This window comes from Pteropus medius, unplaced genomic scaffold (assembly GCF_902729225.1).
Source record: "Pteropus medius unplaced genomic scaffold, Ma_sr-lr_union100, whole genome shotgun sequence".
NCBI lineage: Eukaryota > Metazoa > Chordata > Mammalia > Chiroptera > Pteropodidae > Pteropus > Pteropus medius.
In genome coordinates, this window is record NW_024349801.1 from 5,331,860 (window position 1) to 5,441,905 (window position 110,046).

General features: G+C 47.1%; 1 protein-coding gene, 1 non-coding gene and 1 pseudogene across 2 annotated transcripts; all 3 read right to left on the reverse strand.

Annotated features, from left to right (window-relative positions):
* Positions 1–13,343: 13,343 nt before the first annotated feature.
* Positions 13,344–77,028, reverse strand: CRISPLD2 (cysteine rich secretory protein LCCL domain containing 2). Its single transcript, XM_039888756.1, has 15 exons — positions 76,874–77,028; positions 61,139–61,460; positions 55,544–55,662; positions 52,570–52,702; positions 52,006–52,121; positions 48,110–48,210; positions 42,693–42,836; positions 40,934–40,994; positions 38,094–38,160; positions 37,465–37,595; positions 35,636–35,679; positions 34,281–34,353; positions 31,776–31,851; positions 23,942–24,075; positions 13,344–15,852 (listed from the first exon to the last, which is right to left on the reverse strand). Exons 2-15 carry the CDS (start codon positions 61,382–61,384, stop codon positions 15,798–15,800), a joined length of 1,500 nt encoding a protein of 499 aa, XP_039744690.1. The 5' UTR covers positions 61,385–61,460; positions 76,874–77,028; the 3' UTR covers positions 13,344–15,797.
* Positions 54,328–54,446, reverse strand: LOC120580992 (5S ribosomal RNA). The gene has a single exon (XR_005647134.1). It is a non-coding gene; the product is annotated as a 5S ribosomal RNA (ribosomal RNA).
* A 10,323-nt stretch (positions 77,029–87,351) lies between the features above and the next one.
* On the reverse strand, positions 87,352–87,470 carry LOC120580995 (uncharacterized; annotated as a pseudogene).
* Between the last annotated feature and the right edge of the window lie 22,576 nt (positions 87,471–110,046).

The following is a 110,046-nucleotide window of genomic DNA, read 5'->3' on the forward strand; positions in this document are numbered from 1 at the left end:
CCGTACACTTTACAACGCAGATACTATCATACTGTAGGTTACATTTTACATTTTTTAACTCACTATCACCTTTCTCCTCTCCCCCTGAGCAAGAATTTCTTGGACAGACAGACATCACCTAGTCCAGTCTCTCTCAGCCAATCACTCTGGAGGCGACTCTGACCCTGCCTTCTCCCTCTCCCTAAAACTCATGTACCCCAAATCCTGTCAGTGGTGCTGCCTCAATACCTCTCAATCCACCTACTTTTCTCCATGCCCATGGCCACCACCCCAAGCTGCCGACCGGCTCAGGGGCAGAGGGAAGCGCTTTCGGGATATAATTGGCTGCAGGCCTCTCACAGGATTGAGCTGCGATGCCCTGGTTTCCAGCTTCCACTCTGGACCCCTCCCGTCCACTTTTCACACTGTTGCCGGAACACACTTTCAAAATACAAGTCTGGTCACATCACATAAAGACCAGATTCTTCCTCCAGGAAGCCTCTCTGACTGCACACATGAACCGCCCCCACCCCGCCACTTCATGGCACCGCATCCCACTGCCCACAGTTCTCGTAGGTGCTTGTGGGCCCACTGTCTGTCCTCCCCTGAATCATGGCATCTCTGGGAACCATTCTACGAGGTGTTCAACCGAGAGATGCAATCTGAAACCGCATCTGTGGATGGAATGAATGAATGAGAAAGCTCTCACCGCACATTCATAAACACAGCATTAGAGCCGCATTATAATTCATATTGTGGAGCCGCTGCTGTTCTCTTAATCCTCGCCTTTTTGTTGGAATTTAGGATGTGCGATCACCCAGTACGACGCATGTCTATATACCCACAACATTCTGGCATCCACCATCCTCATGCTGACAGTGGCACGATCACCACGATTTTGTTTTCAGGGGAAAAGATCTAGTTCTTAGTCTAAAGAATTTCTGGAAAATTGCTCAGCAAAAAGTGGAGACTGGGGACAGCGTTCCCCTGAAAATCCCTTTGGCTTATCTGTACTTCTGGCCTCCTGAGAGTGGAAGACTCAACTCCGGATGTCTCCCCTCTCCCTGCTCCCTGAAGTTTGGGGATGCAGTTGCCACATAACTACCTTAAACACTGCCTGCCGTTGTCAGTAAGTCAGCCTCCTGGGGACATTTGGAAAGACAGCTGCATAGTAAGCTGAGGCCACAGGTGCAGCCCAAACAAAGATGCTGTTGGAATCTTCCAGGTGCCAGCCTCTAAGCTCCCTCTCCTGGACTGCACTTTAGGGTTAGGTCACTAAGCTCCTGGGGCCAATGCAGAAAGGACACAGGAAGGGGTCACTGTGGGATAAAATGTGAAGAATCTGAGGTCACTCCAAACAGAGACCCATCACTGCTGACACCTCCGGGCTTTCCTGCGACAATCGGTATCCTTTTGGTTAAAATAGTAATTCTTTTACTCAGTGGCAGGTGGTGGGGTTTGTTACTCCTGCTTTTAGCAAAGCAACAAGAGGAGAAACAAACCCACAGTCTGGAAGGAAAGAAGTTTGCCAAATAGTAAGATTTGGACCCAGTTCCCTAGCAGCTGGGCCACAAACGGAGAGAATGACAAAATGTTTTAGCCTCATAATGATCGTCATTCTGATCAGCATCACTGCAGTCATTATAAAGTTTGTCCAGCACTGAGCCAATGCCTTGGGCACCACTTGTGTCTGTGTTTTAGAGACAAGAATATGGAGGTTTAGACTGAAGGTCACAGGACTCTTAAATAGCAGAGCGGGGTCTGACCCACACCCAGATTCCTTACCTGCACGAGGACAGCAGGCCGCTCCGGCAGGCAGAAGACTGAGAAGTTGATCACACGTGTGGAGTGCTTGTTTTCTCACCTATAAAATGGGCTGATACCACCTAACTCACAGATTTGCAGAAACCGTTTTGCCCCCTTTTCTCTTCCCCTAGCGTTTCTCCTCTCTTTTCGGGTCTTGTCATAAACTGTTTCCACCTGGTTGCCTTCCCACCTGCCACCTTTCCAGAACAGGTGCGTTCCCTTAGCACCTTTCGCCTCTCTCTCAGGCCCTCCTCGCCTAATTCCCATCCCGCGCCTGTGGGTTCCCCGGGTCCAGGATCAGCTGCGTGTAGTTACCATGTCCCTTTCGTCTCTTCTAACTTGGAAAGATTTCTCAGCCTTCCTTTGTCTCTCTTGACTTGTTTTTGAAGAATCTGCTTTTTGTTTTGACCCACAAGTTGGGAACTATGAAAGCCACTCGGAGCCAAGTTTAGAGAATTATGTATTATGAAACGGATGCCCCCACACGTGATCGCATTCTGTCATGTGGCTGTGACCCACACTTTTCTTCTACATTGGGGACTCTTTCTGAGGGTAGCATGGGCTAGTGGTTAGGAGCGTGCAGTCTGGCCTGACTGCTCAGGCTCAGACCTGGCTCTGTTCCCTCCAGCCTGTGACCATGGGTAAGTCGCTTACCCTCTCTGTGCCTAGCGCTTCATCTGTGAAATGGAATAATAATGGTACCTACCCAATGGGGTTGTTATGAGGATTAATAAGTTAATATTTGTAAAGAGCTGAGAAAAGTGTCTGGTGCATGTAAAATGGTGAGCATTTTTGGAGTATGGTGGCCGTCTGGTTTCAATCACACAATCTTAAGTTGCAACTTGCGTAGCACTAATTCTGGCACAGTGGCTTTGTCATGTGAAATGTATTCATGTTTCTCCCCATTCCTTTCCCTTCACACACACACACACACACACACGGAAACACAAGAGCTCCCTTTCTCCCTTGGTTCCCTAAGCCCAGAATGCCAGGTGAGGGACTTCGTCAACTGCCTTCCAAGACCTTGACCCGAATGGGATTGATCACCACATCCCAGACGACTCGCCAGGGGAAATGATCCCCCACTGACTTCCTTCCCTATTTTAGCCCCCATCATTGAACAACGGGGTACCAGGGTGAAAATTGGGAAGGGGGAGTCACAGAATTAAATCCTCTTCTCACAGGGCTGAGAAATAGAGCAGGAAACTGCCCATCGCTCTGGCTCTTGGGTTTTCTGTCCCGGAAAATCACACCGCGCTCCCTCTCATCGGCGTGGGCCTGGGTGCACAATCGCACGCATCCTGGCCTGCAGCCTGGTGCTCCTGACACTGGAAACGAGACCCGGCTTCCGCACACATGTCTCCAGGTTTAGTCTAGTCAACCCTGTGTTCATTCACTTATTCATTCACCAGAATGTTACTGATACACGTATTGTCGTCGCTCAGCTATTTTTATAACCGTTTGCCTATTGTGATATTAACCAACGCATTTACAGTGCTTTCTTTGTTATTATATTATTAATCGGGTTTATTTAGCAGTCCGAGTGCTATTTTAAGCACTTTACACACACTATCTCATTGACTTCTTCTCATAACCACTCTATGAGATAGGTATTATTTATAATTGTTCCCCTTGTACAGATAAGAAAATGGAAGCACAGAATGGTTAAGGCACTTGCCCGAGGTCACACAGCTAGAAGGGACCATGCTGGGACTCTAACCTGTGGGCTGTCAGGGATGATGTTGGGAATAAAAAAGAGTCCAGGGTGGGGCTGATGATGAAGGCTTAAGGACCTGGGGTATGACACGCTAGGATGGTGGAAATGCAGAGATTTGCGAGACAACTGTCTGGGGGTGAAGCCCAGCTCAGGCGTCTATCAGCTGTGTGACAAGTCAATGAGGTGGGTAGGTCTTCCTTTGGGGCTCAGTGAGGGAACTCACGATGGACTACACGCTGTAAGTCAGGGGTGAAGCTGGGCTACAGCACAGGTTTCCGGTTCTCGATGTGCATCTGGGTGCTGTGCAAGCTAGGGCTGTTTGTCTCAACATAACTGCCAAGTTCATAAAAGGCAGCTGGGTCTATGGGAAGCCTTGGCCAGGATTTTGTTCTGCCTCTTGTCTGTATTACCTTGGCCAAGTGATTTAAGTCAAGCCACAGTTTCCTCATCTGACGAATGGTCATAATTATTGTTATGTTATGAGGCTGTAAGAGAAGACGCATTGTTTTAGCAGGCTCAGCTCAGTCAGGAGTAGCAAATGTGTTACCGGAGAGCGGGGTCCTCTCCCGGCGCGTTGTCCAGGTTCTTGATGTCTCAAACAAAGAATTGAGCAAGACACCTCAATACAGTAGAAAAGAAAAGCTTTATTAGAAGGGAAAGTACACTTCCAGATGTGGAAGCGGGCCTGAGCAAGAGACGCGTGGCTCGAAAGGCCGGGCGACAAAGTCTTTGAGGGTTTTATCTCTATTTGCTGTGGGTGGTTACTTTTCTTAGAGGGGCGGGCTTCCTTGATTGACAATTAAGATTGACAGGACTCAGTGATTCATCATTTGCTTTCTGCGCACGTTCGTTCCCAGAATTCAGTCTGTTATAATGATATTAATGAACTACTAGGCATGTGCATCATATTATAACGATGGTAAAATGGGGCTCAGGTGAGTTGAAGGTGGTTGGGTTCTTCATTGCACAGGAGTGTAGTGACTGGCTTAAACTGGTGCCTAATTATCTGCTTACTTGTTTCTTTGTGGAAGTTACTTTTAGCCTAAAAATGCCTTCTGGCTTGCTTGATTGTGGGCGGATTAGGGGGGACCCCTTCTAGGATAAGATGACCACAGTGTCTTTGTAGGCAGGCCAGAAACCCCCTAACTAACTTTCCTGCCTAACTCTTTTCTAAGAGCCATGAACCCCCTTATTATTAGTATGAATGTTGAGGGACGGGAGGTCTCTTCTTCTGTATCTGCTTCCTGCTGAGAATGGCTATAGTCCCCGCCTACAGGGGTTTCATGGAGCTCTTTCCCTTTCTGCCTTAGTCAGGGCTGGGTCTTGGGTTTCCTGCTGAAGTGCCACCTCAGTCCCTAGATGAGGGAAAGAAGATATAAGCTCATTATTTAAATCATACATCTATTAATGTCTATTATCGATTGGCCTGTTAAGTGAGTAAAGGGAAACAGGCTTGGTTAATATATTTCTTAAAGAGTAAAAAAAGACCTTTGGCCTAAAGTCCCCTTCCCTCTCAGACTCTAAGGGCTCTGTCTGGCCTAACACCATTTCTGCTAATAAAGGGCCGATGACCCTTATCAATAGCCAGAGGATCTGAGTCACCAGTTTCGGGGCAATTATCAGGATTTGAGGGAGAGGGACTTTTTCCCCCAGAGAAAGGAGGGAAGAAAACTTAACTAGGTTTACTAAAAAGATTAAAAATTCTGCAAGAGATGTCCCTTATTATTCCCTAGTAAAAGATTAAGAATTTTACAGGTGATGTCCTGTATCAAATGGGCCCTTCATTTTGACCTTGGACCTGTATGTTACCTTCCTGAACAAGCCGGTGGAGGCCCCAGGAAAGAACGGAGGGAAAGAATGGCAGTATGGTTTGAATTAAACTGTTTATATGCATCCTCTTCCAGTGACAAATGGCTGCAGTGACAGAGAAGTGTGGTTTCCATTTTCCCTTTGGGATCAGACATCTCCTGACTCTGCCAGCCTCCTCCAGAAGTGTCTATGTCACTCCAGTGGCCTTGGGAGCTGAGGAAGGTAGTTTTGGACATCACGCCCCCTCCACACCTGCTCAGGCCACCAGGCCAGCCAGGGAAGAAAGACAGTCCTCGCAGACCCTGGCCTGGGGCCTCTCTGGGACATTTAAACTATCCTTGCACACTTGTGCCTACACCCGCGCCTACATGACAAGGCCATCTTATTTTAGGGACAAAATCGATTAGTATGTTTCCATACCCATCAGCACATACTTCCATCTCAATCGACCCATTTGGCCAGAGCAGGCCATCCAGGCCAACCCCAACAGGGAGGGTGGGGCGGTGCAGGCAGATGAAATGCCCGCTGGGCTTTTGGTAATTTCTGTCTTGATTTTCAAAGTCTCACTGAATGCAAAGGCAAGCCAGAGGTGACTGGAGCTGGAGGGAAGCTTGATTGCGAGGGTGCTCCGTGGCGAAGGCAGATCTGGGAGTCAGCTCGTGGTCAGAGAGGCCTGGGGACCTGGATGAGGTGCTTGGCCTCATTGGACCTCAGTTTCTCATCTGTAAATGAGGATATCAACACCTACCTTGTGGGTTTGTGGTGAAAATTAAGAGGATGCGTGTGAGGCACCGTGAATTTTCAAGCCACACACTCAGGTGTGCAAGAAAAGGTGCATCTTTATTTTTCTGCAATGAACCTGACCTTCAAATCTCAATTCCTGCCCTATTCTCCGCTTCCAACGAACTTGGTAGAATAAAAGTAGTCATTCAGAAAAAAGCATCCTGGTTTTTCTCATTTCAAGTTTAAATTGGTTAATTCAGTGGGCTCTCCATCTCCCCCTCTTTGAGGTGGCATTCCTTTAAAAATGAAAGTCAGAGCTCATCTCTCCTTGGCTCAGAATCCTCACATCGCTCCCCAATTCCCCGGAGTCAATGCCCAAGTTCTTCCCCTAGCTCAATGGCCATCTCTGAACTGATCACCAGCACTCTGCCCTCAGGTCTCATCTCTCCCCTGCTCCCTCTTCTTTTACACAGACCTCTTGGAGTCCCTTGGACTCACTCACACCTTAGAGCTCACTGCCTCCTTCACCTGGAACTCCCCTCCCTCTGATACCTACCCGGCTCTTCCATCTCCTCTTTTTCAAACATTATCTTCTCAGTGACCCCCCACCTCACTTTCTGTGACCACCTAATTTAAAATACCAGCAACCTCAGCTTCTGGCACTTCCAACCCTTTTCTGGTTTCTTTTACTCAAGAGCACTTCTCCCCACATGAATACAAGCTTCACATGGGAAGAGACACGTTCGTGTCTGTTTTTTTCAGTAGGTGCTCAATTAATGTCAGATGGATGAATGGATGAAGAATGAGTAGATGGATGATGGATAGATGGATGGATGGATGGATGGATGGATGGATGGATGGATGAAGGACAGATGGATGGATGGCTGGGTAGCAAGTTCTGGAAGAAAGTGGGAAATAAGTCCCTTCTACTCTCCATTTTCCCAGAACCTATCTGGGGGCTTTCTCCCTTTGTCCCCACCTGACTTCAGCCTGATGAGAGGGATGAGAGGCAGACACAGGCAGCCCTTCCTAACCCCCTGGGCTCATTTAATCAGAAAAAGGATTTGTTACAAGGACACTGAGGATCCCACAGAATCCTAGGGAGGGCTGGAGGACCAGGCAAGAAGGTCTGGTGGGACCCACCTGCTGGGTAGCTGAGCCCTGGGCAATGTAGCGACCTGGACTCTCCTGGTGGTCCCATACCTGGGGTTGCCAGATAAAACGCAGGAGAGCCAGTTCAATTTGAATTGCAGATAAACAATGAATAGTATAGAAAAAGTATGTTCCACACAATATTTTACTGTTATTATTCTATTTTGTCTAAATCTGGCACCCCTATTTGCTATCTTCGAAGCCCCCGCTGCTCCCCTGAGAGAATTCTCTGGATATCAGCTTCCTTGCATCAGGGGCTCCCAATTTAACGTCATGGAAACATGTCACAAGCATGCATGCTAGCTGCAAAGGAGTCTGGGAAAGCGAGTGTCAGACACCCTAAGCTTTTACACTAGGAGGGGTCTCCACCTGGCGACACTGAGGTGCTCCTCAGAGCGTTGACAGCACCTGGTTTTAGGCTTCTGCTCTCCTATCGTCCAGAGAGTCTGGGCAGAATGAAGAACCAGACTCTTCCGAAATCTGCTCTGTGTTCCATGAGATTTGGTTTTTGAGATACGGGCATCCTTTCCCTCAACCTATTTTCTCTGCCAGACAATTTTATGTCTATTTAGATACAATTTCCACTAAAAGGAGCTAGGGCTCTTTGGAGAAATGGCTGATTCCAAGACTGGGACAAGGGAAGTACAAGATGAGCCGGGAACATCTTGTTGTGCTGGTAAGCTGTGCCAAAACTGATGGGGCCGTGTCAAAAGCACACAGAAGGCAGCTGGAAGGAGCTCACCCACTGTTCAAATCTGGAACGATGTGATCGTCAAACTAAACAATGACAGGAAAGCATTGTAATACACTGCATAAAACAAGGATTAACGAGCCCACGCCAGTATGTATGTGTGGATATATATGTATATATGTAATATAAGCAATATAATATATGATGTATATATAAGTATATATTTATAAAGCATAAAGTACAACACATGTATGTGTGAATCAATAAATGAATGGGGAGAAGGAAAGCTTTTCCTTACAGGGCAGTGACTAATAAATGTGGGGGTCATAGCACAATTAGAAAAGTCGCCACTTGGCAAGAATCATAAATAGTTGCTAAAACTTGTGAGCGAAGATTTTATGGGGTATGGGATATTTACATAGTCTCAACATATCTCTCCATAAGATAATTATTTATTACAAAAAAATATAAGAATTTCATCACAGTGGAGAAATATGGTAGATGCCACCTTAACAAGTGGTCAAAATTGACATTGGCAGCAACAGGGCAAATAGACACGTGCCTCCTGCTACAGTGAACTGAGGACACAGCATCACTTCTGAGAGGTTCCTGCCAAAAACGCGTAACCCCAAACTAATAATGAAGAGACACTGGACGAACTCAATTTGTGGGACATACTACAAAATCCTGGGCCAGTAATCTCTTAAAAATGTCAACATTATAAAATAAGAACATAAAGGGAGCAGCTTGTCCAGATTCAAGGACACTAAAGAGACATGAAAACTGAACACGATTCATAATCTGAGATTTTCTTTTGCCGTAACAGACATTATTAAGACAATCAGTGAAATCTGATTAAGGTCTGTAGCTTAGATCATTTAATGTATTCATGTTAGCTCCCCGATTTAGATAATTATACCAGGTTTTGTAAGAAAATGTCTCCTTAGTAAGAAAATGTCCTTGTTCTTAGAAAAACGTACCCTAAAGTATTTAGAGATAAAGGGGATCTCATGTCTGCGACTTCCTCTTCAATGATTTAGAAAAGAGAGAGACAGAAAATGATCACGTAAAGGCAGGACACGTTGATGTCTGGGGAATCTGAAGGAAGGATGTATGGGATTTCTTTATACTATCCTTGCAACTTGTCTGCAAGTCTACAATTATGTCGGAATAAAAAGTTAAAAAACAAACAAAAAAGTCTGTTTAGAAACTCAAAAGCTAACACGGATCCCTTTGTTCTTGCTGTTCCGCTGTGGTCTCCTTTCTCTGGGGGAGAAGCCCCAACAGCCTGCGGCTGCTGCTGAAGGCCCAGGGCAGGGTTTTAGAGGAAACAAAATCCCAGGAACGCACACCACGTTTGTTAAATAATGGTATTTGTAGCTGTAACAATTACCACGTATATAGCATTTATTACGTGGCAGGCTTCCAAATGCTTTTTAAAAAAACTATACTTACTTGTTCGAGCCTCATAACAACCCTGTAAATAACTGCTACGATTATCCCCATTTTATATATGAGGAAACTGAGGCACAAAAAGGTCGAGAAACCTGTTCAGGGTCTCCCAGATCATAAGTGGTAGAGCTGGCTCCAGGTTCCTCTCCTGCTCCTCCACGGTGTCACATTAGGAAGATTTCAAAGGTTCAAAACGTGACGGACTGAAAAGGAGAAATAAGATAAGGCACTGAGGGGTTCTGGACCCAACTCCAATGTGGAGAGGGGAAAAATTTTGCCAACACCTCCTCAAGAGAAAAGACAATCAATGGTGACTGACCCCACGATGATTCAGACACAGAAATAAGGTGATATATATCTATGCTGAAGTCATAAAGGAAAATATCTTCAAAATAAATGAAAAAATGAGAAACTGTGCAGAGAATTAGAAAATTAGAAAAAGAACCAAATGGACATTCTAGAATTGAAAAATACAATTGTCCAAAATAGAAGGGACAGAATCAGCTGCCATATTGCTCTTGCCATTGTCCCTCTTCTTTCTCAGAACGTCTGTGACAGGCTGGAGGTGAAGCAATCATCTTTAAACCATGAGGACATATGCCATGCGAGGATGGCAGAGCAGGAAGTGGGAAGGGACCTGGTCAGTGGGTCTTCCCCAGCGCTGTCCCCCTGACCTTCTACCTTCTACGGTGATCGAGTCTCTATTACATGCAGCCAAATACATTTCTAACTGACACTTTAACCACAACCAGAAATTAAATAGCGCCTGAATTATATTTGACAAATATAATCAAATATTATTATATGTAATCACATGTTATTATCTCTTTCAAGTACATCCTAGAAAGAGATGTGTGCTTATTAAATGAGATAGCGTATGCTTGGCGCTCAATCTGGCACATAGTAGGCACTTGGCACAGGTGGATTTCTTCGCCAACTTCCTGTGTCAGGCAAGGAGGGGACAGCGTGTCTAGGCTGGTGACAGTGGCGTGGAGAGGAAACATCTTTGGGACTACAGCCACAATTGGTGAAAGGTGAAAGCAGGTGAACTGGGAGCCTGCTGCTGACAAGCCAGCCCATTCCTGTCCAGTGTGGTGGCTGCCAGGGCACACTGGGAGGCCTCCTGCCCACCTCGGAGCCAGGCCAGGTGCTGACAGAGGGAATTGGTTTAAGGGCCCGTCTCCCTGGTTCTTGGCCGAAGGTTGCTACCAGTTCAACTGGCCAAGATGAAAGAGTAAAAGGAATGTCGTGAGGTTTTCAAAACCTGTGCTTCGGCACCAAATTTATTTTTTTAAGGGTCTAAAAGAGTTTTTAAGCCCCAGTAGCAGTCTAGGACAGGTTTTGGCTTGGTGTGAAAAATTGGAAGGGACCACCTACATAGCTGCAGGGGTTCTGTAATTTTTTTCTTTTTTAGAATGAAGTTGCCATGCCTTGAGGATCCAGGATTGAATAGCTACACACCACCCCTTCCCTGGATTCCCAGGCTCTCCCAGGCAGGACTGATGAGGGAAAGCTTTAAAGCTGATCTCATCCAACCTTCTGCTTCCACCTTCTGCTTGTATTCTTCCACAGATGGGGAGCTCACTCTCTCTTCACATGGACCATTTCATCTCTGGAAAGTTCTGTCAATTAGAATGTCCTTTATTGCATCTGATAGAAATCTGTCTTCCTGTGACAGGCTCCCATTGACATCAGTTCTACACTGCAAAGCAATGAGAATAACCCCAGCAGCTGCGTGTGCATACCAGTGCCGAGCATGTCTCAAGTTTGACCTCATTTACTCCACATAATCACCCTGTGGCGTAGACACTATCATTATCACCCATGTACGGAGGAGGCCGCTGGTGCTCAGAGAGGTTCAGCAACTTGCCCAGTGTCACACAGCTGATAAAGAGTTGAGCTGAGATTCAAACTCAGACATGTCTGAGTCCCAACTCTTAACCCTTACATCATGCCACCTGCTACGAGAACGAATCGTTATGTATTTAAAAACAGCTCTCATGGCCCCTGGTCTTCCTCTCTGCACTCTAAACCTTGCTGTTCTTTCAACAATCGCTTGTGATCGATCTGGGAATGGACGTGTGGCCAGGTTATGACGAAAGAGACTTACAGACAGGCCCACTGGGCGACTCCAGAAAAGATTTTTTTCCCTGATGAAAGAAAGAACACCGTGGGAAGAAGGTTCTTCCACTCCCATCCTTCTTCTTGTCCCACACTCAGTGTGGGGACAGCTTGTGGTGTGGTGCCACTGTGGCCACAGAGGAGCGGGGAGAGGTTTGTAGACATGTTGACCAGGTGTCCTGAAACATGTCTCCCTGACTTCTTCCTTGAGACATCTGGATGTCTTTACAGTGACGATTCTCTCACTGAAACAAGCACTAGAATCCCGCCAGAGGCTTGTTAACACACAGGGTGCTGGGCCACCCCTAGAGGTTCTGACGTGGTGAGTCTGGGCTGGGGCCTGAGAATCTGCATTTCTAAGAAGTCCTGGGGCCATTAGATGGAGTTTCTGTTATCTTCAGCCAAAAAGCATTCCAACCAGTGCAAATAGTTACCATTACCTGGTCAGGTCACTCTCTTTGAAAACTTTTTGTTTGTTTTTTTATCTGTAGCTCACTGAAATTAATCTTTACACAGTTACGAGGTGGCTGTGATAAATTTCCATTTTATAGATGAGCACCTGGGGCTCAAAGAGGCAAAGTGACTTGTTCGAGGTCCTGCAGCTGGTAAAGGGACTCTCGGGTCCATGCTCTCTGTCCCTGTGTCACCTTGTGTTGGAGCACCTTCTGTCAAGGGACCACAGCATTCGACCTGAAGTTACACAAGTCTCACAGATCTTTGCCTCATCTCAGACGAATTCTGCAAAAAGGAAGCACCTTTTTGTCCCCTTTCTCACCACAGCCTCCCCCAGCAGCCACCACAAATTTCACATGCTGGAGGTTTGGGGACAAGAAGCTGGGACACAGGATGGTGGCATCCTGCGATATCAGAACATGGGGAGGTTGAGGAAGGCTGCAGATTCTGAGGTGGGAAGGCCGAGAAGGGAGGCTCTCCAGTGCCCTGGGGTAGTTGCCAGTGCAGGCCAGCGGGAGGGGGTGTGACCTTTCTATGGACTTGACAATGCTTTTGTCAGAAACCAGTGTTTCCCAAACATCAGTCATTATCCATTCTCCGTGATTTTGGCAATCCATCTGCACAATTGCTTACTTAATATTTTAAAATTACCATCTAAAACTCCTTAGCCATTTTTATTCGAGAGGAAGGCTATCTCCACTATCAATGGAAAATAGCAGCACTCGTCATAAATAGAGGGACAATGAAAGCAAAGGCAGAAGGATTGATGGTGAGATGAAAAAAGTCAGCCGGGTGCCCCTGTGTTGAGGCCCTAATCCTTAATGTGACTGAATTTGCAGATGGGGCCGTTAAGAAGGTAATTAAGATTAAATGGGGTCATATGGGTGGGGCCCTGATCCATTAGGACCGGTGCCCTTGTAAGACGAAGCGACAGCAGGAACACATGCACAGAGAAAAGGACACGGAGAGAAGGTGGCCATCTACAAGCCAAGGAGAGAGGCCTCAGGAGAACCCAGCCGTGCTGGCACCTTGATCTTGGCATTTCGATCTCCAGAACTGGGAGAAATAAAATTCTGTCATTTACGTCCCTGGGTCTGTAGTATTTTGTTATGGCAGCTCAAGCTGACTAAGATAGTGACAGAACGAAGTTGAGCCTGTGACCACTCACCACTCAGAGTATGATGTGGGGACCAGCAGTGTCCCTGGGAGCTCCTGAGAAATGTAGACTCTCAGGCCCCACCCCAGACCTGCTGGACCTGAATCTGCATTTTGACAGGTGCCCGCCACCCCCCACATGATTCGCACACTTGAAAGTGACATCACTTCCTATTTATCAGGCTCCTCAAGGCTCCGAAAATACCACAGTAATTAGCAGCTCTGTGCCCGTGTGCTGCTCCATTCTGTAGAATTGGCGTAAACAAAATAGCAAACAGCCTGAGAGGAGCTTTTAAATGGTTTATTTCACAAACTGTTCGGATTTGTCCATAAAATACATGTAATAGAAACGTTTTAGAAATCAAACCAGTTTTATTGAAACAACAGCAATGTGGTCCCTGTTCATGCAAAGCACAAAATTTTTTTTTACAGTAAACGTTTGTACATAGGAAGTAGTAAATACATCATTTTTCATAGAAAAAAAGCACACACATAAGCTGCGGGCTGAGTGAGCCTACAGACAATATGAAATCTCAGGACACGATGGGACAAAAATCTGAAGGAAATCGAAACTTTTCATTTGGGGGGCAGGAGATCTAGAAACACCGTTGGGCTGATTTACCATCTTTTTATGGATTAAGTGCTAATGGCACAATGGACCCTGTTAAACATAAAATTAGAGGTGGTCCCTGATTACAAGGGCTAATCATTTCTAGTCTTACTTTCCATTTTCAGAAGAAAAATGGTTCCAGTTTCAAAATGTTCATGAGAATGAACAGGGCACAGGATCTGGCTGGGGGCGAGGACTTTCTATGCTGTTCGATGGGTTCGCTTTATGAAGTGTTCAGGAACCTGGGAACTTAACTTAAAATAATGGGGTCGACTCACTCCGAAAGCTTCAGATTCTGCCTCGGGCAGGAGGCTTCAAAAGCAAACCCACTGAAAGTCTCCTGGACTGTCACTAGTTTTAAAAGCCCAACCTGGCAGGCTCGCCATAGCCACAGTCGCAGCCACAAAAGGCTGGTGACAAGCCGAAGTCCAGCAGTACAACTCGTAGTATCCAGAAGTTTCCAAGTACTCAGATCTTTGGTGGTAACCAGACACAATATCTGACAGGCTGCCCGAATTCTTTCACTCTGACATTTGGGGTTGAATAGTCAGAACCTATGAATTACTACGAGCCCACAATGCACACAGAAAAAACATAGTCCTGCTAATTTCAGCTCTGTTAAGCTAAGAGCTTCATTGTTTATACGAACTCCCTAAAGGGAGGAGAGGAGAAGCTATTTACCTTCATTTTTTTTGCATTAATTAGGAAGGCACTCAACAATGCACCACCTTTTCTTTTTCTGCTGATTCCTTTGCCTTTGAAATATTTCGATGGAGAGCGAAATCAGATTTGTAACTGGCATTCACAAAAGTGATGCATTGGCCAGCCCGGTGCTGGAGGGTGGAATTTTACCTTCTGTAAAGAGACGCTATTTACAAAAGGGTATTTTATTTCACTGTGGGTTTTTGGTCTGGGCTTATGAAGAACTTTTATAAAGTGATGGAAGCCAGAGAGCACCACACTCCTCGGAGCCTCAGGAACATTTGGCAAGAGCTGTTCCACAAAAACAGGAAGAGAAATCCTTCTAGAGTGTTACCCTCTCTTGTTGTTATTATGCCGCAGGACGGTTTCATAACCACAGACTGTTCCTCTCCGCAGAGCTGCTAACCTCGGCGAGGAAGGTACTAAGGAATCCGTTCCTCCCACTGCTAAAAAAATAGGTCATCCGACGAAAGAGGAATCTGCACGTTTAATGGTCATTTTTAAAAAGCGGCAACCAAATAGCCCTTCTTCGGCTGTTCATAGACGTCTCAGTGGAACCAACAGAGACTAGGAGTTTAAAAAAAAAGTGGGCTTCGAACAGAATTGCTTGCAAAAGCAAAGACCCTGGTGTGAAGTATGACATGTAAACTAGTCTGGCGGGCGCGTGAGCCACAGTGGGTAGGGGGTGAAGTAAGGAACCTGGTTCATTAGTCTTCAACGAGACCAAAGGTCACGGCAGCAAACAGACGGGCCGCGTGGACGAAGGAAAGGACAAAAACAAGATAAATCTCTGGAGTTACTGGTGAACTCTAAATAAACCAGCACTGCTGTATAGAGAACCAGCCTGCTCATGGCAGGACGCTCGCAAGGAGGGTTGCCAGGGAAGAGCCTGAGTCTCACTTCCCCAGCCCCCTGTTCCGGCCCATTTGTCTGACCAGCAAACATTAAACCCATTTTTCTCCATTGGTAGGGACGGACAGTGTTTTTTAATTTTTTAAATAACTACCTTCTACCCCATTCCTGAAACTCCCCCTGCACATGCTCAGAATGCCTCTTCCCACGCCCCTGAACGCCTCGCCCCGTGAGTGCCAAATCCTGTGCTCTCTCCGCGGGTTTTGGAAACCTCTCTCCGCCCCACTCAAAAGAACACATGAGAAGAACCATCTCGCGTGACTGCCCGTATAGGGAGGGCATCCATATGGAGACCCCCGGGCCGCGGCAGGACCCACTGGGCGTCCCGCCAGGATGCTGTTTCTCCACGGTACCGAGATGAAACAAAGGCATGAAGGATGTGACACTGAAAATCGCTCCAAGGAAGTTTCCTGCCTCTCCATATCCCCACCCACCCCAAAAGGATAAAATAAAAATAAAAAGCAAGAACCCGAAGCCTTTTCTAGAAGACCCCCCTGCTCCCCAGCACCAGAAGTTCACTGCCTGACAGCGAAGATCCGGAAGGCCTTTCCATCTTGAGGGGTCTTCAAGCTGAAAAAGAAGGGAGAAGGCATGTTATCTATAGAGGGAGGACTTTCTGTAGGGACTCGAGCTGGGAAGGGGGAGCAGAGTGCCCCTCATGTCCCAGTGGTGGAAGAACCATGGCCAAGGGACACTTCCTTCCCCACAGCTGCTGGAAACAGTCTGCCCCAGCCAGGTACAGCCGGCAAATTCCATTCTCTTTGCAAAAGGGCCTGGGTCTGAATCTAGGTCAGGGTTGTTAAGTTATTTTCTTTTAACTCTGGGATTTATTGGCCCCAGTCTGTCTGAATTGAACTCACTCTCTGAGACTTCTGCCTGGATTTTGCTGCCACCTGTCAACCAAAATAGCAGCCATCTGGTTGACAGATTAATAGGCTGGTATTATGACAATAAAGCATGTGTTGATGTTATTGAAATGGCACACCAATTGTGTTCAGATTTTGCACTGAGCACTGCGCAGAGTACTCTGTATACGCTCTTTACTTCTTCCTTGGGTAGGTGTCATTAGCATCCCTAGTTTGCAAGTGAGGAAACAGAGGTAAGGAGAAATCAAGTGACTTACCCAAGGTCACACAGCTAGTAAAAACTATCCTCTCATGATAGGAATGAATTCTTTCAGCTTACCAAAGAGTGTTTTTCTTTTATTTTTTTTAACAGCTTTATTGAAGTAGAAAGAGCCATGAAATTTACCCTTTTTAAAGGTTCAATTCAATGATTTTTACCGATTTATAGAACTGTGCAATAGTCTCCACAATCCAATTACAGATCATTATAATCAACCCCAAAGTGCTTTCATGACCATTTATAATAAATTCCCCCTCTTCCCAGGCTCTGGCAACTTCTTTCTCTATGGATTGGTCCATTCTGGACATTTCATATAAATGGAATCATACGATGTAGGTGGCCTTTTACGACTGGTTTCTTTCTCTTAGCATGTTGTTTTTAAGGATCATCCATGTTGTAGCATCAGTCAGTACTTCATTCCTTTTTATTGCCAGTAATATTCCATTATGTGGATGGACCACATTTTATTTATCTGTTCCACAGTTGATGGACAGTTAGAGTCTTTCCACTTTTGGCTATTGTAAATAATGCTGCCATGAACATTTGTGCACAAGTGCTTGTGTAGACCTACGTTTTCAATTCTTTGAGGTGGATACCTAGGAGCAGAATTGCTGGATTGTATGTTAATTGCATGTCCAACTTTTTAAAAAACCACCACGATGTTTTGCACAGCGGCTACACCATTTTATATTCCCACCAGCAATCCACGAGGGGTCCCAGTGGGACTAAAGTTTGTTATTGTCTGTCTGACAGCCATTGTTAGTGGCTTTCTGTACATAGAGAGCTTTTTTATGCTTTTTATGCAACTGCATAGTAGTCCTTTTTCTTAAAGTATTATAATATAGCTAACTGGTCCTTTTAAATAGATATTTAGTTGTTTCTAATCTTGTGCTTTTGCAAACTATGCTGCTACAGAGAACAACTTTGTCCCTGACTTTTTGCATATGCATGAGAGTGCCTGTGGACAAGCTCCTAGGGGCGGAATTGCTGCATCAAAGGATGTGTGTGCATTTGTCATTTGGCCAGCTTGCCAAATTGCCCTCCATAAAAGTTGTGCCAATTGACAACTCCGTCAACCGTGCATGAAGCAGCCTGTTTAACCCTCATGCTTGCCAGCACAGCATGTCATTTAGCTCTTTGTCTTCTAGCTTTATGTCTCAGCCAATCTAAACAAGGGAATGGCATCCAAATATAGTTTTAACATGCATTTCACTCATTATGAATGAGGTTAAGCATAAGAGGAACAACCCAGCCATGATTTCAGCGTGATCTCCTTAGAGTTCCTCCTCCAGAGGAGAGGGACCCAGACTGAAAACTGCTGGACTAGACATATGGCCTTTGCCCTCTCAGACTGCTTAGTAAGGCGAGCAATCCTCAGGGAACAGGCTGCTGGGAATTCCTATTTTTTCCCCTATTTTCCCATGACAGCTACATGCTTTTGGCTACCCTGCGATCGAACTTTTGAAACATGGATCACATAGGAGCCCTTGGCGAGATGGGGCTGTGAGGAAAAGCCAAGAGCCCAGACGGAGCAGAATGCTCAGCCGAGGTGGTCTCCATGCCAGCTGTCCCCACTGGACCGCATGGAGGAAGAAAGCGGCCGTGCAGGGGCTGGGGTTACCCCGGCTGCCCTGCTGGTTTCCGGGAGGCTCCGATTCCAGAGCCTTCCTCAGGCCTCTGGGCTGCAAGGTTTCCCTGGATTCTCTGCCCAAATGAATAGTCTGGGAGAACCACCCAGAGCCGCAAGGCACTTGGCTCTTCCGTGTGGTGGGCAAGCCACACTGGGGAAAATTACCAGGGTTTATGTCTCCTCCGACTTACTGCTGGAAATTCTATGGATGGGGCAGTGGGTTCTCCCAGGGACAGGAGGCTGTTCAGGCTATTGTCCCCATAGGTACCCCAAGGTACCTGGACATCTTGCCTGGACCTACCAAGCACCCCCACTGAACAACTTGTCCACCCTGGAGGCAAGAGCAGGCCCACTGGACTCAGTATGTGCTTCTTAACACGCCAGACAGTGTGCTGATGACACTGAGCGTGTTGATGCGATAGCACCAGATGTCAGTTCCAGGTCTGGGTTGCTCAAAAAGCCTTTGGCGGGCCCCCATTTGTTCATATCCTGAGCATTTACTAAGCACCAGTTCTACTGTGTAAGTTGGCAGTTGTGCATGTTTGATGAAAAATGAGTGTGAATTTGGTAAATTACAAAATAACCTACTTTTCTAAACCTTGCCCTCTGATTCCGTTTTTGGGTTAGCTTATAACTCCCACATATGTACAAAGGGAGTGGAAATTGGCACAGCATTTCTGGGCAATTTTCATAAAGGGTCTTAAAAATCCCTCAACCAGTTCTGAACGAATGGCCGAACTCAACAATCTGTCATTCAGCCCATGTTTACTGAGCACCTACCATGTGCCAGGCACTGGGTTGGGTGTTAGGGACATGCGGTTACCAAAACTGATGGGAGTCTTGCCTTCTTTAGCTTATAGTCTGGGGGTGGGAGATAAACAGATAAATATGTATAAGCAATAATTTCAGAGAGTGGTGGTTCCTTGGAGGAAAATAAAATCCGGGGCAATGGGATCAGACCAGGTCTGGGAAGAGGAGCAGGGCAACTGCAGACTCAACAGTAGGAGAATGCTTGCTTCCTCAGAGAGGTGGCATGTGTGTGTAGGTCTGAATGACAAGGGGGACCAAGCCACAGGAATATATAGGAGCTGGGAGGGTCCAGGGTCAGATAAAGTTGGTGCAAAGGCCCTGAGGTGAGAATGATCTTGGCATGTTCAAGGAACACAGAGAAGTCTATAATGAGGAGGGGCGGTACCAAGAGAGGGCAGAAAAGCGGGCAGTGTTGGATCAGGGGTGACCTTGCATTGAAAGGTGAGGGGATCTTCTTCTTAGGGCAATGAAAGGCCACTAGGGGCAGGGTTTAAACAGGAGAGAGTCACACTGTGCATTACATAAAGAGATCGATTTGGCAGCTTCGGCTATTCTACTAAGAGGAAGTTACCTAAAAAAAAGGTGTCAGGAAAGTACACGGGCTTGTGCAAAGATGTTCGTTGCAGTGTTGTTTATTACAGTAAAAGAAAAAAGGAAACAACACAGATGTCCATCAGCTGGGTAAAGAAATGATGGGCTCGCCACACAAGGGAACAGCGTGCAGCCACCGAGATGATGGCACAGCTACATCGGACTGACTAGGAAAGACCTTTGCAGCCCACTGCTGACCAGAAAGAGATAAGTAATAGAACGATGCAGATACTATGATCCCACTGTTATAAAAACATAAAAAATAAGGTGTTCATGTGTAAACAGGAAAAATCTGGAGAGAATCGCATAGTGTATAGTGGTCCTTTCTGGGTGTGAAATTTTAGTGATAGTAATTTCTTAAAATCAGTTTCACTATTTCTTAAAGTTTCTGTAATCTTATTTTCAAAAGAAGGGGAAAAGAAAGGAAGAAAGGGAGAGGAGGGAGAGGAGAGGAGAGAAAAGAGGGGAGGAGAGGAAGGAAGGAAGGAAGGAAGGAAGGAAGGAAGGAAGGAAGGAAGGAAGGAAGGAAGGAAGGAAGGAAGGAAGAAATAAAGAGAAAACCCATGCAAAAATTCCCTGTAGAACTGGGGAAGAACCTGAATTAGTCTGAGAAGATTCTGGGAAGTTCCCTTCAGCTGACTCAGCTCATGAGGAACCGCTGATCTACTTGATGAGCTGTGACAAAGGTGCTCTGGGATATGTCATGACTGTAGTCTCAGATGATGTCACCATCTCTGTCCTGGTTAAGGATTCCCAGCCACTCGCCTGCTCCTGGGGCTAACACTCCTCTGTGTCAGGAGCTCTGCCAAACACACGCACATACTACACGACAGATGCTGCCTCAGTTTTTTAAGACATCATCTTACCCATCCATTCCTTGCAGTAACCCCACGAGATCTCTCAAGTTCTTCCCACTTACAGAAAGGAACCAAGGCTCTGAGCAGTGATACAATTTGTCCCAAATGAAATACCTGTTTCAGGTATAGCTGGGATGTGGACCCAAGTCTGTCAAGACTCTGGGACCCCTTTCTAATCATTATCCTAAATGAATGGGCTGTGGCCATGCCATCCTCAAAGATGATATTGGCTAACCCTAGATTGCAATGGGGGGCTCAGATGCTAGGAGCCCCGCAGGAGGCAGGTGCCTGTAGGTCCACGAGAAGCTGCAAAGATATGACTGTGTCCTGGAGGTTCACCCTTGCCAGTGAAAATTACTCAGGGAGGAAGTGGTCACCATTTAGTACCACATAACACGGACTGGATTTAAAAAAAAAAAAAGACAGCTGGCAGTTCCAGGAGCAGGGTGACCTAGAAGGGACCAAAGAATTGTCGATGTCATTGTTGGCATATTTCCCAATCTTCTTGTGAAATAGGTTTTAAAAAATGGTTTTGGCCTAGGAAAAAATCCTGAACTGATATTCATCCAGATGTCCAGCTTCTTCCTGAGAATATTCAGACAAACCCCATTCCCAACATCAAAAGCTCTTCCTGACACTTTTCTCTTCTTCTGCTATCCTTTGTGGCATGTGTGTGAGAGAGAAGGTGCCTGTCTTCTTATGTTGTCCCAATTCTGCACGGCCACCTTTCAAAACGTTCAGGAAATCCTCTTCTAGAAAAAGGTCATTGCTAAACCACTGCCTCTTTGAAGCAGAACCAACTTTCGGCCCCTGTGCTGAGTGCTCTGTTCAGAAGAGTTTTGTTGGTTTGTTTGATTGATTGAAGGATTCCGTAAATTTAGAACATATTTTGCTGTGAACGAGTTACAGTATGGCCAGTGCCCACATCTTCCTTGGGACCAACTGTGACCACTCTAGGGTCCCAGCAGATGTTGGGGACAGTGCTACCCTGCAGCCCCATGTCGGTTCTCACAATTCCTGATGGGAACAGGCTCCGGGGAAATTTCTTAGCCCTGGGCTCCGTGTAGAGGGTTGCTGAGGTCCTATCTAAACAAGGGGAGGTCGGGGCATGGCCACGCCAGAGATGTCCGTATATCTGCTCGAGCCATGTCACCAGGAGGTGCCTCTGAACAGTAAGAAGGTGTCTTGCTTGTTGTGCTCAGCTCCCTGCACCTCCCTCCCTGTGCTTTTCTACTAAAAAGTCCTTGTTTCTGCATCATCTGTCCCCCTACTAGATAACAAGTCCCACAAGGGCAGAGGTCAGGCCATGTGTACCCTGCTGGGTCCCAGTGCCTGGGACATCTTAAGGGCTCACCAAGTGTAAGACATCTGATAGGTGAGAGCGTGTTGGAAGGATAGAGACAAGGAGGAAAGAACGAATTCCTACAAGAGGCTTTCCTCCTTGTTCTCAAAGATAATCTCTGTAGGCTATTTCTTATAGTATTATGACCCTATGTGAAAAGAGCCATAGTGTCCTGAGGTTTGACCTCAGAAGTTATGTCACAGCTACAAGGGCCACAGGATTTATCGGACACTTACTATGAACCACCAGTAAGCACCTGGCACACACTGTCCCATTTCATCCTCCTGGCAGCCATCTGACAGAGGAGGCACTCAGGCTCAGGGAGACTGCCTACCCAAGGACACACAGTGCAGCAAGGTCCCAAATGCCATCAGACCCTACATGCCCTCCAGGCCTAGCTTCTTCCCTCTGTATGTGCAGGGTGGACTCTGTCATCTTGGTGCCATGGATCCCAGCAGGTCCTGGTACACCGTGAGTATGTAGTAAGGGAATGACTCTTAATGGCAAAATATCAGAATCACGTATAGCGCTGACTGCATATGCCAGAGGCGCGGTCACCTTCTATCATCCTTACAGGAGCAGTTGTCATCCTCCAGTGTGCTTCAGGACCCCTGGGAGGCACGTCACACTCACAGCCTGCTGAGCCCACTCCCAGAATTTCTGATTCAGCAGGTTGGAGGTGAGCCTGAGAATCTGCTTTCCTAGGGAGCCCACTGTGAGACACCGAGCCCCCCTTACCACCACTCAGGGGGCAGGAGCTGGCTGATTAATAGTGCAGTGGGCGTCAGCCACTTTGGGCCTGGGAAAGGCTGCCTGCAAGATACTCATAATGACAGTGGCAATTCAGGTGGGTCCCTCGGAAGAGGGAAAGAACGACGGGCCTCCCCAGACTGGAGGAGTGAAGGGGATGACAGTAGGAGAAAATGTCAATTCTGGGACCCTTTCTTGGTCCCCTGCCCTCCCCAGACTCCCACTTTTGGGGCCACACAGTAAGCCCTTGTCACAGCCCTCGGGGAACTGCTGTGACGTCCTCAAGGATAATACAAGTAGAGAACAAAGGCAGACCTGTCGGCATCTCAGAACAACTGTTTCTCTTAAAGGGGTCCAAAGAGCACAACGGATTGGTGTCTTGGGATTTTTTTCCAGCGTGGCCAGGAAATTCCACCTCATCAGCTGCTTCATTTCCCTCCCATTAAATCAATGGAATTTCCCTTCATTAAGCTTTTCCCAAACAAAGGTTGCAAATGTTGAGGGAGAAATTGCAAACGCTGTTAACTCTAGCTGTTTGGGGCTGATGGCAGTGACCGTGCAGGGATCCTTGGGAAGAACTGTGTGTGATTCAGTGACTTGATTCCGCATTGTCTTCACATATAGCACCATCCTGAGGCTCAAAAGTGTCCCAGGGAGATGGGAGGATGGAGCCAGGTGCCAAGCTCTGTGGAGCCATGAAAGCTTAAACTTCAAAGTCCTTGGCACATTTGTGTTCTTGATTTTATATTTCTTTTCTAAAGAGGGCCCCTTATATTTAAAGACTTCAGCATTCCTCTCTGTTATGGACTAAACCGTGTCCCCCCTCCAAATTCACAGATTGAAGTCCCAACCCCCAGTAGCCTCAGAATGTGACTGTACTTGGAGATTGGGCCTCTAAAGAGGTAATTAAATTAAAACGAGGTCCTTAGGGTGGGCTCCTATCCTACATGACTGATGTCCTTCTAGAAAGAACTGGGCATCATCTCAATGAATCCTTCCGACAAGGAAGTAGAGACTGCTGTTATTCCCATATCACAGGTGAGAAAACCGAGACGCAAAGAAATTAGGCGGTGAGCTCAAGGTCATGAAGCTGGTAAGATGCAGAGCCTAGGTCTGTTGGACTCTAGACTCTATGTTACTATGTTATTATGCAGCCATATATAATGACTATGTAATTATAATTTGATCCCATTGTTTTGTGTGTGTGTGTTGGGGGTGGGGGATGCACACACACATGACCAGAGGGATATGCACCAAAAATCTAACAGTTACTCCCCCCGTTGACAGGTTTTGAACAATTTTTTCTCTGTGGGCTCATCTGAGGTTTCTAAATTTTCTACAAAATCATGCATTGGTAATAGAAAGAAAAAAGTTCTTATTTTGAAAAAAGAAAGAAAGAGACGTGAACAGGCTTGTCCTGGATGTTCTGGTAAGAATTAATGCAAGTCTGCCCAAGTTTTATTTTAAAGGCACTGTCTTAGGCCCTCCTGCCAGGACCCCCAGGGACCACCCCCGCTGGCTTCGGGTGTTGAGAGTCGGAGAATGCATCCCTACCTTTCAGACTGGACCCCATTCCTGAGCGAGCCCACGTACGTCTTCTTTTTATCAACAGGCATCACGTCCACGTAGCCCCCACTTTCATTCCTGATGACTCCTGCGTGCACGGCTGTCTTACAGATGCTCGAAGTCTGAAAGCACAGGAAGAGCAGTGATCACCATCAAGGAGGATGGGCTCACGGGTGACGCCCCGCTGGGGATCAACCATTACTCGGCGGCCTGGTTGGTGGAGTGCGGGCCATGTCAACCCCAAAGCAATGACTGTCACCACCTTGATTCTTCAGTGGTCTTTCCAGAGAGACCTGGCATCATTCATTCATTCCTTTGTTCATTTGCTTGACAAATATTTTCTGAGCCTCTACTATGGCCAGGTTCTGTCCTAGATGCAGGATGATTCCTCAGAAAACCAAATAAAGACCCTGCCTTCATAGAATAGAGGGAGACAAGTAAACAAACACACAAACAAGTAACTCGAGCTATGAAGAAAGTAAAACCAGATCATGAGATAAAATGACCAGGAGGGGGACAATTATAGAACAGTTAATCAAGGAAGACTGCTCCTGCTATGACCTTTGAGCTTAGATCTGAGTGACAAAAAGGCACTGGCCATAGCCATGGGACTCTCTCTGGGCACAGGAACTGAGGCAGAGGGAGCAGTTGGAGCTAAGGCCCTGGGGTCCTGTCCAAGGAACAGAAAAAGGCCTTGGGTGGCTGGAATATAGCGAGTCAGGCAAAACGTGATGAGAGAGGTGAGAGGTGGGCAGAGGCCAATCGGGTGGGCCTGTGAGGACCACAGTGGGAGTCTGGGTTTACTCTAGGTGTCAAGGGAGCTGTTGGGTTTCAAACAGGGTCAAGGTGTGTTGTTTTCTAAAGTCAACACGTAGTCCAGTCCCTGCATAATAAAACCCTTGAGTTAAACTTTCATTAGGGCCTTAACTTATCCAATAGAAAAAATGGTCCTCAGATCGGGTTGTCTGGGAGTAATGAATCCAGTTCATTCAGGGTGGACTGGCTGGTACTTGCTAAAAGATGCCAGCGCCTGGGCCTCACCCTGACCCACAGATTCAGAATCTCCCCAGATGAGGGCCGAGTGATTCTGACGCATACTCAAGGTTAAGAACCAGGTAGGTAACACCCTCCTGCCTCTTCTGTGATCCTTTCATCTGGCCTGTGCTAAAATCTGACAATGGCCTTGGCAGTGATCTCAGCCCTCGCAGCAATTCAGAGCCACCCACAGCATCGGATCACGATGACAGGTCCAGACTCCCAACCCCTCCCGCTCCCACCAGATTCAGCTGCTCTGGGGTGAAGCCCAAGATTCAGTACTTTAAACACTCATCGGGAAATTGTCAGGTGCAGCCAGAGCTGCACGGATGGGCTGAGTTAACCCATTTGTGGGGTGAACGGCCTCCTTCAAGGTAAACAGAGCTAACGCTGACACTGAACATGTTAAATACCAGGGCCCGGGCTGATGGCCTTTTGCTTGTTATTTAATCTTCCATTGAGATGAGCAACTACTGTTATTCCCATTTTACAGGTCAGAAAGCATGGGTTTAGCAAGATTCGATAATTTTGCCAACCATAAAGACAGTTAATGGTTCAGTAGAGATTCCGACTGAGGTCTGGCTGAGTGTGAAGTTTGTGCTTCTATGATCAGTAGAATAATGGCCCCCAAAACACCCATGTCCTAATCCCGAGAAACCTGTGACTATGTGACCTCATGTGGCAAAAAAACAAAAACACAAAAACGAAAACATAAACAAAGAAAACTTTGCAGTTGTGACTAAGTTAAGGAGACCTTGAGATGCGAGTGTCCTGGATGATCCGGGTGGCCCCAGTGGACTCACAAGGGGCCTTACAAGAGGGAGGTGAGAGGCAGAGAGAGGCAGCATGAGAAGGACCTGGCCGGCCAGGGCTGGCTTTACAGAGCGGGGGAGGGGCCGCAAGTCAAAAAGTAGGGGCAGCTCTAGAAGCTAGAAAAAACAAGAAAATTGATTTTCCCCTAGAGCCTCCAGCAGGATACCTTGATATTAGCCCAGTGAGACCTGTGTTGGACTTCTGACCCCCAGAACCATTAGAGAATAAATTTGTGCTGTTTTAGGCCACTAAGTTTGTGGTCATTTCTTACAGCAACTGATACTGCTTCTTACAACAAAAATGTCCCATTTATTAGGTCCCTTGAGCTTGATGACTTCCAATTACAAGTTTCCCCTGTCTATCTGAAGGTAGAGGGTTCCTATGAAACCTCCCATAGTTGAAATGGCAGAAAGTGAAGAGTATATCTAGTTTTCCGAAAGTTCACATTATGTGAACTTTTGGAAAGCGGGGGATACCTATATATAGAAAATAGAGTTACTCATAGAATGGCCCCAGTGACACCTGGTGACATGCTCAACCGGACTGATGGAGTCAGCCGCTCAGTTCAGCTCGGCAACTAACCAACTTAAAGATAAAAAGCCAGACCCGATATCTACAGGGCAGGAAGACTAACTGCAGTTCTGCCTCACTCGTGACCTAGTGACTTGTGGCTGTGGCCATCGCAGAGGGGTGAGCCTCTGGACTCCATGTGTGTCAAGGGTGGACAGGGTGAACAGGGTCTGGTTGTGCTTTATGCCATCCCTGTGTGGTACAAGAAGTGGGGGACACAGGCCTCTTCTAATCATGTCCTGAGTTGGAAAACTTAAACACCACCAAGGCAGTAGGTCACTCAGCAGGAGAGTGGGTCTGGGCTTTCTCTCCATGCCTACCCCGCTGCACAGTACCTGGGACCCAGTAGCCACCTGTGGAGTGACCAAGCTTCCAACCACTGGTTAACAAAGCCAGCATCTCTTTCACGAAAAGAGCAAGAATGTGAAGAAGACAAATCCTGTATGATTCTACTTACATAGGTATAAAAAGGCGTCAACTTCACAGAAACAGAAAGCAGAATGGCAGTTCCCAGGGGCTGGGGGAGGGGGAATGAGGAGTCGCTGTTCAGTTTCGGATTTGCAAGATGAAAAACTGGAGATCTGTTACCCAGTAACGTGAATATACTCAACACTACCAAACAGTACATTTATACCTGGTTAAGAGGGAAACTTTTATATTATACGTATTTTACCACAATTAGAGAAAGAGATAAAGAGAGAGGAAGAGAAGGAGAGAGAACGCTAATCCCCTAACCTGGAGGAGAATGTTTTCTAGAGGTCATCTGTGCTCGGTCCAGCCTCTGTCCCCGAGTTCCTTTGTCCCCCCCATCCTTGCCACTGTCCCTGGCCCATCTGCGTTTGGAAGATGTCTCCCGAATTGCCTTTTGAATGGGACAAGCAACCTATCTAGCCCTTTCCTAACACCAGACATGAGAGAATGAGTTAAAATAGGCTCTTTTAAAATCTGAACTATTACTGGAGCAGGTGCTTGTTAACTGACCAGAAGTTAACGGCAGCCTGCTCAGAAACTGCGACCTCCCCTCTCAAGGGATCCGCCCCTCAGATTGTCAGCGACTGCCTTGTCCTTCAAAACCCAGGTCATTCCAGAGAAGCTAATGGTTTTGTATCAGGAGAAAAATGCTTCACAGCAGAAGGCCCCTCCCCACTTGTTAATATTGCTATTGGAAAGGTGGAGGGCCTCAGAGCCAACACGCACATTCATGTTGAAGACTGGAGAACTGGATTTCTTGCTTTCCGTGACTGATTTACCTGGGTAATTGAAGGCCAGTTTTTTTTTTGTTTTTTTTTAAACCCCACATCAACACATCTTGTCTTCTTTAATATAAACGAATGAGGACAGGATTCCATAGCCTAAAGTGGCCTCCTGGGAGTCTGCGAGGCTCAGAAGTTACAGGCAGAACTCTGTGAGCCAGTAGGGTCAGCAAGAACCTTCTTGGGTTCAGCGCTGAGCCCAGGGAAACTGCTCAGTCGCAAACTAGGATGGTTGGTCACCCTCTGTGCACCAGGGAGCCCCTTTTTTTTTCTTGGAGAAGGGATCTATAACTTTCTGGTCCTCAAAAGCTGTTGTCTCCCCAAAGATTAAGAAGCAATCAATGTGCAGTCATCCCAAAGAGAAGCGGGAGACTTTTGAAGTGAAACGATTATTTTAGAATTCCTCTAAGTTCTCACCGCTCGTGGGGTGAGCTTTGTCAGTGAGCACTAGCACCCTACTGTTTTTACTGGCAGGCAGAACTGACATTTTTTTCTGCCTCTTCCGGGTGTTGCTCACTCTGCTAAGGGAGTTCCCAGAAGTGAGGCCCGGGGCTATTTCCCGCTGGAGCTCCAGTAGGGACTAATCCCTCTGGTGTCCCAAACTCGCCTTCCTGCAGGCCCTGACTGGGGAGCGGCATCCTCTTGACTAAATGCTGCCAAGAGGCGGTGTCCTTTGCTTCTGTGCCCTCTATGACAGTCCTTTGCCTCCTATCCCTGGAGAATTTCTGGATACCAGTGGCATAGGAATTTTTTGTGATAACATCAAACCATGAACCAGGAGTACGCAAACCTCACACCTATGGTCAGATATTTCTCATGCAATAGGCCTGGTACCGTCTGTTATCAATACGTCTCCAACCACCCCCCACCCCATGTCCTGCAAACTCTTTTCCTTCCTTTTCTCCCCTCCTTTCTCCCACGCCTCTCCTCTCATCGAACTTCCTTAAAGATACAGGTTGTTCACTTTCTCTTCTCAGGGCCCCACGGGACAGGAATATCTGAATATTTATTAGCAATTGTTAGCAGCAGAGATCTAGTCTCAGTGTAGCTAGAAATGAATCCTGCTTCCACCAATTGTTGCCTTTGTGGCCTTGGATAATGATTGAAACCCTCAGAATCTCTAATTTCTTAGTATAAAGTGGGGAGCATCATAGCTAACATTTTTGAGCATTACCAAGGCAGGCCCTGTTCTAAGTTTCACATGCATTGATATAGTAACTCCCAGTAACCCTACAAGGTAGATTTTATTATTATTCCCTCTTAACAGGTGGCAGGCTGAGGTTCAGGGAGGTCACATAGCCTGCCCAAACTTACTCAGCTGGCAAACGGCAGAGTCTGGACCGCCACTCAGAGCCAGCAAGCTGTACACTATTCTATAGGGAACAATAATAGCTTAAGAGGGCTATCATGAGGATTCAGTAAGATCAAGGGCTGAATGCAGGCTTGCACACAGTAAGCACTCAATAGATGTTCGTTAATAAAACAAATATCACCACCATAATCACTACTGTCACTATCATCATTTATGAAAATTCTCAAGGGACTGTCATCTCTAGCCCAGTGGTACTTGAAGTGCAGTCCCAGGCCAGCAGCATGAGTATCACTGGGGAACTTGTTAGAAATTCTGATTCTCTGGCTCTACCCCAGACTCGCTGAGTCAGAAATGCTGGGGGTGGGACCCAGAAATCTGTTCGAACAAGCCCTCTGAGGGATTCTAATGAATGTGCGAGTATGAGAACTCACCCAACCACCAAGAGAGGCACGGAGGACAGATAAGAAAACCGAGGTTCGGCGGGGGGTGGAGAGGCTTGTCCACCATCTCACAACTGGTAAATGGCACAGATGGGACTTAAACTTGCATTTTCTGACCCAGACTTTGCTCTTGGGGCTACACCCTGATGCTTCGGCCTGCAGCTCACCACAAAGAGAGGGGCCTGCCAAGTAATGCACTCGGGTGAGCAGGCAGGCACTGCAGCGCTATTAGGCCCTTCGAAGATCTGGAGACAACTCTCCCAAAATAAATCTCTTAGCTAAACAGACATTTTCCAAAAGGCATCATCATTTCCCAGAATACAGAGTGACCTAGAAACCGAGGCCAGAAAAGAGCCTCTGAAACGGAGGTAGCTGTCTCTCTTCCCCCTCCCTTCTCTGTTTCCTCCTCTCCTTTTCTTCTCTGTTTCTCCCTTCCCTCCTTCTTTTACTTTCTGAAAAACTGTTTAAGCATCGACTATTGTAGTATCTTCATTTATTTTTTCTTTCAACAAATGTTCATTGAACATGCATTGCGTGCCAAGCCTCGTCGTGAGCACCGTGGGTTCCAAAGGCTCAAAACTGTAGAGAACAAGTTAGCTAAAGACTGAACACAGGTTTTCACTCACGTGCCTGTTCACATCGGTGTAATGACGAGTACAGGTACATCCGAGCAAGGCAGAATAGAGCGGGAAAAGGACAGAGCGTAAGGCAAGACACCCCTTCACGGCATCTCGTCTTTGTCATGTACTAGCTTGTGTGATTGGGGGCAGGTTATTTGGAGCCTCACTTTCCTCCTCCTAGGTTTGGGGATAACAAAACCTAGAGATGGTGTTTTTAAAGAATCTAAAACACAGTAAAAGACATCTCTATGTTATTACTGAATTTTCATCAAGTTCTGCTTGCATTCTAACCTCTTTTTTTTTGGTTTTGTTTTATATGTTTAGCTGTTATGTTGTTTGGTGCATATAGATTTGATTTGCATATCTTCATAGATTGTACTTTTTGTGTCACTGCATAATTCATTGCGTTGTACTAGTCAGCAAGCTTAACTTTAAATTCTGCTTTAGCAGATAGAATATTGTATTGCCAGTACAAGTGAACTTGTTTGTTTCTTTGTATTTGGCTGGAATCACTGGGCCCATCCCTTTATTTTTTAAGTCATTTTAAAATCGAAATCTCTGTCTTTCTTTTTCTTTTTCTTTTTGTCTCTCAGATGGGTGCCAGTGGCTTCTTTGGAGATCAGAAAAAGCCCTCTCCCCAAGGTGCCCGTGGGGTTACCGCCCTCTGTGGCCTGTCACCCTTGCTGTTCTCACACAGTCTGTCTTTTAATAGCAGACTTTGGTTCAGACATTTAGTATAACGATTGATATACCTTATTTTACTCCTCCATTAAACCGTTAGAACTCAATTTTAGCTGAACAGCTTTTGAGAAGAAAAAAAAAACTCATTTAAAGAGGAAAGAAAAAAGATGGGGAAAAAAGGCTAGCCATGAGGCTGCTTCGACTTCACAGAACTCAGTGTCCTCACATTTATAGTAATCTGGAGCAAACGAAGGCAGATGGAGGCAAAGGTGATGGTGGCAGGTGACAGAGAACCATGAAAGTGAGAAAAAGCGGAGTAAAAATGCTAGCGGGGGATGAATGATGCTGATCCAATCATGGAAATGTAGATCTGAAAGATGCCCTGGACTAGAAAATCCCAGCTGGCTCATTCAACGGTGAAGTAAATGGCTTGGCAAGAAGATCACACAGCTTGTTGGGCAGAGCAGTAACCATAGTCACGTCTTCTGAGTCACCATGTCCCTAAACCCTGGGCAGCTAGAGGAACTCAACTGTGTTCCAGAGGATTCATTTAAGAAAACTCAGGCTAAAGCTTCTTTGCTAAAGTTAGGAGGGAAATATGGACGGACAGGCTCTAATGTCATAAAAGTGGTTATTAACAAGAAGTAAATTAGTGCGATTTGCATTTTCTTCTGTGTGCTTTTAGTTAAGTGTATACATACATAGCCATAAAGAAGTACAGTGAGGAGAGTGGGCCGGTATCTATGAACACATCAGGAGAGCTGGAAAAGACTACTAGATATCTGGAGAAAGGGAGCAGGTGATGCACGAAAGTCTTCACATTAAAAATGCACGGCAGCGAGGAAGCGGGATTCGATTGACCGCACTACGAAAACGTTTGTGTAAGATGAGGTACACCCGCATCTGTATTCATAAGCACACACAGGCGGAAGTACCAATATCTCTATAAATGGGAAACTAGGGCAATGGCTGCAGAAACGAGTGGTCTAAATTTAGCTAGAGGCACAGAAATGAGATCTCCAGTGTCCAGTATCCGGACCTTGGAAAGCGGTTTCTGAGGCTTTGAGAGGTAGTCACCGAAAACGCCAGCATACTCACGTCTGAGTAGATGTTGGTCCCAAACACTGGAGCCCAGTAGGACGGCTCGTCTTTGCAGTGTGCCGGACAATGAACTCTGGAAACCAAGAGGCATTTGTGTGATGCTTATGATGAACAGAAAACAAAACTTCTTGAGAAGCAGCTGGCCCTCTTTATTTGAATTTCAAGGTTTAAGTTCTTAGGTGAAAGGAAACAATCATATTGTTTAGTCTTTAAGAAAAAAAATATACACTTCTCCCACCCTGACAGTGGTGAAGATATTTTCCCTCTTCTTAAACAGTTCATATAGATTTAAAAAACCCCAAACAAAAAAAGACACACACAAACGCGGTGAAAGGGAATAGATACCGAGTGTGGGACTCTAAGAGGTTGTACCTCCCGATCTTGGGTGTTGGCAGTTCATACTGTGGGGACATTATGGAGATTATAATCAATAGACTTTTTAAAAGGCAACTTCCCTGTGTGGAGAGGAAAGGGTGGAGGGCCCTCACCTCAGTGAGTCACAGAATATTCCAGGGAGGGGGCGCTGATAACCTGAGGCGGAAAAGGGGTTAGATCACTGCTGTGTCAGTCACCACATCCTTGCCATCCGCACACAGGATGAGGAGAGCGCCTCAGACTAGAAATGGGTGGACCTCAGATGGTTTGACAGACTCAAACCAGGAAAAAGCATGAACTTTACTTAAGAAAAGGTCTTTTGTCTTTATTTGGAACAGTACACCATGGGCTGGGGCCCAGGGACCAAGAAACCAAAATGGTGCCCGGAAGCCATTTGGCCCCAACACAGGCAAGATTCTGGGAGGGAAGAGAGCCAGGTAAAGGGATTGAGAAGTTGAAATGATCCTGTGAGGGGAGGAGGCAGGAGAGCGGGGGAGAGAAAGATGCGTGTGTGTGTGTGAGATTTAACAAAAGAAAAAAAATGTAGGTAAGACGGTTCTTTCCTACATCTTCTAGAATAGCAGGTCAGAAACTCATATTTTGGATACTCATACTATGTCATTTTTCTTTTTGTTTGTTTTTGCTGAAATTTTTTTCTTCTGCTTTTCTTTAGTATTTGGGGGAATCTACTAAAAGGTTGTTATTGTCACTTGAACATTCAAGGAGAGGTCGGCATGTGGTGGTGGCAGTGGCGGTGGGAGCCAGTGAGAAAGCTTCCTGATGAAGGCAAGTAGCAAATGGGGGGACTCAGGGACCCCATCCAGTCTCCTCTCTGTCACTGGCACCTTCTCAGGGTTTTTTTCTGCTCACACCGATTAGTGTTTAGGTCAGTCTTTCCCTTCAAGAATCCACAAGCTTCCAGGTGCAGGATAAGGGTTCACAGGATGCTACATCACCCAACTTTTGAGAGGACCTAATGGGTACTTCAGAGACAAATGCTATGAGGACACTTTTTATTTTATGTTATGATGCCTCATTCTCTAAAACTCAGCCAGTGAAGGCTTGGGGAGACACATGTAAAACCTACTCCTTAGACAAACAAATTGTGGCACATCTACAGAATGGAACACCACACAGCAATGTGGAAAAAATAAACCCTATACACCCAACAACACAGATGAATCTCAAAAGCATTATGCAGAGAGAAAGAAGCTCAACAGAAAAGTCTTCATACTATGACAGCTCCATTTATATGAAATTCTAGAAAAGGCAAAATTAGAACGAAAGAGAATAGATCAGTGGTTGGCAGGGTTGTGGGTAAGAGGTGGCGGGAGAGGGTCTGACTGCAAGGGACTTTTCTGGGGTGACGGAAATGCTATCTTGATTGTGGCGGTGGCTGCATGAGTGTGCTCATTTGTCAAAACACGTTGAACTGTATACTCATCAAGGGTGAATTTTATTGTGTGCAAATTATACCTCACAGAGCTGGGTTGTAATAAGCTATTTCTAAAGTGATCCATGGAAAATACTGCAGATCAAGAAGAAGAACCAATGAGCTGATTTAAAGGGGAGAAGCAACTTCCAGCTTCCGGAGTTATGGACTGATCTAAGAGACCAAATGACACATCTCAAGGTCTGTCTGAGGGGGCTCGGGAAGAGCTGGGTGGCAAATGAAGTCATGGCTATAAACACAGGTACTCTGCCTGGTGAGGGGAGGCGACATCACGTGGGGCACAGTCATTTTCTCAGTTAAGTTCCCAAGAGCAAGGCTCTGGGGACTGGCTCCCCACAGGGCTCACCGGAAGCTCCTAAAGAGGCCAGTGGCCTGCGAGGTCACTCCCAGAGATTTGGATTTCAGTGGTCAGGGCAGGGGCCCTGGGAATTTGTGCTCTTAATGCCCCTCAAGCGACTCCAATGTGCTGCCAGGGTTGAGAACCAGAGGTCTCAGGGAAGGTCTAGTGGGCCCTTGACTTTGAGCATGAATTGACTGATTTCCTGCATGTGCACATCCAAGGGCCACAGCTAGAACTCTGCTGTGCTTCACTGGCAGCAGATGACCCCTAGCCCGGCACGGCACCTTCTTCTCTCAGCCCCTGTGTTTGGAAACCAGATGCCAGGGCGCCTTACCTTGGGCAGTGGGTCCCTGGCTTTTCGAATGGGCAGAGTTGAGCGACAGTGGTGTAGCAGTCCAGGTCCTGCACTGTGGACAGCAATGGTGGAAAAGGGTCAGGTCACCGGCAAGGGTCAGGTGATGAGCTGGGCCGTAGGCTACTGGTCCATAAACTGAGTCGCTAGACACCTACGTCCTAGGGGTTCACTTGGTCCTCAAATAAAGCTGGGATGAGAACCCAGCGGGTGTCAAGCCCCAGGGCTCCTGGCTCTTCACCTAAGGCCATTCAAGGGATAAGACAAAATCTATGGCCCAAGTGGGTTTACTGGTCAAGGGCGTTACCACCTGCAGTAGTTTCTTTATGGATCAACAATACTTTTCATTTGCATAGTGCTGTTCCATTTTGAAGCCTTTCCCTTAATTATCACCTTGGATCCTCATGGCAGGTATTATTCTAATTATACAAATGAGGAAACTGAGGCTCAGAAAAGCTGAGACCTCGCAGGGCATGGGTGAGAACACAGGTTTCTATTTCCCAGCCTAGAGCTCTTTCCAAGGGGACTGGTGATGTTTTTCTTCAAAGTCACATGTTGTGTTTCAACAACAGATGTAAGAAAACGGTTCTATTGCTGGCTACCTGTGGTCTCTGACAGCATGCCCTCAGCTAATCCAGGGCTGGGCAAACTTTTTCTTAAAGAAACAGAGAATAAATATTTCTAGCTTCCTAGAAATATTAGCGTTGCAAATATATGCAATAGCTTTCGTAGCAGAAACCAGCCACAGATGATGCATAAATGAATGGGCATGGCTATGCCCCAATAAAACTTTATTTACAAAAATAGCCATAGGTAGGACTTGGCGTGAGGCAGGTAGTGACTATAGCATGCTCTCCCATGGATGCATCCCACCCTGCCACATGAACATACGCCACGTTTCCCTCTCATATCTCTGGCAGACATTACTAATCCATCGAGCTCTGTATTCTGCTGAGCCCAGAATGAGGCCTCAGACTCCTTTTCAACACAATGTTCCAGGTAGCCACTATCAATCAGTAGAAATCAACATCCCCTATGCAACCTATTAGCTACTCTTGAGACCCAGGAGCTGCTATTTCTGTGACATTCAGCTGGAACCCTAGGCCAGTGTTTCTGGTTCAGCACTCTAGGGCCAATGCCAAGTTCAGATACATTTAGAAACTAGTTAAAGAACCAACCTCCTCAGGAAACTCTTGAAAAAGCCTTTACAATGCTGAGAACAGCAATGTTAACAGGCATGATAAACATTAAATTGACAACTAAGAAGAATAAAATTTCCAGGGAAACCCAAATAACCTGTGTATCATGGTCACATTAAAAAAAGACCGCCAGCTTACCTTTTACTTTTGACACTGTGAACGAGCTGGAAGCTTTGTATTTGCTGTAAAAGAAAACATTAGGTAAATGCAAACAGAATGGTTTCTATAAGTGCATGCTTGCTCCTGTACTTATTTTATTTACATGCTCAACATTACATTATCCAACTTGTTTTCCATCAGCCTGAAAGCCCTAAGAACATTCTAGAGCGGGATCTAGAATGAGAACTTTCTAGAGCATGGCTCGTTAACGTCTTTGTGCCTAGGACCCCTCTGGCAGCCTGATGAAGCCTACGAACCCCTTCTCAGAGTAATGATTTAAAAATGCATATGATAAGTTTAAAAGATTAAAGGGAAGTCAGTTATTATTAATGTCACAAACAAAGTATTAAAACAAATTTGTGTTTGAGTAATAGCTGCACTTTTTTTATTAATGCATTAAAAACAGAATCTAGAGGCGGGCCTTCTGACTACTGTCATTTTAAGGTAACAGTTCCAGAGCTGTCTGCAGCAAGTGGATTTCTACCAGTGAGAGAGTCACCAGACCCGCTGATGCTGCTCTGGTTTGGAGCCAACATTCGTAACGGCAGGAAATACGACATTTCAATTAGACGTTAGTGAAAATAAAGCTTTAATTTGCTTTGCATTGATGTTTGCAGACTCTCTGAATTCCACAATGTGAAGAATCCACTTTAGAACAGAAATGGCTCCAGGACAAGTGTCCCAGGCAAGACAGGACCCGAACCTGGCCCAGCCTGACAGCTGAGCTTTGTCGTGGCCAGCGCTGAGGTCATCCAACTGACATCTCTGCGAATATCTTCTTTGCTTTCATTGAGACTTCCTTGCTCTTCTTTTCGGTTGCTGTTTACGTAACCCCCAAGTCCCTAGCTCAGACAGAATCTGGAATACTCCAACACCACCTGAAGAGTCAGACTTTTCAAAAGGGATTGACTCACGTCATTTTTGAAATGTTCCGAATGGCCTCACAATTCAGATGGGACATGCCGCCTTGGAACAATTGTGGGAGCATTTGCTCAGTGCTTTCCTGGCCTCAGACCCTGGAATGGGCCCTGTCATGGGGAACCCCTGACACGCTGTCTCAGTCTGGATTAGCTGGGTATGAGCCCTGGGGCCGACTATGGCCCTCATTTACAAGTGAGGGTGCTGCCACCCGGAAGGGATGAAGAAACAGGCCCAAGGTCATGCACGAGGATGAGGCAGAGCCAGGTCTGTTTGACTCCGTGACCTCTGTCAGGCTCCACACTCCTGGATCACTTTAGCCTCTGATTCCACAGACAGATCAAGACGTGATCTCCTGCTGCTCCTCATGGCCTCCCTACTGTTCTCCAAAAAGTCAGAATGGTGAAGATGGTCTGACTCATCAAAAGCATCTACAGAACATTATTTTGCAAAAGGAGTAAGAATGGTTTAAAAATGAAAAGCCTCATTTTTAGGAAGTAAGAAGTGCTAATCCAGAATTAGCTTACGAACGCAAAGACACCATCCAACCGTTAATGGTGACGTGTCTGAGGAGTTCTTGGGGACTAGGAAGGGAGAAAAAGCAGGAGTCAAAACCCAACCAAATTAAACACACACACACACACACACACACACGCACACGCACACGCACACGCACACGCACATGCGTGCACGCACACATACACACACAGAGGCCCACTGGAATGAACTGTGTTAAATTGCCTATGAGGTGATTTCTGAGTTATGGGTTTAAAGTCATCTCTGTTTTTTTTTCTTGATTCTTTATTATTGTTCAGTACTTTTTCAAGTTTTGACAATATTTTTATAACCAGAAAAGAAGTTATAAGGAACACTGATCATGGAATAGTTACCTCAAAGACTCCACACCATTTCTCTCAGACTTGACGAAAAAAGGGACCTTCCCATTCCTAGTGATGTCCACCAGGCCTCCTCTGTCATCTAGGATCCCGTAGTGAATGGCAGCCCGGCATATGCTGGACGACTGGGGGGAGAAGTGGGGGAAGACCATAAGTGCATTTGAAGTTATCTCTGTCAGCAATCTTTGTCAGAAATACCCAAGATGCTTGTCTTCAACCCACAAAAAGTCAAAAAGTCGGGCCAAAGCTCACGCCGTCTCTGACTCTTGCTTCTCTCTAGAACACGTCTTTGTTCCTGGGGTTGCTTATCTTAAAAACTCATCCGAGGTGTTTAACAAACTAAGAACAGCGACAAACAGCCCTTTCTCCCCATGCACTGGAGCATATTAACGCTCCGTCTAAAATGGAGACTGATCTTCATGGGGGTTGGCCCCAGTACCCAAAGGTGGCCTCACAAGTCTGTGAGCCCATAAATACGCACAGATCAGTGGATCATTTCTACAAATGCAAGGTTGGACGAAGGAGGAAACAGAAAATCTTACATAAAAACCACCACCCTTCTTGAACAACACATGACAGCATTTCAGACACAAGCCATTTAAAGAAATATTGGCCACACTCACACTTTCATAAAAGAGAGTTCCAAAAATCTTTGCCTTGTTATTCAGGCAGCCTGCTGGGCACTGGTACCTGATGGGGAAGAAAGAAAAGGATTTTCAGAGGTAAACACGTTGAATAAAGCTCACTTATTTTTTTCTTCGACGGCTCTATTATTACATATAGGAAAGCTTCAGTGATGTAGAATCCCGAAAAGAAAAAATCGTCTTTTTTCGAACAAATCACAATTTACCCAGGCTGAAGTTTATAGTCACGTGGACACAATTACAGATTCAATTTGACCTTCTTAAGGACTATTTTCATGTGCATAAGACTTATGTTTAAGGCAGAGCTGTGAATACATGGACAGTTCACAAACAAAGACAAATGGCACAAAAGGTGCACACGCGCACACACGCACACACACACACAAACACACACAAATCCTCAAACATCAGTCATCAAAGAGGTACAAATTGAAAGGAAGTGCGGTTCCCCAAGTGTCAAATTGCAAGTTTTTTTTTTTAATAGAATACAACTCGATGGTGTTCATGTTCATGGAAAGTATAAATTAGTCTTTCCAGAAAGCCTTAAATTCATTGATTCTTGAACTTTTCTCATAAGTGTGTATCCCAAGATAAAAGTCAGAAGGTTAGACCCACAGGTTATTCCAACTGTGAAAAACTGGAAATAAGCCAACAGGTGTCAAAGGAATGGCCAAACATTTTTGTGTAGCCTCATGTCAAAGTGTTACAGGACTACTTTTTCAGGACTGCTTAGTGACTGACTGGGAAATCTTAAGTGAAAACTAACATAAGAGATCGGATAAGCGCATCCTAATCAGTGCACAGAAAAAAAGTTTGGGAGGGATGACAGCAAATTGCTACCGATATTGAGGAGATTCTGGACTTTTTTTTCATTATACTTTTTTTTTTTTTTTGGTCATTGTTGTTTTTCTGAATTACAATGAACAAGAATACCTTTTAAAGTCAGAAAACAAGCCCAGGAAATATTATTCTTGTAAAAGTACGAGGCATAGAAAACTGATGTGCCAGGTGGTGGGAAGGCTTGTAGGCAAGAGACTGTAGATGGTCTCATGTTTGCAAGCGAGAATGAGTTATATTTCTTGATAGGAGGTCTCTACTAGTCTTCGTGTGGACGGATCCCTGCCTTCTCCCCACCTGAGGGTCCCATCTGCCCATGACTTAGGAACTCTTTCGAAGCTGTCTAACAGGAGATGTTCTCCAAATCTTGTAATTTTTTTCTTTTGAGTACTCAGGCATGATGCTCTCATAATGAACTTGCGGGCTAGAGAGTCACACCATCACAAAGAAACAACTCAGGAGCGTTCCACAAATCCTGGACCCACGAGTTTGTGGAGTGGGTATCCCTTCCAGATGCTGCCTTCTTTCTGCCCAATTTTCCCAGCACACGCGGAGATGTGCAAATGTCCCCAGCACTGTGCACAGGAACAGTTATTGCATCAGCCACCATTGCCACATCTTGCTCATCTCACCGACAAATGGACTGTTTACTTTTGCAGTACTTGCTGGCCTGTTGCCAGCTGCTCATGGGACAATGTATGAGCCTCTTGAACGACCTCATCCTGCGTTGCTCAAAGTCTCTTTCATAACACTCCTGCCAAAGGCTGAGTCAAGTGTTCTGACAGGCCAAATGCCAAATCCCCATGGTATAAAAGAAGACCTGCTCCCTACTCTGTTTAGCATACTTTAAATGATGTGATTCAGCTTTAGATGAATGAATGACAGAGTCCACAGGAAGACGAGTAAGGACCCCTCTACCAATGACATGGTTTTCCAACCATGATCTTGAGGTTCTGTATGTGGCTGCTGCACCTGTTGGCCATTCGCTGCCAGAAAGAGCAGCCCAGCAGCTGCACTGCCAAAACCAAACTCATTCTTCCTGGCAGACATTCTTCGACATCCAAGCGGACAATACTCAATGACTCCAGCAGCTAGATGAGTTCATTCAACTACCTGAGGCTACACTGGCAGCTTCTCCTCCGGGAGTGGCCACCAGGAAGCGGGCCTACTCAGATTGTGCAGCAGGCTTGCTGGATCTGTCAATAGCCATGGCACTGTTGGCTCACATGTGCCCTGAACAGAACTCTGGGCCACCCTGCGAGCCCCTCACACAGGGAGGTAGAATGGAGCCCCCAGTTGCGCAAAAGGATTAGTCAAGATTGTCTCATGTGTATAGCACATCTGCCACATGCACATCTGGCATTTCTACAGTTTGGAAATTCCTTTTGAACTAATAACCCAGAGCATCTGTAGTTTGGATGCCTCCTTCCTACTAATATACATCCAGGCAGGAGGAGACCCAGAGTTTGGGCCAACCCTCTAGGCCAAAGGTTATCATTTAGGGGTGATCTTACCCCTCAGGGAACAATTGGCAATTTCTGGAGACATTGCTGGTGATCACAGCTAGGGAGGAGGTGCTCCTGGCATCTCGTGGGTCCAGGCCAGCGATGCTGCTTGACAGTGCACAGAACAGCCCCCACCACCAAGGATTATCTGGCCCTAACTGTCAGCAGTGCCAAGGTTGAGAGACTCGCGTCTAGGTGGCTCTTTGTGTGCCAAGCTCTTAACGAATGGTGGCAGTCAGAGGGAACTCTGGGATGTCGTGGTCACTCTAATCCATGACATGAAGCAAGCTGAGTTATGTCCCGTTCAACACGGCACACCTTTGGTGCTAAAAGTAGAGAATGCCATTTTTCTGTGAGTTTCCACCTGGCTTGGTTTACATGGTCATCAACTGACTGATCATAATGTGACCCATAACCCACAGCAGGTGCTGCAAAGGGCTGTAGGGAGTGAGCGGTGAGAGGGGATCCAGACTTTACCTGTTGCAAGTGGACCCTTTGCACTTGTCTTTCAGCTTGGTGTCGCACCTCACAACTTGGGCTAGGAGAGAAATGCAGAAATATATATCACAGCAAGAATCGAGAGAACGAGTCTGAGTTAGAAAACCCTACCCCTCTGCTCCAAGGAACTTTCTGGAACATTCTGGAATTCATGCCATAATGACAGTAGAAGCATTACCCAAGGGCTGCAGGCTTCAATGGTTAAGGTTCGAATCTAAGACCCAACACTTTATAGTAGTCATGGGGCATTGAACATGTTTCTTCCCGTCTCTGAGGTTCAACTTCCACCCGTAAATCATGGGGATAAGTATGGTGGGTAGTGTTTCTGTGAGCGTTAAATGAGAAAGTAAATGTAGCCTTGGAAGAGAGCCTGGCACACAAGTGTCCTGTAGCTCTTTGGAACTCTGGAGGGTGGAACTTACAGCCCTTACCCAGCCTGGCGGGTGAGGAGCCAGCCATTCCCACCTGTGTCATCTCTCTCACAGCTAAGATGACTTTGCCAAGCTTTCTTTTTTGTTTATTTTATAGGGACAGATCAGAATCTTGAAGTAGAGAGAGTTATAGCTGGATAAAAAGACATACGTTATTTTTTAATTTGACATTATTTAAAAAAAAAAAGGAATAGTTTAAATTTCTGGACAGACAAGAGCATCAGCATATTTCCTGGTCAATGATGCTTTAGGGTGGTTAAATGGGCAGAAAGTCTGGGGAGAAGACACTTAAAGGCCCAAGAGGATGGAGAGACTGGTGGAGGAGGAGGAGGGAATAGTCAAAGAGGGGAGGGTTTCTGAGAAAGATGGGCACGAGGTGGGGCCCTGCTCGGGATAAGTCTGGTTTTATGCTATTGGAGGCTTAAAATCAGAGGGATCAGAACTGCGGGCAAGAGAGCCCGTGCCTGCTGCCCTGTCTGTCAGAAAGTGCCCTTCGTGGGCTCCACGCCTTCAGCAAAGGCGCCACCTACCCAGGTGCCCAACAGCAGCGTCATAGCAGGTTAAAATGCTGAGTTCTAGCCCAGGCAGACAGGGCAGAAAGATGCCTGGGGAGGTGAGGGGCACTGGGGACCAGGGGAGGAGAAGTCGAGACAGAGGTGAGCATGAGAGCATTCTAGGGACTTCTAGAAGTCTCAGGGAAAACATTCAACCTCCCACCCAAGGGGGCTGTTGGAGGCAACTTGATGATGACCTTGAAGTACAGGGAGATTTCTGCTGACATGGTTGGCCCACATTACCACAGATAATCCTCACAACAACCCGCATGGACATTATTGCTCCATTTTATGGATGAGTAAATCAAGTCTCAGAGAGTGGAGTGAAGGTCTGAGCCACAGAGCCAGTACCTGGTAAAGAAGGACCGATCGGAGCCCCCAGAGCTGGCCTCCCGCTCTGCACGCTCTGCGCTCTCCCTTAGGGGGACCGGCATTCTCTAGAGGAACCCAATTTCTGCCCAGGTCCCCTTTGAAAGGACAAGGTCTAACCTTAAAATATCTGCTTGGGGAGAAAGTGCCACTCAAGCACAGTTCCCATCAAGCTCGCTTTTGAAATGACTTAAAAATATCATTTTTTTAGAAATGTCTTAGGGTCGTGCTTTTGCAAGTTGCACCCCACCCAGCTCCTGCTGTCTGTGGACTCGGAGATCTCTCAACCCACCGGCTCCCCTCCTCCACCCACCCCAAAGAAAACTGCCCCCTTTCACAAATGACTCGCAGGGTGACAGAAGGCAGAGAGGGAGCCCGACTCACTCATGTAATTCAAGGCAGACGATTTCTTGGGCTTGGCGGGTCTGATCACCCTCGGCTGGACCCAGACGTGTTTCTCTTCAGCAACAGGAGCTGTCTCTACCTCGTTCATCTCGTCTGTTTCAGGTTTTTGGTCGTAAGTCTCTTCTTCATAGTGGAGACAGAGGGAAAAAATACATGCTGGGATTCAACAAAAATACACTTAGGAAAAAAAAATTTGGAAACTCAACTTGTTTGAGGTTTCACTTGACAAAGATTCATTTCAGCGGCAAAGAGAAAGTTGCATTTCAGAACAGACCTGGCCACGTGGAATTCTACCTGCCAAGGTGAGTTGGACAGGCTCCGCTCGCTGTGTGTGCTTTGGACTCAAGAGCAGCTGGGCCGACCAGAGGTGAGAAGGCCCCAGTGCCCACACCTGGATTATAATAATGGTTTCTTGTCCCACCTCCTCCTGCACCATCATTTGCTGAAGGAAGCACATCCTCTGACCCCAAAACAGCTGCTTCCCCTTAGGTCCCTCTGGCCCTAGGTTTCATTAGGGGAGGGGTCTTCCTCATTTACAAGCACATCGTGGTATATAAAAACCCACATCAATGGTCTTGGGCCCCACTGCCCCTCATCACCAGCATGTCCTACACCCTTCCCCACCCGCGAGTCAAGATCACTTAATGAAACTCAGCTCCTTTCCTGCACTGAAGTTTTGCTGCCCAATAACACTGGACCTATCACGTAAAACAAGCCAGAGACCCAACTCCTGGTTTAAAAAAAAGTTAGTTGGTTGGGTCCCAATTTTTCCCTACCCAAATATTATTTCTCCAACCTGGTTCATGACCCCCATGTTTCAAGACATTTTAATCAACTGAAAATAAAATTCATTTAATCTAAGCGTCAGTTTATTTATATTCCAGTTTTCATCATGAAAGACAATTATTAACTGCTGACCGGAATCTGTAATCAGGCCACCAGGATACCAGACAATAAATTTCGGCCAAAGCAAAGCAAAGAATTGAGATTTTCATCTGCTTGAGTGGCCTTCTCAAAGATGAATTGATGCACATCTCTGCTGGGGGCCCTGTTGCACCTTTATAGCTTGTACCCCCCACCCCCTCATGTGGATCAGAGTTGGAAAACCCTGCCCTCTGCCTCCCCCAATGAAAGAGATGATAGATAGATTTGGGTAAGAACGATTTTAGGAGGAGAAAGGAAGCACCCCGCAGGCTTTGCGTCACTGGATTAAACTTCAGTTCCCATCAGGCGATCAAGTAAGTGTTCGTTGGTCCCTCAGCCTCAGTCCCACTTCTCCTTAAGAGTGATGACCTCCCTTCTCCGAAGGGCGGACCAAGGGTTTCGTGTCTATACCGGACAAACATCCACATGAAGGACAGAGGAGTGGTTCTCCAATGCTTTTCAAGGCTGGAGTATTCTGCATCTATTTTACCAGCCAATTTCCTACCATACAATCAGCATCCTAGGTGAACCCAGTGCCCAGGGGAGAATGGACGAGATTTAAGCCGGGAGATGAACTGCAAGCTTGAGTCTCAAGTCCATTCTGTCGGAGCTCACGGACATCCAGGGCTGCTCCTGGGCAGCTCGCTCGCAGCTGTGATTTCACCAGCACCTGCCTTTCCCACCCGCTGTAAATCCCTGAGGCCAGGAACTGGCCTGTTTCACAGCCCACTGGACACTCGGCTCCCAGCACACAGTAGTTGCTCAACAAAATTCGCTAAATAAAGGATAAGTGAAAACCTCAAAGAACTCTCTTTGAATTCCTTTGAACGAAAGATATTCCCAGTGAAGTTTAAAGACATTCGGGAAGGGAATTCTAAAAGAATCATTTGTAGCCAAAAACTATTAGGTGAAATCTTTACAAAGACACCGAGTTTGCAACACCGTTTGGCACAATCAGCCGTCTCTGGTTGGCCTTCCCGTCAATGTGGCCACTCAGGTTTGCCCTTCATTGAAAGCCAGAGCTGTCTCTGGAATAAGCCGGGTTTTCTTCCACTGGCCTTTAGGATTTTTATACCTCATAATCGTGGCTTTATTTAGCCGAATATAGTTTGGTAAAGCAGTCTAAAGCATTTGAGGGCTCACTATTTAAGAAAATGGGCAGACAGTTTTTGCCCTCAGACACACACATGAAAAGTGGAATGCTTGCCCAGAAAACTGGCTGTATTTGAGCACATCCCAATTAAGTGCCCCTGTGTGGACCGGTGCAGGCCTGGGGAAATTCCATGCCGAGTTCACGGCAAGGCTACCATGAACGCCGTGCTGCCCTGGATCAGGGGTCTTGGGACACACAGCATTGCTTATGCCAGTATGCAGATTCTCACCTGGTTCCATAAGTGGTGACAAATTCACAGCTAATGTTTACTGAATGTGGACCAAATGACTGCCTGCCATTTGGCTCTTCCCCGGCACACTCCTGTGACATTTTCTCATTGTCCTAGGAGGCATGATAAAGCCCCATTTCATGGACAGGCAAACTGAGGCCCAGAAAGGCTAAGCGACCTGCCCAAGCTCACATAGCTAACAGTCAAACCACCTTTCCTAGAAGCCCATGCCCTTTATTGCCACATCTAGCAAGGCCTGAGGGATGGAAACCTCTCTTATGGTCTATCCTTATCCCCGCTCCATCTCCATTATAGGTCAAGGCCCTGCCAGGCCTCCCCAGTAAATGCTGATTAAGGAGCTTATGCAGATAAGCCACTTTACAGGAGATTTTCTGCAAGGTTAGCTAAGAAAATTGGAACGCCCACCAAATGAAGTTGGATATTTTCCACCAAAAATAAAGAAACAACTACAGAGGTTTCATTGGGTGAGTAAACCAACATCTAAGGTATCTTTGTGTGTATTTGCTCTTGGAAAATAACCCTCTGTGCGTATGGGGGGTATGTGCATGCAGACGACATGCAGAACACACCTGCTCCAATGTCCTTGGAGGCCCTGGAGTGAACCAGCAGTTTAACTATAGGTGATCAAGCTTCAAGGAGAGTCTGGGTGCGGTAAGAACAGGGAGGCAGGTACATTATGAAGTCAGGGAAGGCTCCTGGAGGAGGTGTGATACCAGAGCTGTGTTTCCAAGGAGGAGAAAGCATCTACCAGGTTCCAGAGATGGATGAGAGAAGGCCAACATTGCCTGCCAGGTGATAAAGGACCCCATGCAGGCAGCCCTACTCGTACTTCTCCAAAGAGCTAAACATCTGTGTTTTTAAAGCACTGACTATGTGCAGCTGGCTGTGCTAGAAACTCACATCCCCCTCACCGTATCTTCCCAGCAAATCTTCTACAGAAAGATCATGTTATCACTGTTACCAATGGGGAAACTGAGGCTCAAAGAAGGCAAGCGGTATGCCTGAGTACACACAGCCAGTAACGGTGGAGACGACCCCGCTCCACCTGTCCTTAATCTAGACAGTTCTGGCCCAGTGCACACAGAGACCCCTCACGATGGGAGATGCAGGAGGAAACCCAATGGGCATCCTTCCCTCAAGGTCCCCAAATCTGATGGGGACTTGACCCCTCTGGGTGACTGGACAGCAGCCGCAGGACCTGCCTAAATAGGAATATGGGGACAAGATCTTAACCTCGACCTGCATTCTTCTTAGCCCCCCGACACCCACAGGAGTTGACACAATTGCTCTGTTTTCAGATGAGAGGACCGAGGCTCAGAGAGATGAAGTGACCCTCCCAGGGTCCCCACAGCTGAAATGTGGTGGGGTTGCTATTCTTAAAGCAGGTGTGCTGGCCTCTAAAAACCATGCTGTCCCTCAAATCCAGGAATCACAGGGGAACTATGGGGAACACTTCACTAAAGACGGGCGTGAGGAGCCCTAGAAGACAGTGAAGAGGTGTGACCTGAGAGGCAACAGAGAAAGGGGAGAAATTCCATTTAACGAACACTTACGGAGGCCCTACCGCATGGCAGGCACTGCAGGGTCTGCACATGTGCGAGGGGCTTCAGACTTCCTCTCATGACCATGCTGCCTCACGCCTCCAGGCCTTTGCATGTGCTGTTCCCTCTGCCAGAAACACCTTTCCTTTCTCTCATTACTAGGCTACGTCTTCCTTCTCAAGGGCACTCGCTTAGGGAAGCCCTCCCTAACCCTGCTAGACAACAACCGATGTACCTACTATAAGCTCTGTGGCATCCAGTTACTTCCCTTGGAAGACGCACACCACTCCTTGTGGCCGTGACCCCAGTGGACCTCAGTTTCATGATGGCAGGTCCATAACTGTCTGGTCCCCATAGTTGCCCCCACTGATAACACCCAGCAACATTCTGGCACACAGCAGGTGCTCAACATACTCATACCAAATGCATGGACTCTCATTTAGCCTGGGATACGTTACGAAAGACTGGTGTTATCACACCCATTTTGCTGACGGGTAGAGTGATGAATGGTTTGAGTGCCAGCCTCAAACCTGCTTTGTCAGAAGTCCAGATCCTTGCTTCTCCTATCCCCTCCTTGCCTTCCCCAACGGGCAGAATTAGCAGTGAACAGCTAACCAAGACAGCAGAGTGCCCAGGTCCCTGAGCAGGTCTGGGACCGCTGCCTTAGCCCACCTGTTTCTTCACTCTAGAGCCCACAGGACCGACCCCATGTCTGCTCTGGCAGGGTGGGCCCGGCACAGAGGGTCACTCTCTCCTATGTGCCCAGCCCTCCTGAAAGGACCCACTGAGCCATCACAAGGCCTATGGATGGAACCACGTGAAAAAAACAATCTTAACCACAAAAACTTGGTCAGCCCCTTTGGCCCAGCTATGCCCCTTCTGGGACAGAGCCCAGGAAAATATTCCAAAATGTGAGAAAGGCGTTAGGCACTAAAAACGTGTATTATTTTTAGTAGCGAGGTGAGCGGAAACATTCTGAGTGATGACAATAAACAAATAGTGGAAGAGCTGGAAATTACATGGCCTTCGAAAGTTCTAGTTTTGCCTGAGATGTGAGAAGGAAAACGCAAACGTTTATGACAAATCGGCGAAGGATGAGCAAGATGGGAACGGGGGCGGGTAGCGGTAGGGGGACAAAGACAGGAAGGATATCCCTGAGGGACAACCCTTCCTAGCCTGGAGCTTGTCTGGAACGTCACAGTTTAGTTGGTTGTTTTTAATTCCTCGTTTGTTGTCTGTTTTATACCAAACTGTGAGCACCACCAAATGGGCAGGGATGTGTCAGCTGTCTGCCCATGTGATATGCTCACTGCGGGGACATACCAGGGCATTCCGTGGGTCCCCAGGGAGCTGGGGGCTGAACCCCAAGTGTTCACATGCGCAAGGCAGAGGGAGAGAGGGAGAAATGAGGGGCGTGCTGAGGGTGACTGCAACATGGCCAGGGAGGGGGTGTCTTGAACTCTATTGTTCACTTTTCCCGTTTTACGTAAGCTGTTCTGTGACTCATGGTTTTGAAGTCATTTCCTACCTCGGTAACACAAGTTGTTCTTGCAGCCACCTCCGTAGCTGGGCGGACACTCAGAGCAGGGCCGGCCAGTTCTGTAGGGGGCCTCTCCAATCCAGTTCCCCCTGAAGACGGACAAGAAACACTGTCAGGAGGGGCCCCCATTTGAGGGCCGGGGGAACACTCCTCTCTCCTTTCCTGGGCCCGCTTGGGGCAGAAAGAACGCAGTCAGGGAGGGAGGAAGGCGTGCCCCACGTAAAGGGAAAAGGGAGCTGCCCTGGGCTCCTCCTATGCACTGAGAGTCTACAGAATTCTTAAAAAAAAACCCAGCCCAGAGCTACAACACGTCACGTTAGCGTGTGTGCCAACACCGCACTGGCTCCCTATCTAACCCCGTCGCTTCCCTCACACATCTCTGAACAGTGTCCGCCCTCCACCCAGCCCCGATGCCTGTGCACTGGAAAGCTGCTGAGATGCCCCTTTTAAGCCATTTCTCAAATGAGTAAAAGTCAGAGTGTTTGGGGCATAGCTGTGTTTACCGAGTTCTTACCAATACACAGTCCAGATCACTCCAGCCTTCCCACACCCCAGGAGTGACGTGCCAGAATTCAATCCTTTTGCACAAGAGGGAATTGAGGCTCAGGGAGGTTCAGCGTCACATAGTGAGAGCTGAACCCAGGCTGTGGGGCTCGGAGCCTTTGACCACACTCTGCTCTCGGGGCTGGGACTAAGGACCCCATGAGCATCTGGGGCACCACCCACCTCCCTCTGAAGTTCCCGGGGTGGGAAAACTGGAAGCCACTCAGTAGGCTTCCTCCAGGGGCCAGGGAGCAGGTGGTGAGTGGAGTTCCCAAGCCCTTCTCACAGTGCCTGGGGCTTTGGCAACACAAACTGGAGCTGTGAATGACCAGGGACCAGTCTCTGTGATTTGTTCTAGGAAATTCCTTCGTGGTTACCCATCATCCATTTGTTCCCTCGGGAAAGGAATCTGGGCCCACTGCTAGGCCACACTTGGTCTCAGCCTCCTCCAACAGAGCAGTAAAGAGCAGATGCCCTGGGTCAAACCCCAACTTTCCCCAGCACTGAACCCATCTCCTCTGTAAAGGGGGTAATGGCCAGGAGGCCATCATGAGGATAAAACAAGTGACTGTGTGGGCGCCCTCAGACCAGAGTCCGGCTCACGGTGAAGGCTACACACTCTTGAGCATTTTCTAATCCAACGAGCTCGTCCGGGTGAGGTTTCTGATGGCTTTCCAGGGAGGCCAAGGAGGGGCCATGCTAGTGTTGGCCGGAAGACAAACTGCAGAAAACTCGCTCTCTGTGTAATCTCCAATGGCTCAAAATAGTGGGATGGCATCGCCCAGGGCCACGCGGGCGTCAGGCCTCGGGATGGAGGGCAAGGGACACATTATAACATGCTCACTACTTCAACCCTCACACGTCATGGATGGCAAATGCTGGTGTCCTACACCATGCCACAGACCCCACTCAGCTGGCCACCTCTGCATGGATGTGCAGGCCGGCGAGGGACTTACAGGGCCATAGGGATGATTTTCCCAAATGGACCATTGCCAAGTGGACCGAGAAGGCCTCAGAGCCTGTCCTGTTGCCTGGTGAGGCTCAGCATGTTTTTTCAGACTATTTGGGCCTCCAGCTGGGTTCATCCCTCTCCCCCAGATGATATGGCCAGCCTATGTAGGATTTCATGTTTCCTCAAAGGCAAACTATGCCTCTGATGCTTCAGGAGTAATAACGCTCAGGTTAGAGGTCATAGAGAGCTGGCTGGGCACCAGGCTCTGCACCAACGTCCTGAAGGCGGACAATCTCCTTACTCTTTCAACAGCCCTGTGAGGTAGGCGTCCTCCCCTTGTGCACAAGGCGGTCAAGGTAAAGACCCCCCACCTCTGCCCAAAGGGATCTGGGCCCAGACACCATCCCTGGGCACATCCTCTCAGCCACTGCCTGATGCAAGATCAGAAGAGGCTGTGGACACCATGGAACACCATGCGGCAATCAAAAAGAAAGGCCCGCTGAGCACACAACACTAGGGACAAATCTTGTAGACACTGTGTTGAGAGGAAGACACTGGGCACAGAGGGCATATCTATCATATCTCTTCATATGAGGGTCCAAACCAGACAGACTGGCCGATGGGGAGAGATGTCGGAATGGTGGCCACTCTGGGGGAGCATCCTGGGCACAGGGAATATTCTCTATCTGGACCTGGGTGGGAATAACGCGGGTATATATGTTCTGTGTGGACTAAATTGTGTGTGTCCCCCCTCTGTGTGGCTAAATGTAGAGATGGGATCTCTCAGGGCATAATTAAGGTTAAATGAGGTCATAAGAGTGGGACCCTGGTTGGGATTAGTGTCCTTCTAAGAAGAGAGACCAGAGAGCGCTCTCTGTCTGTCTGTCTCTGTCTCTGTGTCTGTCTGTCTCTCTCTCTGGTGCACACACTATACTGGGAAGCACCATGTGAGGGCACAAGGAAAGGCGGCAGTCTACAAGACAACGAGAGAGTCCTCACCTGCTGGACCTTGATCTGGGATTCCCAGCCTCCAAAACTGTGAGAAATAAATGTCTGTTGTTTAGGCGCCCGGTTCCTGGTATTTTGTTACCGCAGCCCAAGCTGACGAATGCATGTGTAAATGTGTGAAAAGTCATCAGGCTGCACACTTCAGATTAGTGTATTTTACTGTCATAGATCATTCCTTTTTCGAGAAAAGGAGTGGGGAGTAAAGAAAGGAAGAATTGTATTCCTAATGGGGTCTTCTAGTGTATTTTTTTATATAGAGCCAAGCCGAATCATTCCTCATTACCCATCTGCCACTCTGCCAGGAATTCCACTACCGTGGACCGGTTTATTGCTCTTCCATGGGCTTGTGTCCCTCCTCATCAATGTCATAACTCCCCTGCCCTTATCCCTGTGGGCCGCTGGGACACTGCCGCTCCAGGCATGCCAGATATTTGATGAAAAGTTCTATTTTCCCACCAACCTCAGCGATTCCCTCTTCATCCCACCTTTTCACAGCCACTCCTGACCCAAACCAAACAAATGAGGTCATTCCTGTTTTATTCAGTCACTGAGCAAATAGGCCTCGCGGGCCCACTGTGCGCAGGGCACAGTGCTAGGAGAGCGGCCAGCTCAGTAGCCAGCGTGAAAACCGCAGGCTGTAAACTTGGCAAACAGTTCTCTGAGAACCAGCACATATTTGCCTGATGAGCAATGAAGGTGAATGAGTAAAGGGATAAATGATACACCGATGACATCAGGATGTGTAAGGAGAAAGAGGGGTTATGAAATAAAGACTTGACACGGTTCCTCCTGGGAGGGAAAATGCAGAAACCAGGTCTCGCCTGAATTCCTGTTTTCTAGAGTGTGATCTGCTGCATATTTTCAGAGAAAAAATGAAAGTAAGATCACTTTGGCAGACCCTACTGTTGCCCCGCCAAAAGCTATTCCTGCTTCTGACTTCTTTCAGGTAGTCCACAGAGGAGATGTGCAAAGTCAGTTGGGGCAATTTCATTGGTTGAAGTCAATTAGGCCAAGCTCATTGGTTGAAGCTCATTGTCTGTGAGCGGTCTAGTTCTGACCAATGAACAAAGGAGAAAGTAGCCCAGGAGTGAGAAAGATGAGAGCCCTTTCTATGATTCCCTTCTGCTTGGGAAGATGAGATGCCTGGTGCTTTGCAGCCATCTCGGGACCATGAGGAGAGGATAGTACAGCAGGAAGACAGAAAGAGCATGAGTCCTGGTTGATATTCCTGAGCTATTAAGCTAACCTGGAAGTACCAACCTCTAGACTCCTTGTTATGTGAAATAATAAGGAGACCTCACTGTTTAAGCCAATTTTAGTTGGGTCCTGCGCAGTAGGCAAACACATCTTAACTCATACAACCATGTCAACTTGTTCTTACTTTGGAGAGTAATTGCAGACGAGGTAGACGGCATTCTCCCAAACGTCTCCCCAGACGTTCATCCTCTGGCAGGTGTTCACAGCACAGCCAACCTTATTGGTGGTGGCCCAAACTATCTGAAAGGACGACATCCATGCATCAGAATTTAAGGGATAAAGCATACCAGGATGACATATGACATAATCTGGCCTGGATCTATAGGGTGCTGGTACTAAAGGGGTATGTGGTGAAGATTTCCCCCCTAACCCACTGAAGATTTATACATTCGTTTAAAATAAATAAAACAAAACAAAAACCGAACAAACAAATCACACGCAAGGAAAATGCCCAGCATGTAAAAGTGCCATAGAAGTTTCTAGTGCTTCCTCTCAATTTCTGAACTTGTGAACTGGTCACAAACTGTTCAGTCCCCCCGCTATACCTCGAGTAGCACAGAATTAAAGAAAAAAAAAAATAAGGCAGTGACAGCAGAGGTTTTCCAACTGCGCGACAATTCTGCAGGGCCAGGTGAGTGACTGGATTTGGGCGCTAGGCTGAGGTCATGGCCTGTTCCTCCAGTTTTACCTGTGTGTAGTGGGTACACATGGCCCCGGAGCACCTCTCTGGACACCAGGGGTTGCACTCGTGGGGATAGGGGTAGGTGTAGTCCTTCACCTCGTCGTACCAAGACTGCACGTGGAACCCAGGAGAGCGATACCTGGGGAGACAGATCAGCTTGTTATGTCCCGGCCACTACACACCGAATGGCAGAGACCACGGCTGGCAGCACCGCCACCCACGGGCAGGCTGAAGGAGGGGCTGCTTTGGGGCCAATAGCTCCAAATCCCAGAGCCTGTTAAAAGTTCTTAAAATCCAAATCAGCGAGGAACTCACCTGGGTATCCCCAGAGTCCCTCTAGATTCCAAGAGTGTCTTTCAGGTGGCCCACATACCACCAGTGTGTGCAGGAAACTTTCACTTGGCCCCCAGTGAATCATTTTTTATGTTAACGATCATGTATTTATTTTCATGTACATTTGGGAAAATACATACAGCCCATGAATCCCATGTTTCAGAGATATTATTGCTTAAGATGAAATTTAATTTAAAATATGAATACATTTAAAGTCAATGTAGAGAAAAATATTTAGTAAATAATTGAACAAGTGATGGACAGATGGGACACCCACCGTGGCAGGGGATGGTCTGGAAGTTGGCAAGTAGCTGGCTATGGGGGACCAGGCAGAAAAGATCCCCATCATTGTCATGACCAGCTTTGTTCATTAGCTGCTGGGGGCCCCAAGGATTCAAAAACAAAGCAGGAAACTCATTCGGGGCATAGAAACCCGCAGGTATGCAGACCTCTGCGGTCAGGTGTGCAAACCTTTTTGAAAACTTCCTATTTAGGATTTCTTACTGAACCTCTCTCGCCCCGGCCATGACGGGGACCTGGGGTCATCGTCGTTGGTGGCCACTGCCCCTTGCTTCAGCCCCGTCCGCCAGGCTGGCACCAGTTATTTTTTGCCAGGAAAGAAAATAAACTGGATGCGAATCCCCAGTCACCATCACCAGCAAGTGTAAACAAAGCGGTTTCAATCAAGAGAAAGGTGGCGAGGGCGACTGGCCATTTCTAAGAGCGTTGTGGTGAGCTGGGCAGTTAGAGGTCTTGTAACAATTACTGTCAGAAACCAGAGCGAATGGTGGCGGTCAGTGACATGGCCCGAGAAACAGCCTGTTTCCCTGGGGCCAGCTTAGGGAAAGAAACACACAGAGCCTCCGAGCTCCAGAGGGAAAGGACACCCTCTGCCCTGTCCACTTCTCCAGAGCCTCAGGCCAGGCGGGTGCCCAGAGGCCTCACAAATGAGGGACTCTGGGAAAGCAAGTTAGTAGTATCTACACAGAAGGGGGAAAACCTCTGTGCCCTTTGACCTATCTATCCTACTCTTCAGAGTTATCCTAATGAAATAATTCGAATAAGTCAACAACGACATAAAAAGCAAGCTACAAGAATGGAATGGCTAAATTTTGGCCTGTCAACTTGATAGCCTGTGGGCAGCCTTTATTCGATGACAACCATGACAGCTATGTAATAGCGAAATTGATATTGTATGAGAAGGAAAAAAAGAGAGAGAATTAAAAGCTGTCTGGGCCACAGTTACAACTACCTAAAAATATGCCGACCTACAGTGAAACACTACACAGAAGCCCAGAAAATGAAAGGACCTGAACCGAGGCAGTAAAATGATATTTTTCCCCCCTTTAGACACTTTCTTTCTTTCTTTTTATTATTTATTCATTCATTTTTATTTGTTTATTTGTTTGTTTGTTTGTTTGTTTATTTTAACACCTACAGCACCTGGGCTTCCTAGGTGGTCTCCCATCCAAGTACTAACCAGGCCTGACCCTGCTTAGCTTCCGAGATCAGATGGGATCGGGCTTGTTCAGGGTGGCATAGCCGTAGACTAGACATTTTCTTTTAACGCTATCGTTAAGACTGATTTTATAAAAAGCAGAATTCGCCAGAGGGGAAAATACCACGCTGACCTGCTTCCACGAAGCCACGTCTCTGGGTCCGTCATGGTGCCTGCCTAGGCACAGCCCTAAAGGAAAGTGTTGCCGCTCGCGGCCAAATTAAACTCCAGAGCTTGAAGAGCTGGGAAATATCTGGGTTAAAGTCATGCAAGCCCTGACCCGTATTTTGAGGGAGTATTTCAAATTCGGTCCAATTTTTCGATGAATAGAGCAAAATTAAAGTGAACCATTAGAGCCTGGCCACCAGATTCAGAGGACATGTGGGCACAGCACGCTGAGTGTTGATCAGTAAGACTTAATTGGCCAAAAGACATTTTCTCCACTTCCTCTAATGAAACTAGCCTCAGCCTGGAGGGGACTTTCGGCCAGGCTGGGTGAACAGGTATGTGGCCTCGTTGACTTTGGGGAAGACCAGGGGATGACATTTAACTGATCACTGTCAAGTGCTGTGGGCAAGGGGACAAAGGTGCTGCCAGGCCAGGAGGCTTCAGAGGTTCAGAGGTTCAGAGGTTCAGAGGTTCAGAGGTGTGAATGGGCCCTCCCCATGGCCTGACGTGGAAGAGAAGTGAGCGATACCTGCCCTTGAGGTGGAACCTGGGTGGGCCTTAAAAAATGAGTAGAATCCAGACACACCAGGGCAGGGAAGACAGTACTGACCCGCCACTGAAGGAGCGAACGTCCCCATCTTCCCAGCTTGCCCAGCCAGCTCCTTCATGGCTCAAGAACCCTTTCAAGCAGATAGAATGGAAAACTCATGCTCCAGAAACCCCAAGGCCGACGATCAGTGTCTGGAGTCAGCAACCAGGCTCACATCCGTTTTTGCCAGCTACTTGAAAGTACTGTGGGGTGCTGAGCCTCCGTTTCCCCATATGTAAATGATATGGGTTGGTGGTTTCTCCCTCTTAGCAGGTGACCGCAAGGGCTAAAAGCTATCATGGACAGTAAGCACCGAGCTAGGTACACAGTAGGTGCTCAGCCATGGTGGCCAGTTCACAAGTAAGAAGGTGGGGGAACTCTGTGGCTCTTACCTGCCCCAGTGGACGGCCAGATTCTGCCCAATGGACACCAGCAGACTGGTGGGCCCGTGCTCCCAGATGCACTCGTGAGCCCACGCGGCCGCCGACTTCGCCAGCTCTTCATCCCAGGTCTGCAGGGTAAGGAGAAACATGCATCTTCAGCGTCAGGAGTGGGCATAAGAACCAGAAATGAACAACATCCCAGCCGAACCCGCTGGCCGGTTTCAGCTTCTGTAACACTGGGTTCTGAGCATATCTCGGTTGGGTTCCTCACTCGGCTAGTGGGAAGTGGCAGATCAGCAAAGAACTCGGAGGAGCCTGGACCCAAGGCTGGACCTCAGAGCCTGGACCTCAGAGCTCCTGCTCTACCTCTAACTCGCCAGTGACCTTGGGTAAGTTCCTTCTCCTCTCAGCCTGAGTCTTCTCATCTGTGAAATGGGAAGATGAATAAGTCCTGGATATAGATGGTGCTGGTGACTGTATACAGTGATAAAGTACTTAATGCCACTGAACCGTACATTTAAAAACGATTACGATGGTAAATTTTATATTATGTATATTTTACTATTGTGTTGAAAAAAGTAGCAAGAAAATAGTAGCAAGCCTTCAGCTTGCCCAGTCCCTCTCAACCTCCAGCATGGCCCACCTTGAATCAGCGGGGCTCAGGCAGGGGTCGAGGCCAAGGAATCTGAAGACAGGGTCTACATACAGCTGGTCCTGCCTACCAGCTGGCCCAGGGGACACACATAACTCCTGAAGAAAGAACGTGGCAACAAGAGGGATCATTTCTCTCCTGAGGGGGAACAGACGCCAAGCGGCCCTCAGGGTGACTGCAAGCCAGTTGCTGCGATGCCTCCTCCCAGGGTCGTCAGGCAGATGCTCCGGCTCCCAGGCAGGCAGGGGCTGTCCCCTGTTCTGGGTAGCCCCAGCTCCCAGCACACAGTAAATGCTCACTGAAAGACTGTCTGGAAAGAGCTCTGGGGTGTGTCCAGGAACAGGGGGCTGGCTAAACTAACAGCGGGACCCCAGTATGGGGTGTCAAGAAGCTCCCCGCTTCCCTCTCCTTCTTTCCTGCCATCTCCTTCCTGCCAAGATAACCGAGACTCCTCAACATCCGGGAGCAAGTCCTGGCCTAGTTGCAGATGCCTCTGGGGATCTGGGTCACATCCCTGATCCGCTGTCATTGCAGTTGCAGTGGACATTCCGGGTACGCTCAGACTCATGTCTTGCTGACAGCACCCCACTCTCAGTGTCCCCCCACACACTCTGAGACACTCATACCTGGGATCTTTCTCCAATGTGCAAACGAAGCCTGAAATGGTGCCAGGGGTGGGGGGTGGTTAGCATTCCTGGAGGCCACCCTCAGCCAACGGGGGACAGACCTGTGGGTAAATGCACCACCTCGCGCCTTTAGGAGTTTGAGCCTCCTGCTGCTCCTTTCACTCGGCAGATGCCGGCAGATCCCAGTCCCACCATGAGACCTCCGTAGTGTACCCTGAAATTAGACTTCTTTCTTCCTGACTTCTGGACTCATGGATTACCCCACAAACAGACCACCTGCACCAAGTTGGTGAATTCCTCTCCAAGCAGGAGAGAGGTGGGCAGTGGGGACAGGGACAGCTTGCACATATACCAAGATCCCGCTGGAAGTGCCACCTGAGGCCCTTTTCGGTATCCAGGGAGCCAAGGCAGACCTGGCAGGCGCCAGCCCCATCCTGAGGGTCACTGGCTCCTCAGAAGCTCACTATTCTGTGCCGTGGTACAAAAACAATGTGAACTGTGCTTGCCGTTGGTCTGAGTCCATAAAACTTCCTACAGCTCAGAGGGGAAGGGAGCAGGGAGGGCGAAGGTCGAGTCAGGGAGAGAAAGACTTGCCCGCGGGATCTCTGGGGGTTAAAGGCTTTTGAAATTCTGGCTGGAGATGGGCAGACATAACATCTGGTCTGCAGTAGGATACAGCCAAATGAGAACCCAGCTCTCCCCTCCCTGCATTTGAGGCTGCGCATCCCCATCCTGGCCCTCCCTCTCTTCCTATCTTTTTTTTGGCTGCAACTATGCCTGCCCATAGTAGGTCCTCAAAACAATGTTCCCCAAACAAAGAGGTACAGGGCTGGCAGTCATGGGTCTGGCTGTGTGATGAGCTGTTTACAGCAGACACACACTCTATTGATCAGTGTCGTTTCCACGGTGTGTTATGTCTTGACTATCACCCAGAAGAATACATGCATGCATTAGTGAATGCATACGTGATGAAGCCCAGCTCTCCGGCTCATGCCGGCCCTCACTGACCTCCTCCAGCCCCCCACCCACGACCTGCCCTCTCACCTCCCACTCAGCCAGTGCTTTCCCAGCTCAAGACCTGCCCTCCAGCTACTCTGAAGGAAAAGCATAGGTGGACATTCTTATCCCTCAAAAGGACAACTAGAGGAAGGAGAAGGGAAGAACAGGCAGTGAGGTGCACTGGTGAGAGCATTTGTGTTAGGTAAACTTGTGTATGACACCAGGCTCTGTCCCTTGCTGGCTATGTGACTTAAGGCAAGTGGCTTCGACTCTCTGTGCCTTTGTGTCTCTATCTCTAAATGACACCTGCTGGAACAGGACTTGGGGGAAGGCTGAATGAGAGCAGCCATGGAGCCTCCAGGTGAGGTTCACAGTAGCCCTCAGAACAGCACAGATATCAGCTTTCTCAAGCACCCACCATGAGCCAGAGGCAGTGCTAAACCCTGTACCTCTGAAGCCACTATCATCTGAGCACCTGCCACTTGCCAGAGGACATCAGCATCCTTTTCTTATGTAATACCCACAATGAGCCCCTGAGGTACATTTTATTTTCCCATTGTTGCAGACAAAAAACAAACAAACAAACAAACAAAAACCTCGAGGCTAAGAGAGGTTAAGTAACTTGCCTAAGATCACACAGCCACATAGCCGGGAAGTTAGATCTTTAACGACCTAGCCTTATCTGGCTTCTAAGGGGTATCATCCTGTCTGCATGCTGTCACCAAGTGCTGGTACCACTCCACTAAAATAATAACAGCAACAATATAGTTAACATTTATTTAGTACTTATGACGTATTATCTCACTGACTCCTCCAAATAACCCTACAAGAAAGGTACTTTTATTACCACCATTGTGCCAATAAGGAATCATAAACACAGAGAGGCTAAGTAATCTGACTAAAGTCACACAGCTGGCAAGTGGCAGCTACCTAAACTCAGGCAGCCTGGCTCCACAGCCTGTCCACTTATAAAACCTCAAAATGAGTATCTTAATTCTCTGGAGTTTTAAATCCATCCTTTGGTGCTAAGGCTGTATCAAAGGACTGTGGCTCGAAGCCCCAGCAGGCAGGACTGAGCAGGAAGCTACATTTTTAAGACACTCTCAAATCAATACCACTTGTTTGGGTAGAAACAGGAGCAGATGGGCAGCACTGGGCCTCAGATGCTGGGGTTGAGAGGCTGGGCCCTGACTGCCTTTCCCGCCCCCTGGCCCATGCCCGGGGGCAGACCCTACAACGTCCCTGAAGGCTAAGTTTGCCTAAAAAGTGGGCTATTTAGACCTAAGGACTCAGATCCCAACTCTAATCCTGAAATATCACAAAATAAACAAAGAAGAAAACATAGTAGGCTCATTATGGGCTGTCCGGGCAGCCTGACCTTGCCTGCTGCATACTAAGCTCCCTTCACTTGCCCCAAATCTTCCACACAACCACTAGACAATCATGGTGCCAGCAGGAAAAGATCAGCAGAAACCCAGCCTGTTCCAACAGAGGCAGGAGGCAGCGAGGATCCCAGGGGGTTGTGGCTCAGTAAGCTTCAGGGCAAGGAAAATGCCGGCTCCCTCATGGGTACCACAAAAGCCCTTGGGGTAGGAAGGGCACATGATGCAGGATGACCTGTCCAGAGAGAGGTACAGAGTGTCTTTTCCCCATGAGGACTGAGGCCAAATGACCATGTCCTGAGAAGGATGGGGGAAGGGTCCACACTCAAAGCCTCCAAAAAATCTACCCTAATTTTTTATATCTTTAACCTCGAAAAGGTCTGCACAAGCTTCCCCATGCATTTTGAAAGGGTGCCCACTCTTCCTCCTAAAATTAGCACAGCCCCTTTGGAATAAATGCCTGGATGATTTTCTTGAGGGAAAAAAGAAATGTTTCATAATGAGTTCCCAAAGGACAGCCTTGCTCGGGGCTGGTGGCGGGTTGGGGGGTAGTTCTGCCCGGATAGGAAACCCATTCATCTGCCCTATATCTGGTGATGGGCCACCTTGTGCAGGCACATGGGATGGTCCCTGACCAGGGGCACTACTGATGTCAGGGTACAAGGCAACATGAAAGCGTTAGCTGAGTCCAGGGGAAGGAGGGGAGCGTGTCCTGGGATGAAGATTGGATGAAGAGAGTGATAAAGAGAAAGTGCTCCCGGGGAGGGAAGGTGTGATGGCTGTCACACATGCAGCACCTTCAGAGGACAACCAGCAGACCTGTCTGGCCAAAGGGGAGGGAGGGAAACAAGTCATCGGGACAGATAGGGCTCCTGCTAGAAGCTCGGATGCCAGGCAAGAAGCATCTGGGCTCCGTCCCGGGCACAGAGGGCCCTGGAGGCTCCTGAGAAGGAGGACGGCTGGGAGAAAGCGAAGATTTAAGAAGCATAAGATGATGACAGGATTCAGAATGGGCTGAAAGAGGACAAGATGGGAGGCGAAACCCCCTCGGGGCTGAGGCTGTCCCACTAATCACAGTGAGACCGGAACAGGTTGGAACGAGAAGGAGGAAAACGCTGGAGAGGGTCGTGGTAGCTGTGGGGTGTAAACGAGGACTGAGTGCTGGCTGAGAGCACAGGTCCTGGAGTCAGCTGGACTCAGGTTCGAATATGGCTCTGCCACTGCCAGCTGTGTGACCTTGGGACTCAGCTTCCTCATCTCTAAAATGAGACCTTTCCTAGGACTGGGGGAATGGGAAATGGCACGGACAGGAACAGAGATGCAGGAATGAAGGCAGGGCAGGAGATCTGGACGGGGAAGAGCCGGTCACCCTTTCTGTTCCTAAGATTTAGCGGGGGCCCTGTCCCTTCTCTCCGTTCTCCTTTCCGATAAACAACTCATCTCATAGACTCAGCCCTGCTCGCTTCTCAGACATAGAAGGTAAGTTAAAGGGCTGGATGGATGAAGACCAAGCTGGCACTGTCACAGTAGTAACACCATAGCCCCATGTGTGAGGTCTGTGCTCAGTCGTCACAGGAACCATGAGAGGATGAGCTCCTCAAAGTGGAAACTGAGGCTCAGACTGGCTGATGTCCAGGGCACACAGCTAGGAGGTGGCAGAGCTGAGACTGAAGCCACCAGAGCCCAGCCCTGAGACCCTCCCCAGTCTATCTTCCAGAGGGCCTGGTGGGAAGAGTCAGGGCAGGTACGTGGGCTGAGCTCCAGAGGTGGCACAAGGAGCTGGCAACAAGGCAGCCTCTGGGTGCTGTTTTGGTGGAGAGTCAAGAACAGAGGAAGGGGACCCGCTGTTGCCTGGGGACCTCAAGCCTGCCATACACTCAGTGACTGGGGACAAAACAGATGGCACCTTTGGCCTCCAACCCTGGGAGGGAGTGGCAGCTCTCACCATGTACTCCATGTTGGAGGCTGGCGGGTACACCTGGCCCCGCAGTTTATTGTGAAGCATGAGGATCTCTTCCTTGTCCGACTTGGGGATGGCCCTCCGGGCCCGCGAGTGAGGCTCATCCTGCTGGTATTTGCTGAGCAGCTTCTCAAAGTGTGTGACGTTGGGCAGAATAAGAAAAAGGCTTTGGGCTCCACAGGCCAGCAGCACCAGTCCCAGGGGGATGATGCCATTCAGGATGCAGCTCATGGCTCCTCTCCAACAGCAAAAACTGGGGTGACAGGGAAGGCTGGTCTCCTGAGGCACAGCTGGGCGCTCAAGAGCTCTGAAAGGAAGCAGAGGGCAAAGGAGGAAGAAATAGTCAGTATTAAATCAGCGACAGCATTGGCTTGAGCAGTGAACAAAGCAGGTAGGATTCTCCCCACTTTGCAGATGTGAAAACTGAGGTTCACAGGAGCTAAATAACCAAGGACCCACAGACAGGAAGTGGTGGAGCTAGGATTCAAGTGAAGGGTTTCCAGAAAGGTAAGCTGCCCAGACTTCACGGAGGACATCCTGGCGCAATCTCTCCTGGACTCAAGTTCCCTTGTCACCATCTTTTCTAATTTCTAGTCAGCGTTCCACCTCATTCAGGACTCAGGTGGGTCTACTGCCTGAGTTCAGTTCTGTCTCCTGCTCCTGAAAGAGATTGATAAAGCCATTTCACACCACCAAAGGACTTCCCCTGAACCACCGTTAGCAGCAGACTCCGTGGTCCCTGTGAAGTAAGGCTCAGTCTACCAAAAGTGGTTGACAGGCATCCCCAGCCCTATCACTGTCAGCTCTTGTCATCATGGCCCGTCCACTGGCACCACCCACATAATCATCACACACTGCGACACAGTCACCCAGCCCCAGCCAGGGACCCAGATGTGTGCTCTGCTGAGAAACAAGTCACTTGTCAATCTCATCACCAAACCTGCCTGGCAAATCTGCTAAACAACAAAGCATGTGGCCCTCCGCCAGCCAGCTTCTGCCTGACAAGGAGCCTGTTACAGACACTGCCACTGCCGGTGTTACTCTTTTTGCTGCTAAGTTAGTACCCAACGAACACAGTAGGATGGTTACCTGTTGTTGGTTGATATAACCAACAGCAGAGCCCAGGGGACAGAAGAAGAGGGTGGACCGAGGTTCCTAGAACTTTGCAGCCCCATGTTGGAACTGCACTTCTCAAAAAGAGTTCCTGGAACCCTAACGCTAACACATCAGCTGGGATTCAGCCCTCTCAGGGGTCTACGGTGCCAACTGTAGTTACGAAAACATCTTCACTTTTACTACTCATGGATCTCAATGGTCTTTCCTTGCCTGTAGGGCTACAAGCCCTTTTCCCAGATAATTCTCTTACTAAGCTGCCTTCCCTGGCACGCACCTTAGGAAGAGCTGTGTTAGTCTTAGAGTACACCTAACGAACTTTAAAATTCCAAGGTCCAGTGTTATTGGGTGAATTTCTGCTGTGCCGTTTGTTCCTTCTGGAAACCCTTCCTGAACATGTGTGTGGGCCAGCCACTTCATTCACGTTGTTGTCAACCCCAGGACACAACCCACTCCCATCTCACAGATGAGGAGGCTGAGGCCTAGAGTGGTGGCATGATGAGCCCAAGGCCACCCTACTGGAAGTGGAGACGCTGAGATTCGAACCCCGGTGTGATGACTCTGAGAGTCCAGAATTTTCCACCATGCTGCCCTGGCTCCTCTCTCCCTGGAGGCCAGGGGTGTCACCTCCACTAAAGGGCTACGAACTGTGGTCCTTCTCTGGGCTGTCGCCTGGTCGAAGAAGACAAGGCAAAGCTTGAGCGAGTGTTCGTTTACATCTTTCAACTCTGCTTTACTCTCAAAGGGGAGTCGGTCAGTCACCCAATGACCTTCATCGGACACCTATTTCGTGCTGGACCCTGGGACATGAAGATGAAGAGGACTCTCTCCCTGGCCTTAAGGAGCTCCCCAGTTGGGCTGGGGTGACAGGCGAGGAAAGCCACAGCCACAGGCCAACAGACTCAAGCCAGCACAGGGAGCTGGAGGACACTCCCTGGCTGGGGACAGAGGCAGCTCTGCCTGGACGCTGAGCCACCGGAACCTCCAGAGGCTCAGTCCTTTCAACAAGGCTCCTCTGGTCTTAGCCCGCACTAACGATAACCAGGCTCTTACCAGTAGCCTGGCGGGGACTGAAAGATGGCAGCAGACAACCTCAGGGGCAAGACGCAGAGTGGGACAGGGAGGGGACAAGCCAGGAATCCCAGGAGGCAGAGCGGAGTAGTAGAGCTATGGGAACGTGGCAGTTCCCATCTACAGCCCTGGAAACTCTCCGGAGTCCTGACCAAGTCTACGCTGCCGATAAAAATAACCGCCATCCAGAGAGGAGGCCTGGCTCTCTATGGCGTGGGCCACATGTGGCCTCTCTCCTAAGGAGTTCCCTTTGGGGCACAGCCCCAGGGACAGCAAGGAGGACTTCTGCGTGCTCACCCGTCTCACTGGGAATCAAACCAGTAACGCGGAATTAGTCACGCCACCATATATGAACATTTCCCAGCTGCAGAAGGCCAGGCCGTAAGAGATGCCAAAACACACTGACCCTGGATTGAGATGTGAGACGAAGCAAGAACGGGGACTGACGTCATTAAGTGTCCACTCTGGTGTCATGACAATACTCGATTTTCTTTACTCTACACTTACGTAGCTTGAGGGACAGGGCACCCCCCAAAACACAAAAAGTAAATTGCTAATATGACTCAACTATGACTCAACTAGACTAAAACCTGGATTTGGTTGAAGTTTCCAATGGGCACGATTCAATCGTGGAGTAGTCAGGGGTGGGATATTATACGGCAGGTGAAAGGAATAAACTAGAGGTATGTGAGTGTCAGCACAAGTAAAATTCAAATAGCATGTTGGGTTAAAAAAGCAAGTTGTAGAATGTTATGCTAATTATACTATTTATGTAAATTCTAAAACATATGAATCATATTTTTAGATATACATGTATAAGTCTATTACATGTATACATATAATATACACATATAAGTATATATATACATATATACACATGTCTGTATGTTTGTGTACATATATGTATATGGGGGGTGTGTTTGCATGGTAAAACCAGGACTGAATCAGACCAAGTTCATGGCGGTGGTTGACTCCAGAGTGAAGGTAATGGAACTGGGAAGAGGAATGTGAGGGATTTCATCTTTGATATGTTATTTCTACTTTAAAATCTCAAGCAAATACAGAAGTGCCAACCTCTGTTCACTTTAAGTGAACAGGCTGAAATGGCAGGAACTTCGAGGCGATAACCACCAGGCCAGACCTCGGTGGTAAGCATACTACCCTCTGGACTTATCTATTTTTTTAAAAATATGTATTAATTAATAACACAAAGCATGGAAGGGCGATGAAACAACTGTGGTCCCAAGCGCATCCTTCCGGCACACGTCCCTGAATGACCGTGGCTTCCTCCGAAAGACTCAACGAGCCACGCACGCGAGCGGGAAAGGGCCTGTGGCACTCCGGGACCTGTAGGCTGGTCCTTCCCTCCAAGGTCGCAAAGAGAACCAATAAAGAAGCCTCGGTGGCGCCTCAGAGTCGGGAGGACCATGCGGGTTTCTGGAACCTTCTCGCCGGAAGGAAACTAAGTGAAAGGAGAGCAGAGGAAGGGGGTCTCGAAGGGCCTTCTCTGCTCTGCGCCAGGCGCTGGCCATCTGCGGCACCATGCTGGGCGGCATGTCCAGCACACTGGTGGGGCTGAAGGTGGTTTGGGCCAGGAGCTCAGGGCATCTGGATGGGCAAGGCCCAGCTCTTGAGGCTCCTGTTAAGTTTGGGCTGCAAGAGAACACTGAAGATTTAAGCAGAACTGTGGCGTAACAGGGCTGGCGTCTCACACAGGCCTGCATTCCCAGGGTCAGACCAGTGCTGACACAAGGGGTTCTTGTGGGTCAGGTTGTGTGCCCCACGGATTCACATGTTGAAGCCCCTAGCACCTCAGAGTGTGACTGTATTTGGAGAATGGGCCTTTATAAACGTGCTAAAGTTAAATTAAGTCATCGGAGTGGGCCCTAATCCTATATAACTGGTGTACTTACGAGAAAAGATTGGGACACAGACATGCATAAGGGAAGACCATGCGAAGACACAGGGAGAAGATGGCTGTCTCCATGCCATGCCAAGGAGAGAGTCCTTAGGAGAAACCAGCCCTGCCGACACCTTGATCTCAGGCTTCCAGCCTCCAGAACTGTGAGGCAATAGTCTGTTCTTTAAGCCTCTCAGTCTGTGGTCCCTGGTTGTGGCAGCCCGAGAAAACTGATACGTGCATCAGATAAGTGGATAAACAGGATCGTGATCCAAATATCCTGTTGGTTACTATATAGAAGAAGGCAAGAAAGGAACAGAGGCAAATTAGGAGGCTGAGGCAAGGATCCAGCCAGAACCTGGCAGTGACAGTTGGTGCTAACTGTGAAAGCAACAAGCCCACTGGCGGAGGCCCACTTCACGTTCAATGCCAACACCCTTGGCCTGTGCTGACCATTCAGCCTCTGCCCAAACATCTCTATCAGAACTCAGGGCTAAAGCATTTCAGTCCCTTTTCCACTTACAATTGAAAATAATTCTTTTTTCCAAATGAGACAATGACAAGCACATACTCCCCGCAGGGAGGCTGGCGGAGGCTTACACCGAGGGAGAGCTCTGTGTACCAGTTGCTGCATTTCTCAGCTCACCTACCAGGGACCCAGAGGTTTGCGATCCACTACCCCATTTTACAGAGGAGGAGACTGAGGCCTCTGGGGCTTAAGGAACCCACCTAAGGTCATACGACTGGCCAGTAGAAAACCCAGGGTTGGAACACAGCTCCATCTGACCTCAGAGCCCTTTCTGGCTGCCAGGAGTGGGCTTCCTTATGGATTTCCCGTCACCACCCATACATGGGAGGGGCCCCCACCAATAACCTTATCTCCCTCTACAGTCCTGTCACCTTTCTCTTTCTCCTGGGCAGAACTGCTGGGCTCGGCAGAGCTGAGGTAACAGCCTCCCAGGTCAGACAGTGGCTGTTGATGAGAAGGCACCAATGCGTCACCCCCAGGGCAATGAAACCTTTACATCATGGTGACATTTCACCAAAGCACGACACCGTTATCGGGCTTGGCACCCCTTCGACCTCCATCTGCCAGTGTGTCTTTGGCTCAAATGTGACCAGCTTGACCTCTGACCCCTAGCACAGATGAGTGCTCTCTGCAGAGCGCTCACGAGCTGCTGGGGTCCTGGCTATCTTCCTCACGTCCTGGAGGAGCTCATACTTCATTCAGTACCCAGAGAGTGAGGCCCATACTCTTAGGCTTTGCACTTTGGCACCACTCGGTTCTCCCCGGTTGCCGAAGTGGTTTGAGGGCCAGGTATCCCCAAAGGCATTTTCTAGAGGTGCCCCCTCAGCTCTCTGTCACCCCTGGCGTCTTACCAACAGCCTGAAACTTCTACCGTGGACGTCTCATGGGAACGTACCAGACAGCAGGCCTCCAGGGAGACACGGAGGGACCAACCAGGCTTTCAGGTCCCAGGGTCCACAGGGAGACCCAAGTCTGGTGAATGAAAGTCACAGGAGTCAGATGCCTGCAGCGCGGCCCAGAGCTTTCAGAGGCATTTGGGCTCTGCCAGGGAGAGATGGCTGCTTTCGGCCCCATTTTACAGAAAATAAGACTGAATCCAGGAGACACTGCCTGATATTTGTGAGGCTGTGCAGCTAGTGGAACCCAGACTTGAAATCTAGCTTTGGGAAAGCCTGGGGAACTTCCGACATGCCGCTGCTGTAATATCAGCCTCCTCCGCCCTGGCCACCGCTTTATGGGGGAATATGAGTACTATACCTAGGGGGTCAGCGGGTCCTCGTGTTCCCAATCTAGTAAGGTGTCTCCTTGATGGTCACCTCCTGGGTGATGCCGCCACCAAACTCAACTCTTAGGAGCAAGCGAGAGAAAGGGAGCTTGGTTTGAATTTGACGCATCATCTCGCCCGGCTGCCTTTGCCTGTGTTTAGGAAAGTCTGCCAAAAAGATGAATCTCGGGACTGAGCCTGTCAGCCATCAGCTCTGAGGCTGTGCCAAGCTCTCTGCTTTCGCACACACTGTTCCCACAACTCATCCCATGACCCCAACCTGCCCCCTCCCCTGGCCCAGGCCAGGCAGATGAATTCCTGTTCCTCACTTAAGACTCAACTGCTTAATCATGCCTGCAGACCTGTCGGGCCCATTCACTGCTGAATAGCCAATGTCTGCCAAGTTGGTGTTCAATAAATATTTGTGGAATGAATGGGTGGCTCTCCTCCTCCTCCCAAGATCAGAAGAGCTATATAAGGACTATGCTTATACGTTTACATGATGTTGGCTTCTTTGTTATTGCCTGTAGATTTGGCTCTCAGAGACCGAAGACCTGGGTTCGCTTCCTGATACTGCCCCTCACTAGCTGTGTGGCCTTGGACATGGCATGTAGCTTCTCTGAGCCCCATTGTCCACATCTTTAAGGTAGAGGGAAATTATAGGGCTTGTCAGACATTGGCAATTCAGCAGCGAACAAGACCAGTGGGTCTGAGGGCTTGATTAAGCTCCAAGAGGCTTCTGGGGGACAGTGACTCTTCAGCTGAGTTTTCACGGAGGAGCAGAGATTAATGTGCCTGGCCTAGGCCAGGGGCGGGGCAGGTTGGGGTCCAGGGGTGAACTGTGGGGTAAGGAATGAGGGAGAGAATGGACATGAGTATTATAATATGACCGTGTTAGCTGCGTAGTGTATAACCAAGTGCCAACTATTATAATTAATGATGCTGCTGCTCTGTGTCCCACAGACGTGGTGTCGGAAGGAACTCTTAGAGGGCTGGCATCAATAATGGGGAATGCAGTGAAGAAGACTCTTCTCTCTTTACCATATTGTTTCAAAGCCCCATCTCGGGCACGAGACAAAATCGAGTTTTTAAAAAGCCCTATTAAATATCTAATGCTTAACTCTCCCCTAAATTTGAAACACACTTTACTCAGCATGTGCCTCGAGCCATGGCCACTTTTCCCCACCTTCTGGAGAAGCAGATACCAAGATGTCATAAATCAGGGTGGAGCGTGAATGCTGACCATCTGCCCAGGAACCGTCCATACAAACATACGAGGTAATTCACGCTGATGACGATGACCCAGCTCAGATGCCACGACTACCATGGAACTCCGTCTCCTTCCAGGGCTCGGTCTTAGCTGAGTGAATTGGCCCCTGGGTGTCCTAGACCTCACCACCCCGTGTTGCACCTGTTCATACTATTTGCCTCGTCGGCTAGACTATGAGCTTCTTGAGGGCTGAAATGAATGGTGTGCTGGTAAATGTTTAGCAACTGACACTCGACGAAACAAAAAACCACCCTTTTTTGTAGTGTTTGCCGACTGCCCGGGTATAAATACTTCCGCCACGATCAGTTTCAAGCAAACAACATGCGGTGCTGAACATGGAGCTCCTGGAAGGCTCAAGCTAACACACCACTATGCAGTCTTTCCATCACATGGATGTGACAGACATCAGTAACCTCAAGACTAGAGATAATAGTAAAGTAGCAAAAAATCAGGATGTGGTAAGTGTTGAGAATTTATTACCTTCATTTTAAATGACTTATTTAATTGTAAGCTTATATGATTTAACGTTTAATGATGGATGTGTTAACTGGCTCACGATCTTTCTGAAACTTCAACTATTGGCTCTCACGAGCCAGTACGAGCTGGCCCCAGCACACTACGGGCTGGCACTGAGCCTTGTTCAACTGCAAACTCCAGCACAGGTTCCCTGCTCAGCAGCCATCACCAATAACCTGGCCAACGTGTGGTGAGTACAGATGAAGCGGCAGACATCGTGCTGGGGTCTCTACTCCCAGCATCTCATATTCATCTTCTCCACAGGTTGATGAAGTCACTGTGATTATTAGCCCTATGGTACAGATGAGGAGACTGAGGCTCAAAGCAGATAAGCAACTGTCCAAGGTCACACAGAATGCCCGTGGACAGTGCCGATGCATCTGTTACACTCCGTCTGCTTGCTAATTCTGGCTCCCCAAAATGTCACGGCAGTTCTGACCTCTGGCTCCATGTCAGCCAGACTCATTCAGTGAAACATCCTGCCCACAGGACAGCAGCTAACCCCAAGGGCCGGGCTGCCCCAGGCTCTGTTCTCCCTCAGAAGCACAAAGGAGAACTTGACGTGTGAGTGAGGCCAAGCACAGATCAGAGGCGTACCCACAAACCACCCAGAAATTCCAGGAATGAAGTGTTGGCTGGGAGGAAGGAGGACACCCGGCAGGCCATGTCTCGGGCAGATCCCAGGACTGGGCAGGACCCCTCAGAAAAGGGTCTGGGTCACTACCAGACGTCCCAGGGTGAGAGTGGCAGGGGATCTCATTGGTCGTCCTTAAACCCATCTGCACAGGACTAGGGGTGGACGAGGAGGAAACAGGCACCCCGGTTCCCCATAACCAAGGATGGATGGCCACTAGTCCGCTCAGCTTAAGAGAAACACCCACCCCGCAGGCACCTTCTTTCCTCCTGTCCCCTTGGCAAAAGATATGTCCTTACAGGACATATGGGATGATATGTCTGGGTGGTTAATTGAACAAGGACAATATTCAAAACACATTTGACTTTTTGAATACTACACAGAAAATACATAAAATTCTAAACAAAAAGAAAAGTCATTCAACAAACAATTTCCTTTGTGCAGAAAAAGCACTAAAAGCCAGGTGCATTCAGTGCAAGCCACGAGGGTATATAAAAAAAAGCCATTCTAAAGTGACTGGATAATAAATTAATATGATCTTAAAATACCCAGCACATAACTCCTGGGGCCCCCTTTCTCTTTTCTTGCAGATGTGTAGGTGTTCCCTTGGGAACAATGCTTTCAGCAAAGCCTTAGATAAACAGCAGAAAATTGCCATCTCCAAAGGACAAGACACCACGAGCTGCCAGAAGGCAGTGTGGAAAAGCGTGGATGTTGGGTCAGACCTGGATTCAAATCGTGACACCACCATGTAGAGCTGCCCAAAAGGTCCCTCAGCCTCTGTGTCTCCAGTTCTCCCCAGGCACAATGAGGCCCTGAGTATCTCCCAGGACTGGAGGAGGGAGGGCATGAAGGTTACAAAAATACTGGTTCTAAAGAGCCCAGCAGCAGAGTCCTGGGACCTAGAGGTATTTAACGACTGTCTCTTCCCCTGGTCCTCCTGTGCGAATTCAGGCATCCCAGATCAATCTCTGCTCCACACTTCAGGGCTGGCAATACCTGGACCAATCTCCTGCCTGAAATGCATGATTCATCGGTACGAGGTGGTATCTGCCAGGATGAGTCACGGCTGCTGGTTTTGAACCAAGCTCAAAGACATGAGCTCAGGAATTCTATAGTGCCAGGCTATGGAATCTCCACACTGCTTTGCCGATGAAAATCGGCAAACCCTGGTGTGGCCACGGAGTCCTTGGGCTACGTAATGGAACAAGACAGTCCACCCTCGGGAAGGGGAGGAGACATAGCAGCAACTAGATGAAGACAAAAGGCTTGAGGAAAGCAACCCCAGGAATGGACGGGGAAATTGAGCAGAGGCCGGAGCAAGGACAACTCTGGTCGGTGTGGACAATGGGGTCCCACTGAGATCTCAAGGAACGGGAACTCCAGGCAGCAGGAACAGTATCCATGGGGAAAGGGGGAAATAGGAGGGGGCCCAGGGGGGCTGGTCAAGCCGTGCAGCGTGATCTGGGGCCCTAGCATGCATATGTGCACTTTGCGAAAATTCATCTGCCAGTATACAAATGAATGTGCAATCCTCTCCAGTATGTTATACTTTACTAAAAAATTTTTCAACATTTTGAAATCGCTCTGGCTTTTGTTTCAAGAATGAACCAAGAGAAGCATGAGTGGCTGCGAGGGGAACACCATTACACACACAAAAATCCTCAAGGGTTCCTCACCCTTACCCCTCCCGGAGTCTCAGAGCTGAGACAAGCCTGGAGCCTGATCTCTGACAGCTTTTCAAAGTGAACTTACGAGTCGGAGCCCAGATAAAGCCCTGCGGCTGGCTGGGGCCTCCCACTTGGAATAGACACCAACTCTCCCAGACAGGGCCCAGTTCATCCCACCTCTGAGAGGGCACTTTGTCCAGCGATGCCAAAGCTGAAAATATCTCCAGTCCCAGTAAAGTCTGGGCCTTGAAGGTTCCCGGGAATAAACAGTGTTTTCAGCAGCGGGTGCTTCTCCCCATGAGAACAGACTGGCTGTGTTGGGAGCCGGTTTGGGACAGGAGGGAGATAATACACATATATACTGATATATTTTAAATGTTGTCATGGAAACAACTCATTCTTTCGGAGGGGATGTTTCGGGCTTCTAAATAGATGTCCTTCGCAAGCTCCTGGGCTTACTGGGGCACTAAACGTGTTCAGAAGGGAGATGCTGGACTCCTCGGGACACTTGCTCAGGCTCCAGGGCAGTGAGTGCCAACGAGCTGAGCATTCTTCCGGAAGAAAGGCTTATAGATATGCCACAACGTATTCTCAAGGGGCCTCTTGACTCCGGACTGAGGTGGTCATTTTTGTTCCAAGCCACTCCATTCTTGCCACATGACTACTCTCTAGTCACACCAGACCCATAAATGGAACCTTCCACACAGCTCCACATCTACCCCACTAGCTAGCTCCCCACCATGTTTGTGCCAGGCCCCAGGGCAAGTCTTTACCAGCTTTCTCACGTTTGAGCCTGCACCAGAAAGTGCTGGAAGCCTCCTTAAAACACAGATTGCTTGCCCAAACCCTAGAGGTTCTGACTCAGGAGGTCTGGGGCAGGCCCTGAGAATCTGCATTTCTATCGAGTTCCCAAGCGCTGCTGTAGTTCCCCCAACTTTGAGTGGGACCCCACTTTGAGAACCACTCCTCCAGATTATAACAGCCTCTTGAATCTCCTCACGTCCCACCTCAATCCAGTGTTGTTTCCCAGACTCCAGCGTTTGGCGTACTCCTTGCCAAGCTTGTCCAGCTTCCTACCGTCTACCTGTACCTATTTTGTATATTTATTCAAATCAGCCTGCTTTGAGGGTTCAAACAAATTTACTTATCAAAGGTAACTTTCTATCACCACCATTTGCAAAGAATCTGATCAAGTCTGCCTTGAAGAGAAGCAGGAGTAAAATCAAATACCAGGAAAACAAAACAAAGTGAGGACCTCCCAGCTGATACCAGCCAGAGGCCTTGTCGTAGAGCGTGCTCTCTTTGTTGTAAAGGGAGATGGGGGTGGGGGCGGACATTAGGGACAGAAGGCACCACCTGAGGTGTTCGCCTTGCCATAAGCGGGAGGAAGACTCGCCAGAGAGTTGAAAGAACAGCTCCTGGACTGGTGGGCTTTGCAGCTGGGTCCGTGCGCTCACTCAGTCACTTTGGGGACCAGTAGAAATGGGGTCCCCACGCTTTGGGGAACATTGCTCACTCCATAATGATCTGTTCTCAAGTGAAAATGCCACCCCGTTACTTTACTATGCCCCACAGCCCACAGCGGGGAATCCAAACAGTACATGTCACCCCACCCACAGGGCAGACACTTGCTGCCTTGAACCTGACCCTTAAACTCCAGCCACAGAAAACTTCTTGCCTTTCTCCAAGGGTGCCAGGCACCTTCCCAGGTCCTGGCCATTGCACGTGAACAGTCTCTCAGGCTCTTATCAAGTCAGTCTCAGCAATGCCAGCTGGATGCCAGCTCCCACTCCTCGAGAGATCCGGGTGGGTTTTTTCCAATCCAAAAGAACTTTGGGGTGGGGCCAATTCCAGGACCACTTGACTGGAAGCAAAATTGAAGCTCAATTCTTTTCCTGCTAGGATATTACCATTCTGCACTCACAATAGGACACATCTAGAAATCTGGGTTGAACATGTGGGATTTCAAAATTTATAATGTTTTTTAAATGATGGTCCAGAAGTTGCGTAATCCTCTTCTTTTTCGCTAAATCTGTGGTTTCTGCCTAAGCTGATGCAGCACTTGAGACAATCAAAGAAGATATATCTCCCTTGGGCTCAACCACAAGAAACTGTCCTGACAGCCCTGAAGAGGGGGTGTCTGTCTGTGAGTGCCCACAATTCCACAGCCTGCAGTATAGAGCAGGGTTCCCCCCGGGGGCAGCCTCTCATACAGGATTCTCTGCCAGTTGCTGCTGTGACACTGGGAAGAATGTCCGTATCTCCCCAAAACACTCAAATGCCAAATATCCCTGCGCCCACGCCAGAGGGCCTTGACCCATTCAGGAACGAGATGACATGAGTTGATGCTTCTTTAAGAAGGAAGTCAAGAAAAGAGAACACAGTTCCTCAATAAGTTAAACATAAAGTTACCATGTGACCTGGCAATTCCACTCCTGGGTGTAGACTCAAAACAATTGAAAACAGGTGTTTAAACAAAAACGTGCACACAAATGTTAATAGCAGCATTATTCACAATAGCCAAAATGCAGAAACATCACAAATTTCTACCATTGGAAAAATGGGTAAATGAAATGTGGTCTAACCGTACAGTGGAATATGACTCAGCCATAAAAAGAATGAAGCACAGTTACAAGTTATAACATGGATGGACCCTGAAAACATGTTAAGCAAAGAAGACAGGCACAAAAGGCCATATACGATATGATTCAATTTATATGAAATAACCAGAATAGTAAATCTATAGAGACAGAAGGTAGATTAGTAGTTGCCAGAGGCTGAGGAGGAGAGAAAGGGGAGTGACTGCTAAATCATGGCTATGGGGTCTCCTTTCGGGATAATAAAAATGCTCTGGAATTAGAGAGTGGTGATGTTTGCACAACAATGTGAATGCACTAAATGCCACTGACCTGTGTACTTTAAAATGGTGTTAAAATGGTAAATCTTATGTTTATGCATATTTTGCCACAATGAAACCTTTTTACCTTTTTTTTTTTTTTTTTTTTAATCAAGGAAATAAGAAAAGAAAAAAGGGCATGATGGCTGGCCCTATCAACCACCATCTAGATCTGCCTGGTCCCAGAACAGAGTGTGCTCCCTTTAGGATTTTAAGAGGGGTTCTGGATCCCCACTCTATGAAGGTCTAAGAATCTATTCAGCACAATGAACTGAAGCTGAAATGAAATGATGCTTGTGTTGTAATTTCCTTTCTTGACAAGCCATCAGCCCCTTTGAATGATGCTGGGTTTGCACATCTGGGACTGATCAAAAACCAGTGAGTTTGCAAAAAAAAAAAAGCCTCCCTAGGGGAGCAAAGACAGAGGCACCTCCCATACATAGTAAATTACACTGGTGACAGAGGAAAGAAATGTTTCAGCTCCCTCAAGGCCAAAGAGGTCAGTGTTGGGGGTCCTGCCTTTAAAAGTTTCAAATGAAACTGACTGAAGCCCAGATAACTTTTCTGGGTCTTTGAGGGAGAGACAAAATGTGGGGTTCTCAGAGGCCTCATGCTCTTCTGCGGAAGTTCCAGGCCCTCCCCCACCACCTAGCTCTCCTCTCCAGTCCAGAAACAGGACTTTGGGAGCCAGTACTGACCTGGGTACCGAGGCAGGGCTCTCTGCACTGATACCAGTGCCTGTTGGCAAAGGGAGCCCAAGCCCCCATGTCAGTGCATCCACTCTCTAGGCCTACCCCTAACGCAGGCCAGGCACCTAGATCTCATGTGGTATGAGAAGCCTTGACTTGCAGCAAGTTCTGCTGTGACAGTCATGAGGCTTGCCATTAGATGAGCACCTTCTTCCAGAATATGGGGCAGGGCCCAGCCAGAATGGCAGCTCCCCCTGCCCTGGCTGTGTCATGCTGGGTACATGCTTTAATCACTCCAAGTCTCAATTTCCTCCTTGTAAAAAGGACGGGCCAGTGCTCACCTCATAAAGAAGTCAGTGAGATCATCCACTGGGCAGGGCTGGTCCATAGTAAATGCTGGATAAATATCAGCAGCTCGTATGATTATAAATGGTATCATCGCCATTCCTATCCCTATATCTTAAGAGACTCTATAAGAATCAAAGTGACTCTTTCCATTCTCCTCCCATGGAGCATTGTTGGAGACTGGGGGCTTAGGCTCAACTCTGCTGACAGGTGTTTTACCTGGAGCCCCTCTCACACAAAACTACACCTGTGTGAAGATCAGGCCCAGAGGTAGAGTTAGTGGTTGGGCTGAAAACTGTCTTAAAACTGTCTAGGGAGCCAGGACCTAGTGGTTAAGAGTGTAGAGTCTACAGCCAGACAGGCCTAGGGCTGACAGCATAGCATACCAGTTAGGGGACCTTGGGCACACACTTCACCTCTTTGAGCCTTGGTTTTCTCATCTGTGAAATGGGGATCAAGAGGCCTGCTGCCTGGGTATGTTGCAGGGATGATAATGCAAGCAAGGTGCATAGCACAGGGCCTCATATTGGCCACACCAGCAATACAGCTCCCACACCTTCTGCTCCTCCCCGATGTGGACACAGCCAGATCAGAGGCAGAAGCAGAAAATCAGGTGCACAAAACATAAAGAGCCCTGGGAAGTCCCCTCTCAGTCTATTTGGGGAAGGGGGTCTGTCCCTCTTCTTGTTCTGCAGGACCCTAGTCTCTCACTTGTCAGACTCTAGATTCTAGATGACCTGACCCAGATAGGAAAGGTAGGCTCACCCTATCTTGCCGGAACAAGGGGTCCAAATGCTCAAAATGGAAACTCACCGAACTCACTCTTGGTGCAAAGCAAGCTAGGCATTTGCACAGGCCCCCAGCTGCTTCTCACCACCAGAGCGTCAACTTATCTTTTGGCTAAAAGACACCCAATTCAAGTTAGAATTCGATAAGCAGGCATCAGCTAAGCCTTTTCTGGCTTGTCCACCAGCCCAGCCCTCGGTCTGCACCACATGAGGGACTGTCCATCTAGGGAAGCCCCGGTTCTGTCCATCTAGGGAAGCCTATCTACTCAGGACTGCAGAACCAAGCCCTCAGCTCCCAGCACAATTCTTCCCACACAAGGAGTTTATACAGATGCCCACTCTGGCTGAAGGTGCCCAGGAACATGTTTCTGAACCTTCAGGAACTGTAACATGCCCCATACCTGGACACATACATCCACAGCCATCTGGAGTTGCAGAGGCAGACCTGGGTTCCAGCCCCAGCTCTGCCTGGACAACTCTCTTCACCTCTCTAACCCCCACTGTCCTCATTAAAATATGGGAAGATGTAGGCTACCTTGCAGTTTCGTTGAAAATGAAACATAAAGGGGCATGGTCCTATAAACTGCAAGCAGAATGCACAGGCTGTCTCACACCTGGCCATCCACACATGGGTAGACACATTCAAACTCCTGTCACATTCACACCAACAGCTTTCCATTTATTGATGCCCGCTGTGTACACAGGAAGGCAACAGATGCTAGCAAATTGCACAAGGAAGGCAAGGGCACACGGTCTCCAGGAACGTGGATCTGCAATTCAGACGGGCTTTGAATGCCGGCTCCCTGCCTTCCTGGCTGCGGTCTTGAGCGACTGACTTGCCCTCGGTGAGCTTCAGTTTCTCCCTCTGTGAAACTGCATGCAGCTAAGCCCGGCTCTGCGATGCAGTAGGCGCGCTCACCTTGGTGCCCTCAGTAAATCCTAAGAGCCGGCATTTGCTCTGATTACTTCAGCTCCTCAGAGATAAGTGAGTGGACTGCAACTCACAGAGAGTAAAGAAATCCAAGTCACACTTACCTCCGCAGGGCTCCAATCACCAGGTCGTCGGCGTCTCTCTCGCGGCGGCGGCGGCGGAGGTGGTGGTGGTGGTGGCAGCGCGACTGTGTGCACAGCGGGAAGGTGGAGGAACACACAGGACACCTGGGCAGTGGAGCAAAGCAGTGGATCTCGGGGCCCCGCGCGCTGCTTCTTGTATGCTGCCTCTGAGCCCGGAGGCCACGCCCCCCAGCGGCCGGATACGCTGATAGGGCCGCGCAGTCGCGGGCCCCGGTCCTGCCCCGCCCCTCCGCCCCCGTCCCGCCCTGTGAGCCCCGTGCAGGGGGAGGCAGGGGCGCCTGGTGTCTGGGGGACCACACGAGGAGGGCCAGGAAGACCCACATCTTAAGAATAGGTTTGAGAAGAGGACGTGCTCAGTTTCCTTACTGTGACCATAAAAATATCAGTTCCATTGAGCTCTTACTATGCGCCCCGCTTGGTGCCAAGCACTTTCCACCAGGGGTTTGCAAATTTACCAAATCCCGTCTCTCTGCGGCTCAACTGGAAAATGGGAATAAGGAGGCGACCTCCCGGGATTGTAGCAAATAAAATTGGGAAGGGCGTGGGCTCCATAAACTGTGGCGTAGAATACACACTTGCTAAATTTATTCCCATCGTCTACACAAGAGTAGAAAACTTCACTCATGCCACCCTGACACACACACACACACACACACACACACACACACACACACACACACACACACACACACACACACGCTACTCTCAATGCGCAGATGAAGAAACGAAGACCAGGAGATGACGGCAGTAAAATGAAGACTGGATGACGGCAGTAAAACTGCCGTCCAGGCTAAGTGCCTTTACCTTCATTATTTCAGTACGTGTTCACAGGAGTCCAGTGAGGTGGAAATGATCCATTTCACAGATTGGGCAACTGAGGCCTGGAGAAGAGTGTCCCAAGTCCTATAGCTAGTGAGAGGCAGTACAGTTTCAAACTTTGCTCTTAAGACATTTTGCCCATGGGCATTTAGCAAATTAACCTGTGCAGGTATGTATACGAATCAATTTAGAGCCAGAAGAAATTGCCTTTGAAACATGTAATCCAAGGCACTTATTGAAAGGTGAAGAAATCGAGGCTGGAGGAGCTAAATAGGCCCCTGGGCTCCCCACTCGTAATATGGACCCACTGTGTGCCCACACACTCAGGAAGAGATCGTCCTTATACTGTATGAAGACCCTGGAGTCAGCTCATTTATCATTTACTCCTCCCACACACTCCCACTGAGTCACTCTGCACCAGCCTCCGTGCTATGCAGCAGATGAGCAGGCAAAGATAAAACCCTCTTGGGGATCTGAGGCTCTGGTACCCAGACAAGTCAGAGCATATGGGGAAACAAAGATGGAGAGGAAGTGGGTGAGGGAAGAAGACCCCTCTGTGACTTGAAGGGCACATGGGACATGGATTCAGAAAGCCAGAAACTCTTGCCTAAGATTTTGGTACAGCTCAAATGCAGATAAAGAATAATGTAGATATTCTCCGTTATCTTTTTTCATTTTCTTTCTTACTTTTCTTTCTTCTCTCAGTTTTTGAAGCATCATTCTCAGCTCAAAATTCATTCATTCAATACTTATTAAGCACCTACTATATACCAGGCTCTGTTCCAAGCATTGGAGTATTCAGTGGTGAACCAAGTTGTTCCAAAACAACAGTCCTCACTTTGATAAACAGCAAACCCAAAGGGAGAAAAGACCTGTATTATTAACAGATGCCTCTCAGGTACCCAGCTCCCAACTCCTGTCTGACCTGGCAGCCACCATCCCAGCACCCTGCATACCACAGAACCTTCAAAGCCCTTACTCCCTCCTCTCCTTCAGTTTCTCCTTTCCTCTTTCTTGGTGATCTTTTCATCTGCTCTCCTGCTTCTTGTCTGCCCTGCTGAGCCTTTCTTCCCTGGCATCTGACCATGCCCACCCCTCCCTGTTGACTTCCAACAAGCACTTACATGTGTCATGTGCTGTGCCCAGGCCTTCACCCACATTGCCCTGTGAACCTCTCCCAACTGAATGAGAGGAGGGGCTATTGTTGTCTCTGTTTTATAGATGGGGAAACAAGCTCAGGTAGGTGAAGGCACTTGCCCAGGGTCACTTGGCTATTGAATGGTGGGGTTAGGACTCCAACTTAGGCAGTCTGGGACCAGAGCCCATGACCTTGGCCTCTAAACCAGGTGACCTGAAGAGATTAGGGAGTTTGAGTTTGCTGCAGTGTGAACCTGTTGGACATTTTGGAACTATTTCATTTCTCTTTAATAGCCCATTTGGGCTGACGTTTCTCAAATGGGATGTTATGGTTACTACTGCTGCGTAACAAATTATCCCAAAACGTAGTGGCTTCAAACAACCATTCTATTTTGCTCCCAATTTTGTAGGTCAGGAATCCAGGATGGTTCCTCCTTGGAGGCCTCTCATGTGGTCGTAGTCAGGTATTGGCTGGGGCTGCAGACATCCAAAGGCTCGGTGGGGCTAGACATCCAAGCCAGTTCGCTCACACACCAGGAGCTCAGCTAGAGCTGTCGACCGAAGTGCCTTCAGGTAGCCTTTCTGGGAAGGCGGACTCAGGGCAGCCAGACTTTTTACTTTCCCCGGAGCACGTCTCCCAAGAGAACCAGGAGGAAGGTACATGACCTTTATGATTAGCATCAGAAGTCATAGAGCATCACTCTGCCATACTGTTGGTTGCATCACAGAATCTGCCTAGGGTCAAGGAGAGAGGATATAGAGCACACTTTTCAACATGTGGATATCAAGGAATTTGCAGACAAGATATGTGAAAACACATAACTAAGTGCCTGGCACTGAGCACTCAGTAAAAGACAATCTATCCTTCACAGGGGGCTAAGTTAGTCCAGTGGCATGAGCACCATCTTTGCATCTAGACAGATGGTGGTCCTGACTCCACCAAGCACCAGCTGCATGTCTTTGTTCAAGTGATCCAATCTGTCTGAGTTAGAATTGCCTCCCAGGCTGGATCACCCTAGGGCAGACTGAGTCTATAGTCTGCTCCTTGGTGCCATTGTCTGGAACCAGTGGGCTGAGTTCCAATCCTGGCTCCTCCCTTTCCAAGCTGATAGCCTTGTGTTCAGCTCCCCATCTGTAAAATGAGGGTGATAATAGTGGCATGTTTCCCCCTCAGGGCCATCATTAAAATGTTAAATGGTTAATATATGGATATTAATTAGAACGGGTCCTGGCTCATAGCAAGTATTAGTTAAGATGATTTTAATAGAGCCAACAAAGTAAAAAGAGAGACAGAAAATTTTAATTTTGATATGTTTTCCATCATTGTGTAATCTTTGATTTCCAAAAATTAACTTTTGACTTTGAATAAGACTATCTGTCATAGGCAACGTGTGCTCCTGGGAGGTCCTGGATGGGAAAAGACCAAGATGCACCCAAGAGTCCTCCTGGGAGGGGACTCTTGACCATTGATATCCTTGGAAAACCCAGTAAATTGTCCTGTTTGCTACCCAGGAAGAAGTTAAGTCATGGAGAGTTTGAGACAAAGGAAAAGGTCTTCCTGAAGAACCGTAATGAAGCCCAGCCTAGAAAAAGGAACAGGCAGGCCTGGTCATGGCTTCCTGAATACGTTCCAACCCTCTGCCCACTCGCTCTCTTGGAACCAAAGTGGGCGGATGGGAGGACCATACACGTGAGTGCAGAACGATGGGGTCACACCGAGCAGCAATGAAGGTTTAATCATTCGAAGCAAAGATCAAGGTCTTTCTTTTCTATCTCAGCATGGTTGCCATAGGATTGACGGGTCTTGAACTCACACCAACATCTTCTTCACCAGTTGTTTTCATTGGAGTCTCTTGAACTAGACATCAGGAGCCAAGGCCGGGGAGTTCCAGCCTCGCGTTTGTTCCTGCCACACCCATTCAGCAGCTGTAGAATGTCATGAAGCCTCAATTTAGCGTCAAAGACTCCTAACAGTTTGAGTCAAAGAGACATGGGGGCACCATTTTGTGATGTGTATGGCCAAAAGGACAGGATTTATAGTGACACTTCTGCATTAACAGATGCCAGTCGTATGGTCCTCCAGCATCTCAGTGGGATGGATTTGCTTGACTTCTAGGAGAGGAAGTGTACAAGGGTGAGTCCCACATCTTCTATTGGCAGGCAACTCTTTGGGGGAAGTGAAGGCCCTGCTGGAGGGAAGATCTGAGGCAAGATCCTGACAGACAGAAGTTGTGAGTAACAGAAATGCACTCAAGTTAGTGTAAGCAGGGAAGGGGGCTTCTTGGTAAATACTGGGTTATTGTGGAACTCAAGGATAGTCAAGACCCTCAAAGAACTAGAATTGGTCCTGGAAGGGAGTCAGGCATCCTGCAAGTACTTCCTGTGTATTTTTCCCCTCTCCTTATAGGGGTCCCTTCCTTCTCCTTCTGCAGCCAGGCCTCACCTATTATATTATACCCTGTGGACACGGCCATCCCACAAACATGGGGGGGTCATCTCTCCCTTGTTTCAGGAACCAGCTCAGGCTGTGCCCAGGTATCTCCCAGTTCTAACTTCCTAACAAGAGAATCTAATTGGCCCTATTGGAGCAGATGTCAATCAAACGAGACCGAGAGGACATCACCAGGCAACATGAAGGTGACAGTGAGACACTGTGAGCTGCATGGACACACCAGAGGCCAGACAGGTGGGGATGATCCATAGCAGAGTCTGTGGATATAGCCAGGAAACAAACAAACAAACAAACAAACAAACAAACAAAGAAAACAGGATTCAGTGGGACAGCAGCTTGAGGTAAGAACTCTACCTAAAGCAGACTCTATCAGCATCCCACTCATGTCCCTAGAATCCTCAACCATTTCCATGCACACCACTCTGACTCCTGTCTTCAACAGCCACACCTGCATCTGTGGAGGACTGCTCCTGGGCTGTCAGAACCCACTTAGCCCACAAGCATGGTGGCCCCAAAATGCTTAGGATTTAACATGCCCTGGGCCATCAGCTAACAATGGCTATCAGAGATGGGGGTATAAATACCTCAGATGTCATGCTCTTAGCTGAGATGCTTCCAAGGCAGGTGTTTTCCAAAGGACTCTCTAGTCGGCCACATGGTGGCTGGCTTAATGATGCACGTTTTACCAGGTTCTACCCTGGTAAACCGTATCACTAAACCACCTCTTTTCTCTGTTCCTTGCATCTCTCAAATATACTGCCTGCCCTCAAACCCTCAGCTCAGGCTCTGCTCCTGGAAACTGAAACTAAAACAAGGTCCCTTAAGTTTGGGGAGAGGGACCCAGGAGTCACTCTATTCTCCTGGGATACCTGTGCATTCGTTCATCTATCCATTGAATATTTGTTGAGCATCTACTACATACCACGAAGAAAAATAGGAAAGAACTGACAAAGTCTAAACAGCCAAAGAGAGTAGGGCTTTTTACAAGGAGAGTTTGGGAAGCCAAAGCTTAGCTGTGGGATTATTTAACTATATAAAACTATGACTCATGTAGGAAAAGTGAACACCAAATCCCAGAATATAATGGGCATCCCCTTAAAGTTTGAGAGAAGTAGTTTAGGGTGAATTAATGGAATTCTTAATTCAACAGTGAATAGCAAATTTATCTAACTTGAGGTCCCTCACAAGAAGTAATACAAGAAGAAAATATAAATAGATTTTTAAAAATAAATGAATGCTGGAGTTCAGTTTTGATTCTTTGATGACATTTACTGAGGACTTTCTTTGGATGAGGCATTCTGGAAAAAAAGAGGTGAATAAGGCAGACATGAGACAAGGCTTTCAATGGAGGGACCCCAGGTGAATGATCAATACAGTCCTCTGTGCTAAGTGCAATAACTGAGGCATCTAGAGGGTTCCAAGGAGCCCAGGAAAGGGCAGTTGTCTGGACTGAGGTGTCACAGACATGATGCAGGGCCAGCATTAACCAGGACTCTCCCTCTGCACATTACAGAAATGTAACCAGGTTGAACTGAAGGAAGAGAGGCAATGTATCAGCTCCAGTAAGTGAGAAGTCCAGGAGACGAACTGGTTTTAGGCACGCCTTGGTCTAGGACCTCAAACAAGATGGTCATATCTCCCTCCTTCTCCTACCCTGACCTCCCCCTTCCTCTCTGGACTCTGCCCAGCTCCCGCCTATTACTCCACAAGGCAGAGAAGGTGGCCACTGGCAGCTATGATTCAATCCTGCCCAGCTCTGTGACCCAACAAGCCAACACCTCCCACTTGGCTGAAAATTGAGAAATAAAATCCCAGGGAAAGACACGATTGGCCTGGGTCAGGACACATACCCACTCTGACAGATGCCTGATGGCCATGGTGTATGCCAGCCTGACTTCCAACTGCCAACACATGCACTCCTTTGCCTCAGAGCTTTTTCTGGGTACGGCACCCTATGCCAGGTCAAAATCAACATGGAATTATACCCCTCAGAGCAGCATCCACCAATAATTTAATAAGGACTAGAGGACAGATACCCCAGCTCCCTCACACTTAGGTGGGACAACCCAGGCTCCCAGAGTCCCCAGGGGATTATGCTCCAGGGGCCACAGTGGCAGCTGGTGCAACAGCCACTCATTATTGGCTCCTTCCTGTCCCTGTCTCACTTCCTCCTGGTATTTCCTGGGATCCTCTCCCCGCCAAAACTACTTGTGCTCACATCCTATCACAGACTCTGTTTGGAGGGAATCCAAACTAAGACACCCAGCCATTGCCACAAGCCTGTGGCCAGGGGATGGGACCTCAGGATCAGCTGGCCTGGCTCGCTTAGTGGCAGGAACCTCCGTGCGTGCAAACAGAGATCACAGTGGGAAGGTGAGGGGGTTGAGTGAAGTCTGATAAGCAATGCAGACTTTACCCTGGAGGGAGAGAACTGGGAGTCTTCCTTCAAAAGGGAAGACTTTCATTTTGGGCAGATCATGGGGCATCTGTGGGGAGGGTGGCCTGGGGCAGGGAGCTGGAATGAATGTTTTGCGGGGAGCTCCTGGCACCAAAAAAGATGGTCACCCATAGCCCGCAGAACAGTTCCCTTCCTCTGGGAACCTAGGTGAGCCCCGAGCTCACAGGAGGGAACTAGAAACTTCAAGTTCATCATCTATCAAGTACTTGACATGAATCCTGCATTCCATCCTCACATCAATGCTGTGAAGTGGGATCTGTAGCATTCCCATTAAACCAAGAAGAAAACAGGTTCATACGCATAAATAAATTGCCTAGGATCTCACAGCAAGAAGTTTAGAGAATGTAAACCCTCTAAAACCTGAGATTTGAAAATTTCTGTGCTGTGTTAATTAATTGTTAATAGGTCTGATGCAGGTCCCTCCTTCTTTCTCTCTTTCTGAATCTATTCAAGCCCTAAATTCCAACTGTGAGCTTTTGGCTAGTGAGGGATACCTGCTGAGGCAATGAGGTGGTCAGAAGCCGGGTATCCTATTGAAGACCTTTGTCAGAAAGTGCTAGAACATTCAGAGAGCTTGCTGTCACAGAACTTGAGATAGAGTATTTATGAAGCATTTGAAGTATAAACGATATCCTAGAATGCTTACAAATTCTTCCTCTTTGGACAAGGGAAAGTTTATAAAAAGTGATGAGATTGCCAAATATTCAACACCTGGGGTGACACAGTTTGTGGCTGCCTTGGGACAATAATATCAGGCTCCAATTCTCCATCTCAATGCCAGATCCCTTTTGCTACATAATTCCCCAGCAGTGGCAACGATTGCTCAAGTTGCCTCCTGATGCCTAATCTCTTTTTTTCCTTAAAATCAGGAAGAGTCTTGATTTCTAATTGACTGGATTGTTATCAGGTAAAAAACTATACTTCCCAGCCTGCCTTGTGGCTTCTTCTGTCCAGAGTACTACATTTTAGCCAAAGAAAAGTGAACGAAATAGTGTATGGCTTCAAGGAACTATCCCCTAAAGGGAAGGGGAGGTTTGCCTTTCACCATTCTCCTTCTTCCTTCCTGCCTGGAATATGGGTATGATGGCTGGAGTATAGCAGCCATCTTGGACCATGAGGTACCTTGGGAACAGAAGCCATAAATGGTGGCTTGACACTGTAGGTCTCTATATCAGTAGCTAATCCTGATAACATCCTTAGTTTAAACTTGAAAATAGATCTACTGTTAGAACAAGGGCATTTTTGTTGTTGTTGTTTTGTTATTGTTTCTTAGTTTTCACTCCTTTGACTCATCCATCTGGCATCTCTTCATCCTTCGGGTAAACAACAAAATAGAAATATGATTATATCTTTACAAAAGTGGAGAGACTCCATTTCACAATTTCATAAGAAACTCCTTGCTCATGCTGCTTTAAAATCATTAACCCAAAACAGTCCAAACCCATGTCTGAAATACACCTGGATTCCTGCCATTACCACAGTTTCTGCCACCTCTCCTCTCTCTGATATTCAAGCATAGAAGCCAGAGAACGCCGATGACCATGGCTGGGAATTTCTCAGAAAATTCAACTCTTCTGGAAAACACTGCCACAGTGATTGTTTTCTTCCAGGGTGACAATCAGGCTTTTCCAGAGGAGGCTGAACCCTGGATTTCACACCCAGGGTGTGGCATTTCCAGGAGATTCTAAACCTTTCTGTCAGCCTGGGAGGAGACCAAGCCTCTCCCACTGCCGGTGGTGTTCCCCAGGGTGTGCGCTGGGTCCTTACATGAGCTGGACCCCTCCACGCCAGCCCAGGGGAGGTGGAGTATAGGTAGAATGGAAACTAGTCTCCCCTCCAGCCCCCAGCAAGGGCATCACAGCACCCACTCCCCTCCTGATAGCGGGGGTCCCTCACATATCTCCTCAGCACTCAGCTTCCAGATCTCCTGTCGGGCCTTAATCTCAAGCTCCATCGCCTTCTGGCTTGAGACCTTATACAAGTACCTTGACCTCTCTGCCCCTCAGTCCTTTCATCTGTAAAACCAGAATAATAACAGACCTACTTTACAGTGAGAATTCTTAGTCTCATCCCTTCCATCTTTGTTCGCCAAGTTGTTACCTCCCCTGATTCTAGAAATACTGTCCCTGATAATTACTGTCTAGGGACAGGCTCCCTACTCTCCCCCACCCAGAAAACAGTCAGGTAAGTATAGTTTGTCAAAGTTTGGAAAGCAGGGCAAATGAGGGCGTTAGTGCCCCAGGGCTGCCCAAACAAATGACCATGAACTGGGGGGCTGGGGCAAGGCTAACACAATAGAAATTTATTCTCTCACAGTCTGAAATCAAGGTGTCAACAGTGCCATGCTCCCTCTGGAGCCTGTAGAATAGGATACTTGCTTCTCTTCTAGCTTCTGATCTGTGCCTATTTCCTCTCCTTGTAAGGACACCAGTCATATTGGATTAGGAGCCACCCTGATTCAGTATCACATCTCAACTGATTACATCTGCAAGACCCTGTTTCCAAATAAGGTCATAGTGAGAGGTTCCAGGTAGACGTGAATTTTGAAAGGACACTATTCCCTTGAGTCTGAACTATATGACGAAGAACGTGGCAGAAGTGATGCTGTGCTGGGCCTTAAGAAATTGGCAGCTTCTACTTCTCCCTCTTGGGACACTTGCTCTTGGAAGCCTGCCACCACACGGTGAGGAAGCCCAAGCCGCCATGTGGACAGGAGCCAGCTGCCAACACCAACTTGCAGTTATGATGGAGAGTGCGCCACCTAGAATGGGTCCTCTAGACCCAGCTGATACATGAGCAAAATAAATCACTGCTGTTGTTCTAAATTTCAGGTTGGTTTCTTGGGCAGCAACAGATACCAGGAATGGGAAGGGTCAATCAGCTCCTTGCTTTTACAGCACAGCACTGGGCACACAGCAGGCACTCACCAAATGTTTGCTGACTGGAACAGAGTTATCTCCGACGCCCAAGAAACTGCTTGACGATGGCAACAACTGAAGTTATTAATACCCATACCCAGCGATCTATTAAATAGAACATTCCAGGGCTCTGTCTTCCTTCTTGAGTAAACCAAGATAAATTGAGATGCTTGTTTCCAAATGATGGGGTGGCTTCCATGTTCCTTTTAAATAGGCAATACTGGCCCCTGATGGAAGACAATCCTTCCGGAGTCATTGGCTGGGAGAGTAAGTGAATTCATGAGACCCAGAGATGTGCCATTCTTAGCGGGTGCTTTGACCGGGAGACAATGCAAGGATGATTTTGTCTGTGTGCATGCATTCTGGATCACTGTCATCCATTGAATGACTGGGGTCCGTTGCTCACTGGGTCTTGCTTTCAACCCAAGCCGAAGCTGAAAATGTCTCTTCAAAAAAGTAATGACCATGTGGTAAGTCATTACAATGGCCCCCAACAAGTCCTGCCTCCCTGCATCCTCGCCTTTTGGAATATGACTTTGTCGCTCATCTCATCAAGAGGTGGAGTCCATTTTTTTTTAAGGTGAGGCAACCCTTGGTTGACCTCACAGATTGCAAGGACCTTGTCAGCTTACAATCCCTTATTTTTTATGTTTTACGCCTACAGCAGCTGGTCTTCCTAGGTGGTCTCCCACCCAAGTACTTACCAGGCCCAACCCTGCTTAGCTTCCAAGATCAGACAGGATCAGGCTTGTTCAGGGTGGCATGGCCCTAGATGAGGTAGAGTCTATTTATCTGGCCCCTTGTACCTGGGTTGGCCATATGATTTGCTTTGGGCCAACAGACTATGGCAGAAGGGATGGGGCACCTGTGCCAGGCTTAGGACTAAAGAGGTCTGCAGTTTCTGCTCTTGCTCTCTTAGACTCAGAGATGAGATGCTCTAGCCTGCTGGAGTACAAGAAGATGCCTGGAGGCAAGCCATGGCACCTGAGCTGACAGCCAGCACCAACTGCTGGCTATGAGCAAGTGGCTTTGTCCCCTCCGCCCTGGTCCAACTGTCAGCCACCCACAGCTGCACAAGTGAGCCCCAGCGAGATCACAGAGGTACCACCAGATTGCCATGTCAGTGAACACAAGAATAATATGTTATCATTGTTTGAAGCCCCTACAATTTCAGATGCTTTGTTACGCAACAAAGGCTAACAGATCACACTATGTAACAACAGACCTTGTCAAGGAGAGAATGTTCTGAAAGCCATACACTCCCCTCCAAACAGCCAACCATCTAGTGAAAAATCTCAGGGAATTCTTAAATACTTATTTCTGTCATGGGCTGAACTGTGTCACTCCTCCCCAAAATTCCTGTTTAAGTCCTAACCCCCAGCACCTCAGAATGTGACTGTATTTGGAGATCGGTCTTTAAAATGCGATTAAGGTAGCATGAGGTCATCGGAGAGGGTTCTAATCCAATCTGACTGGTGTCCTCATAAGAAGAGAAGATTGAGACATAGACACGCACAGAGGGAAGACCCTGAGAAGACACAGGGACTAAAATGCTGTCCGTAAGCCAAGGAGAGAGGCCTCAAAGGAGCCACACCTGCCGACACTTTGATCTTGGACTTGCAGCCTCTAGAACTGTGAGGAAAATATACCTCTGTTGTTCCAGCCTCCCCGTCTGTGGTACTATTGTGGCAATTTCCTACTCAGCTCAGGCTGGGGGCAGCTGTCTCCTCTATACCTCGAAATTGGAAATTTGCACTGATCTTAGCTCAACCCTTGTTTTGTCATCTCCAGAGAAGGAATGGTTTCCTTTCTCCAAGAGCCCAAACTGGCCTCCAGCCCCAAGGCCACGTGACACTCCTGCTGTTCACTCAACACTTACTGAAGAAGAACTTACCATGTGCAAGGACCGGGCAGTCCTCCGGCCAATCCTTGCACTTCCTGTAGGGGTGTGTGTTATTTCTCTTCCCCTCTCATTGGTGAAGGTGCAGAGGGGCTGCTCAACCTCCCTGGGTTCACATAGCTAAGTGGCGGGCCTGGATTCCAAACCCCACCTGCAGCCGCCAGCTTTCCAGTTCCTCCCGGCAGGAAGGTTTCTCCGCCTCTAAGTCTCTGTGCTCAGCTGCATAACCTTTTGTCCCCAAAGATGTCTATATCCTAATGCCTGGACCCTGTGAAGTTTACTTTGTGTGGTACGTTAGTCTCCAAGGGCTGATGTGACAAAAGACCACAAATGGGGGGCTTAACACAACAGAAACGTACGCTCTCACCGTTCCGAAGCCCAGAAGTCCAAAATCAAGGAGTAATTAGGGCCTCGCTCCCTCCAAAGGCTCTAGGAAAAGCTCTGCCCAGGCCTCTCTCACAACTCCCGGTGGCTGCCAGCAATCTTTGGCGCCCCTTGGCTTGTGGCCACATCACTCCCATCTCTGCCTCTGTCTTCACATGGCCATGTACCCCCAGTGTCTGGGCCCAAATTTCCCTCTTCTTACAAAGATATCAGTGACTAGATTAGGGTCCGCCCTAATCCAGTATGACATCGACTTGATTATATCGGCAAAGACCCTATTTCCAAATAAGGTCACATTCTGAGGATCCAAGTGGGCATGCATTTTGGGGGCACACTATTTAACCCGCTATGCATTGTAAAAGGGACTTTGCCAATGTGATTAAGGGAAGGATCTTGAAATGAGGATATTATCTCGAATTGTGCCGTGAGTTCGATGTGATCACAAAGGTCCTTATAAGAGATAGACAGGGGAGTCGGAGTCAGAGGTGGTTAGATGCCAGAAGCAGAGGCTGGACTGACGCACTCTGAAGATGGAGGAAGGGCCCACGAGCCAAGCAATGCAGGCGAGCTTTAGAATCTGGAAAAGGCAGAGGGATGGATTCATTCCTGGAGCTTGCAGAGAGAACTAGCCCTACCCACACCTTGATTTCAGCCCAGTGAGACACATTTCAGACTTCTGACCTCTAGAAATTTATGTTAAGCCACTAAGGTTGCAGTCACTTATCATAGCACCCATGACTACTTGCGTCTGCAAAAAAGCATCAGGGTGGCTGCAGAGCTGGGTCATGAGCTCAAAGGGGAAACCGCTGTGAATCAGACGCAGTGCATGAACTGCTTCCAGGCAGCTGCCGGCTCGCAGACCACACAGCGCTCGGCACAGCCCTGAGTCATCTGGCTCCAAGAGGCGCCTCTATAGAGTCTCTTTACCAGAAATGCCCTGCGTTCACCCTGATTATTTTTCTAGCAATCAAGTAATACTTTCCAGATGCACAAATTGGACAGTAGCCAGTCTCAGACTCTGCGTGGTCTGGGGGTCTACACACGCCCTTCAGGTGAGTTCTTCCACCTGGGCGGCCGTTATGGCACCCCCGGTACCGTCAGAGTCTGCAGCGTCATGGTGGGCGGCAACTGTCCTGCCTCCATCCGCAGAGCCCAGAGACATCTGCAGGAGCTCTAACCAGGCTGCATTCGAAGAGTAGCCGAGGCCCTGGGCACAGAGCCCAACGTGTCCTTAGTGTCTCCCCGAGCTGTCCTCCTCCTCCTGGCATTTCTCATCTCTGCGGATGGCAGCTACTGGTACACCCACATCTACTCAGGGGTGTAGATGTTTGGTTTCTATAAGAGGGAGGTTGGGGTGGTATGGAGCGAGGTACTTCACTTGACAATAAGCAGTGTCCCAGTTTCTCACTTGACATCATCTCTGTTCATTTGAAAAGTCTCAGGTCCCTAGTCCACAGAGGTGCCATCTGGAGCCTCTCACATCTGTGTCTTCCTCTATTCTCCCCTTCCCAAGATGCTGCCTTGCCAGAGGAAAGTTTAGGGTCTGTGTGGTTTTGCTGGAGGAGGGGAGTCCTCCCCGACCCCCAGATCCTTTTATAAGACACAAGAGCCAAAATTAGCTTCCTAAGGCTGCCGTAATAACAAATGACCACACACTGGGGCCTTAAGACAACAGGAATTTACTTTCCCCTACTTCTAGAGGCCTGAAGTCCAAAATCAAGGTATCAGGCAGGGTCACACTCCCTCCATAGGGGAGAATCTATCCTGCCTCTGCCAACTCCTGGTGGCTCCAGGTGTTCCTTGTGGCCACATCACCCCAGTCTCTGCCTCCATCCTCACACGGCCTTCTCTTCTTCTTAAAAGAACACTTGTCATTGCATTTAGGGCCCATCCGGGTAATCCAGGATGATCTCATCTTGAGATTTGCTACCTGATCGCATCTGCTGACTGTTTTTTCAGACAAGGTCACATTCATAGGTTTTGGGGGTCAGCACCTGGACATATCTTTTTAGCGGCCTCCATTCAGCCCCCTACAGCAAGGTCAGGCTCATGCTGGCTATTCTCTCCTAACCAGGCCATAGCAGCAGACTGAACTTCTGTGCCTCCCAGGTTGGAGCTGGACCACCATGCTTGGGGGGCTCCCCTCCACATTGCATTGTGGGGTGGCTCTCAGCCCTTCTGCTTTCAGCCTTCCTCTCCCTCCCTCAACTCCAGGGTTCAGATTCAGAGGGGCAGCTCAGGACATGTCACCCTCCTCATCTCTTTTTCATTCCCCCCCTTACCTCGCTGGAGCTAGGGGAGAACAATTTCTCACCTTCTTGTGTTGCAGAGGATGCCCCTTTCATGAAGCACTGAGTTTTAGTATATGTGCTGCCGAAGTTAGCACGAAGCATTGAGTTTTATTTCCTCTCTGGCTGATAATCAGCTTGGAGGTCAAGTTCAAAAGGCCTGATTCTTGTTGCATAAGTGGGGACTGAAGGAATTTATAAAACTCCTTTGTCTTTTGGACTATCATCTCAATAAGAATTCTAAAAGTTAAACTCTGACATCTTTCTTGCTTAGCTCCTGCTAAGCATTCCTAGTGTCCCTGTAGCACATCGGAGACTCAACTGAGAAGGTAAAAGGTCACATACCCAAAACACAAAAGAGGAAAGCACATCCAAGTGTTGTAAAAATACAATCATTTTCCATTGACTAACGGCACCCGCATTGACCCAATCCCACCAGCAGGAGGCCTCAGAGGCGCTTTTAAATCAACCTTATAGAATCTGGTCGACTTAATATACAATAAAGTACACACAGCCCCACGAGTTCTGACAAATGTCTACAGCCACGTAATTACAATCACAATACAGAAGTTTCTGCCATCTCATGTCCCTCCCTGGTGAACCCTCGCCCCTCGTGAGCCTCCCACCCACCTCTTCCACCCCACGCTCTGCCTGTTTGAGAATGTCACATAAATGGGTCAAGAGTTGCTCTTGATCATTTCCTTCTCCTGCAGGTGAACGCATTCCAGCCTCCAGCTCCTCAAGCTTGGCCAACGGGGAAAAAAATTTTAAATAAATAAAAATGCATCGATTTGCATGTTAAAAAATAATACCTATTTCATTAGGTTGTTATGAGGCTCAAATGCGATTAGGTATATAAATTGCCAGGCACATATTTAAAAACCTATAAATAATAGTCATTATTATTATGCCATCTCTATTCTCCACTTTGCAGCCAGAATTATCATCTGAAAACTCAAGCCTGACCAAGACACTCCATTAAACACCTCAATTAGCTTTACTGGCTGCTTTCTGGGGTCATCTCCCTCTACGGTCCCTGACTCCCTGCCCCCACCCACTGAATGCTGCAGCCTCCACCTGGGAAACTTCACCCCATCTTTTAAGACCCAGCACAAATGCTGCCTCCTCTGGGAAGACATGCTGGCAGGTCATAGTTGCTTATAGTTCTGTCTTCCTTAGCAGCATCTTTTGCTTTCTGTTTTTGCACTGATCATGCAAATTACTTTATTATGAAGTAATTTGAATTACCGATTCCAATTCTTCACTCTGCCAGAAGATTGCTATATGCCCCCATGGCCTTGGTGCTTGCCATGGCCTCACAGTAGGCAGAGAGTACATCCCACCCCTGACTTTGAACTCTGCCACGTGACTTACTTTGACCAATAGGCTTCTGTCATGGCCACAAGGAGAACACGCCCCAGGTCACACTTGGAGGACTGAGCACAGAATGAAGATGTGGGGAGCAGAATTAGATCTGACCTGCAGCTTGGAGGCAAGCCCAGCTGCACCTGGCACGGATCAGGTGAGCCCCCCACCCCCACCCCCAGATGACCTGCAGACATGGGAGTCAGTTTTGGTGGTTTGTTACTCAGCATCACTGTGGCAATAGCTAACTGTTATGACAGTTCCATTGCCACTTTTTATGACAAGCATCTATAAGACAGAGGCCATGTCTCACTCCCTCTTTCTCCCAGGAGCAAGCACAGGGCTGACAATTGAAGGGGAAGATGTTTCAGAGGCCCTGTGAAATAACATATTGTTTATTTCAGTCATGGAGAAAAAAGACAGAAATAGGAGATCCAAGCATGACAGGCTCTCCCTGGGACAGCTTAAGGGGTAAGAGCATGGCTTCTGAGGGCTGGATAGCCCAGGCTTGAATTCCAGCAGCTTCCTTAAGGGCCTGAGCCTCAGTTTCATCAGCCACAAATGGGGCTAATAATAGTTCTGAACCTCCCAGTGTTGTTGGGAAAAGTAAATGAACTAATGGAGGTAAAGCTCTGAATACAGTGCCTGGAACATTGTTAGTCCCCCAAAATACTACCTAAAATTGATAAATTGGAGAGACATTCAAACTGACCCAAGAACTGTACTTAACCAGAAAACACTAGTTAAAGAGAGGTGTCCTTTGGCTGGGGAAATTTTGGAGCATGGACTATACAGCTCCACAGAGAGAGGCTTAGCATGAGGGAAGAAAGGAGACCCGCGGGAAAGGGGAATGGAGGTGAGCAGGAAATTCCCGATGGCTGAGCTTATTTCCCCCAAATTTCCAGAACTCTCCATTTAACTCCTTTGATGATTTAAATCATAAATAACGCAATTGTGAAATTAGTGAATAAAATACACTCAGTTTCTGGTGTAGGTTTATCTGTTTCCTGACGGTAACTAGAGGTAAATCCAAATATACATCATTATTCTTGACCTTTTCCTTAACCAATCGTCTCATGATTGGTCTCATTATTTTAGGGAAAACCTCTACTTTCTATACATCCTTAATGAAATTTTTACTTTTAAATATCTGCAAGCAAATAGTAAAGATAAATTGGAATCAGACAAGATATGCAATTAATCTAAAAGAAGACAAGAAAAATGGGAAACAATAACTAAGAGATAAGAAAATTGAAAACCAATAGCAAAACGGTAGGTTTTAACCCAGCTATATTGATATTTATATTAAATGTAAATGGTCTAAATACCCTAATTAAAATGCACAGCTTGTCAGATTGTATAAAAAAGCAAGCCCCAACTATCTTATATACAAAGATATAGATAGGTTAAAAATAAAGGAATGGAAAAATGTATGCCATCCAAGACTCTTACACTAATCAAAAGAGAGCTACAGTGATGGCATCAGTATCAAAAAAAAGTAAGACTTGAGAATAAGGAATATTTCCAGGGATAAAGGGGAACTTATAATGATAAAAAGGCCAACTCATCAAGAATATGTAAAATTCCTAAATATGTATGTGGCTAATAATAGAGCTTTAAAATACATAAATCAAAAACTTGTAGAACTGAAAGGAAAAATAGGCAAATATAAATCACAATTAGCAATTTCAGTATACCTTTTTCACTAGTTAATGGAACAAGTAGACAAAAATCAGTAAGGTTATAGAAACCCTAGTTACCAACTAACCAACCTAATCAAGGTTTATAGAACAATCCACCCAAGCACAGCAGGTATATATTCTAAGTATATAAAATATTCACTAAGTTAGATTATAATCTGAGTCAAAGACTGTATTCTCGACAGATTTTAAAAGATTGAAATCTTACAAAATATGTTCTCTGGCCACAGTGGAATTAAACTAAAAAAATAATAATAATAATAAAAGAAAAAGATCAGAAAAATTTCTAAACACTTGGACATTAAACAACATATTTCTAAATAATCCATGGGTCAATGAAAAAACAATAAAGAAAAATGCAAAGTATTTTAACTGAATGAAAATTAAAATATAACATATCAAAATTTGTGGGATATAAGCAAAGCAGCACCTAGAAATTAATAGCATTAAATGCTTATATTTAAAAATAAATAAAGCTCTTAATCAGTTATTTAAGTTTCTACCTTACGAAACCAGAAAAAGGAGAGCAAATTAAATCTAGAATTGGAAAAAGAGAGCAAATTAAATCTAGAATTGGAAAAAAATAATAAAGATAAAAGCAGAAATTCATGAACTTGAAAACAAAATTATAAAAGAGAAAATCAATAAAGTTAAAAGCTGGTTCTTTGAAAAAATCTCAATAAAATTGATACATTTCTATCCAGACTAATAGAGATAAGAAGTAAAAAGGCAGACCAATATAAAGAAAGATAGACAGAACATTACTACAGATCCTGAAAACATTAAATGGATAATAAGAGGATAATGTGAATAATTTTATGCCAATAAATTCAATTGCATAGATGAGATGGATGAATTCCTTGAAAGACCAAACTACCTAAGCTCACTCAAGAAGAAACAAATAACTTTAACAGTCTCATAGCTATTAAAGTGAATGAGTTTGTAGTTAAAACCCTTCCTATAAAAACAAAACAAAGCAAAACAAAACAACACAACTCATGGCTCATGTGGCTCACTGGTATAATATCAATTCTAATACTAACTCTTTCAGAAGATACAAGAGAAAGGAACACTTTTCAATTCATTTATGAAGCCGGCATTACCTTGATACCAAAACCAGACACAGACATTACAAGAAAAAAGAATACTACAGATCAACATCTCTCACAAGAATTGGAGTGAAAATCTTTAACAAATATTAGCAAGTCAAATCCAGCAATATAGAAAAAGAGCTCTTCTAGCACCCAGATCTTGGTTTCCATATACTACCTACCAATACAAGGAACCATTCCTTGGAGCAATGGTTGATTCTATGGCTGGGACAGGAAAAATACAAGATGAGCTTAGAACATATTGCAGCAACAGGGAAATGTTTTTTAAAGGATAGGGGCAAGTCCAAGGGACACAGGAGAAACTTGAAAGACTTCCAATGACCAAAGCAGGAAAAATATAAACAAAAAAAATTATGTCCCACTGAATTATAATCCAATGAGTATATGAGAACTCTCTGTACTATCTTTGCAACTTTTTTTATAAAATCTAAAACCATTCCAAGTTAAAGAGTTTGTTGAAATAGACATATTCATGATATCAACAGACTAAAAAAAGAAAAACCAGATAATCATTTCAACAGATTCAACATTTGACAAAATTCAACATCCAATCATGATAAAAACTCTCAGCTAAATAGGAATACAAGGAAACTGCATAATAAAGAGTACTTATATATCTTAAAAGGTTTACATCTAACATCATAATTGATGGTGAAAGACTGAATACTTTCACCTAATAACTGGAACCAGATCACCATATCCACTTCACCACAACTACTCAGTATTGTAATACAGGTGCTAGCTAGTGCAATAAGGCAAGAAAAAGGAGTAAAAGGCATCCAAATTGAAAAGGGAGAAATAGAACTCTATTTGCAGACATGATCATCTATTTGGAAAATCTTATGGAATATACAAAAAAAAAAGTCCCTAGAACTAATAACTAAGTACAGCAAGATTGCAAGCTAGATCAATATACAAAAATCAATTGTGTTTCTATATATTAAAAAAATTCAAAGTGATATTTTAAAAATACCATTTATAATAATATACAAAATGTGAAATACTTAGGCTTAAATTTGACAAAAGATGAGCAAGACCTATGCATTGAAAACTACAAATGTTGCTAAGGGAAATTAAAGATCTAAGTAAATGGAGAAATACACTGTGTTTGTGGACCAGAATTTGAAGATCTCTCCAAATTGATCTGTATATTAAATGCAATCCCAATCAAAATCTCAGCAATCTTTTTTTTTTTTTTTTGGTAGAAATTAATCAGCAGATCCTAAAATACACATGGAAACTCAAAGAATATAAAATAGTCAAAACAACTTCAAAAAAAAAGTTAGAAGATTTACATTCCTGTTCAAGATTGTTACTATAAAACAGTAAGCAAAATAGTGTGGTGCTTGTACCAAAAGGGAAAAAATAGATGAATAAAACAGAATAGAGAGTTTAGAAAAATACCGACACATATATGGTCAACTGTTTTTGCCAAGGTACAAAAGCAAATTTGATGGAGAAAGGACAGTATCTTCAACAAAAGGTGCTGGAAGAACTAGATACCCATATGCAAAAAAATTAACTTTGATCTATATCTCGCACCTAATACAAAAAACATCTCAATCAAATCATAGACCTAAATGTAAAATATAAAACTATAAAACTTCTAGAAGAAAAGGTAGGAGAAACTCTTTGTGACCTTGGGTAGGCAATGATTTCTTAGATACGATATGAAAAGTAAAATCCATAAAAGAACAAATTGATAAGTTGGATTGTTTAAAGCAAATATTATAACACCAAGTTGCCGGATTTACAATATATATAGAAATGATATTTATGAGTATAATACCATTAAGCATGGGGGAGGAGTAAATGGAAATACACTGTTGCAAGGGTCCTTTCTTTATATTCCTGAACTTAAAATTAACTCTAAGTAGGTTGGGAAGTTTAAAAATGCACATCAAAATCCCTAGAACAACCACTAAAAGTGATGCTATTTTCCGTGGCCTGCAGATATAAGCAAAAACCAAGGTAAACAGCATCATATCAAGGGTACAATCTTAAATATGTAAAGAAAAAAAGGAATATAAAAAGGTCCAAAAGAAATATGCACGAATGTGAATGATGAGATTATGGAGGGTTTTTTTTCCCCCTCTACTGTTCCATGCTTAACAAAAATGTTTAGAAAGAGTATGTACTACTTAAGGGGGAAATGTGCAAAATGAGAAAATGAAAAAAATGTGAGAGGGAGGGAAGAGGGGAAAAAAAAGGAAAGAAGGGAGGGAGACATGAGGGAGGGAAGAAAAAACATTTGACAGAGAGAGGAGGGATTGCCTGAGCATTTGTAAGCCAGCAGCTTCCCCCCAGCCCCTAAGGCACTGTCAGGTGACTTGAAAAAGCAAGGCATCCTGGGAACTTGGAGCAGAAGGACTGTACCTGTTAAACAGTCTACACCCGTAGCTGAATGGTCTTTTCTCATTGCGAACTGAGGGCAGTCAGAAGCGCGTTACTACTTGTTTATTAACTGAGAACAGCCACAAAAGCTACCTCTTGCAGCTGTGCAAGCGTGCCAGCCACAGACAGAGATGAAGTGCTTTTGGTGCGCACCCACGGCCTGAATGGGGTTCTGGGGGGCAGCCCTCCCCACCCCACCCCCCGCCGCCGTGGCCCGCTTCTGAGATTAATCAAAATGATGGAGAGTTGGGGAGATTCCATCTTCTCACAAGCCTTAAAGAAGAGGCGGGAATTCGGACCTCTGAGTCAGTCTTGCTGACCGAGACTGGGATGGGTCAGCGGAAGACAAGGTCATAAAGTCCCTCAGAGAGACGTGATCTTGCTCCATCTGCAGAAGGTGCCAACTTTGGCAGGGAAATGGCAGCTCTCTACGCAGAAAGACGTCTCTGGCTTCCCAGAATTCTTCATCAAAACGCAACACCATAAAAGTACAAACCTTTCAAGTGTTCTTTGCTAACATTTCCCATCAATGAATTAAAGTCATCTGAGAGAGCACTGACTACTTAGCCTGTTAATGAGGTCTCTGTGAAGAGTGTTTGCTCACACAGTGGCTGATCTGCTCGTTATTCATTGGAAAAGTTGTGATCAGCAGAAGACTGAAATCCTAGAAGTGCATCATTGAAAGGTAAGCTGGCCCCCCTGTGTTCACCTGGAAGATGTGTCTTCAGAATTTTATTTTTTAACTTATCCCGCCTAGGACACACCATAAAGACGGGCCTGGGTTCGAATCCTGGCCATAGCCCTTCTTTGCTGTGTGCCCTTGGAAAAGTCACCTCTCTTCTCTGGGCCTCACTCTTTTCACCTGTAAATGAGGACAGTAAGCATGATCTATCTCATAGGGCTGCTGCAGCGGTAAACGAGAGGATTACGAAGTGCTTAGTAACTGGTAAGTGTGTAACGGTCAGGGTTTAATAAATGGTACCCGCATTTAAAATATAGATTCTTGGCTACGTGCACTTGACCCAAGCACATTCACTCCCTAGATAAGTCATGCTCTCTTAGCCGTTAGCCGAGACTCCAGGCACCCCTTGCAGCATCCTTCAGGCCAGCCAGAGTTCACCCACACCACTGCCTAGTGTCATTCAGCACAGCCCTGGGAGGCAAGAGAGTCAGATGAGACTCTCAGCTCTTCCACACTTTTCCTCCTTGAAACTCAGTTTCTCCATTTGTAACATGACAGCACTTGGAGACTCCCTAAGGACGCTTCCACTCTGAGCAGAACCTACCTTTCGGTGAAGAGCAGAACAAAATTCAGCTCCACGTGCAAAATATGGAGTCGAGCTGAGGGACACGTGTGTGCCCAGAAAAATCGAAGTTGAAGTCGAAACTTACACTATTGTAAAGGAAAATGCCTTTCTCGGTTTAAATGTGATTGACTTCCTGGGTCCCTGAGATGCCAGGATGAACTGAGATCCACAACTTCCTCAGCTGCCACTGGCTCCCACGGGTTACTGTTGTTAAAAATAAAACTGTGGTGGTTTGGGTCCTAAAGATGGATGAGCACTGTCCTTCCTGGCTCTAAACACAGCTACAACCCGTAAAGAGCACAGGGAGCAGCTCCTGGGCCTCTGAGAAGTACATGGAGGCAGACAGACAGGAAGGAACCAGAAGTCGAAGCACCCCTGGGGTAGAAAGCCAAAAACGCCCTGGGTTATTTTCCCGTTGTTCTATTTTCTTTTTTTCACCAGGGTCTCCTGTGCTGGCCCCAGGCAGTCGGCAGCAGGGAGGTAGCTGGGCAGGCACCTGAAACTCCAAAGTGAGAAGGCTCCTCTCTGATCAGAAAAACTGTGGTCCCAAGAATGTCGGGATCCCTTTAGCTTTTCCCTCACTCTGTCTTCAGCCACTTGGTCCTAGAGGCTGAGCGTGGCAGGAAGTACATGGCAGGTCAAGGAACCAAGGCCCTACTCTCTAGCCGCTGAAGGGGGAAGGAGATCCCCTGTTAGGGGAGATGGGGAGGGGGACAAGCTGAAGAAAGTGGCCCCATGAAGTGGTGTGTGAACGCCTAGGCTTCCCTCTGGGCTGCACATGCAAGAAAATCTCAACAGATATTAGAAAATGTTTTGAACAAAACATGAAAATATAAAGTACCAACATTAGTGAGATACAGCCAATGCCATGCTTCGAGGGAAATTTATACAGCACTTAAAAAAATTAGGAAAAAAAATAAAGGTCTCCCCAATTAAATCTTAAGCCACAATTTTAGCTCCCACCTTAAGAAACCAGAAAAATAAGAGCAAAAGAAACCCAAAGCAAGCAAAAGGGAGGGAATAATTCAGAGGAAAGGCAAAAATCAATGACATTGAAAACAGAAAAGTAGAGAAAATCCATGAAACCAATGAAGTTGGTACTTTAAAAAGACAAAATTGGACAAACCTCTAGCAAGACTGACAGGATATCCAGAATAAAAGGAGGCTATCACCAGACACGGCCCACACAGACATTCAAAGGATAAAGACAGAACACTTTGTGTACCTCTATGCACATAAATTCAACAACTTAGAGGAATCAGAAGTATCCTCAAAAAGCCGCAGATGACTAAAACTCATCCAAGATGAAACAGATTACCCTACAGCTCTTTATCTAAAGAAATTGAATTTACAGTTAACCATAAAAAAAAAAAAAATCCTCATGCCAAAATGGTTTTTCCAGTGAATTCTACCACACATTTAAGAAGAAATAACACCAATCCTACACAGCATTTCTCAGAAAATAAAAGATGAGGGGATACTTACCAATTCATTTCACGAGGTCTGTATTATTCTGAGACCCAAACCACATGAAGATGGCATGAAAAATACATACAGACCAGTGTACATCATAAACACAGACCCCAAAGGGTCAATCAGTGTTAACAAACCGAATCTAGCAATATATAAAATCCATACTATATCATAACTAATGGAGTTTATCCCAGGAATGCAAGGCTGGGGGAATATTTAAAAAATCGATCAGCATAATCTATCATATTCATAGACTAAAGAGGAAAAAAACACATGATCATATCAATTGTTGCAGAAAATCATTTGTCAAAAGTCAACATCCATTCATGTTAAAACTCAAAAAACTGAGAGTAAAAGTTCCTTAATCTGGTAAAGAACCGATAAAAAGCCCACAGTCTGCATTTTATTTATTGGTGAAAGACCTTCCCTTAGGATCAGAAACGAGGCAAGTATATACATTCTTACCATTCCTCTGCCGCATTTTATTGGAAGACCCAGCTAGCTAGTGAAATATTGCAAGAGAAAGAAATTATAGACATTCAGACTGGAAAAGAAGAAACTGAACTGTCCCTATTTGCATCTATCATTGCCTATGCAGAAAATCTTAAGGAACCTATAAAAGAAGCTTATAGAAATAATGAGTTTGGCAAGGTCTCAGGATACAAGGTCAACATACAAAAATCAATCATATTTCTAGATACTCGCAATAAATAATTGATAACTGAAAATTTAAAAATAATACTTATCACAATAGTTCCCCCCAAATGAAATACTGAGGTATAAATCTAACAAAAGTTGTGCATGATTTGTATGTTTCATTTTGGACGTTCTGTAACTCAAGCACTCACCATATTATTCCTGTACCTGGGTCCTGCTTTCTCCCACTGACGGTGAACTCGACTGCAGTTGTCAAAATTCTCACCTCCTTTCATTTTTGATCTCCCTGCAACTACAAGCGAAACCTGGCACTGAGCTGATGCTCGATAACGGTTTCATGATGAATAAATACGTTTGAAATCGACCCAAGATCTGATTCTGATAAAGGTTAATAGCGGACTTGGGGCAAGTATTTCTGTAAGAAAAGGCTGTATTGAGATGGTGGGGAGAGACTGGCCAGATAGTATCTCTGGTGATCCCCACTTGCACTGGTAAAAACTCTCAGCCCAGAGGTCTCCTTAGCCATTTACAGTAATAAAAAGAAACTGAGAAAGTCCCTAAATACATAGTTATTAAGTATCAATTAGGATTCAGGCTGGAATCATTCAGGGTTTGGAAAAATGTTTTCAGATTATTTTCCAAGTGTTTGATGAAACCCCAGACATTTTTCCCAGGCATATTTTCCTAGAAGTTGAAAACCCATACGTATTTAAAGGAGAATTTAATCCTTAGGTTTAGAATCTGTCTGTGCTGAACTCATCCCGATGGAATGGCGCACAATGCCGGGGTGGCCTGCGCTCTCTGCATTTCAAAAGTGGAATTAAATTAGATACTTGCGTTTGGGGTATATGCAACCGAATCTCAACATTCGTTCTCAAACTCATGGCAGCACTTGAATTACAAGAGGGGCTAGGCTTGGCAGATGTGTACCTCAATTATTGGAATCAAGATAAGCCCCTTCCTTGGGTTGCAACAAGGCCAAACTGTGGGCCCTGAAGAACTCAGAATCCTGGGTTGGGGGCGGGAGGGGCTCCAGCCGCTATCCTGGGCTGGCAACACCCAGTGGGGAGAGAGAGAGAATATGTTTCCAAATTTAGAAAGTAGAAAATTTCTACCATTGTAGAAAAATTGGAATACACAGATAGGAAGATTGAAAATAACTAGATAAAACCTACAAAGACAACCCCCAGTGATGCTGAGTGAAGGTATTTGCTTTCAAGTTTTTCTGCCCTGGGCTTTGGGAACTGGCTTCCCAAATGCGTGACTGAAATGAAAGGGGGAGCTGGGTGATTAATCAGCGGTTAGCCCCTCCAGTGAAGCTTTAGGCCCCACGCGAGGTGGGCTGGGTGGCCCTCCTGGTGGACAGAGGGTAAGGAGGTGGCAAGCAAGAGGGTGGGGTCCAGAGACCAGGATCAGGATTCCTGCACTGATGCACCTGTCACTCAGGCAAACTTCCTCCAGAGAATGTGGACGGCAGTTTCTGCCCATCTCGCAGAGGTAATTAGGGGAGAGAGGAGTTATATCATGGTGGATAAAACGTAGTGACTATGCAAACCACCACTAGTTAAACTTTTATAATGGAACTAATCTCGCCCCTCTCCTAAGATTCTGGTGAGGAATAGGAAGATGCTGTGAAAAGACTCAATGTTACCTGTTTAGTCTGGCATTTGATTACTCGGTGAGCATTCAATAAATGGTGATCAGGAAGAAAAGGGTTTATAGAGATCTAAACTAGGAGTTTATCATTTTGAGAATAATTTATTAGTGGATACACTGTATTATCAAAACTGGCAAACTCTGGATTTACTTCTGTGAGCTCGAATACCCCTACCGTGAATTTCAACACAGAGCCACTTCTGGCACATCTAAAGGGCCACATTCATCCTGCAGCACATTTAAAATCCTGACCAGAGCCCCATGACTGGCATCCTCCCTGCTGGCTGGTGGGAGTGGAAAATGGTACAGCTGCTTTGGAAAACTGTGTGACAGTGTCTACTAATGCTACATGTACGCCTACCCTCGGACCCTGCTCTTCCACTCCCGCATGTGTGCCCAACAGAAACAAGCGTCCATGTGCACCAAAAGACAAGCAGAACCTCCATGGTTTTATTCATAACAGCCCCGACTGGAAATGACAGACTGTTCATCAAGAATAGAACACATCAATACCATTGTCTATTCATATAACGGAATATTACTCAGCAATGAAAAAGAATGTACTGAGACAAACCACCATGTGAGTGAACTTCAGAAAAATAATACTGAAAGACATGAAGACTGCATATTGTAGGATGCCTTTTATAGAAAGTTTCAGAGTCAAAACGATCTATAGCAGTGGTTCTCAACCAGTGGTGATTTTGTCTCTCAGGGGACATTTGGCACTGTATGGAGTCATTTTCAGTTGTCACAACTGGACAGGGAGTGCTACTGGCATCCAGTGGGTCAAGGCCAGGATGCTGCTAACATTCTATAATGCACAGGACAACCGCCACCACAGAGTTATTGGCCCCAGATGTCCACAGTGCTAAGGGTGAGAAACTGATGTATAAGAGAAGTCAGGTACTGGTCACCTTCAGGTGACAGGGAGGGGAGCTCAGGAACCCTGGGGTGCTGGAAATGCTCTATACATTTACATGGACGTATAAATATGCAAAAACCCGTAGAGCTGAACATTTACGATCTGTGTAAGTCAAACGTCCACCTCTGAACCCAAGCCCAGCCCCAAGCTCCAGCACGGCCCTGGCTCTGGCTTCCACCCTTTACATCATCGTCTTCGCCGCTGCTCCCACTTAAGTGGGATGGGACATTTTACTCAATGTAGCACTTTTACTCGAGGGAAATTAAAGGGTTTGGTTTTGAGGTGTTCCAAGTCAAATACGAACCATATGAATGTGCAGACTCATGGTAGCCACTTCGTTCTTTCTCAATATTTTCCAAACCACCGCCGTCGCAGCGAGCACACAGCATCTAGAGTTTACGCCGCCCCCCCGCCCCCGCCCCAGGTTTTATTACTCTGGCACCACCGACTCGGAGAGCTCATCATTTCCGTGAAAAGGGGGAAGGGCCTGGCCCATCCCTTCTTGCTCAATCAGCCTCAAACCTGTTCAGGGGTATTGGCGTCAGTGGGTGTTCGAAGACCCAGTGGGTGACCTTCTGAGGGGGCCAGGAGGTCAGCTCTGAGGAGCTGGACTGCTGGCTTATACCCAAGTTCTGGGCCACGACTTCATTCCATCCGGTCCAGGGCAGGCCTGCGTTGGAGTGACGCTCTGCGAGGCCCTGCGAGGATATCTTGCTGTGGCTACGGCTGCTGGAAGAGTGAGCGCCCAGGCTTTGAGCCAACATGTGGAAGAACTGTCCGCCCATTTACTCTATTTTTTTTTAGTGAATTTTATTTTTCCTTTGATTCTTATTATATACTGTCGTCATTAGGACTAACGGGACCAAGACACTGAAATAGATTTGGTTTCAGGAGAACAAGACTCCCAAGTCAGGGTAAATGTGGGTTTACAGCGCAACCTTCAGCCACGGGGACTTAAACGAGCCGATGTCTCGAGCAGTGAGGCAACCTGCCCACCTGAGTGTCATACAGGCCATGTAGACAGACACCTCCCAATTTCCAAAACGAATTTCTAGTATGCAAACCATGTTAAAGTCACTGTGACCTACAGAGTTTCAAAGTAAACTTTGTTTCCAGAAGAGATATCATGACTACTCTGCAGAGATTAGGGAGTTAGTATTTAAAAAGTTGTTTGGTGGCCGTTAGTGACCGAGAATAACCCAGTACGGTGATGCCCTATCACCGATAACACAGCCTCCACGGGATCAGGTTAGACCAATGTGCTCCCCTGGGCTACAGGCTAGACCAAAGCGGTCCCCTGGGCTACGACCCTCTGCGTCGCCTCCTGCTCTCCCACCGCTTCTCCATCTCCTTGACCTTCCCACAGCCTCACCCCTCTGGGCTCTCAACTGGTCATGATAGAGGACTAAAGCATATTTTAAGGTGTTGGCTGTATTTATTAAACACAGGGCATGATTTCTTCTTAGTTGTAAATATGGGTGAACTTTTGTATTTTTATTTCTCTGAAAACAAATTTTAGGTTGCTCCAGATCTTAGGTTGGACCAGTCTTTGGTTTATTTTTCCTGGGCACTGGTGACTTTTAGCTTTTAATAAAAGTCCCATTATAGCCGTAAAGAAGAGTAGTAACAGAAAAATACGAGGTATGGGTGTGCGGCCAAGTCTTGGTTCTGCATCTAAATCCAAGGGAGTCGATGGGAGCAATGAGCTTTTCACCTGAGCTCTCAGCGGCAGTCCTTGACAGGCACACCTATATTTTAGTGGAAATTCAGCCAGCAGCACACATCTCTCTACACTAGTGGGCCCCAACCAGGCAAAAACACACAGCCCAGCTCTCTGGATTGAACAGAAACACCCAGAACTGACAAGATGGCAGGGATTCAAATGAGGAGACAGGCAAGCGGGGTCAAAGGTCAAGGCCGGTAAATGAAAGAAATTCAAAAGGTGAGTTGCCAGAATTGAGGCCCCAGACCTAGACCCTGTGATGACGGCCGAAGGGCCGCACTGGTGTCCAGGGCTCACTGAGTCTCAACGCTGTGCTAATAGATCACACTTACTACCTTGCCTCACCCTGTCCCTGATCTGGTGTGTCAGTGCCACCCTCAGCCATTTTATAGACGAGACACTAGGCCACGTCCCCAAGGTCACATGGCTGATGAGTGCAGGGCAATTTTGGAACACAGGCTGTGTGGCTTCTGTACCCAAGTTTTTAATCATTTCATCACTTTGCTGTTTTTGTTTTAATGCTCCAAGTGTTAAGAGTTCATCCAGATTTTTCCCCCTTCTGTTTCTTTGCAATATCCACCGTCCTCTGTCTACCATTCCAGTTTACGCCCAAGTACCAGTGACTGAACTCAGCGAGCAGGCTGGCTGTAGAGGTACAGGGTGAGCACCTGCACGCAGCAGTGTCGAGGCCCCGGGCAGACTCTGAAGCTGGTGCGGGTTCCCCAGCTGCACTGCACAGAGAAAGGACGTAAGGGCTGTCAGGGTGCCAAGTGTCTGTAAAGAGCTCAGAAGGGGGCCGGGTCTCCAGGAAGCCCTATGTCTTAGCTACTATGAACGTCTTCAAAAGGAATCGTGCCAAAGGCTAAGCCAAAGGAGAAACAATGAGCGGGAGAAGGGGGAGAGGCGAGGTGGGGAAGCCGGAGGAGGTGCTGAAGTGGGCAGCCCGCGGGAGCACCCCAAGGGTGGCCACAGGGGATTCTGCTGAGTCACTGGTCCCAACACCCACGGATACACTCCAGGTCCCAAGCCTACCACTGGTACCGCACGCTCCACTGGAATCTGTTTCTCTCATTGGGAGGAGTGGCCTGGCTGTGGCGGGGAGCACTTTCAGCCACAGAGAATAGGAGCTGTCTTCCTAGAAAGTGAATGTTATTCGTTGCAGAGTTTAATTTATATCCTTTCAAAAATACAACATATTTCATGTCACTGCGTCACCCCCTAGAAGGACCCACTCGCTGACCTTGGATGTGAAGGGCAGGTATTTGCTGGAGAGCTGAGAAACACAGGAGTCCACTGCTTTAGGCGGCAAGTGATAAAATGAGCAGGAGCGCAGAGGCAGCCTCTCAGATCTCAGCAGCTATTTAAGCAGCAATGAACAGATGGTTGCCTGTGCGAAGACAGACATACAGATCGACGGCACTACGAGTTCAGAGCCAGGCCCCACGGGTGAAAACAGGGAACGAAGAGTCACTTCTCAGATAAGGAAGTAAATCCACATCTCACTCGCAAGACTTTCAATCTTTTTATTAAAGCGGAGCAGTAATTTTTTCTTAAATCATACAGAGAATCCCAAAATACTCAGAAAACATGTGAAGAGACTTGCTTTCTCTGAAGAACAGTCGGGAAACCCAAGGTCAGGTTCACCACACCCAGTCACTTAATCCCAGGGTGACCCCGACACAGAAAACCATGAAGATGGCCGACAACGTAAACCAAAACACACTCTGGACAGGTTTAGATAATGAAACAAAACAAAACAAAACAAAACAAAACAAAACTTCTATTAAAAAAAAAACACAACAAAACAGAAATATAGGGTCGAAGTTTATCCGGTTCCCAAACGGGCAGAAAGTCTATGCGGAAACTCTTCAAATGCACAAACACATATTTTATCGGTTTGACAAGTAGAATAAACAAAACTACCGTAATATTTGACTTGTTAGAAAACAAACATTAAATGATTTCCTAATAAATGATAAGACTAAGAGCAAGCACTTAAATGGGAGTCTCCTAGAAATATTTATAAAAAGATGAAAATATCTTAGATGATATTAGCGTGAAATCAGAGAGTCAAAACAAAATACTTCACAAATACCACAGCAGCCAGGATTGGGTAATTTCCTTTAATGAAAATACAATGATTTAAGAGCTTACTTCCAGTTGTTTCCAAGGAAAGACCAGCATATTATCCCTAATCATGATCAGCGTACAGCGGGAGACATGACCAAATGTCTGAAACGGAATGCAGGAATGACTGAGAAATTTACAATTTAAATCCCGTTAAAGAAACCCCCACTCGCTAACGAAAACAATATACCCTTTCTTGTGGGGCAGGAGGTAAGGAAAGAGAGGAAACGATCAGAAAAGGGGACCAAGCGTTTGATCACTAGTTCATTTGTTCATTCCTTGAAAGAACAAACATCACAACAAGGTGAAACCAGGCTATGAGGTAAATTTCACTTTTCAAACAATTTTTTTCTCTCCCAAAGGCAGGAATAAGATGGAAATGGTCAGCTCACAAGATTATTTTCTTTCTTGGGCCAGAGAAGAGACGGGAAAGCCTTGGGTCTTCGGTCTCCCCCTAACGGACCGAACAAACCCTCAGACAGATGTAGCCACGCTGGCACCACTAACTCTCATTGACTCGTGCGAGTTAGCGGATAGCCGTACGATACCAAACTCACTGGTGGATTTGGTTAATTCAAAGCACCTGACTTGGACAGCAATCTCAGCCTTGTAACTGGTCTGGTTGCCCGGCTCAAGTCAAGCAGCCTATGAGCTTTCTCACCAAGAAAAAGACACAAAAAATGATGTATTTGCTGATTACAAAGTTCCTGCTCATGTCACCTACACATTAGACCGTGACTGCACTGAGAAATAAAAGCAGCAGGCAGCCGGACGACGGCTATGCGAATAGGACAATGAAAGGACCGCCATTTTTAATTCTGAATGGATCCCACAGTGGTGCTGCACTTCCTCGGCTTTTGGACGAACAACATACCGACCAGATAAACCTCACTACGTTCTTTCCTGTGAGAGAACTTCCACGTCCTGTCAGTAATAATTGACACAAGAAAGAAAAATTACCCTGTAATATACTTCTAACAATACCTCAGCATTCGCATCAGTTTGAATCACCTATAAAGACATATCAAGTGCCACCTGAAACTGATATAATATTGAATGTCAACTGTAATGGAAAAAAAAAGAATATCAAATGATAATGAAGGAGAAACACTAAATTTGTACTCCCAAAACAGAGGTTAATGGGCAAAGTTATAGGTGTAAATGACCATTACACCTATAATGTATAATGTTCATAGGCCAGAGAAACAGCCTATGAAACATACACAAAAACCAAACGTCGCAGCACAAAATACTAAATGTTGACGTCAAAATCTCAAGAACAGATAACATGGATAAGCTCACCATTCACCTGGTATCCTAGAAAATGCTGGATTTACTCGAATGATCTGATCTATCTACGAGCCCATTATTCCCTGCAGGGACCAAATGCAGATAGTTCTGAATTCCAGGCTGGCATCTACTTGCTACATATTCTGTTCCTTCCTGCGTTTTGCTCTTCCATCTGCAGCCAGGTGCACTCATCGGCTTAAGCAAAATTGGGAAGCTACATCTGTCATAAACACAATCGGAGCTGTTAGGTGGTATGGGGTTATATAGGTTCCCTTTCAAACAATGGTAGCTTTCACCTTTCAAACATACAGCATGCTCACATGCAGGGTAATAATGGAGCCCTTTGCTGAGGCTCCATTAAAAATCCCAAGTGTACTACAGTGGACAGCGACTCAAGTGGGTGTAGTATCACTACACCGTACACACCCAGACACCGGAAAGTCTCACTGGATTTGTCTCATCACTTTTGAGAGAGACACAACATATTCTGGGCTTGACGAACTATACACTTTAGCAACTTAGTTATTTAGAAACCCCTGACTAATATTTGAGGAGAAACCTTCTCGTCTACATACACAGAATGTTTCAAAGATTTAGAAGCAGGGTGATGTCCCAACCACAGCGTTCTCTGTCCGGCCTCTTGTTCCAGATTCCTGTGAAAAGCATTCCCAGATCAGAGGGTCTTGCTCTTAAGAGGGTGCTCAATTTGACTCACAGGGGACACTTTAATAAGTTTAAATAATTATGAGCCACTTCCTCCTGTTGGGGGAGAATGACCAACACCAGTTATAGAGGTTGAGTGCACCCTCAGGACAGATAAGCCGTTCCCTACAGAAGGGACGTGAGTCGGCTCACAGTATGACAACCCAGAACTCAATGAGTGCTTCAGAACAGGGTTTTAGTTCATATTCGGCTGGATTACTGCTGGTGCAATAATCCCCAAAGTTAATTTGGCTTCCAAACATCACGTCTTCCATAAGAATTGCACATTATTTTAATGAGAAGTTAATTGTAACACAACTTGTAAGTCAGCCACACGAATCAGAGTAAGG

Bases quoted from the DNA above. Each gene is read 5' to 3' on its own strand.
- CRISPLD2 (XM_039888756.1), bottom strand. From the start codon at position 61,384: ATGAGCTGCATCCTGAATGGCATCATCCCCCTGGGACTGGTGCTGCTG. The intron at 42,837-48,109 runs GTAGGAAATGAC...TCCACTATGAAG, and splicing joins GAACAACTTGTGTTACCGAG to AAGAGACTTACGACCAAAAA. The intron at 15,853-23,941 runs GTAGGGATGCAT...CTTCTTTTTCAG, and splicing joins AATGGGGTCCAGTCTGAAAG to CTTGAAGACCCCTCAAGATG.